The sequence below is a fragment of the Staurois parvus genome, unplaced genomic scaffold (genome assembly GCF_062004578.1).
Source record: "Staurois parvus isolate SC_StPar_1 unplaced genomic scaffold, SC_StPar_1.0 ptg000003l, whole genome shotgun sequence".
Lineage (NCBI taxonomy): Eukaryota > Metazoa > Chordata > Amphibia > Anura > Ranidae > Staurois > Staurois parvus.
This window is the reverse complement of record NW_028317799.1, coordinates 190,980-335,158: the sequence shown is the minus strand read 5'-3', so window position 1 is coordinate 335,158 and position 144,179 is coordinate 190,980. Positions and strand designations below refer to the sequence as shown.

At 44.2% G+C, this 144,179-nt stretch overlaps 4 protein-coding genes across 5 annotated transcripts in view; all 4 read left to right on the top strand.

Moving 5' to 3' along the window:
- The first annotated feature begins 4,553 nt into the window (after positions 1–4,553).
- Positions 4,554–5,762, top strand: MYADML2 (myeloid associated differentiation marker like 2). Its single transcript, XM_089672408.1, has one exon. The coding sequence runs from the start codon at positions 4,666–4,668 to the stop codon at positions 5,572–5,574; it is 909 nt and encodes a 302-aa protein (XP_089528534.1). The 5' UTR covers positions 4,554–4,665; the 3' UTR covers positions 5,575–5,762.
- Positions 5,763–40,737: 34,975 nt separating this feature from the next.
- Positions 40,738–85,516, top strand: PYCR1 (pyrroline-5-carboxylate reductase 1). The gene is made up of 8 exons (XM_089669662.1): positions 40,738–40,894; positions 50,945–51,079; positions 53,065–53,135; positions 57,078–57,257; positions 58,877–59,098; positions 65,649–65,741; positions 65,825–65,988; positions 83,968–85,516. Exons 2-8 carry the CDS (start codon positions 51,013–51,015, stop codon positions 84,128–84,130), a joined length of 960 nt encoding a protein of 319 aa, XP_089525788.1. The 5' UTR covers positions 40,738–40,894; positions 50,945–51,012; the 3' UTR covers positions 84,131–85,516.
- A 6,077-nt stretch (positions 85,517–91,593) lies between these two features.
- Positions 91,594–110,143, top strand: MAFG (MAF bZIP transcription factor G). Of its 2 annotated transcripts, none has more exons than XM_089669551.1 (3): positions 91,594–91,857; positions 99,351–99,417; positions 107,204–110,143. In XM_089669551.1, the coding sequence occupies exons 2-3, from the start codon at positions 99,376–99,378 to the stop codon at positions 107,654–107,656; spliced, it is 495 nt and encodes a 164-aa protein (XP_089525677.1). In that variant the 5' UTR covers positions 91,594–91,857; positions 99,351–99,375; the 3' UTR covers positions 107,657–110,143. The 2 variants fall into 2 exon arrangements, with proteins under 2 accessions (XP_089525677.1, XP_089525603.1); XM_089669477.1 differs by lacking the exon at positions 91,594–91,857 and adding an exon at positions 99,021–99,256.
- Positions 110,144–131,400: 21,257 nt separating this feature from the next.
- Positions 131,401–144,179, top strand: part of SIRT7 (sirtuin 7) — a 43,154-nt gene continuing 30,375 nt past the window's right edge. The window contains exons 1-4 of the mRNA XM_089669294.1: positions 131,401–131,530; positions 131,608–131,745; positions 135,987–136,091; positions 141,195–141,265. Of these exons, the coding sequence (XP_089525420.1) occupies positions 131,453–131,530; positions 131,608–131,745; positions 135,987–136,091; positions 141,195–141,265 (392 nt within the window). The 5' untranslated portion in view covers positions 131,401–131,452. The remainder of the gene's footprint in view (positions 131,531–131,607; positions 131,746–135,986; positions 136,092–141,194; positions 141,266–144,179) is intronic.

Here is a 144,179-nt window from a genome sequence, read left to right as displayed (position 1 = left end):
TTTTTTTTTTGTAATTTTTTTTTTTTTATAAAGGACTGTAGTTTTGTTTTTTGTTCAATTAAGGAACCTTACCCCTTACTCATTCACAAGGAGGGGGGCAGCATCAGGGTGTCCCCCTATTTAAAGGGGTACCCTGATGCTAATGAGCTCCCCTGCCCGCAGATCCCCATAACCACCAGGCCAGGGTTGTGAGGAAGCGGCGCTTGTCCCCATCGGCATGAGGACATAGTCCCAATGCTCAGGGCACGTGGTCTGGTAGGCCACAGGGAGGGAGGGAGGGGAGGCATTTAGGGGGAACCCCACGCCCCCACCCCATTTTTGGGTGGTGGAGTTCCCCTTAAAAGCTCTATCAGGCCTAAAGGGCCTAATACGGCTTTTAGGGGGAACCCCACACACATTTTTTTTATTTAGTTTACTGGGGGGTCCCTCCTAACCTTTCTACCAGGCCTAAAGGATCTGGTAGAGAATGGGGGGGGACTCCATGCTGTTTTTGTTTTTTGTTTTTTGTTTTTTTTGTCAGTCGCTGCTGCAGCAGGTTCTATACATTATACAGATGTGCAACTTTTCAGGTAGTTTAACCCCTTGCCTACCGGGCACTTATACCCCCTTCCTGCCTTGACCAATTTTCAGCTTTCAGTGCTGACACACTTTGACAATTGCGTGGTCATGCAACACTGTACCCATGTGAATTGTTTATAATTTTTTTCACACAAATAGAGCGTTCTTTTGGTGGTATTTAATCACCACTGGGGTGTTTTATTTTTTGCGCTATAAACAAAAAAAGAGCAAAAATTGTGAAAACATTTTTTTTCTTTGTTTCTATTATAAAAGTTTGCAAATAGGTAATTTTTCTCCTTCACTGATGTGCGTTGATGAGGCTGCACTGATGGGCACTGATAGCGCTGATGAGGTGGCACTAATGCTGCACTGGTATTCAACAATGATGGGCACTGATATGCGGCACTGATAGGTGGCACTGCTGGGCACTGACTGACTGCACTGCTGGGCAGCAATGATGGGTGGCACTGATGGGCTCTGGGTGGCACTGCTGGGCACAGGTGGGCGGCACTGCTGGGCACATGTGAGTGGCACTGGTGGTTGGCACTGATCATCAGTTCCCTGATGACTGGTGCCGATCCGTCCTCTGACAACTGCCGGTTATCGGCAGCACTTTCCTCACGCTGTGACAGCGTGAGGAAAGTGCATCCAATAACCGGCAACTGCATTTACCAGTGATCAGCTGATCACGTGGTAAAAGGCTGCTGTGATTGGCCTTTTACCACATCATGTGATCAGCTGTGTCCTTAGGACACCGATCACGGAGATCGCCGGGTGCGAGGGAGAGCGCATTCTGGGAGGACGTCGTATGACACCCTCCCAGAACTGGTCGGCCACAGTGAAGCCATCATTCGGCTATCTGCGGTCAGGGGGAACCCCCAAGGCATGATATTTAAAAGAATTTTTCTTTCTTTTTTTACTTTAGGCAATGAAACATTACTGCCCCTTTAAAAACGGTACTTTTTGACATTTTCTTTTTCACTGATTCATGTCCCTCAGGGCAGTAACCGAGTCCCCATCCCCCTCTTATGGCCAATAACTTGCATATAAGCCTTCAAAATGGGCACTTTTGAATTTACAAGTTCGACTCCCATAGACTTGCATTGAGTTTGAAGTTTGTGGTCGAACATTCATTTGGTTTGAATGTTCGACCGTGAACCGAACACAGGGGTGTTCAGCCTATCCCTAATGTGGACAAACAGTGCAATCAGTCTGTATATAATAGGAAGGGCCCTAGTACTCCAAAGTTGACGGTAGATCTAAAACATTGTAAAATCAGATGGAATAGTCCATGGTCAACCCAAAGCAACACATACAGAATTTCCTTCAAACGGTTTTCCTTTTATGAATGTTCATTTAATTTTCTAATCCTTAGTGGAGGTCACTCTGACATTTGTTTTTAACAGCAATAAAGAGAAAATTTGAAGAAACCGGTTAGAAAATTGTTGGAATACAGTGTTCATGTATTTTGTGCAACAACTATGTTCATTCTTTCCTGAACGAAACTACATACACAGTTATGGATCAGTCACACGGGAGGCTGGGGAGCAAAAGCAGGTGGTTGAGCCCAGGGGCAGACTGACCATTTGAACACTCCGGCACTGCCCGAAGGCCTGGGGTCAGTAGGGGGCCCTATGAAATGCCCCTGATACCTTTTTATAGGCTTTTTTTGGGTGTGCTTTGAGTTTGGGCAAAGACACAAGGGCCCCATGATCCCCTATTGCCCGGGGGCCCCATGAATTGTCAGTCTGCCACTGGTTGAGCTGCAGTTTTACTGCCCCCAGACACCTACCTAAACAATAGCATACAGCTGCTCAGGGATGTAATCATGCCGTGGTCGTGCTGCTTTGCTTTGTGGCTGCATTAATAAAGAAATGGCATGCTGCATTGGGCAAGCAGTACCGCTGCCAATTGTGACCCCTTCAAGTGAAAGGAACTATGCCACAACAGCCATGCAACCGTTGTGGTGAAGGGGGGGCAGGGGAGTTGGCATTTTGATTAAGCAGAGGGCCTTACTGTCTGTCAAACACCTCTGAACAGCGATCCACCACGTATCACTTTTTAGAATAGCGGCAGGCACTCAGAAATTCATTTTTTTTAAAACGCTTTTTCCATCCTGCTCCTTCGCATTTTCCCATCATTGCAATTGAATCAAACACCAATTTGACCCCACTAAAGTTTAGAAAATCAGAAGAAGGTTCTTAAAATGAAAAAGATTTAAATTAAATTCTACTAGTGTATGGCCAGCTTAAGGGTTTGATCCGATGCAGCACCACATGCCAAATTGCGCATTTTCCTGCACCCCAAGAAAACAGACTGCCTTCCGCAGACGTGCATGAATGCCTTTAACCCCCCTGGCGGTATTCCCGAGTGTAGCTCGGGGTAGTTTCAGCACCACAAGCGGTAACCCCGAGCTACACTCAGGAATACACTGCAGCATTGCTCCGGGATCTCTTCTTCGCTTACCTTGTCCTGCGCTCCCGCGATGTCCCTCCTGCAGTGTCCCCTGTATTGTCCTCCGGCTGATGCCGGCATCCGTCTTCTGGGTTCCATTCCCTGCGACGTCGGGACGTACGGGGGACGGAGCGGCGGGAAATTTAAAAATGACAAATAGTGACATTCACTAAATACACTAAAATCACGTAGTATAACATTCCTGTATCAAACCATTTCACATACATTTTGTCCCGAGTGCTTTGTCCGGCGCCCTGCCTGCATTTTTACTGTTCTTTCTGCCTGGAAACTGAGAAACGTCCATGGCGTCCAAAAAGCGTCCCTTTAGGTCAAAAGCGGTTTTAGACCGGCTAGAGAACAGCGATAGTAAATCAGAACCACTTGCAGAATTGAGTGATAATGATTCGTGGGGAAATTCGTCATCAGACACTGAAAATGATTCTGCGACGTGCGAACTTGGCGCTCTATTTCAAATTTCAGTGTTTTTGGTTTGATTATATTATTGAATTAAATTTATTATTATATTATTATTTTTTATGATTATTAAATTATAATTTATTATTTCGTGTTTCAAATTTTATTATATCCGGGATGTTTACTAGACTCTTGTTCGGACAGATTTCAGTGAGTTATTCCTAAAAATTACAGGCCTACAATAAAAAAAATATATATTTCCATGCAAAAAAAAATGTACCACTTTGAGCACAGAAATATGGACATAATCATACCGCTAGGGAGGTTAATTCCGAATGACCCCCTCATGCATCTGGCAATTGTACATGCATTCACGCCCACCAAAATGCATAGTACTGTTTTGGTGTGGTGTGATTTGAAATGTTTTGCCCGCACCATTAACGTTTTGTGTACATAAGGCAGCCCATTCAAATGCATAGCCTGCCCTAAAACATGGGAATGTGAAAAAAGCACACGCGCTCAGACGCACCTCATGATGCGAATGAGCCCTTTGTAAATGTGAAATCACGGGCCAAATCATATGTAACATATACCCAGGGGCGGATTGACCATTTGGAAAATCGGGCACTGCCCGAGGGCCCGGGTAAGTATGGGGCCCCATGAGATGCACCTGGTACCTTTTTCATAGGCATTTTTGGGTTTGGCCAAGGACACAGGGACCCCATGATCCCCTATTGCCCGGGGGCCCCATGAGTTGTCAATCCGCCCCTGCATATCTCTAAAAAAAAAAATCTATTTTATATCTTAATTCTCCACCCAAAATTTGGAAATTCATGTTCCATCCAAAATCAGATCTGGGCCATAAATGAATAAAAATTTTACATTTCTTATATCCGTGTTCTTCATGGAGGAATAAATAATGCAGTCTAAAATTCTCGTGTTATCTAGTGTGTGATGGTCTGAGATCATTATCCTACTTGAGGTATGTGAGTGCTGTGACAGGTGGACTTTTTGGAATGTGCTCGTCTGTAAGGGGAACCGTCTCATCCCCTCGAAGGGACTGTTCTGAACTTCATCCAACACTATAAATACTGCCTCCTATTTATACTCAGAATATGCTCAGAGGATCTCAGCACGGTCATACTGTCATTCTGGAGGTGACCAGCCCAACAAGAGGCACGGACTAGTAGAGGAGCTCGGAGACCAAGACCAAGGTCCTCTTCAGTTTTGTATCCAAACATGGACCATTCTGGAGGGGCTTATCTAAATGTCCAGGCTGTGTGGTCCAAGGTTGGGGTTGTGCGCTTGCTTCAACTACTGTTCGGATGTGCCACCTTCAGCCTAGTTCTCCACCGAGCCGGGTTCAGCGCAGCCTACGGAACCTTCTGCGTCTTTGTATGGTGCTTCTGTTTTGCGATCACCACCCTCATCGTCATCTGTGACTTCACAAGGCTGCAGTCCTGCCTACGCAACCTGTCCTGGGGGAACTTCACTGCGGCCTTTGCCATGCTGGCTTCTCTCATGACCCTCACGGCTTGTGTCATCTACCCGCTTTACTTCGTCACCATGAACTGTTCATCGTCTGACTGCGGCACCAGGAACCACAGACTGGCGGTCAGCATCTGCGCGGGGCTCTTATTCCTGGTCTACGCTGTGGAGGTGTTTTTGACCCGTGCCAAGCCCGGTATGCCCTGCAGCTACATGGCCACGGCGGCGGGGCTCCTGAAAGTGGTCCAGGCCTTTGTGGCATGCGTGATCTTCGGAGCTCTGGCTACGGAAAGCCAATACAAGAGGTATGTGGCCACTCAGTGGTGCGTGGCCGTGTACAGTTTTTGCTTTGCAGTGACTGTAGTGGTGATCGTTCTCAACATCACCGGAAGGGCGGTGACACTTCGCTGCCCCTTTGAACGCTTTGTGGTGATCTATACGGTGGTTGCGATACTGATGTACATGAGTGCGTCCGTTATATGGCCTGTCTTCTGCTTCGATGCAAAATATGGGTCTCCATCCAGACCGGCCAAATGTTATTGGGGGCGCTGCCCGTGGGACAGCCAACTAGTGGTCACCATCTTCACCCATATCAACCTGGCGTTGTACATAGCGGACTTGGTATACACACAGAGACTGAGATTTGTGGCTCAGCGCTAACGTCCGGTTATTCCGTGTACAGAGGACTTGGGGACCATAGGAGGTACTGATTTAAAAGAAAAGGTTGTGCAATCATTCTGTTTTATTAGACTTGATGGCGTGATGTTTTTATTTTTGTCTGTGTTATTCTGTTGTTGACAATTCACTTGAGAATGTAAACCTAGAAATAAAAAATATTTTTTCTATAATTAGCTACATCCTGGATCAGAGTATAACTTGGGCACAGAATGGCTATTTTTAGCTGCCCATATCTGAAGTTAGCTTTCAATGAACTGTAAATATTAAATTGAATTTATAACCCCAAATTTTCTTCTTTTGGATAGTGTAAGGGTAAAACCCGTCAGTTTTTTAACTGCCTGTGTCCCATTGGGGAGATTTCCTCTCAATTCCCATCCTGGAGATGTAACAGGAAACAATAGGATATCAGTAAAAGTAAAGGAAATTCCAGTTGTCATCAGAAAAATTGTGTCCATTAGCATCTCTTGTTCTGGTGACACCTCTAAAACTGGCCATACACACATCGCGGTCTATTTATTAAAACATTGCTGGACGAGTGTCCCAAGTGTTCACCCACCATCACAAATTTTGCCCAATACATTTATTTCTTATGATCCTCAGCTCCATCAAATGGCCAAGGTGGCCAAATTTGCTTCAACTCCTAGAAGTGCTGCCTGTTGTCCAGTGTCTCCTCCATCCCCGGCTGACATCTCTTGGTCCACAGCCTCCTCCATTGATGTGCCCTATACATATCCTCTACCCATCAAGTGGCCAAAATGTGGTATTTTCCTGATCAGGAAAATACCACATTATACTCTCTAGATCAGTGGTCTCCAAACTGCGGCCTGGGGGCCAGATGCGGCCCTTTGCTTGCCTCTCTCTCTGGCCCTTGGGACACTATTCCTCAAATCGACACCAATGATGAGGCACCATTCCTCCCACTGACACTATTAATTGGGAACTGTGTCTGCCATTGATACCAACAATGGGGCACTATTCCTTCTGCTAAAACCAACAATGGGGCAGTGTTTACTTCCACTGATGCCAAGACATTTTCTACTCACGCTGGCCACAGTCTGGCCCCCCTAAATCCTGAAGGACAGTAAACTGGCCTTTTGTTTAAAAAGTTTGGAGACCCAGCTCTAGATGGAGCTGATGATCATAGGAAATAAATCTATTAGGCACAAATTTGTAACAGCTGTGCTGGGGGCACTTGGACAGGAAGTTATGGAATTTTTTTCCAAATGTGGATGAAGAAGCAGGATAAATATGACTGATATTCTAAACCTTCCTCACACTATACAAATGGAAAAAGATTTGGCAACACAAATATGAAGGTTTCATGCACACAGCCATACAGGGTCCATGGAGGAGCATACAGAGCCTGTGAAATGACATTCCTGGGACCTGCTGCTGCATACAGATGCCCCTTCAAAAGCTATAGAAGAGTTCATGATAGTGTGCAAAGCACCGTGCAGGGGGACTGATGTACTCTCTGAGCGCTCACTCTGAACTCTGAACGTTTTGAATATACATTAGTGCAAATGTGGATGCTTTAGGCCTCAAGCACATGGTCCCACAGAGGACTGCAGAGTCTGTGTAATGACACTCCTAGGACCCGCTGCCACCCCATACAGTCGCCCATTGAGATGCATTATAAGAGGCAGCTGTACACGGTAGTGCGCAGAGGGTTGCATAAGCCTGCATAGTGAATGCCAACCCCCTGCGTACTACCGTGTACAGCCGCCTCTTATAATGCAACTCATGTATATGTATAATGAGGTGGCGACTGACCACCAATGAAAATTAACTGTCACTGCCACTGACCACCATTGGAAGGGGGAGGGTGTTAATTATTATTACTGCCACTGACCACCAATGAAAGGGGGTGGAAGGTAATTGTTTCTGCCACTAATGAAGGTGGGGTGGGGTTAATTATTACTACCACTGACCACCGATGAAAGGGGGGGGGGGTTAATATTACTGCCACTGCATTATGCATTATAAAAGGCAGATGTACGTGGTAGCATGTCGGGGGTTGCGTAAGCCTTCATTTGCTCCATGTGTAATGAGGTGGGGCCTGACCACCAATGACAATTATTTGGTATTGCCACTGACCACCAATGAAGGGGGAGGGGTGGGCTGTTAATTATTATTGCCCCTGACCACCAATGAAGGGGTGGGTTGTTAATTATTATTGCCACTGACCACCAATAAAGGGGGAGGGGTGGGCTGTTAATTATTATTGTCCCTGACCACCAATGAAGGGGTGGGCTGTTAATTATTATTGCCCCTGACCACCAATGAAGGGGTGGGTTGTTAATTATTATTGCCATTGACCACCAATGAAGGGGGAGTGGCGGGGCTGTTAATTATTATTGTCCTTGACCACCAATGAAGGAGTGGGTTGTTAATTATTATTGCCCCTGACCACCAATGAAGAGGTGGGTTGTTAATTATTATTGCCATTGACCACCAATGCAGGGGGAGTGGCGGGGCTGTTAATTATTATTGTCCCTGACCACCAATGAAGGAGTGGGTTGTTAATTATTATTGCCATTGACCACCAATGAAGGGGGAGGGGTGGGCTGGTAATTATTATTGCCCCTGACCACCAATGAAGGAGTGGGTTGTTAATTATTATTGCCATTGACCACCAATGAAGGGGGAGGGGAGGGGAGGGGTGGGCTGTTAATTATTATTGCCCCTGACCACCAATGAAGGGTGAGGTGTCAATTATTATCGCAACTGACCACCAACGAAGGGGTGGGTTGTTAATTATTATTGCCATTAACCACCAATGAAGGGGGAAGGGTGAGGTGTCAATTATTATTGCCACTGACCGACAATGAAAGGATAGGGTGGGGTGGTAATTATTATTGCAACTGACCACTGATAAAAAGAGGGGTATTTGTAATTTCTACTGACCGCCAATGAAAGTGGTTGGGGGGTTAATTGTTACTACCACTTACCACCAATGAAAGGGGGCTTTAATATTACTGCCACTGACCACCAACAAAGGGAGAGGGTCTTTTAATATTACTGCCACTGACCACCAATGAAGGGATAGGGTGGGGTGGTAATTATTATTGCCCTTACCACCAATGAAGGGGTAAGGTGGGGTGTTAATTATTATTGCTACTGACCACCAATAAAAGGAGAGATAATTGTTACTGCCACTGACCACCAATAAAAGGGGGGCTTTAATATTACTGCCACTGAACACCAATGAAGGATGCTGGTGATGGTGGGGGGATACCTATTACTGCCCTGAACAGTAATGAAAGGGAGGGGTGGTGTGTTAATTATTACAGTCACTGACTACCAATGAAAGAGTGTGGTGGGGAAAGGTGTCTACAAATAGTGGAAGGGATTGCAGCATGGAAAGCTATTTTTATTGCTTGTTCAGTCATATGTAATCCAGCAGTAATGTGTATCCCTGCCTCTTTATCAGGTCTACAAAAAAGTCCCTACGAGCCATATACCATGATGTGACACTTCTTTTATTAAAGCTGAAATTTAGTTAAAAAACAAAATAAAAATCTCTATAGCTTTCCTTACATTACTTGCCTGTAATGATGGATGTCTCACGATTCTGTAGAAATCTGCCCCGTCCTCTTCCTGGTGCCCGACTTCTAGCACTGTGGGGCTCAACAGCTTCGGGTCTCCAGGTTCATTTGCACTAAAGATGATCGGATGCAGACATGCCCTCTCCAATGAGAAAAGTTCACTGATTACACTGCATCTAACATGATTTGTGATCTGGCCAGTTACATTATTATTATACAGGATTTATATCGCGCCAACAGTTTGCTCAGCGCTTTACAACATAACGGGAGACGATACAGCAACAATACAGTTCATATGACCCTCTCTTTCATTCACAAATCGTGTTACAGACAGTGCAATCAATGAAAGAACTTTTCTGATAGGAGGAGAGGGCAGATCATCTTTCGCACAGCTGTTAACCCCCAAAGCACAGGAAGCTCAACAGCAGGAAGAGGACAGGGCAGCCCTCCAGTGAAGATTTCTATAGCATCTAGCAGCCTGCACATTGTGGGACATATTCATTGCAGGTAAATATAACTGAAGCTGTACTGAAAAAAATTGTTTCTTTATCTAAACTCCAGCAATAACCGTGTCTACTATTTTTGACCACACCCACTCGCAGTAGGTGGGCAGGACCATTCTAGGTGTCCTTCCCATACCATGGTATGTTCTTTTACAGGATGTCTTTATTTTACATTCATCCCTGTAGAGGCGGGGTCACTTTAACCTACTTCTGTGTTTTGCGTGTCCTCATCAAAGTCTGTAAAAAGTTCACAAGTCTCAAAGGGACAAACAATAAATATCTATACACTGCAAAACTGAACAGAACAACTGGATATTTTTACAAAGATAAAACCGGCCAGCAAAGTCATCATTTTTATCTTCTACACAAATGCCTGTGAGTAGTAGATGGCAAAATCGTAAAAAGATGGTCTTGATGCTGATACAGTGGTCGAAGGTAAGCATGAAATTATCTGTTTAAAAAAACAGTTGATAAAAAAATCACAAATAAAATCTGTTTGGCAACACAAAAAGCTTCCATTTTTGACCCCTCTGAACCTCATGTATTAAAGCCTAAGATTATAATTTTTTGTATCAGCACAAGGGATGGCACTTGTATTCAATGAGAAGTTTCCCTTGTGATGCTCACTATGTTTAAACGGGATGGTGGTGGGGTAAAAATGGTAGGATTTGAATCATTGGCATCAAGACCTGCAGCCTGCTTTACCTTCCGGCTAACGCACTCTGCCTTCCCGACATTATAAGGTAAGAGGGCACTGTGATGGAGACATCCGATGTGAGGGGCACTGTGATGGGGACACCTCATGTAAGGGGCACTGTGATGGGGACATCCGATGTCAGGGGCACTGTGATGGGGACACCTGATGTAAGGGGCACTGTGATGGGGACACCTGATGTAAGGGGCACTGTGATGGGGACACCTGATTTAAGAGGCACTGTGATGGGGACACCTGATTGAAGAGGCACTGTGATGGGGACACCTGATGTAAGGGGCACTGTGATGGGGACATCTGTTGTAAGAGGCACTGTGATGGGGACACCTGATGTATGAGGGCACTGTGATGGGGACACCTGATTTAAGAGGCACTGTGATGGGGACACCTGATTGAAGAGGCACTGTGATGGGGACACCTGATGTAAGGGGCACTGTGATGGGGACACCCGATGTAAGAGGGCACTGTGATGGGGACACCTGATGTAAGGGGCACTGTGATGGGGACACCTGATGTAAGGGGCACTGTGATGGGGACACCTGATTTAAGAGGCACTGTGATGGGGACACCTGATTGAAGAGGCACTGTGATGGGGACACCTGATGTTAGGGGCACTGTGATGGGGACACCTGATGTTAGGGGCACTGTGATGGGGACATCTGTTGTAAGAGGCACTGTGATGGGGACACCTGATGTATGAGGGCACTGTTGTGATGGGGACACCTGATTTAAGAGGCACTGTGATGGGGACACCTGATTGAAGAGGCACTGTGATGGGGACACCTGATGTAAGGGGCACTGTGATGGGGACACCCGATGTAAGAGCGCACTGTGATGGGGACACCTGATGTAAGGGGCACTGTGATGGGGACATCTGATGTACGGGGCACTGTGATGGGCACATCTGATGTACGGGGCACTGTGATGGGGACATCTGATGTAAGGGGCACTGTGATGAGGACATCTGATGTAAGGGGCACTGTGATGAGGACATCTGATGTAAGGGGCACTGTGATGGGGACACCTGATGTAACAGGGCACTGTGATGGGGACATCCGATGTGAGGGGCACTGTGAAGGGGACACCTGATGTAAGGGGCACTGTGATGGGGACATCTGATGTAAGGGGCACTGTGATGGGGACATCTGATGTAAGGGGCACTGTGATGGGGACATCTGATGTAAGGGGCACTGTGATGGGGACACCTGATGTAAGAGGGCACTGTGAAGGGGACACCTGATGTAAGAGGGCACTGTGAAGGGGACACCTGATGTAAGAGGGCACTGTGAAGGGGACACCTGATATAAGGGGCACTGTGATGGGGACATCCGATGTGAGGGGCACTGTGATGGGGACAAAGAACCAGCAAACACAAATGCTCCTGGGGATGGACTCGTTGCAGGCTACAACCACATTAAAAATGTCCTGGAACATGCACACCTTGCTGCCCTCAAATGGACCGGGGGAATCCAAATATACTGAATGGGGAAAGAACAAAGAGAGGGCGCACAGGCCTAGTGCATTATCATAAAAAATGTTTAATAAAAAATAAAGTGGGTGTTGTACTCACAAACGACAATATAGTCAAGGCACATCATAAAAGAACAGCTGGGTCAACACCGCGCTGAGTAACAGTCCGCAATAGGGAGTTTAGACATCCAAAAGACGCGTTTCGAGGACTTGCCTCTTCCTCAGAGCCCTGAAGGGGACACCTGATGTAAGGGGCACTGTGATGGGGACATCCGATGTGAGGGGCACTGTGATGGGGAAATCCAATGTAAGGGAGCACTCTCATGCCTCTAAACTGTCCCTGATTTCGAGGGACTGTCTCTGATTTGGAACAACATTCCTCTGTCCCTTTTCCCTCCTCATTTGTCCCTCATTTTGGTCTGATCTATATAGTTGTATATAAAATGCACTATTTATCTTTCAAAACGTGTTTCCCAGTCTAAACCATTCATCCCGTTTGTAAGTTGTTGCATTGGTAAACTTCAAAATCCTATATAAAAGAACAGTAGTGGTAAAAAAAAAGCACTTATGGGTTTAACTAATCCTATTTTGTATAATTCTCCTTTAAGGGGGTGTTGCAGACGGTATGTCCTATACTTACATACATTTGCTAATAGGTGTCCCTTGTTCCCATCTGAAAAAGTTGGAAGGTATGCACTCTGATAGGGACACCTGATGTAAGGGGGCACTCTGATTATTACATCTGATGTAAGCAGGCACTGTGACACCTGGTGTAAGGGGGCACTGTGAGGGGACACCCGGTGTAAGGGGGCACTGTGAGGGGACACCCGTTGTAAGAGGTCACTATGATTAGGACACCCGATGTAAGAGGTCACTATGATTAGGACACCCGATGTAAGAGGTCACTATGATTAGGACATCCGATGTAAGAGGTCACTATGACTAGGACATCCGATGTAAGAGGTCACTATGACTAGGACATCCGATGTAAGAGGTCACTATGACTAGGACATCCGATGTAAGAGGTCACTATGACTAGGACATCCGATGTAAGAGGGCACTATGACTAGGACACCCGATGTAAGAGGTCACTATGATTAGGACACCCGATGTAAGAGGTCACTATGATTAGGACATCCGATGTAAGAGGTCACTATGACTAGGACATCCGATGTAAGAGGTCACTATGACTAGGACATCCGATGTAAGAGGGCACTATGATTAGGACACCCGATGTAAGAGGGCACTATGATTAGGACACCCGATGTAAGAGGGCACTATGATTAGGACACCCGATGTAAGAGGTCACTATGATTAAGACACCCGATGTAAGAGGTCACTATGATTAGGACACCCGATGTAAGAGGGCACTATGATTAAGACACCCGATGTAAGAGGGCACTATGATTAGGACACCCGATGTAAGAGGGCACTATGATTAGGACACCCGATGTAAGAGGGCACTATGATTAGGACACCCGATGTAAGAGGGCACTATGATTAGGACACCCGATGTAAGAGGGCACTATGATTAGGACACCCGATGTAAGAGGGCACTATGATTAGGACACCCGATGTAAGAGGGCACTATGATTAGGACACCCGATGTAAGAGGGCACTATGATTAAGACACCCGATGTAAGAGGTCACTATGATTAAGACACCCGATGTAAGAGGTCACTATGATTAGGACACCCGATGTAAGAGGGCACTATGATTAAGACACCCGATGTAAGAGGTCACTATGATTAAGACACCCGATGTAAGAGGGCACTATGATTAGGACACCCGATGTAAGAGGGCACTATGATGGCCTGCATGAGGGATGGGAACATGTCAGTTAAGGGGGAACTGTGTTGAGGACATCTGCTTTAAGGAAGCCCTCTAATCTGGGGATGCCTGATATAAGGGGGGCTGTAATGTAAACACCTGATGTAAGAGGACATTGATGGGGGTCAATTTTTGATAGACATACAGGAGTAGATTTACTAAAATTGATTCACTGAGAATCTGGTGCAGTTGTGCATGGTCGCCAATCAGCTTCTAACTTCAGTTTGTTTAACCTTTCGTGACCGCGATATAGCCGAATTACATCTACAGCGCGTTCGTCCAGTTCTGGGAGGACGTCATATGAAGTGAGAAAAATACTGCTGATAACCGGCAACTGTGAAAGCAGAAAACTACACTGATAATCAGGGCACTGATTATCAGTGCCCTCTTTATCAGTGCAGCCCCAAAAGTGCCCATCAGTGTCCAGCTGTGCTGCCAATCAGTGCCCAACAATGCTGTCCATCATTGCCCAACATTGCTGCCCATCATTGTCCAACAGTGTTGCCCATCAGTGCCGTCGGTCAGTGCAGCCAGACAGTGCCGCCTGTTAGTGCCCATCATTGCCGTCTATTAGTGCCACAATTCTGTGCCTCCTCATCAATGCCCACCAGTGCAGCCTATCAGTGCTGCCTATCAGTGGAGACTCATCAACGCGCATCCGTGAAGGAGAAAAATCACTTGCTTACAAAACTTTATATCAGAAAATAGGAAAAACACCAGTGCCCTGATTATCAGTTCAGTCCCAACAGTGCCCACTAGTGCTGCTTAATAAAGAAAATCAGTGCCCAGAAATGCTGCCAATGCCCATCATTGACACTTGTCAGTGCAGCCTCATCAATACCCACCAGTGCCGCCTCATCAGTGCAGCCTATCAGTGCCCATCAGTGCAGCCTCATCAACTTAATCAGTGAAGGAGAAAAAATACCTGTTAGCAAAATAGTATAATAGAAACAAAAACTTTTTTTTAAATTTTCGGTCTTTTTTAATTTATAGTGAAAAAAAATAAAACATCCAGCAGTGATTAAATACCACCAAAAGAAAGTTCTATTTGTGTGAAAAAAAATGATAAAAATGGGTACAGTGTTGCATGACCGCACAATTGTCATTCAAAATGATAAAAATGGGTACCGTGTTGCATGACCGTTTGTCATTCAAAGTGCGACAGCGCTGAATGGTGAAAATTGGCCTGGGCAGGAAGGGGGTATAAGTGCCCTGTAGGCAAGGGGTTAATCAAGCCTTGGCAATAAAACCTGGAAGCTGATTGGTTTTTATGTGGAGTTGCACCAGATTTTGCACTCTACAGTTTTAGTAAATAACCCCACAATGACTACATATGTGCTGTCTTCGCACAAATATGAGACTCAGACCTCTGCTGGAACAGAATTTTACTGACCGGACCTCACTGAATTCCACACCCCTAACATATTGGGTTGATTATTTGTATGTTCTCATTTTTTTAACCCCCCTGGAGGTATTCCCGAGTGTAGCTCGGGGTAAAGTTTCAGCTCCACAAGCGGTAACCCCGAGCTGCACTCGGGAATACACTGCAGCGTTTCTCCGGGATCTCTCGATCACTTACCTTGTCTTTCGCTCCTGTGATGTCCCCCCTGCAGTGTCCCCGGCAATGTCCTCCGGCCGATGCCGGCATCTGTCTTTTGGGTTCCATTCTCTGCGACGTCGGGATGTACAGGGGACGGAACGGCGGGAAATTGAAAAATTTTAAAAGTGATATTCACTAAAATCACATAGTGTAACATTCCTGTATCAAACCATTTCACATACATTTTGTCCCTAGTACTTTGTCCGGCGCCCTGCCTGCATATTTACTGTTCTTTCTGCCTGGAAACTGAGAAACGTCCATGGCGTCCAAAAAGCGTCCCGTTAGGTCAAAAGCGGTTTTAAACTGGCTAGAGAACAGCGATAGTAAATCAGAACCACTTGCAGAATTGAGTGATAATGATTCGTGGGGGAAATTCCTCATCAGACACTGAAAACGATTCTGCGACTTTGCTCAGTGATGTGCGAACTTGGCGCTATATTTCACATTTCAGTGTTTTTGGTTTTATTATATTATTGAAATAAATTTATTAGTATATTATTATTTTTTATGATTATTTATTAAATTATAATTTATGGTTTCGCGATTCACATTTTATCATACCCGGGATGTTTGCTAGACTCTTGTTCGGACAGATTTCAGTGAGTTATTCCTAAAAATTACAGCCTACAATAAAAAAAATACATATTTCCATGCAAAAAAAGTACTACTTTGAGCACAGAAATACTGACATCATCAGACTGCTAGGGAGGCTAAACTGTATTGGAAACAAACACGATATTTATATGTACACCCCCCAAAAAGAAGACAAAATCAGCCCTCTGGAATGGCTTTGTTGCTGAAAGTGGTCTTTGATTACTAAGATGAGTGATCTGAAAAAAAAAAAAAAAAACTTTTTATAGAAATATTTTCCCCATCTCTGGAATGTTGAAAGGTATTTGTTAAATCTCTATTCTTGGGTCCTGGAAAGCTGGTCGGCAGGCAGTGATTGGTGTGTGCGGTCTAGGCTGGAGGGCTGTGTACACAATGTACGCACCACGCAGACAAAGCCACGGGCTTGCAGGAGACAGCTGACTCTGAGAGAAGGGAAAACTCCCAGGAATGGATGGAATGGGCAAATGCAGCTCGAGGAATTTGTATCTTTTAGAATTGCAGGAATTAGAGGGTTTGTGTTATCCTCAGGGGCGGACTGACAACTCATGGGGCCCCCGGGCAATAGGTGATCATGGGGCCCCTGTGTCCTTGCCCAAACTCAAAAAAGCCTATCAAAAAAGTACCAGGGGCATCTCATGGGGCCCCCTACTGACCCCGGGCCCTCGGGCAGTGCCCGAGTTTCCAAATGGTCAGTCCGCCCCTGGTTATCCTTATGTAGCCCTCTTTCAGTCTAGGATCACACCTATGCAGATTACGTTTGGTGCGTTTCTGCATTGCATTTGCGTTTTTGGTGCGTTTTTTTTTTTTTTTTTTCTTGTTGCTAGGCAGATTTTGAACACAAAACAGATCAAAACTGCAGCAAAAACACAATACATGCTTTTCTGCAGCGTTCCCATTGAAGTCTATAGAACCAAAAACGCAACGTTAAAAAAAGTCCTTGACCCTTTCCAAAAACCGCACAATCATGTTAAATGGACTGTGCTGCGTTTCTGCAAAATGCTGCAGAAAACGCTTAGGGTTAGGCTAGGATCACACCTATGCAGGTTACGTTTAGTGCGTTTCTGCATCGCACTTGCGTTTTTAATGCATTTTTTTTTCTTTTTTTTCTTGTTGCTAGGTAGATTTTAAACACAAAACGCATCAAACATGCATCAACACACAATACATGCTTTTCTGCAGCGTTCCCATTGAAGTCTATACAACCAAAAATGCAACTTTTTACGTTAAAAAAAGTCCCTGACCCTTTCCACAAAACGCACCGGGTGAAAACATGGAGATGTGAACCTGTCCCATAGGAAATCATGTTAAAAGGACTGTACTGTGTTTCTGCAAAATGCTAAACGCTGCAGAAACTGCTTATGTGTGAACCTAGGGTAAAGCTAGGATCACACCTATGCAGGTTACGTTTGGTGCGTTTCTGCATTGCACTTGCGTTTTTGATGCGTTTTGCATTTTTTTTTTCTTTTTTTTTCTTGTTGCTAGGCTGATTTTAAACACAAAACACAGCAAAAATGCAGCAAAAACACAATACATGCTTTTCTGCAGTGTTCCCATTGAAGTCTAAAGAATCAAAAATGCAACTTTTTGCATTAAAAAAAGTCCCTTACTCTTTCAAAAAACCGCACCGGGTGAAAACGCGGAGATGTGAACCTGTCCCATAGGAAATCATGTTAAATGGACAGTACTGCGTTTCTGCAAAATGCAAAACGCTGCAGAAAACGCTTATGTGTGAACCTAGGGTTAGGCTAGGATCACACCTATGCAGGTTACATTTGATCTGTTTCTGCAGTGCTTTTTTGCGGTGTGTTTTGCGTTTTGCTTTTTTGTACATGCGTTTTTGATGCGTTTTGCTTTTTTTCCCAATTTGTTGCTGGGTAGATTAAAACGCAATAAGCGTACAAAATGCGTCAAAATGCAGCAAAAACGCATAAAAAATGCACTACATGCATTTCTGCAGCATCTCCATTGCAGTCTACTGAACCAAAAATACAACATTTTGCATTTAAAAAGTCCCTGACCCTTTCCAAAAAATGCACCGGGTGAAAATGCGCAGATGTGAACGTGTCCCATAGGAGATCATGTTAAGCACTGTGATGCTTTTTACAAGACATTACAGTGTACAGAACATGCACAACATCTAGTGATTCCCCAAAATTCAGTATCTCAGAAAATTAGAATATTGTGAAAAAGTTCAATACCTTTTGAAGCTAATTAACTCAAAACACCTGGAAAGTTTCCTGAACCTTTTTATGGTCTCAGTCTGGTTCAGTAGGTTACACAATCATGGGAAAGACTGCTGACTTGACAGTTGTCCAGAAGACAGTCATGGACACCCTCCACAAGGAGGGTAAGTCACAAAAAGGGGCGGACTGACAACTCATGGGGCCACCGGGCAAAAGGGAATCATGGGGCCCCTGTGTCCTTGCCCAAACTCAAAAAAGCCTATGAAAAAGGTACAAGGGGCATCTCATGGGGCCCCCTACTGACCCCAGGCCCTCGGGTAGTGCCCGAGTTTCCAAATGATCAGTCTGCCCCTGGCAACCTGTCATTGCTGAAGAAGCTGGCTGTTCAGAATGCTGTATCCAAGCATATGAATGAAAAGTTGAGTGGAAGGAAAAAGTGTGGTAGAAAAATGTGCACAAGCAACAGGGATATCCACAGCCTTGAGAGGATTGTGAAGCAAAGGCCATTCAAGAATTAGAGGGAGATTTAGGCCCCTTTCACACGGGCGTTCCGTATGTCCGTTTTTCATCTGTCCATTTACAGATGAAAAACGGACCCCCATGTATTTCTATGGATTTGCGGGTGTAAATGGATGAAGATATTTTTACATCCGTTAATGTCTGTATTTGTTTTTTTGAACGGAAGAAACCCATAATGGACGAAAACCAGATGTCAACGGATTGTATGCAGCCCGGCAGCTCAGGAAAGGGGGGGGGGGACGAGCAAGAACCCCCCCTCCTGAAGCATACCTGGCCACATGCCCTCAACATGGGGGCGTGTTTTGGGGCGGGGGGCTCCCCCCCAAAGCACCTTGTCCCCATGTTGATGGGGACAAGGGCCTCTTCCCCACAACTCTGGACTGTGGTTGTGGGGGTCTGCGAGCAGGGGGCTTATTGGAATCTGGAAGCCCCCTTTAGTAAGGGGGCCACCAGATCCTGCCCCCTATGTGAATGAGTATGGGGTACATGGTACCGCTACTTATTCACAAAAAAAAGTGTAGTGTGAAAAAGACAGGAGACAGTCTTTGACAAGTACTTTATTAAAAGAAGGAAAATAAAAGAATGTCCCCCGAAGTAGATCCAACATCAATCATGCTGCCCGCATGACCCTTACAAGGAGTGGACTATGGCTGGTGTCAGTGCTTCAAGGGCCACCACCCAGAGACGTATTCAGGACATGAGCTACAACTGTCGCATTCCTTGTGTCAATAATACATAAGGGGGGATATGATCACCATGTATAATACATAATGGGGATATGATCTCCATGTATAATACATAAGGGGGGATATGATCTCCATGTATAATACATAAGGGGGGATATGATCTCCATGTATAATACATAAGGGGGGATATGATCTCCATGTATAATACATAAGGGGGGATATGATCTCCATGTATAATACATAAGGGGGGATATGATCTCCATGTATAATACATAAGGGGGGATATAATCTCCATGTATAATACATAAGGGGGGATATGATCACCATGTATAATACATAAGGGGGGATATGATCACCATGTATAATACATAAGGGGGATATGATCTCCGTGTATAATACATAAGGGGGGATATGATCTCCATGTATAATACATAAGGGGGGATATGATCTCCATGTATAATACATAAGGGGGGATATGATCTCCATGTATAATACATAAGGGGGATATGATCTCCATGTATAATACATAAGGGGGGATATGATCTCCGTGTATAATACATAAAGGGGATATGATCTCCGTGTATAATACATAAGGGGGATATGATCTCCATGTATAATACATAAGGGGGATATGATCTCCATGTATAATACATAAGGGGGGGATATGATCTCCATGTATAATACATAAGGGGGGATATGATCTCCATGTATAATACATAAGGGGGGATATGATCTCTGTGTATAATACATAATGGGGATATGATCTCCATGTATAATACATAAGGGGGGATATGATCACCATGTATAATACATAAGGGGGGATATGATCTCCATGTATAATACATAAGGGGGGATATGATCTCCATGTATAATACATAAGGGGGGATATGATCTCCATGTATAATATATAAGCGGGGATATGATCACCATGTATAATACATAAGCGGGGATATGATCACCATGTATAATACATAAGGGGGGATATGATCGCCATGTATAATACATAAGGGGGGGATATGATCGCCATGTATAATACATAAGGGGGGGATATGATCGCCATGTATAATACATAAGGGGGGGATATGATCACCATGTATAATACATAAGGGGGATATGATAACCATGTATAATACATAAGGGGGATATGATCTCCATGTATAAATACATAAGGGGGGGATATGATCTCCATGTATAATACATAAGGGGGATATGATCACCATGAATAATACATAAGGGGGATATGATCTCCATGTGTAATACATAAGGGGGATATGATCACCATGTATAATACATAAGGGGGGGGATATGATATCCATGTATATTACATAAGGGGGATATGATCTCCATGTATAATACATAAGGGGGGATATGATCTCCATGTATAATACATAAGGGGGGATATGATCACCATGTATAATACATAAGGGGGGATATGATCACCATGTATAATACATAAGGGGGGGGGATATGATCTCCATGTATAATACATAAGGGGGATATGATCACCATGTATAATACATAAGGGGGGATATGATCTCCATGTATAATACATAAGGGGGGATATGATCACCATGTATAATACATAAGGGGGGATATGATCACCATGTATAATACATAAGGGGGGGGGATATGATCTCCATGTATAATACATAAGGGGGATATGATCACCATGTATAATACATAAGGGGGGATATGATCACCATGTATAATACATAAGGGGGGATATGATCTCCATGTATAATACATAAGGGGGATATGATCTCCATGTATAATACATAAGGGGGGGGGGATATGATATCCATGTATATTACATAAGGGGGATATGATCACCATGTATAATACATAAGGGGGGATATGATCTCCATGTATAATACATAAGGGGGATATGATCACCATGTATAATACATAATGGGGATATGATCTCCATGTATAATACATAAGGGGGGATATGATCACCATGTATAATACATAAGGGGGGATATGATCACCATGTATAATACATAAGGGGGGATATGATCACCATGTATAATACATAAGGGGGGATATGATCTCCATGTATAATACATAAGGGGGATATGATCACCATGTATAATACATAAGGGGGATATGATCTCCATGTATAATACATAAGGGGGGGGGGGATATGATATCCATGTATATTACATAAGGGGGATATGATCACCATGTATAATACATAAGGGGGGATATGATCTCCATGTATAATACATAAGGGGGATATGATCACCATGTATAATACATAATGGGGATATTATCTCCATGTATAAAACATAAGGGGGGATATGATCACCATGTATAATACATAAGGGGGGATATGATCTCCATGTATAATACATAAGGGGGGATATGATCTCCATGTATAATACATAAGGGGGATATGATCACCATGTATAATACATAAGGGGGATATGATCTCCATGTATAATACATAAGGGGGGATATGATATCCATGTATATTACATAAGGGGGATATGATCACCATGTATAATACATAAGGGGGGATATGATCTCCATGTATAATACATAAGGGGGATATGATCACCATGTATAATACATAAATGGGGATATGATCTCCATGTATAATACATAAGGGGGGATATGATCACCATGTATAATACATAAGGAGGGATATGATATCCATGTATAATACATAAGGGGGATATGATCTCCATGTATAATACATAAGGGGGGATATGATCTCCATGTATAATACATAAGGGGGATACGATCACCATGTATAATACATAAGGGGGGATATGATCTCCATGTATAATACATAAGGGGGGATATGATCTCCATGCATAATACATAAGGGGGGATATGATCACCATGTATAATACATAAGGGGGGATATGATCTCCATGTATAATACATAAGGGGGGATATGATCACCATGTATAATACATAAGGGGGGATATGATCACCATGTATAATACATAAGGGGGGGGATATGATCTCCATGTATAATACATAAAGGGGATATGATCACCATACAAAATACATAAGGGGGGATATGATCACCATGTATAATACATAAGGGGGGATATGATCACCATGTATAATACATAAGGGGGGAAATGATCACCATGTATAATACATAAGGGGGGATATGATCTCCATGTATAATACATAAGGGGGGATATGATCACCATGTATAATACATAAGGGGGGATATGATCACCATGTATAATACATAAGGGGGATATGATCTCCATGTATAATACATAAGGGGGGGGGATATGATATCCATGTATATTACATAAGGGGGATATGATCACCATGTATAATACATAAGGAGGGATATGATATCCATGTATAATACATAAGGGGGATATGATCTCCATGTATAATACATAAGGGGGGATATGATCTCCATGTATAATACATAAGGGGGATATGATCACCATGTATAATACATAAGGGGGGATATGATCTCCATGTATAATACATAAGGGGGGATATGATCTCCATGCATAATACATAAGGGGGGATATGATCACCATGTATAATACATAAGGGGGGATATGATCTCCATGTATAATACATAAGGGGGGATATGATCACCATGTATAATACATAAGGGGGGATATGATCACCATGTATAATACATAAGGGGGGATATGATCACCATGTATAATACATAAGGGGGGGATATGATCTCCATGTATAATACATAAGGGGGGATAAGAGCTCTATGTATAATACATAAGGGGGGGATATGATCTCCATGTATAATACATAAGGGGGGATATGATCAACATGTATAATACATAAAGGGGGATATGATCACCATGTATAATACATAAGGGGGGATATGATCTCCATGTATAATACATAAGGGGGGATATTATCACCGTGTATAATACATAAGGGGGGATATGATCTCCATGTATAATACATAGGGGGATATGATAACCATGTATAATACATAAGGGGGATATGATCTCCATGTATAAATACATAAGGGGGGGATATGATCTCCATGTATAATACATAAGGGGGATATGATCACCATGTATAATACATAAGGGGGGATATGATCTCCATGTCTAATACATAAGGGGGGATATGATCACCATGTATAATACATAAGGGGGGATATGATCACCATGTATAATACATAAGGGGGATATGATCACCACGTATAATACATAAGGGGGGATATGATCTCCATGTATAATACATAAGGGGGGATATGATCACCATGTATAATACATAAGGGGGGGATATGATCACCATGTATAATACATAAGGGGGGGGATATGATCTCCATGTATAATACATAAGGGGGATATGATCACCATGTATAATACATAAGGGGGGATATGATCTCCATGTATAATGCATAAGGGGGGGATATGATCTCCATGTATAATACATAAGGGGGGATATGATCTCCATGTATAATACATAAGGGGGGGATATGATCTCCATGTATAATACATAAGGGGGGATATGATCTCCATGTATAATACATAAGGGGGATATGATCTCCATGTATAATACATAAGGGGGGGATATGATCACCATGTATAATACATAAGGGGGGGATATGATCACCATGTATAATACATAAGGGGGATATGATAACCATGTATAATACATAAGGGGGATATGATCTCCATGTATAAATACATAAGGGGGGGATATGATCTCTATGTATAATACATAAGGGGGGATATGATCAACATGTATAATACATAAGGGGGGATATGATCTCCATGTATAATACAAAAGGGGGGGTATGATCTCCATGTATAATACATAAGGGGGGATATGATCTCCATGTATAATACATAAGGGGGATATGATCACCATGTATAATACATAAGGGGGGATATGATCTCCATGTATAATACATAAGGGGGGATATGATCACCATGTATAATACATAAGGGGGGATATGATCACCATGTATAATACATAAGGGGGGATATGATCACCATGTATAATACATAAGGGGAGATATGATCACCATGTATAATACATAAGGGGGGGGGTATGATCTCCATGTATAATACATAAGAGGGGATATGATCACCATGTATAATACATAAGAGGGGATATGATCTCCATGTATAATGCATAAGGGGGGATATGATCACCATGTATAATACATAAGGGGGGGTATGATCTCCATGTATAATACATAAGGGGGATATGATCACCATGTATAATACATAAGAGGGGATATGATCTCCATGTATAATGCATAAGGGGGGATATGATCTCCATGTATAATGCATAAGGGGGGATATGATCTCCATGTATAATACATAAGGGGGATATGATCTCCATGTATAATACATAAGGGGGGGATATGATCACCATGTATAATACATAAGGGGGGATATGATCACCATGTATAATACATAAGGGGGGTATGATAACCATGTATAATACATAAGGGGGATATGATCTCCATGTATAAATACATAAGGGGGGGATATGATCTCCATGTATAATACATAAGGGGGGATATGATCAACATGTATAATACATAAGGGGGGATATGATCTCCATGTATTATACATAAGGGGGGGGGTATGATCTCCATGTATAATACATAAGGGGGATATGATCTCCATGTATAATACATAAGGGGGATATGATCTCCATGTATAATACATAAGGGGGGATATGATCTCCATGTATAATACATAAGGGGGGATATGATCTCCATGTATAATATATAAGGGGGGATATGATCTCCATGTATAATACATAAGTGAGGATATAAACTCCATGTATAATACATAAGGGGGGATATGATCTCCATGTATATTACATAAGGGGGATATGATCACCATGTATAATACATAAGGAGGGATATGATATCCATGTATAATACATAAGGGGGATATGATCTCCATGTATAATACATAAGGGGGGATATGATCTCCATGTATAATACATAAGGGGGGATATGATCTCCATGTATAATATATAAGGGGGGATATGATCTCCATGTATAATACATAAGTGAGGATATAAACTCCATGTATAATACATAAGGGGGGATATGATATCCATGTATATTACATAAGGGGGATATGATCACCATGTATAATACATAAGGAGGGATATGATATCCATGTATAATACATAAGGGGGATATGATCTCCATGTATAATACATAAGGGGGGATATGATCTCCATGTATAATACATAAGGGGGATATGATCACCATGTATAATACATAAGGGGGGATATGATCTCCATGTATAATACATAAGGGGGGATATGATCTCCATGCATAATACATAAGGGGGGATATGATCACCATGTATAATACATAAGGGGGGATATGATCTCCATGTATAATACATAAGGGGGGATATGATCACCATGTATAATACATAAGGGGGGATATGATCACCATGTATAATACATAAGGGGGGATATGATCACCATGTATAATACATAAGGGGGGGATATGATCTCCATGTATAATACATAAGGGGGGATAAGAGCTCTATGTATAATACATAAGGGGGGGATATGATCTCCATGTATAATACATAAGGGGGGATATGATCAACATGTATAATACATAAAGGGGGATATGATCACCATGTATAATACATAAGGGGGGATATGATCTCCATGTATAATACATAAGGGGGGATATTATCACCGTGTATAATACATAAGGGGGGATATGATCTCCATGTATAATACATAGGGGGATATGATAACCATGTATAATACATAAGGGGGATATGATCTCCATGTATAAATACATAAGGGGGGGATATGATCTCCATGTATAATACATAAGGGGGGATATGATCAACATGTATAATACATAAGGGGGATATGATCTCCATGCATAATACATAAGGGGGGTATGATCTCCATGTATAATACATAAGGGGGGATATGATCTCCGTGTATAATACATAAGGGGGATATGATCACCATGTATAATACATAAGGGGGGATATGATCTCCATGTCTAATACATAAGGGGGGATATGATCACCATGTATAATACATAAGGGGGGATATGATCACCATGTATAATACATAAGGGGGGATATGATCACCACGTATAATACATAAGGGGGGATATGATCTCCATGTATAATACATAAGGGGGGATATGATCACCATGTATAATACATAAGGGGGGGATATGATCACCATGTATAATACATAAGGGGGGGGATATGATCTCCATGTATAATACATAAGGGGGATATGATCACCATGTATAATACATAAGGGGGGATATGATCTCCATGTATAATGCATAAGGGGGGGATATGATCTCCATGTATAATACATAAGGGGGGATATGATCTCCATGTATAATACATAAGGGGGGGATATGATCTCCATGTATAATACATAAGGGGGGATATGATCTCCATGTATAATACATAAGGGGGATATGATCTCCATGTATAATACATAAGGGGGGGATATGATCACCATGTATAATACATAAGGGGGGGATATGATCACCATGTATAATACATAAGGGGGATATGATAACCATGTATAATACATAAGGGGGATATGATCTCCATGTATAAATACATAAGGGGGGGATATGATCTCTATGTATAATACATAAGGGGGGATATGATCAACATGTATAATACATAAGGGGGGATATGATCTCCATGTATAATACAAAAGGGGGGGTATGATCTCCATGTATAATACATAAGGGGGGATATGATCTCCATGTATAATACATAAGGGGGATATGATCACCATGTATAATACATAAGGGGGGATATGATCTCCATGTATAATACATAAGGGGGGATATGATCACCATGTATAATACATAAGGGGGGATATGATCACCTTGTATAATACATAAGGGGGGATATGATCACCATGTATAATACATAAGGGGAGATATGATCACCATGTATAATACATAAGGGGGGGGGTATGATCTCCATGTATAATACATAAGAGGGGATATGATCACCATGTATAATACATAAGAGGGGATATGATCTCCATGTATAATGCATAAGGGGGGATATGATCACCATGTATAATACATAAGGGGGGGTATGATCTCCATGTATAATACATAAGGGGGATATGATCACCATGTATAATACATAAGAGGGGATATGATCTCCATGTATAATGCATAAGGGGGGATATGATCTCCATGTATAATGCATAAGGGGGGATATGATCTCCATGTATAATACATAAGGGGGATATGATCTCCATGTATAATACATAAGGGGGGGATATGATCACCATGTATAATACATAAGGGGGGATATGATCACCATGTATAATACATAAGGGGGGTATGATAACCATGTATAATACATAAGGGGGATATGATCTCCATGTATAAATACATAAGGGGGGGATATGATCTCCATGTATAATACATAAGGGGGGATATGATCAACATGTATAATACATAAGGGGGGATATGATCTCCATGTATTATACATAAGGGGGGGGGTATGATCTCCATGTATAATACATAAGGGGGATATGATCTCCATGTATAATACATAAGGGGGATATGATCTCCATGTATAATACATAAGGGGGGATATGATCTCCATGTATAATACATAAGGGGGGATATGATCTCCATGTATAATATATAAGGGGGGATATGATCTCCATGTATAATACATAAGTGAGGATATAAACTCCATGTATAATACATAAGGGGGGATATGATCTCCATGTATAATACATAAGGGGGAATATGATCTCCATGTATAATACATAAGGGGGGATATGATCTCCATGTATAATACATAAGGTGGATATGATATCCATGTATAATACATAAGGGGGATATGATATCCATGTATAATACATAAGAGGGGATATGATCACCATGTATAATACATAAGGGGGGGGGGTATGATCTCCATGTATAATACATAAGAGGGGATATGATCACCATGTATAATACATAAGAGGGGATATGATCTCCATGTATAATGCATAAGGGGGGATATGATCACCATGTATAATACATAAGGGGGGGTATGATCTCCATGTATAATACATAAGGGGGATATGATCACCATGTATAATACATAAGAGGGGATATGATCTCCATGTATAATGCATAAGGGGGGATATGATCTCCATGTATAATGCATAAGGGGGATATGATCTCCATGTATAATACATAAGGGGGGGATATGATCACCATGTATAATACATAAGGGGGGATATGATCACCATGTATAATACATAAGGGGGGTATGATAACCATGTATAATACATAAGGGGGATATGATCTCCATGTATAAATACATAAGGGGGGGATATGATCTCCATGTATAATACATAAGGGGGGATATGATCAACATGTATAATACATAAGGGGGGATATGATCTCCATGTATTATACATAAGGGGGGGGGTATGATCTCCATGTATAATACATAAGGGGGATATGATCTCCATGTATAATACATAAGGGGGATATGATCTCCATGTATAATACATAAGGGGGGATATGATCTCCATGTATAATACATAAGGGGGGATATGATCTCCATGTATAATATATAAGGGGGGATATGATCTCCATGTATAATACATAAGGGGGGATATAAACTCCATGTATAATACATAAGGGGGGATATCATCTCCATGTATAATACATAAGGGGGAATATGATCTCCATGTATAATACATAAGGGGGGATATGATCTCCATGTATAATACATAAGGGGGATATGATATCCATGTATAATACATAAGGGGGATATGATATCCATGTATATTACATAAGAGGGGATATGATCTCCATGTATAATGCATAAGGGGGGATATGATCACCATGTATAATACATAAGGGGGGGTATGATCTCCATGTATAATACATAAGGGGGATATGATCACCATGTATAATACATAAGAGGGGATATGATCTCCATGTATAATACATAAGGGGGATATGATCTCCATGTATAATACATAAGGGGGATATGATCTCCATGTATAATACATAAGGGGGGGATATGATCACCATGTATAATACATAAGGGGGGATATGATCACCATGTATAATACATAAGGGGATTATGATAACCATTTATAATACATAAGGGGGATATGATCTCCATGTATAAATACATAAGGGGGGGATATGATCTCCATGTATAATACATAAGGGGGGATATGATCAACATGTATAATACATAAGGGGGGATATGATCTCCATGTATTATACATAAGGGGGGAGGGGTATGATCTCCATGTATAATACATAAGGGGGATATGATCTCCATGTATAATACATAAGGGGGATATGATCACCATGTATAATACATAAGGGGGATATGATCTCCATGTATAATACATAAGGGGGGATATGATCTCCATGTATAATACATAAGGGGGGATATGATCTCCATGTATAAAATATAAGGGGGGATATGATCTCCATGTATAATACATAAGGGGGGATATGATCTCCATGTATAATACATAAGGGGGGATATGATCTCCATGTATAATACATAAGGGGGAATATGATCTCCATGTATAATACATAATGGGGGATATGATCTCCATGTATAATACATAAGGGGGATATGATATCCATGTATAATACATAAGGGGGATATGATCTCCATGTATAATACATAAGGGGGGATATGATCTCCATGTATAATACATAAGGGGGGATATGATCTCCATGTATAATACATAAGGGGGGATATGATCTCCATGTATAATACATAAGGGGGGATATGATATCCATGTATAATACATAAGGGGGGATATGATATCCATGTATAATACATACGGGGGATATGATCACCATGTATAATACATAAGGGGGGATATGATCTCCATGTATAATACATAAGGGGGGATATGATATCCATGTATATTTTATAAGGGGGATATGATCACCATGTATAATACATAAGGGGGATATGATATCCATGTATAATACATAAGGGGGATATGATCACCGTGTATAATACATAAGGGGGGATATGATCACCATGTATAATACATAAGGGGGGGTATGATCTCCATGTATAATACATAAGGGGGATATGATCACCATGTATAATACATAAGAGGGGATATGATCTCCATGTATAATACATAAGGGGGATATGATCTCCATGTATAATACATAAGGGGGATATGATCTCCATGTATAATACATAAGGGGGGGATATGATCACCATGTATAATACATAAGGGGGGATATGATCACCATGTATAATACATAAGGGGATTATGATAACCATTTATAATACATAAGGGGGATATGATCTCCATGTATAAATACATAAGGGGGGGATATGATCTCCATGTATAATACATAAGGGGGGATATGATCAACATGTATAATACATAAGGGGGGATATGATCTCCATGTATTATACATAAGGGGGGAGGGGTATGATCTCCATGTATAATACATAAGGGGGATATGATCTCCATGTATAATACATAAGGGGGATATGATCACCATGTATAATACATAAGGGGGATATGATCTCCATGTATAATACATAAGGGGGGATATGATCTCCATGTATAATACATAAGGGGGGATATGATCTCCATGTATAATATATAAGGGGGGATATGATCTCCATGTATAATACATAAGGGGGGATATGATCTCCATGTATAATACATAAGGGGGGATATGATCTCCATGTATAATACATAAGGGGGAATATGATCTCCATGTATAATACATAAGGGGGGATATGATCTCCATGTATAATACATAAGGGGGATATGATATCCATGTATAATACATAAGGGGGATATGATCTCCATGTATAATACATAAGGGGGGATATGATCTCCATGTATAATACATAAGGGGGGATATGATCTCCATGTATAATACATAAGGGGGGATATGATATCCATGTATAATACATAAGGGGGGATATGATATCCATGTATAATACATAAGGGGGATATGATCACCATGTATAATACATAAGGGGGGATATGATCTCCATGTATAATACATAAGGGGGGATATGATATCCATGTATATTTTATAAGGGGGATATGATCACCATGTATAATACATAAGGGGGATATGATCTCCATGTATAATACATAAGGGGGATATGATCACCGTGTATAATACATAAGGGGGATATGATATCCATGTATAATACATAAGAGGGGATATGATCTCCATGTATAATGCATAAGGGGGGATATGATCACCATGTATAATACATAAGGGGGGGTATGATCTCCATGTATAATACATAAGGGGGATATGATCACCATGTATAATACATAAGAGGGGATATGATCTCCATGTATAATACATAAGGGGGATATGATATCCATGTATAATACATAAGGGGGATATGATCTCCATGTATAATACATAAGGGGGGGATATGATCACCATGTATAATACATAAGGGGGGATATGATCACCATGTATAATACATAAGGGGATTATGATAACCATTTATAATACATAAGGGGGATATGATCTCCATGTATAAATACATAAGGGGGGGATATGATCTCCATGTATAATACATAAGGGGGGATATGATCAACATGTATAATACATAAGGGGGGATATGATCTCCATGTATTATACATAAGGGGGGAGGGGTATGATCTCCATGTATAATACATAAGGGGGATATGATCTCCATGTATAATACATAAGGGGGATATGATCACCATGTATAATACATAAGGGGGATATGATCTCCATGTATAATACATAAGGGGGGATATGATCTCCATGTATAATACATAAGGGGGGATATGATCTCCATGTATAATATATAAGGGGGGATATGATCTCCATGTATAATACATAAGGGGGGATATGATCTCCATGTATAATACATAAGGGGGGATATGATCTCCATGTATAATACATAAGGGGGAATATGATCTCCATGTATAATACATAAGGGGGGATATGATCTCCATGTATAATACATAAGGGGGATATGATATCCATGTATAATACATAAGGGGGATATGATCTCCATGTATAATACATAAGGGGGGATATGATCTCCATGTATAATACATAAGGGGGGATATGATCTCCATGTATAATACATAAGGGGGGATATGATATCCATGTATAATACATAAGGGGGGATATGATATCCATGTATAATACATAAGGGGGATATGATCACCATGTATAATACATAAGGGGGGATATGATCTCCATGTATAATACATAAGGGGGGATATGATATCCATGTATATTTTATAAGGGGGATATGATCACCATGTATAATACATAAGGGGGATATGATATCCATGTATAATACATAAGGGGGATATGATCACCGTGTATAATACATAAGGGGGATATGATCACCATGTATAATACATAAGGGGGGATATGATCTCCATGTATAATACATAAGGGGGGGATATGATCTCCATGTATAATACATAAGGGGGGATATGATCTCCATGTATAATACATAAGGGGGATATGATCTCCATGTATAATACATAAGGGGGATATGATCTCCATGTATAATACATAAGGGGGGATATGATCTCCATGTATAATACATAAGGGGGGATATGATCACCATGTATAATACATAAGGGGGATATGATCTCCATGTATAATACATAAGGGGGGATATGATCACCATGTATAATACATAAGGGGGGGATATGATCACCGCGTATAATACATAAGGGGGATATGATGATATGAGTACATACTATACTGTACATGGACATGCTTTTCAGTAAGCCAACATTTCTGTATTAAAAATCCTTATTTTTATTGGTCTTATGTAATGTTCTAATTTTCTGAGATGCTGAATTTTGGGTTTTCATCAAAATGAAAAGAAAGACATGCTTGAAACATATCACTGTGTGTGTAATGAATCGATATATTATAGGAGTTTCACTTTTTGAATTGAATAATCAACTTTTTGATGATATTCTAATTTATTGAGATGCACTTGTATAATACAGTATATTAAAAAAAAATGTTGTTCTTTGGTTTAGAAGCTAGTAGTCAGGAGGTCCTGGGACCCTGTTATTTATAGTCATGCTCTGAGTGGAGGAATGAGGGCTACCATGGCCCATTATAAAAGAATTATCTCACCACTGAGAAATACGAAATCTCTCAACATGGCACATGCCCATTCCAGCCATTCCTGGGAGTTTTCTCCTATGGCAGATGGCTTTGCTTTTTTATTGTACATGCAGCTCCCCAACATAGACGAAGCTGGACTGTGCACAACATGCCAATGTATAGGCTGGGGGTGAGGAAAAATTCATGCTATTTAAGCTACACAACATTCCAAATTCCAGAAATTGATTATTTGCTTCTCCTTTCTCCGTGTTAAAATTGCATCCATCATATTGTCACTGGAGCTTCTTTCTGTCTGGCTAGTAATAGTATAGTAATGTAATGGTATAGGATCATATAGTACAGTATAGTAATATGATATAATTGTATTGTATATTATCGTATATTAATATTATAGTGTAGTATAGTAAGATAACATAATAGTATAGCATTATATAATATAGTAGTGTATAGTATATTAATATAATAATGTAGTATCGTATATCTAGAATATGTAGTTCAGTTTTGGGCACCAATTCACAAAAAGAACATTGGGGAACTGGAGAAAGTACAGAGAAGGGCAACCAAACTGATAAGAGCCATGGAGGAGATCAGCAATGAGGAAAGATTAGAGGAACTGAATTTATTCTCTCTTGAGAAGAGGAGATTAAGGGGGGATATGATCACCATGTATAATACATAAGGGGAGGATATGATCTCCATGTATAATACATAAGGGGGGATATGATCTCCATGTATAATACATAAGGGGGGATATGATCTCCATGTATAATACATAAGGGGGGATATGATCTCCATGTATAATACATAAGGGGGGATATGATGTCCATGTATAATACATACGGGGGATATGATCTCCATGTATAATACATAAGGGGGATATGATCACCATGTATAATACATAAGGGGGGATATGATCTCCATGTATAATACATAAGGGGGGGATATGATCTCCATGTATTATACATAAGGGGGATATGATCACCATGTATAATACATAAGGGGGGATATGATCTCCATGTATAATACATAAGGGGGGAATATGATCTCCATGTATAATACATAAGGGGGGATATGATCACCATGTATAATACATAAGGGGGGATATGATCACCATGTATAATACATAAGGGGGGATATGATCTCCATGTATAATACATAAGGGGGGATATGATCTCCATGTATAATACATACGGGGGATATGATCTCCATGTATAATACATAAGGGGGGATATGATCTCCATGTATAATACATAAGGGGAATATGATCTCCATGTATAATACATAAGGGGGATATGATCTCCATGTATAATACATAAGGGGGGATATGATCTCCATGTATAATACATAAGGGGGATATGATCTCCATGTATAATACATAAGGGGGGGATATGATCTCCATGTATAAATACATCAGTGGTTCATATAGTGAACTCGGTGTAGAGTTATTCCCCCTGAGGTCATCACAGAGGACAAGGGGGCGCTCTTTACGTCTGGAGGAAAAGAAATTTAATCTCCAAACACGGAAAGGTTTCTTCACAGTAAGAGCTGTGAAAATATGGACTAGACTCCCTCAAGAGTTGGTTGTGGCCAGCTCAGTGGATTGCTGTAGGAAAGTCCTGGATTCTTTCTTGGATACACAGAATATAACTGGATATAACATTTATAGGTAAAGTTGATCCAGGGAATATCCGATTGCCTCTCGGGGGATCAGGAAGGAATTTTTTCCCCTACAGGAGCAAATTGGATCGTGCTTTGCTTGGTTTTTGCCTTCGTCTAGATCAACGGTTCTCAACCTGGGGGTCGCGACCCCTTTGGGGGTCGAACGACCATTTCCCAGGGGTCGCCTAAGACCATCGGAAAACACATATTTCTGATGGTCTTAGGAACCGAGACACCGCTCCTCCGTCTCAGGCGATGTGTGGGCAGGATGATACGCTGCTCCTGTCACCTGGCCACACCTCCAGGATCGCTCAGCAGCTCCGCCTCCTCGCCGCTGATTGGCCACCGGAACTGTCGCTCAGGAGAAGCACACAGGCGGCCAATCACCGGCGAGGAGGTGGAGCTTGGAGAGGAGGAGCCGAGCGGCAGCGCGCGTACATCAAAGAAGATCGAGGGAGCTGCCGGAGCGAGTGAAGAGGAGAGCGGCCAGAGAAGGAAGACAGCTGACAGGTAAGTGAGAGAGCGAGCCCAGGCTGGAGCAGGGGTCAGCAAAGTAAGTATCATTGGTGTCAGTGGGAGGAATAGTGCCCCATCATTTGTGTCACTAATACCAACGATGGGGCACTATTCCTCCCCCCACTGACACCAACGATGGGGCACTATTCCTCCCCCCACTGACACCAACGATGGGGCACTATTCCTCCCCCAACTGACACCAACGATGGGGCACTATTCCTCCCCCCACTGACACCAACGATGTGGCACTATTCCTCCCCCCACTGACACCAACGATGGGGCACTATTCCTCCCCCCACTGACACCAACGATGGGGCACTATTCCTCCCCCCACTGACACCAACGATGGGGCACTATTTCCCACCCCCCCTGACCCCAATGATGGGGCACTATTCTCCCCTCCACCACACTGACATCAATGATGGGGCACTATTCCTCCCACTGACACCAATGATGGGGCACTATTCCTCTCACTGACACCAATGATGTGGCACTATTCCTCCCACTGACACCAGTGATGGGGCACTACTCCCACTGACAACAGTGATGGGGCACTACTCCCCCCACTGACACCAGTGATGGGGCACTATTCCTCCCACTGACACCAATGATGGGGCACTACTCCCCCCACTGACACCAATGATGGGGCACTATTCCTCCCACTGACACCAATGATGTGGCACTATTCCTCCCACTGACACCAGTGATGGAGCACTACTCCTCCCACTGACACCAGTGATGGGGCACTACTCCCCCCACTGACACCAGTGATGGAGCACTATTCCTCCCACTGACACCAATGATGGGGCACTACTCCCCCCACTGACACCAATGATGGGGCACTACTCCTCCCACTGACACCAATGATGGGGCACTATTCCTCCCACTGACACCAATGATGGGGCACTATTCCTCCCACTGACTCCAACGATGGGGCACTATTCCTCCCACTGACACCAACGATGGGGCACTATTCCTCCCACTGACACCAACGATGGGGCACTATTCCTCCCACTGACACCAACGATGGGGCACTATTCCTCCCACTGACACCAACGATGGGGCACTATTCCTCCCACTGATACCAACGATGGGGCACTATTCCTCCCACTGATACCAACGATGGGGCACTATTCCTCCCACTGATACCAACGATGGGGCACTATTCCTCCCACTGACACCAACGATGGGGCACTATTCCTCCCACTGACACCAGCGATGGGGCACTATTCCTCCCACTGACACCAGTGATGGGGCACTATTCCTCCCACTGACACCAGTGATGGGGCACTATTCCTCCCACTGACACCAGTGATGGGGCACTATTCCTCCCACTGACATCAGTGATGGGGCACTATTCCTCCCACTGATACCAACGATGGGGCACTATTCCTCCCACTGACACCAATGATGGGGCACTATTCCTCCCACTGATACCAATGATGGGGCACTATTCCTCCCACTGATACCAATGATGGGGCACTATTCCTCCCACTGATACCAATGATGGGGCACTATTCCTCCCACTGATACCAATGATGGGGCACTATTCCTCCCACTGATACCAACGATGGGGCACTATTCATCCCACTGACATCAGTGATGGGGCACTACTCCTTCCACTGACACCAATGACATGGCACTACTCCTCCCACTGCAAAATTACAGTTATGAAGTAGCAACGAAAATAATTTTATGGTTGGGGGTCACCACAACATGAGGAACTGTATTAAGGGGTCGCGGCATTAGAAAGGTTGAGAACCACTGCTCTAGATCATCTGTGGGTATAGGATTATAACTTTTTTTTTTAACGGTTGAACTGGATGGACGTTTGTCTTTTTTCAGCCAGACTAACTATGTAACTATGTGACCAGGCACTAAAGTATATTTAAATACAAACCTTTTTTAGTTCTGAATAAAGTGCAGAGGGATTAGAAGACCTGTCAGGTTTGTATGGCTGTCTGTGCCCCTGTTAGGGGAATTCACTCTCTTTTGTTCAAATATTTGATTGGCATTTTAACAGGGAGGAAAACAATGGACATTGGAGAGAGACATTTCTCAGACATATGATTACAATAATAGGCATCAATGACAATAGAGTCTTTACAAAAGAGGGAAGAGGAGGGGAATGATGGTTGGACAATATGACAGTTTTAGGGAACATAAGATGGGTGAAGCTAATGGCTTAGGTCCATACAAAATGTTAACAAGTAAATAGGCGCGCTCCCCAATGTTTCATAGGGGGATCATAACATAGGAGTGTAGACTTATACAGAATGGTCAGGGGGAAAAAAGAAAAAAAGGGGGGTGGGATGAGTCAGCAAGGTCAGAGGGAGAGTGGAGAGGGGGGGAATTCATTCTCTATTTGTCCTGCTTACCATTATCACCTACAGAGTAAGAAAATCCCACATTTTTAGGTTGTCACTACAAGAGGAATAGAGGGGAAATCTTCCAACGGGGACACCAGTCCTGCTGCCAATCAGGGATTACCTCACTTTGGAAGGATTTCATCTCTATTTTTGCTATGGGACAGGAAGTGAAAGAAAATCTCCCCAATAAGGACACTAATTTTGATGACCCTGGTGATGACCTGACTGTGGAGGGATTTCTTCGATTTTGACTATGGGACAGGCAGGGCTGGGACAACTGGTGCAAGGGGTGGGCAGGAGGGGAGCCTACCCTGGGCACTGGTATCATGTGAAGTAGGAGTACATCACAAGGACAGTGGGGGGGAGGGGATTTGCATTGGGAGGGGGAGTTTGGGGGGGAGCAGCTCTGAGGAAGGGGGTTTATCTCCCGAAACGCGTCAACTTATCCCCATTAAGGGTACAGCATTGTATTGACTGTCACTGCGGACCACATATTCTGCTTTTAATTTCCATTGATTTGTGAGTATATATCCATTTGTCTATTAATAAATATTATTATTATTATACAGTATTTATATAGCGCCAACAGTTTGCTCAGCGCTGTACAATACAATGGGAGACAAAACACGAGACAGTACAGTAACAATACAATACAATACACGAGGGGCTCGAGGGCCCTGCTCCTTGGAGCTTACAATCTAGGAGGGAGGGGATAGTGGTACAGGAGGAAATAGCTGGGGGGGATGGAGTGGTGGGAAGAGCGGAGCAGCAATTAGGTGAGGGTGGGGTAGGCTTCTCTAAAGAGATGTGTTTTCAGGGTGCGCCTAAAGGTGAGGAGGGTAGGTGATAGTCTGATGGATTGGGGTAGTGAGTTCCAGAGGATGGGGGAAGCCCTGGAGAAGTCCTGGAGATGGGCATGGGAGGAGAAGACCAGGGAACTGGAGAGTAGGAGGTCTTGTGAGGAGCAGAGAGTGCGTTTTGGGCGGTATTTGGATATCAGGTCGGTGAGGTAATTTGGGCAGTATTATGAACAGCTTTGTACGTCAATGTTAATATTTTGAATTTTATGCGTTGGGCAATCAGAAGCCAGTGGAGGGATTGGCAGGGGGGGGGTGGCGGATACGGAGCGGTTGGTAAGGTGGATGAGTTTGGCCGCAGAATTCAGGATAGATTGAAGCAGGGATAGGCTGTGTTGGGGTAGGCCAGTGAGGAGGGAGTTACAGTAGTCAATACGTGGTGTACCACGGTAATGCACCATGAGTGTGCGCCCTTGTCTGATTTTGTTCACTAGTGTCCAGATTTCCCGATCTTCGAAGGGCAGCACCACTCTATTTGGCATTCTGAATATTTTTTTTGTAGTCTGCATGAAGAGCGCTGGTTTGTTTGTCTTTGGATTGCACCCGCATTCACTGTATCAGTTCTCTTCGGACCCTGCATTCACTGTATCAGTTCTCCCCGGACCCTGCATTCACTGTATCTGGTCTCCCTGGACCCTGCATTCACTGTATCTGGTCTCCCTGGACCCTGCATTCACTGTATCTGGTCTCCCTGGACCCTGCATTCCCTATATCTGGTCTCCCCGGACCCTGCATTCACTGTATCTGGTCTCCCCGGACCCTGCATTCACTGTATCTGGTCTCCCCGGACCCTGCATTTACTATATCTGGTCTCCCCAGACCCTGCATTCACTATATCTGGTCTCCCCGGACCCCGCATTCACTATATCTGGTCTCCCCGGACCCTGCATTCACTATATCCGGTCTCCCCGGACCCTGCATTCACTATATCTGGTCTCCCCGGACCCTGCATTCACTATATCTGGTCTCCCAGGACCCTGCATTCACTATTTCCGGTCTCCCTGGACCCTGCATTCACTATATCTGGTCTCCCCGGACCCTGCATTCACTATATCCGGTCTCCCTGGACCCTGCATTCACTATATCTGGTCTCCCACAGTACACACAACATGGAAATGCAATTATTTTAGTAAATATAAACTGCTAAATACCTTTTCTCATCAGCAGTTAGATCAGTCGTGTGACTTCTATCAGTGTCCAGCAGAGCAATGGTTACAGCTTGTAGGATGAGTTTTCTTTCTGCTCTAGGAATATGCAGGACCCCCAGCCTCTGTCTGGTCAGTGCTGATTGGCCCTGTGCTAATCACATGCACTCTTCCAAGAAAAAAAACCCTCTCTAGCAATACGCACCAAACTGAGCATGTGCAGAGTGACTCCACACCATACGTCTTATCAGGAGATAAGAGGAGGACACTGGAAGAAGGGGAGGATCAGAGAAGTCAGGATCAAACAGCCTTTTTCACAATGCAGAGGATTAACCCCTTAGGTTCCACAGTGAGTATAACAAGCATGCTTTACTGCATCTACAGAGTGATTGTACTGTTGTGGGTTTAGTAACCAGTTACCTCCAGTACATAAAGTGTTAATTTTCCATAATGCTGAGGACATAAGTGGGTGAAACGCTGCACATGTCTACAAAGTAACCGGACAGACTCCGCCCCCCTTCAACTCACTACACCGAGCAGGCACAAGGCGAAAGAGGCGGGTTCGTCAGCCAAATAAAGACAAATGGGCGGGGTCACCGGTCTACGCTTGACGAAGGGCGTGGTTTCCACTAGCTAGCCACGCGGACAATCGTGAAGGCAATCCAGGCGGCGACCACGAAGGTGGGCGTGCCAAAAGGCAAGATGAAATAGAATAGGCGTGGCTTGAGACTAATCTATCCAGCAGCCTTCCTATAGCATTGCAAAGGGCGGAGACTCATTGTGGGCCGAAGGGCGGGGACACCTGTCCGTAGAAAAGCTAAGGGGGCGGGGTTTGGGGGATTATTGTAGCAAGTCGCTTTCCTGTATCGGTGGAGGGGCGTGGTTTCCTCTGTGTACCCGGTAATCCCGTACCGGCATCGTGTTTTGCTGGGCGAGAGGAGAATCAGCGAGGAGCGGAGAGAGGCCGGCCCGGGGGAAGGAGAAGAGCTCGGGGATCGGTGAGGAGGTGGCCGGGGGGGGTGAGCAGACGACACGTGTCACATGTGTTACATCAGCCGCAGCGCTGGCAGGGCTGACATTTCACCGGGGCACCCTGGAGGATGACGTCACAGGGATGAGAGGATACTTTATTACCATTTTATTCTACAATGAATACATTGTATCAATTGTAGAGGAATACAGATTATAAATCATTCAATAATGTAGATATGAGAATCACAGGGGATCGATCGCTACCTTCATCATACAGATCACCCATTGGGCAGGACTTTTTTTTTTTTTTTTACTAAAAAAAATCAAAACATAAAAACTATATATATATCTATCAGGGGTGGACTGACAACTCATGGGGCCCCCGGGCAATAGGGGATCATGGGGCCCCTGTGTCCTTGCCCAAACTCAAAAAAGCCTATGAAAAAGGTACTAGGGGCATCTCATGGGGCCCCCTACTGACCCCGGGCCCTTGGGCAGTGTCAGAGTTTCCAAATGGTCAGTCCGCCCCTGAGATATATATATATATATATATATAATATCCACCAAAAACTCTCCCAGGTGGAGTCGCTAAAAGTTGGAAGGTGTCCTGGCTCCAATGGTGAAATCCCTTTTACATTATTTTTGGGTGGAGTTGACTTTTAGGCCTCCTATGTCGCGCACACACGACAAGAAAATCGTACAAAAGTTTTTGTACCTGGACCAATTGTCCGATAATCTGATCGTTAGTGCACAGCCTTCGAGAGCCGATGATGACAATTCATGCGGCAATATCTGAAAATCTTTCTCGTACAATATCAGATCGTATGATTTTCATTTAATCAGTTCAGTCGTAGTTGTGGATAAATGGTTAGCACTTCCGCCTGGCAGGACTAGGGTCACTGGTTTGAATCCCAACCGTGGCACCGCCTGCCTAGAGTTTGCATGTTCACCCTGTGCCTGCGTGGGTTTTCTCCAGGTACTCTGGTTTCCTTAAACACTCAAAAGACATGCTGGTAGGTTAATTGGATCCTTTCTAAATTGGGCAGCACAGTGGCTTATGCAGGCCATAGACTGGTCGAAAATCGGCCTTTTTAAAAAAAAAAGAAAAAAAAAATGAAATCGGTCGGTCAATCGGCCGACGTTACCACCAATGGTAAAAGAAAATCGGCCGATTTTCATCCCATCTATGGCTGGCATTTAACCCCATAATTACTTCTGTCCCTTGCAGACACAGGGGAGCAATACATAAGAAGAAGAATTCCAGTCTGCTATTATATTTTATATGAAAAGTCTTGCGGTTGCAGCAATGTATCCATTTGTATCAATTTCAGATACAGATGGTTTTATTTGGATACAAATGGATACATTGTTGCAACCGCAAGACTTTTCATATAAAATATAATAGCGGACTGGAATTCTTATTTTTCTTCTTCTTCTTGCAGATCACAGCACATGCGCAGATTTTTTTATTGGTAAAACGATCGGCCGATATGCCCATCATTGCCGGGAAAGTCGGCCGCAACTTTGCCAACATGCCTGATAAAAAAAAAATGTGCAAAAAGCCCGAAAAACGGCTGACTAATTAACCCATTAACGGTGCGAAAATCGTCTGATTTTTTTTTTTTTTTTTTCCAGCCAAAAAAACGGCTGATTTTTGACCCGTCTATGGCCAGCATTACTGGTTAGCACTTCCACCTGGCAGCACTAGGGTCACTGGTCCGAATCCCAGCCACGGCACCACCTGCCTGGAGTTTGCATGTTCTCCCTGTGCCTGTGTGGGTTTCCTCCAGGGACTTCGGTTTCCTTCCCCCATTCCAAAGACATGCTGGTAGGTTAATTGGATCCTGTCTAAATTGGGCAGCACAGTGGCTTAATGGTTAGCACTTCTACCTGGCAGTACTTGGGTTGTTGGTTCAAATCCCAACCACAGCACCACCTGCCTGGAGTTTGCATGTTCTCTCTGTGCCTGCGTGGGTTTCCTTCGTGTACTCCAGCTTCCCTCCACATTCCAAAGACATGCTGGTAGGTTAATTGGATCCTGTCTAAATTGGCCCTAGTAGAATGTGAGTTGAGGGTTAGGGACTGATGTGAATGTACAATATATATGTAAAGTGCTGCGTAAACTGACGGCGCTATATAAGTACCTGAAATAAATCATCAAATAAATACATTACTTCACTTTCTAAATTTTTTTTTCTTTCGTATGAGAAGTTTAGTACCCTTTGCATTTTCAATATGCAGACTAGCATGCAACCCCCCCCCCCAAAAAAAAATAAAACTTGTATGATCATTCGTCCGACATTCTTATCGTATGTACGGGGAATTAGAGATGCGGCAAAAGCAAAATGAAAACCGCATTTTAGCCCGGGTTCACATTCATGCGGTGCGGTATATCACACGTGATTCACACATCAACCGCACCGCATTCCTGTGCAGATCACATGTGATTTGTGTGCGGTGCGATTTGTATGGTTCTATTCGCACTGCACCCGCACTAAAAACGTGCAGGGTTCTTTTTTGGGCTTGCACTAGAATCGGATCGTATGAGAATTCACACCTATGCAATCTGATTCTGCACATCGCACTGCATTTTGCAGACTGCTTTCGGGGTGTTGTTAACTTAACATACACATCCGCTGTGGTCCGCCCGCATGAACGGGGTGCGATTCTGATGCTGTGCGTAATTCGCACTGAAAACGCTGAGAATTCCGCACTGCATCAGTGTAAACCAGGGCTTAATTCCTCTATGGCGTTAACGCGTGTTTAAGACACATTTTGCGGTAATAAAGACCACCCGGATTCCGGATGTTAGGCTTTTTCACAAAGGGAAGTGAATGCTGTAAATCGCGGTGGGGGGGTCCAGCCCGCGTCCTGTCTGGAGAGGCGCCGGGGATGTCGTGCAAACATAGAGGACAAACGCATCTGGAGGGATGCCGGGGCTGCCAGGTTTGCAAAAGCATCAGGAACGCAGGGGCACCAGGTAAATAAATGCTGCTTGGCTAGATCTAGGGGAGTGCTGGGGTGGGCTGCCCCCCCTCAATGCACTCCGACTACAAGCCCCCTCCCCACACAACACATACATAGGCTACGTTGGCGATTATGGCAGATGCCAGTTGAATCGCCAGTTTCTTCTGTGGCTCTCAGCTGGTGACAAGCAGCACAATGATAGGTCACCAGCAGCCGCACCTATTCGTGGCTCTCTGCATAGCCAGCCATTACCTGTGCTGATCACTGCTGGACACACTAGGCTGCATCCAGCAACTTTCACCGCAGGTAATCACTGGCTGTGTATTATTACTATACAGGATTTATATAGGGCCAACCAGGGGCGGACTGACCATTTGGGAACTCGGGCACTGCCCTAGGGCCCAGGGTCAGTAGGGGGCCCCATGAGATGCCCCTGGTACCTTTTTCATAGGCTTTTTTAAGTTTGGGCAAGGATACAGGGGCCCCATAATCCCCTATTGCCCATGGGTTGTCAGTCCGCCCTTGGGGCCAACAGTTTGCACAGCACTTTACAACATATAGGGGAGACCGTACAATTACAATACATTTCAGTACAGAAGGAATAGGAGGGCCTTGCTCATGGAGCTTACAATCTAAAAGGAGGGGGAGGTAGTACAAAAAGTGATAGCTGCAGGGGATGAACTGATGGAGGTGGCTCAAGTACAGTTCTTAGGTGGAGGTGAGGTAGGCTTCCCTGAATAAGTGAATTTTCAAAGATCACCTAAAGGCAGACAGGGTGGGGGCTGACTGGACATACTGGGGTAGGGAGTTCCAGAGGATGGGAGGGGCTCTGGAGAAGTCCTGGAGGCGAGCGTGGCAGGAGGTGACGAGGGAGATAGAGCGCAAGATGTCTTGGGAGGAGCGAGCGATTTGGACGACATCTGCGGATGAGGTTGGTGATGTAGCTGAGGGTGATGTTGTGGATGGCTTTGTAAGCTGTGGTTAGTATTTTGAATTTGATACGTTGGCTTAGTGGATGCCCATGAAGGGATTGGCAGAGAGGGGCAGCAGTTGCTTCATTATAGACTGAAGGGGGGATCGCCTGTGTAACGGTAGGCCAGTGAGGGGGGAGTGTAAAGAGCCAGGAATAGGTGCAGCTGCCAATGACCTGCCATTTCAGTGAACGGGGCCACCAGCCGCACCTACCCGCAGGAGGCACTGCCTATCAGCTATCCTTATTGTCAGTATATTTTGTGTGCGGCCCAAGACCATTCCCCTTCTAATGTGGCCCAGGAAGAACAAAAGGCTATTATTATAACAATATGTCTCCACTACAACAATAGACCCCCCAGCAACAATGGAACCCCCCACAACAAGATACCACCTCAGAAACAATAGATCCACCCCAGCAACAGTAATCCCCCCAGCAGCAACAACAGATCTCCCAGCAACCAACATCAGTAGTCCTCTCCCTCAACAGTAGATTTCTCCCAGAAACAATTGAACCCCAGCAACATAAGACCCCCCCAGCAATAATAGATTTCCCACCAGCAAAAACTGACCCCCAGCAACAGTAGACCCCACTCTATAAAAGGTTCCCCAGGAGCCAGCATCAATAGACCCTCCAGCACATCTTGCCATTACATACATTCAGTGCTGGAGGTGCCGGAATTGTGTTCCCGCTGAAAAAAAGCCCCGCGTATGTAAATTGCGCTAACACAACACAATATTGCACATGTGCTCTAAATATCCTGCTGTTCCTTCACCGTCCAATTAGGCTGATAGCAGATCCTTGGCCAAGTTGTAGATCTAAAGTTCGAGGCTCGTGATGTGTAGTCTGGCAGGGTTACCTAAATCACCAGACTGACCAGGCAGAGCTGACAAACCTTTTGACAGGCATAACATCTCATGAATTTCTATTTCAACTGTCAATCCAGCTATATGTCATGCCGGCTACTATTGCTGACTCATTTTTATAGGCACATGCTCCATCCTGACTTTATCACTTTGCAGGTCTCTGACCTCTAACAAGTCTGCAGACAGTGAAACCCAGGACTCCTAATGAATTTGTTCCAGTAACTCACTAAACTGGAAGGATACGCATTCCAGCTCTGTAGCTCCAGAAACCCTATTAATGGCAGATCCCATATTTCTGTTTAGGCAGGTTCTCTTTGAGCTGAGCCTATCCCCTGTGGCAGTCCCAGACCAAACGTTCTTCCCTGCTGGCAGATGGTGTATATAACCCTCATTTAGATCTGACCTCAGCTGCACTTGGAAAGTGCTGTGTGTGCATTTCCAGTAGGCTTGCATGCGGCATGCATGCGCGGTCTGTGTGTATTCAGTGAGCAGAGGGAGGGGGTCACTTGTGCACTCCTAACCTCTGTAATTCAGGTGACCAAATTAAAGGGATTTTATGCCAGGGAGATCTATACCTGTCACCTGCGATTGGGATTTACCCCTCATTTGATACCACTGGGGCTTCAATCTAGTAAAGTTGTATGCAGAAATTAAAAGAATAGTCCACCTCTTAAAAAAAAGTTCTAAATCTTTCCCACTTCCCCCAAACCCCAAAAGCTGAGCTGTAAAGAATTATTTTTGCAGAGTTTAAAACAGATGTTTATCTTATGTCATACCAATATTTAGGGGACAGTCTGCACCCCCTCCCTCCAGAATTCAGGGGATTCTTGTCCCTGCCGGTTCCTGTTAATATTTTTTTTTCAATTACGTGTCTCCGCCTAAATAGCTGCGTCATTCATCCACATGAACCTGTGAACGGAAATACCGCCATGGCAAAGGGACTTAGAGATCTCAGTGGAGCCTAAATCAGTCATGTCACCACATCTGTAGTCCATTTATACTTCCTCCAGCCCCAAATCAGTGAAGGTCATGGGGATGGAGGAGTAGTCTGCAGGCTCCAATGCAAAACAAAAACGCTCCCAAAAAAACAAATGCACATTTCACTTATTTAGTATGGGTGCACTTATTTTTTTTGGGGGGGGGAGGAGTTTGTTTTGCATTGGAGCCTGTAGACCATTGCAACCGCGAGTGGCTCCTGCAGACTATTCCTCCATCTACATGTTCTTCACTGACTGGCGCTAGAGGAAGTATAAATGGACTACAGTTGTGGTAACATCACTAATTTAGGCTCCATTGAGATCTGTAAGTCCCTTTGCATGGCGGTTTTTCCGTTCACAGATTCCTGTGGATGAATGACGCAGCTGTTTGGGCGGAGCCACGTAATTTAAAAAAACATTAACAGTAATTGGCAGGAACAAGAATCCCCTGAATTTTGGAAGGGGGGGGGGGGGGGTTGCAGGCTGTCCTCTAAACATGGATATGACATAAAAGTAAAGTTGCACCTCTGTTTTAAACTTTGCAAAAATTATTGTTTACAGCTCAGCTTTTGGGGTTTGGGTGAAGTGGGGAAGGTTTGGAAGTCCTTTTTTTTTTGGTACAGAGACAGCAGAAATTCCATATTGTGTCCAAAAGAATGAGCCAGAAAAATCTATATTCTGGTGCCAACATGCCAGCATACATATGGTAGTATGCTGCTGTGGATTGGCACCAGCAAAAGAAAATTATGGTATGTATTTGATACAGTGTTCCAATATTCTGCTGTCATGAGTCTTACTACTCTCAACTGCTGTCATGAGAACTCTTGAAAGTAGTACATACTGAGTCAGGGTACTGCAATTTTTTATTTTTTTTTTTAGTTCGGGAAGCTATGTACAGCACCCTGCTAGCTTCTCAGTCCAAATCTGCTTGCATTGCATAGAGAAGCACATAGACCCAGTGATGACATCATTGCTGGCTACCAGCTACTGAAGGCCACTATGCCAATGCACTGTTCCAAAGCCGCTTTGATTACTTGATTCTGTGTACTTGGTATCTTAGTTTTTGCAAGTCTTGATAAAGAGGATGGTTTGTGGCCCCTGAAATGTGTAGGCTTTCATGTACAATTTATATTTGAGACATCTTCAATTTTGGACTTGAACATTGAGGTTTTGTGCTTCAATCCCATAATTCTGTATATAAGAAGGTACTTCATTTATTTTATGGAATACAAGGCATTCTCTGATTAGACATGGTGGAGAAGAGGGGCAGTGATTGACCTCATACTCTCCACTTACGTCCAGTCAGAAAATGCCTTGTATTCATTTAAGAAATTCAAGGTTTTCTGTGAGTTGGCATGGTGCCAAGCGAGCAGCCCCCATCCCCCCCCCCCCATGGTCCGTGTGCAAAGGGAAAGCTGCCTGGCACAGCACTGAGAAGATCAGACCTATCCCTGTAGTAGCACCAACTACTACGTGGATTGTCTGCTTCCCCATCAGACCCTCAGGTATGAGGTATACACACTTACTATGGTCCAGCTTGGCACAATATGTATACAATACAGAGCATACCTGGAGTTCAGCTTTAATTGGTTAATCGTGTTTTATTTGCCTTTTGTGGTTTCTTACATAAGATAGTCCTGTTTCTGTCCATAAGGACACACGAGACTATTTGCTCTGTACAATCAGGTTACGTTTGTTCAGGATCTCCATGTATAAACAGCTGTTGAAACTGTGTGTGGTTTGATGATGGACGTCTGATGGTAGCATAGCTTACCGCCATGGTAAATGTGGCCAAAGTTTGTGCATACCTGACTATCACACCTATATGGCCAAAATTCTATGGAATCCCTTCCAAATAACTGAGTTCAGATGTTCCAGTGAAAGAAGGGTACTGGTAATGCTACAACATACAAAGCTGTTTTAGACCAGACTTTATGGGGGACCTTCAGACTTTGGGGTGGTGGTTTGTGACCAGTGGGGGTAGAAAATGCCCCAGCATCAGTAGGAGAAAACAATCCTTCAGGTTTGATGGTGAGTGGTAGTAAAATAATTATATGGCACCTATGGTTATTTGAAGGAGAACAGTGCCCCATCATTGGTATCAGTGGGAGGAATAGTGCCCCATCATTGGTATCAGTGGGAGGAATAGTGTCCCATCATTGGTATCAGTGGGAGGAATAGTGCCCCATCATTGGTGTCAGTGGGAGGAATAGTGCCCCATCATTGGTATCAGTGGGAGGATTAGTGTCCCATCATTGGTGTCAGTGGGAGGAATAGTGTCCCATCATTGGTATCAGTGGGAGGAATAGTGTCCCATCATTGGTATCAGTGGGAGGAATAGTGTCCCATCATTGGTATCAGTGGGAGGAATAATATCCCATCATTGGTATCAGTGGGAGGAATAATATCCCATCATTGGTATCACTGGGAGGAATAGTGCCCCATCATTGGTATCAGTGGGAGGAATAGTGCCCCATCATTGGTGTCAGTGGGAGGAATAGTGCCCCATCATTGGTGTCAGTGGGAGGAATAGTGCCCCATCATTGGTGTCAGTGGGAGGAATAGTGCTCCATCATTGGTATCGGTGGGAGGAATAGTGCCCCATCATTGGTATCGGTGGGAGGAATAGTGCCCCATCATTGGTATCGGTGGGAGGAATAGTGCCCCATCATTGGTATCGGTGGGAGGAATAGTGCCCCATCATTGGTATCGGTGGGAGGAATAGTGCCCCATCATTGGTATCGGTGGGTGGAATAGTGTCCCATCATTGGTATCGGTGGGTGGAATCGTGCCCCATCATTGGTATCAGTGGGAGGAATAGCGCCCCATCATTGGTATCAGTGAGAGGAATAGCGCCCCATCATTGGTATCAGTGGGAGAAATAGTGCTAGTAAGAGGAATCGTGCTCCGTCGTTGGTGTCATTGTGAGGAATAGATCCCTGTCATTAATGTCATAGGGAGGAATAGTGACTCATCATTGGTGTTGGGAGGAAAAGAGCCCTGTCATTGGTGTTCGTGGGAGAAATTGTGCCCTACTGTTGGTGTCAGTGAGAGGAATAGTACCCCATCGTTGGTGTCGGTGAGAGCAATGGTCCCCCATCGTTGGTGTCTGTGAGAGCAATGGTCCCCCATCGTTGGTGTCTGTGAGAGCAATGGTCCCCCATCGTTGGTGTCTGTGAGAGCAATGGTCCCACATCATTGGTGTCTGTGAGAGCAATGGTCCCCCATCATTGGTGTCTGTGAGAGCAATGGTCCCCCATCGTTGGTGTCTGTGAGAGCAATGGTCCCCCATCGTTGGTGTCTGTGAGAGCAATGGTCCCCCATCGTTGTTGTCTGTGAGAGCAATGGTCCCCCATCGTTGGTGTCGGTGAGAGCAATGGTCCCCCATCGTTGGTGTCGGTGAGAGCAATGGTCCCCCATCGTTGGTGTCTGTGAGAGCAATGGTCCCCCATCGTTGGTGTCTGTGAGAGCAATGGTCCCCCATCGTTGGTGTCGGTGAGAGCAATGGTCCCCCATCGTTGGTGTCGGTGAGAGCAATGGTCCCCCATCGTTGGTGTCGGTGAGAGCAATGGTCCCCCATCGTTGGTGTCGGTGAGAGCAATGGTCCCCCATTGTTGGTGTCGGTGGGAGGAAGTATGTCCCACTGTTGATGATCTTGAGAGGAATAGTGCCTCATATCAGTTGGAAGAATAGTGCCCAAGAGCCAGATAGAGGCTAGTAAAGGGCCGCAGTGTGGTGACTACCATTTTAGATCATTGTGCTCTTCTAATCTTGTGGTAACAGTTTGAGGTAGGTCCTTTACTGTTCCACCATGACTGTGCCCCTGTGTACAAAACCAGCTCCATAAAAACATGGTTTGATGAGTTTGGTGCTGAGGAACCCAACTAGCCTACACAGCCATGACCTCAACCCAACTGAATGCCTTTGGGATGAATTGGAATGTAATTTATGAGCTAGATCAGTACCTGACCTCACAAATGTTCTTTTGGCAGAATGGGCACAAACTCCCAGAGACCAACTCCAAAATCTCGTCTCAAGTCCTCCGGGAGGGTGGAGGTTGTTAAAGCCACAAAGGGGTTGAGGGCAACTCCCATACTGATACCCATGGTTTTTCGAATGGCATGTCCAACAAGCTCCTATAGATTTGATACTCCGTATCCTTTTGCCCATGTAGTTTACCTAAAAGTTCAGCAATTAAATGTAAGAGTGTATATTAGCCTCCAGTGCTTGATGGGGCCCCATCTTTGACATCACCCCTTCTGACAGGTCCTCTTTACTGTTTCTTTTTTTTTTCAGGGACTTGTATTACCGTATTCTGAGTCTCCATTCTAACGTTGCGGCTTTTGCCCTGACCAAGAGGCATCATGAGTGTTGGATTTATCGGAGCGGGCCAGCTCACTTACGCCCTTGTGAGGGGCTTTACTGCTGCAGGTAATGTTTCTCAGTGGAAATAAAATACAAAAATCCCCCTGCGCTCCACAGAACCTAGTGAGTAAGCTGCTATCACCTGTTCTTTATACCGCAAGATGTGTGAAATCAAATCATATAAGTGGTGAAGCGCTCAACTTATAATTCCCTAGTGAAATACACAAATCATATCTCTCAATAATACAAATAATAAATATTATATAAAACTAGTGCAATATCTTCATACACATAACGAATATATATCCCTGGTGATATAGTGAAAACTTATATCTCTTAAACTGTGCAGAAAGTGAAATACAATGATTAAAATAAATAGTGATGCCACACTGTGAAAATTAATGGCAAAGTGTTCAAAATAATGTCACTCCATGCTGCAAATAGTGCTCTTCGTGTAAATCTTGACGTGACTCCCCTCAATAGCAGAAATGCCCCCTCACCTTCCACATTCGACCCTTGCGGGTCACAGAGCTTTTATATATATCTCTCTCTGTTAGATGTCCTCCACTGCCTCCACCGACCATAATCCACCTCCAGGCAGTAAGTACCTCTCCAATTACTCCACTTTGCCAGGTAAACCTCTCCTCCACTGCCACCTCCGACCAAGATCCTCCTCCAGGCAGTAAATAATATCCAATACCCCTCACACAATGGACTCAGGCTCAGAGCGATTCATATAAAACGATAAAACAGACCTCCATAGTGCAACAACGTTTTATTAAGCTAATCCAATGCAGTGGAACATTAAACTCACATGTCCTCACGTTTTGACAAGCAGTTTCCCATATACTATGGGTATATACAGGAGTCCCAAGATGGCGTCCGAACCCGGAACCGGAAGTACGTCACCCTTACGTCGACGCGTAGATTAAGTAAAGACCTGAGCCCGAAATTAAAGCCCCATGAAGAAAATTATGCCACCATTGAGAAAGGAATGCTTAGCAATAAAGTGGACTTTAGATTCTCTCCGGTACTATGTGTTGGGTCTACCCAACACATAGTACCGGAGAGAATCTAAAGTCCACTTTATTGCTAAGCATTCCTTTCTCAATGGTGGCATAATTTTCTTCATGGGGCTTTAATTTCGGGCTCAGGTCTTTACTTAATCTACGCGTCGACGTAGGGGTGACGTACTTCCGGTTCCGGGTTCGGACGCCATCTTGGGACTCCTGTATATACCCATAGTATATGGGAAACTGCTTGTCAAAACGTGAGGACATGTGAGTTTAATGTTCCACTGCATTGGATTAGCTTAATAAAACGTTGTTGCACTATGGAGGTCTGTTTTATCGTTTTATATGAATCGCTCTGAGCCTGAGTCCATTGTGTGAGGGGTATTGGATATTATTTACTGCCTGGAGGAGGATCTTGGTCGGAGGTGGCAGTGGAGGAGAGGTTTACCTGGCAAAGTGGAGTAATTGGAGAGGTACTTACTGCCTGGAGGTGGATTATGGTCGGTGGAGGCAGTGGAGGACATCTAACAGAGAGAGATATATATAAAAGCTCTGTGACCCGCAAGGGTCGAATGTGGAAGGTGAGGGGGCATTTCTGCTATTGAGGGGAGTCACGTCAAGATTTACACGAAGAGCACTATTTGCAGCATGGAGTGACATTATTTTGAACACTTTGCCATTAATTTTCACAGTGTGGCATCACTATTTATTTTAATCATTGTATTTCACTTTCTGCACAGTTTAAGAGATATAAGTTTTCACTATATCACCAGGGATATATATTCGTTATGTGTATGAAGATATTGCACTAGTTTTATATAATATTTATTATTTGTATTATTGAGAGATATGATTTGTGTATTTCACTAGGGAATGTTTCTCAGTGGATCTGTAGAGCTGTAATAAAGGGTTGAGACGTTTTACCTACACCTAGATGTCAGCTGAAAGTTGAATGGTGATTGCCTACACATGCCTACTATTTGGCTCTAGCATGTGTCTGCAGGGTTCTGATACTAATCTCTCACCTTCTTTTTTTAGGGGTGTTGGCATCACACAAAATCACGGCAAGCTCCCCTGACACTGATCTGCCTACTGTATCTAGACTAAGGGTGAGATTTAAAAAGAAAAAAGATATTTTTTTCATAGTGAATATGAATTGCTTCTTTTTTTTTTAAAGAGAACCTGTCACTAGCAAGCTAACCTTTGGGCTGCACAGCTCTTAGTATCTGTCTGCTTGAAGTTATTGTATTATTGGCAGGCTCTATGCAAATGGTCTCTCTGGAAGAGTCGGCCCAATGTTTCTTCTAGCAATAAAATAGGATCAGTGAGCGCTATAATAGTCTAGCCGCTAAAGCACATAAAGGTAACCAAATAAAACCTTAAACGCTAATGTGTCATAAAAATGCAGCCTAAGAAATAAAAAAATCTGTTAATAAATGTCAGTCCGTGATAGAGTGTTTTCATACAGGAATCAATTGATAGTGACTTCAGTGGCGTGCCAAGAAAATATAGTAAAAATACGCACTCACCAGATGTGTATTTTTATATACGCAAAATAATGTAACCAGAGGTCCCCCTCTCAGGATGGAATGGATGTGTTGCGCCGTATTAACGGGTTATCCTCCCTCTGGGCGGTACACAGCTATACTGATGTCTCCCTTGGTGTATGGACAGGATCCAACCAGAGGCCTCCTTAATGGATGGATGGACGCTTGCCTGCCAGTAACAAAACGGTTCACTCCTCTGGGGTAATATCACTTGAACCACTGCTAACGTGTCATCCAGGTGGGCTCTACAAATGAACTTCAGCTCGCCACGGAGCCAGACAAGAAGTAGCCCATAGTGTAGTAATATTGTAAAAGTGTAATTTATTAAATATTCCAAGTGGTTAAAAAACTACAAATGGACAAAGTATTAAAACACTGAGCGTGATGGCTCCTTTGACGCGTTTCATTCTAAAGCACGTCCTCAGAAAGGGTCGCCATCATCATTGTAGAGGAGAGATGTGGGGTCTTATTGACCTCATATCTCTCCATAAAGAGGACCTGTCACTAATTATTTCTATCACAAGCGATGCATGCATTTCTTGTGATAAGAATAGAAGTGATTAAAAAATTTTTTTTAAAGGGACAGTGCAAAAAAAAAATTAAATAAATTAAAAAAAAGTTTAAAGTGCCCCCGTCCCCCCGTGCTCGCATGTAGTGGTGAATGCATACATAGGCTATGCCCACATATGTAAATCGTGTTCAAACCACACACATGAGATATTGCAATGAACATCGGAGCAAAAGCAATAATTCTCGCACTAGACCTCCTCTGTAACTTTACACTGCTAACCTGTAGACATTTTGAAAGCATCACCCATGGAGATTTTTAAGTACTGCAGTTTCACGTCATTCCATGACATGTTTGGTATCTATTTACTCACCGTAACATCCTTTCATATTTGACAAAAATATTGGGGTATATATTGCTTTTTTTTTTTTTCCAAAAAATATATATTCATTTTTAAAAACTGCGCATTTCAGTTTCGGTTTTCGGCCAAGTGCATTTTGCATTTTCGTTACCAGAATTTTCATTTCAGTGCACCACTAGTTTTACACCTTTCTCACCTAGGCGAGAATTACTGCACCCACCCTCTACCCCCGCCCAAAACCTACTGGAATACTCACACACTAGAAGGCTTCAGGGCTATTTTGAATACGCTGTGAATGCGCAATGTTGCGTCATCAGTGGGTCGACTTCTTGGATTCAGAACAGATCGCTTGCCTCCTGATAACATCAGTAAAGAAGATGGAGGCGCAGTACCAACTGTGTGGCGGTCTTTGCGGATCACAGCAGGACAACGCTGGATTCACTGGGTGGTTGAGTATGCGATTATAGCTCTACTCCGACAGTGTAAGGGGGATTAAGATCAAAATGATTGTGGAGTTCCTCTATGCAACGTTCTCCTGCTCTGGCTTTGACCTCCATAAGCAATGGTCTGCAGAATTAAACCTCCATGATGCAGTGAGGTTACTGTGAGGCACGGCACATATCAGTGGAGATTGGGTATGCAGCCTTTTGTGGTTTTGTTATCCTTTTTGCTTCATATATACCCAAACTTGTATATCTCTAATCACTGATGATAAACCCATTAAGCTCCAGACAGTTATTTCCAGATTAATCCATTTTTATTGGTGCAGTAAACAGAATAGATATCAGAGCAATATACAAAGGACAAGAGGTAACGCGTAATAGTGTCTGCGCAAAGTACAAAACACCAGTTATTCACCGCTACTTTTTTTTTATATAGAATATCCCGCTGCTGGACAGCCAATAGGAAGTGGGAGGCTCATTCACATTAGCCACGTGCTACAACTATATGTGTCCATTGTGGTAGTGCTTTGCATTGTTATTTGCAAGGTACTGTTTTTACTTTTTTTTTTTTTTTTTACAGTTTTTAAAACAATACAGTTCAATACCAGAGGGTTAGGATGGCCTGATCCTGGGAGCTTACACTCTAGGTAGGAGATTATCAGACAACACTTTCCCGGAAACTGCATGCGTTGTCATAACCTTTGATACTGTACCTCCCAACATAACAAATAAATTGGCAACTTCAGTCTCAGAGGCACCAGCTAAGCGACACCAACAATTGTCTCTCTTTGAAGCTCAGTAAGCTCCGACATGACACCGTATTACTTGCAGCGAATGACAAAAGTGAGGCCTCCCACCTGTTACCTAGGTGTCTCATCACACAGCGGAAGGAAAAGAATGTTACATCACTTCCACTTTCAACACGAAACTTGTTGTCTCTTTCACATATGCAAATCATGTAGCATTTACATTTTTTTTTTGTCTAACCCTTGTATATCTAAAGTCAAAAATGTAAAGGCAATGAAAAAAATTAACAGCCAAGGAACCAGTACTTTCAGAAGCAGAGGTCAGCAAAGGCATTCTCCACATTGTGTCCACTGGTCATTTTCACACCGCAGCTCTGCTGCAGTGCGTAGGAATGAATAAAATGTCACTGCCATTTTAATTAAGAAAAAAATAAAAAAGGAAAAAAATGTGTCCATTGTGGTAGTGCTTTCCATTGTTTGCAAGGCACTGTTTTTTCCTTTTTTTTTCTTTTTTTTTTTTTCTTAATTAAAATGGCAGTGACATTTTATTCATTCCTACGCACTGCAGGTTATGACGGCATATGCAGTTTCTGGGAAAGTATCTGATAATCTCCTACCTAGATTGTAAGCTCCCAGGATCAGGCCCTCCTAACCCTCTTGTATTGAACTGTATTGTTTTAAAAACTGTAAAAAAAAAAAAAAAAAAAGTAAAAACAGTGCCTTGCAAAGCACTACCACAATGGACACACATAGTTGTAGCATGTGGCTAATGTGAATGAGCCGCCTACTTCCTATTGGCTGTCCAGCAGTGAGATATTTGTTTATTTCAGGTACTTATATAGCGCAGTCAATTTACGCAGCGCTTTACATACATATTGTACATTCACATCAGTCCCTAACCCTCAAGGGGCGTACAATCTAAGGTCCCTAACTCACATTCATATGTACACATACTAGGGACAATTTAGACAGGAGCCAATTAACCTACCAGCATGTCTTTGGAGTGTGGGAGGAAACCGGAGTAACCGGAAACCGACGCAGGCACAGGGAGAACATGCAAACTCCAGGCAGGAGGTGCCGTGACTGGGATTCGAACTAAAGACCCTAGTACTGCCAGGCGGAAGTGCTAACCATTTAGCCACTGTACTGCCCCATATTGTATTGTCTCCCGTTATATTGTAAAGCGCTGAGCAAACTGTTGGCACTATATAAATCCTGTATAATAATAAGCAATAGCGCAGTTGACATGGTCAACTGACCGAAAGAGACAAAAGAACATTGCACAGGATTGTGACCTGGAATAAGAAAAAAACTGCTGCAAAAGTGACTGCAGAGCTCAATCTCAGTCGTCACAGGACTGATTAATTCTACTGTTGTCCTGGACTATACCGAGATAAGCCATTGATGCTCATAATATTTCTTTGCTTTTTTTTTTTTTTCTTCCAGAAACTGGGTATAAATTTCACCACCAGTAACAAAGAGACGGTGAAGAACAGTGATGTCCTTTTTTTGGCTGTAAAACCTCCCATCATTCCCTTTGTGCTGGATGAGATTGGCACTGACATTGAGGACCGTCACATGGTGGTGTCCTGTGCTGCCGGTGTCACTATCGGCTCTATAGAGAAGGTAAAGCAGCTTTGATATTTTGTAAAGATAGAATCATTTTGGGCCTCTTGTGTTTCTTATAGCAGCTTATGAATCCTTATTATTTGTCTGAATTAAGTTTTAAAAATGGAATCAAATTCAGTGTTTTGCTTTGCCCTCTAAAGCTCAGACTATTGAAGGTAGGAAAACGTATTGGAATTGGGAGGACCCTCCATGTCATCAGGGCTGACAGCAGACTAACTGACAGGATAGATACTAGAGGGGTCCAGATCTTCATATGGGTGCTTGGAGCAGACAGTAGCAGAGTCAACAGGCTGATGATCAGGTGCGAACAACCCATCCTAGAGGGAGTCCATGTTCCAGAGCAGTAGACCAAGCAATGACTGACAATAGCAGAAAAATGGACTGCTGATCAGGATAAGTACAGACGAGCTAACTACATATGCAACCCAAACAGCACACGGGTAATCCAGAGCATGAACAATCAGACAGAAGGCATACAGATCTTGTGTTAGGATCTGGATGGTGGCACTGAGGTTCTGTGGGTGGAGGGTTGTAATTCCAGTATTCACCAGTGGGTGTCTCCCAGTAATCCATTTATACCTGATGCTGGCTGCTGGAAAGGTATTTGGGTCCTTCCCTACTAGTGCCTCTCACCCATGTTTTACTTGCTGCCAGATACTGCTAGCTGTTATCCTGTTCCTGCTCCTGCCAAGTACACTGTACCCTGTATCTTTCTGCCTTGTACCTGTTTTCCATTGTTCCTCATCCCAGTTTTGGTCCCCCCCCCCCCCCCTTTCCATCTGTTCCTTGCAACTCCAGTTTTACTCTGATTTTCTGTGTTTACCATTTTTTATATATTTAGTTGGCTTTATGTTTGTCATTAGTTAGGTATTCTGCCACTGGGTTTTTGATTCATTATATTTTTATGTATGCTGTTTGCATGTGGTTTGGATAGATCTGGTCCCTCTGTAAATAAATCTCACTTAAAGCAACTGGTCCCAGTTCCTTGAGATTTGGCCATCCCTGCTGCTAATTCCTGACACCTGAAACCAAAGTATGAGTAGATAGATGTACCTTTTTTTATAAGGCACTTGATGAATGTCCAGCAGTCTATTTAGATCCTTCTTATTGAGGCAGGTGTGCAGTGAAGAGGCCTGAGCTGCAGTGCTGCGTAATCAGCAGACGTTAAAGACCCAAGGCTAATTGTCACAAAAACATGGACTACTTACAATGGCAATGGACCAGAAAGGATCGTAGTCTAAACAAAATGATTAGTACTGCTGTTACAGTTCTAGAAAGGGTTCATTTGCCAGAGAATCACAGTAGGAAATGAAATGTATAAACCAATTGTTGAGACTTGTACTCCCATGTAAACACTTAGCTGTATTCTTTTAACTTCAAGGACAAAGTCCTAACCAGGGGCAACTGACCATTTGGAAACTTGGGCACCGCCCAAGGGCCCGGGGTCAGTAGGGGGCCCCATGAGATGCCCCGGTACCTTTTTCATAGGCTTTTTTGAGTTTGGGCAAGGACACAGGGGCCCCATGATTCCCTATTGCCCGGGGGCCCCATGAGTTGTCAGTCCGCCCCTGGTCCTAACCTTTTAGCTGTTTAACTCTACATCTTTTACCTTCCAGAAACTGAGCGCCTTTCACCCAGCTCCCAGAGTTATCCGCTGCATGACCAATACCCCTGTAATCGTACGTGAAGGGGCCACAGTATATGCCGCAGGGACCCACGCGGAACTGGAAGATGGGAAGCTTCTGGAGCAGCTGATGCAGAGTGTGGGGTTTTGCACAGAGGTGGAGGAGGATCTCATTGATGCTGTGACCGGATTGAGTGGAAGTGGACCTGCTTATGTAAGTGTGAAGACAGGCGTGGCCCCATCTATAAGGGCTTATAGACATGGGTGTTTTGCAGGCGGAAATGAGTTACTCATGTGGAGAAGACGTTTTACATGTAATATGTGGGTGATCTCCAGTGCAAGTTTACCTAACTAGAAGTATGTACAGCCATTCATTTCTGTGTCTGGCTGTACATACCACCATTGGATTGCCAGGCGCAGGTAAATGCTGGGATTTGTACACCAGAGATTTCTGCCTGCAAATGTGTGTGTGAACAAGCCCTAAAAGTGTCTGAAATAAAAATGTAAATCATAAAAAAAAGTGTGTGTGTATGTACAGTGGGGATCGAAAGTTTGGGCACCCTAGCTAAAAATTTGTATTAATGTGCATAAAGAAGCCAAGGAAAGATGGAAAAATCTCCAAAAGGCATCAAATTACAGATTAGACATTCTTATAATATTGCAACAAAAGTTAGATTTTATTTCCTTCATTTACACTTTCAAAATAACAGAAAACAAAAAAATGGCATCTGCAAAAGTTTGGGCACCTTGCAGAGTTAATATCTTGTACTGCCCCCTTTGGCAAGTATCACAGCTTGTAAACACTTTTTGTAGCCAGCCAAGAGTCTTTCAATTCTTGTTTGAGGTATCTTTGCCCATTCTTCCTTACAAAAGTCTTCCAATTCTTTGAGATTTCTGGGCTGTCTGTCACGCACTGCTCTTTTAAGGTCTATCCATAGATTTTCAATTATGTTGAGGACAGGAGATTGTGAAGGCCATGGCAAAACCTTCAGTTTACACCTCTTGATGTAATCCCCCGTGGATTTCGAGGTGTGTTTAGGATCATTATCCATTTGTAGAAGCCATCCTCTCTTTAACTTTTTCACAGATGGCATCAAGTAACCATCCAAAATTTGCTGAAATTTTATTGAATCCATTTTTCCTTCTACTCGTGAGATGTTCCCTGTGCCACCGGCTGCAACACAACCCCAAAGCATGATTGATCCAACCCCATGCTTAACAGTTGGACAGAGGTTCTTTTCATTCAATTCTGTGCCCCTTCTTCTCCAAACGTACCTTTGCTCATTCCGGCCAAAAAGTTCAATTTTAACCTCATTGGTCCACAGAACTTGTTTCCAAAATGCATCTGGCTTGTCTATATGTTCATTTGCAAAGTTCAAACGATGATTTTTGTGGTGAGGGCGTAGAAGAGATTTTCTTCTGATGACTCTTCCATGAAGACCATATTTGTACAAGTATCTCTTTATAGTGGAATAGTGTACCACAACTCCAGTGTCTGCCAGATCTTTCTGGAGGGATCGTGCAGTCAAACGTGGGTTTTGAATTGTTTTTCTCACAATCCTGCAAACTGTTCTGTCTGATATTTTTCTTGGTCTTCCAGATCTTGCTTTAACTTCCACTCTTCCTGATGACTGACATTTCTTAATTACATTCCGAACAGAGGATATTGACATCTGAAAACGTTTTGCTATCTTCTTATAGCCTTCTCCAGCTTTGTGAGCGTCAACTATTTTCAGTTTCAGTTTTCTAGACAACTGCTTAGAAGAACCCATGGTGCTGATTGTTGGGACAAGGTCAGATGAGTCTGGGCATTTAAAACCTTTGAGATTGACATAACCTGGTCTTCCCAGACGATGATTGAGAACAATCCATGACACTGGCAGGTCTCAGCTTGGCAAAGGGGGCAGTACAAGATATTAACTCTGCAGGGTGCCCAAACTTTTGCAGACGCCATTTTTTTCGTTTTCTGTTATTTTGAAAGTGTAAATGATGGAAATAAAATCTAACTTTTGTTGACATATTATAAGAATGTCTAATCTGTAATTTGATGCCTTTTGGAGATTTTTCCATCTTTCCTTGGCTTTTTTATGCACATTAATACAAATTTTTAGCTGGGGTGCCCAAACTTTCGATCCCCACTGTATGTATGTATATGTGTGTAAAAAAAAAAAAAAAAAAAAAAATATATATATATATATATATATATATACACACACACACACGTCTTAGATATTTGTACATTTTTTCTATTTTACAAGTAATTATATATATACAATATTACTTGTAAAATAGAAAAATGTACATATATCTAAGACATTTGTGTGTGTGTGTGTGTATATATACACTTTTTATTTTTATATATTATATAATTACTTGTAAAATAGAAATGAAAGGCAAAACCTGTGTGTGATATACATACCGTATTTGCCGGCGTATAAGACGACTTTTTGACCCTTGAAAATCTTCTCAAAAGTCGGGGGTCGTCTTATACGCCGGTACACATGTTAGGGGGGCTGCGGCATTAAGTACAGGGGTTTGCAAGGGGCTGACATCTCTTACCTGGATCCAGTCCCACGACGATCCGGTCCAGGAAGCGCGGCGTCTCCTTCAGTTCGGCCACTGGATGTTCGTGCGGCTGCTCGGCTCCGCCTCCTCACCGGTGATTGGCCGCCAGAACTGTAGCTCAGGAAAGGCACACAGGCGGCCAATCACCGGCGAGGGGGCGGAGCCGAGCGGCCCCGTGAAAATTGAGTGCCGGAGCAGCAGGTAAGTGTTCTGCAGCAGCACCATACGAGAACAGGGTCAGCAAGTCTCAGTGGGAGGAATAGTGCCCCATCATTGGTGTCACTGATACCAATGATGGGGCACTATTCCTCCCACTGACACCAACGATGGGGCACTATTCCCCCCCCCACTGACACCAACGATGGGGCACTATTCCCCCCCCCACTGACACCAATGATGGGGCACTATTCCACCCCTCACTGACACCAATGATGGGACACCATTCCTCCCACTGACACCAATGATGGGGCGCTATTCCTCCCACTGACACCAATGATGGGGCACTATTCCTGCCACTGATACCAATGATGGGGCACCATTCCTGCCACTGATACCAATGATGGGGCACCTATTCCCCCCACTGATACCAATGATGGGGCACTATTCCTCCCACTGACACCAATGATGGGGCACTATTCCTCCCACTGACACCAATGATGGGGCACTATTCATCCCACTGACACCAATGATGGGGCACTATTCATCCCACTGACACCAATGATGGGGCACTATTCCTCCCACTGACACCAATGATGGGGCACTATTCCTCCCACTGACACCAATGATGGGGCACTATTCCTCCCACTGGTGTGCATTGGAAGAGGGGTAGTCTTATACGGCGAGTATAGCCCAAACACTACATTTTAGCAGGAAAAGTAGGGGGGTCGTCTTATACGCCGGCAAATACGGTAGATATATATAAAAAATTTGTGTGTGTGTGTGTATATATATATATATATATATATATATATATATATATGTATGTGTGTGTGTGTGTGTATATATATATATATATATATATATATATATATATATATATATATATATATATATATATATATATATATATATATATATATATATATATATATATATATATATATATATATATATATATATGTATGTATGTGTATGTATGTATATATATGTATGTATGTATATATATGTATGTATGTATATATATGTGTATATATATATATATATATGTATATATATATATATGTATATATATGTGTATATATATATATATATGTATATATGTATATATATATATGTGTATATATATATATATATATATATATATATATATATACATTATTTTATATATGTACATGTTTTGCGTTTTTCATCTCTATTTTACAAGTAACATATATACACACACACATGTATGTATATGTTACTTGTAAAATAGAAATGAAAGGCAAAACATGTATGTATACATATAAAAAAGCCCTGACGTTCAGGAGCTGTTGAGTGTTTTTTTTCAGCAGCCCCTGAACTCTCCCTAATGTTCACCTCGTCGTTTACAGGCAGTTGAGTTTTTACAGTAGTTTTTTTTTTTTTTTTTAAATTTTATTTTGAACGCACCAAACTTGCGCTCCGGAGTAGATTTTACCGGCATTTCAAACGCTTGTAAACGCGGTTAACCGCGTTTAGAAGCGTTTTTTTAACTGTTCCATATTCAGATGCTGTCCAGAGCCTTTTTTTCATAATCAGAAATGCATGCAAAGTGTTTTCCATGTATTCAAATGGACCCGGTACACCAGTGCAGTCAGTTCCAGGAAACAATGGTAGAACGTGCCGCATTATTCTCATGATGGGATCCATAGTGAATACAACCAGAAAAGACAGGAAATCTCAACACATACGGCTCTCTCTGCTTCTGCTCTCTCTATTTCTCACAAAATGTCTGAAATCGTTAATTATTTACTATTTTTCAGTGCATTCTGGGCATTTGGGAAGCTCTCCTGAGGTTATCGTTTAAAAACGCTTCTAAACGCAAACGCGCATAAACACGGTATGCAAACATGGCTCAACTGACGTTTTTTACACTACGTATTCCAGCAGTCAGTTTTCATCGTTCAGAAGAGTTTTCCAAACTCCCCGTGTACGAGCCCTAAGGCTTGGGACAAAACTTTTCCCGATGTGATGAAATGCCGTTGTGCTCCATGTCAGCCTGCCGTGTGTGCGGGGAATACATTATATGGCTTGGTATGGAGTGTTCTGATTTTCTGGTCGCCTGTCAGTTTTAATAGCAGGGTTTTGGTGTATAATATGAGATGGGAATTATGGTGGATTAACAAAGAATCGCCATAGAAGTAAGTCTTCTCCTGTCAATACATGCTTCTAAGAAGTGTTCTTCTGCCTCAACACAAGGATTTTTAAATGTATTCATCTTCACAATACCTGGAAACGCCTTAATAATTCTGCAAGGCACTTGATGGTGAAAAGGCGCAGAATGCCTCCTGCATGGTTTGTAGGATTTTGCTTACTAAGGCAAAGCTCTGTATCCTTTGAACCTCGCCTGCCATTGAACACATATGTGCTGTGACAAAAGAGTGAGCTTTAACGTTGACACGCCACATATGTGTCAGAGGGTAGCCGAGGTTTCTGTGCTGAGTGTGCGCTCCCTGTCCTGTGCGCTTCCAGGTGTCGGTCCACACAACGATTGGTTCTGATCATGTGACAGCCAATCACAGTGGTCACATGATCACTGATCCTTCACAAACCCCCCCCCCCCCCCAGCCAACAGGTGGAACAGGTATGGTGGCAACCCCTCATAATGGGCACAGCAGGTGTACAGACCCAGGAGCTCAGCACAGGGATGGTGGCAACCCCTCATAATGGGCACAGCAGTTGTACAGATCCATGAACTCAGCACCGAGATGGTGGGAATTCCTCAATGGACGCAGCGGGTGTACAGACCTGGGAACTCAGCACAGGGATGGTGGTAACCCCTCATAATGGGCACAGTGGGTGTACAGATCCATGAACTCAGCACAGGGATGGTGGGAATTCCTCAATGGACGCAGCACGTGTACAGACCTGGGAACTCAGCACAGGGATGGTGGTAACCCCTCATAATGGGCACAGCAGGTGTACAGATCCATTAACTCAGCACAGGGATGGTGGGAACCCCTCATAATGGACACAGCTGGTGTACAGACCCGGGAACTCGGCACAGGGATGGTGGGAAACCCTCATAATGGACACAGCAGGTGTACAGACCTGGGAACTCAGTTCAAGGATGGTGGGAACCCCTCATAATGGACACAGGTGTATAGACCTGGGAACTCAGCACAGGGATGGTGGGAACCCCTCATAATGGACACAGCAGGTGTACAGACCTGGGAACTCAGCACAGGAATGGTGGGAACCCCTCATAATGGGCACAGCGGGTGTACAGACCCGGGAACTCAGCACAGGGATGGTGGGAACCCCTCATAATGGACACAGCAGGTGTACAGACCTGGGAACTCAGCACAGGAATGGTGGGAACCCCTCATAATGGGCACAGCGGGTGTACAGACCCGGGAACTCAGCACAGGGATGGTGGGAACCCCTCATAATGGACACAGCAGGTGTACAGACCTGGGAACTCAGCACAGGCATGGTGGGAACCCCTCATAATGGGCACAGCAGGTGTACAGACCCGGGAACTCTATACATCTGTGGATGGTGGGAACCTCCAACAAGTGTAGAGGATATCTATCGAAATTATCTCTGTGATATCTTTCCATGGTTTTATTATGGGTTTGTAATGCTTGTTATTACCGACCTGGGAACTCAGTGCAAGGATGGTGGGAACCCCTCATAATAGTCACAGCGGGTGTACAGACCAAGGAACGCAGTGCAAGGATGATGGGAACTCCTCATAATGGGCACAGCGGGTGTACAGACCCAGGAACTCAGCACAGGGATGGTGGGAACCCCTCATAATGGGCACAGCGGGTGTACAGTCCCGGGAACTCAGTGCAAGGATGGTGGGAACCCCTCATAATGGGTACAGCCGGTGTACAGAGCTTACAATTCAGCATAGAAGTCTCACCAATAGAGTCCTTGAGGGGTAGAAGAGACTGATGGTTGACTGTCCAGCAACTACCAGTTTTGAGTGGAGTGACCCTTTAAATTTGTAAACCAGATAGCAGTTCATGTATCTTCATTCCAGCTCTGAGTTCTCTCTGTTTTTTTTCTTGCAGGCATTCACAGCTCTGGATGCTCTGGCAGATGGAGGAGTGAAGATGGGTCTGCCTAGAAGGCTTGCAGTTCGTCTCGGGGCTCAGGCCATGCTGGTTGGTACATGTTTTGTTGGCTGTTGTTCACAATGACAACCTACCCACCCACCAGAAGATTCACTATCAATCATATCTTTCAGGGGGCAGCAAAAATGCTGCTGGAATCAGAACAGCATCCTGGGCAGTTGAAGGATAACGTTTGCTCCCCAGGGGGCGCCACCATTCACGCTCTGCACTTCTTGGAAAGTGGAGGATTCCGGTCCCTGCTCATCAATGCTGTGGAAGCATCCTGCATCCGGACCAAGTCAGTAATATCCTGAAAGAATAAGAAAAAAAAAAAAATTAAAGATGATATGAAAAAGATGTGAGAGTAGAGTGACGACACCTCACTATCCTGCTGCTCCTTTCTTATCCAATCACAGACTAGGGGTGTGGTCTTGACCAAGCTGTGCTGCAGTAGTACAGGTTCTGACTGTGCGCCTGATATTGGTGTCTGGATTACATTACTTTCTGGGCAGAATTGTAAACCATTTGGCAAGTAAATGGTCCCTTGCATAGTTCAGCTGTGTTTTTGGCTGCTTTCCTAGTATTCAGCTTTAGGCCGGGTTCACATCTGAGCATTGTGAGTTTTCAGCGACAGATTTTTATGTTTTAGGTCATTAACCACTCACCTACCAGGCACTTATACCCCCCTTCCTGCCCAGGCCAATTTCCAGCTTTCAGCGCTGTCGCACTTTGAATGACAATTGCGCGGTCATGCAACACTGTACCCATATGACATTTTATCATTTTTTTTGTGACAGACCTTTATTTTGGTGGTATTTAATCACCTCTGGGTTTTTTATTTTTTCTTAAACCAAAAACCACTGAAAATGTTGAAAACAAAGTTTTTGTTATAAAAGTTTGTAAATAAGCGATATTTCTCCTTCATTGATGTGCGTTAATGAGGCTGCAGTGATGGGCATTGACAGGCATCACTGATGGGCACTGAAAGGCAGCACTCATATATGGCACTGATAGGCGGCACTGACTGGCACTGATAGGCAGCACTGATGCACACAAATAGGCGGCACTGATTGGCAGCACTGATAGGTGGCACTGACTGGCATTTATAGGTGGCACTGATGGGTGACACTGAAAGGCAGCTCAGATGAGCACTGATATGTTGCATTGATGTGCACTGGTAGGCACTGAAATGTGGCACTGATGGGCACTGGCAGGTGGCATGGATGAGCACTGAGAGCTGGCACTGATGAACACTTGACAGGTGGCACTGCTGGGGCTACACTGATGATCAGTGCACATGTCCCCTCCGAGGAATGCCAATTACCGGCTCTTCTCTCCTCTGTCAGCGCGACGGCTCATGAGGAGAGAAATGCCGATAAACGGCATTTCCCTGTTTACATGCGATCAGCTGTGATTGGACACAGCTGATCACATGACCGAGTCGACACCTTCAGCTCTTTCTGTTGATCGGTGATCCGATGTGTCCAAGGGACACAGTGCACTGTCGATCGCCGCGCTCACGGAGCCACGCATGCGCGGTTAGAATGGGAGGACGTCATATGACATCCTCCCAGAACGAGCGAAGCACCTTGTGCCCGTCCTTGGACTATATGGCGGGCGGGAGGCGGTCAAACTCTAAACTCTATTAGAACATGCGTTTTTATTGAAGCACGTCAAAGATGCAGCATGCAGGACTTTGATGCTCCTTCATGAAAATCAGTAATAATAATGGTAGCGTACCTAAAACCACGCGACACAGAAAAAAAACACTGCGCACTGTAAACGGGGCCTTAAAGTTACAGATGTTGTGAAATTGCTAAAGTCCTGCACGGCTTTTTTCTCGTAAAATTCTCTGCTTTTCTCATTGCCGTAGATTTTGCCTTGGTAAGAACTGTTACACTAAACTGCATGTCACTGCTTTGATGCCTTCTGGGAAATTGTTGCAGTGGCAGGCAAGGTGCTTTAAGTCTAACTCCGCTTGAAACTGTTTTTAGTTTGGATAAACGTTTTTAGCCTCCTTGTCCTGTTGACAATCCCCCTACCTATTTGTCCCAGGGCACATGTCAAACACGAGGTCCGCGGGCCAAATCTGGCTTGCCAGGCCATTTCATGTGGCCCTTGCACCTCTGCTGCAGCTATGGCACACCCCTAGTCTCTGCACCCACCTTGTCTCTGCAGCCTGGGGTAGAAAGGAGGACAGAGCTCCTCCTACAGATTCTTCATCCCCTCTTCTCTGCCTCCCCTGGTCGCAGCATTAATCTCTTCACACCCGGCCTCCCGGGGTCTGGGCCTATTAAGAAAAACCATATGTGCTGAGAGCGCGCGCCCTGTACGCTCCCAGCACACATGTCTGGTACTCATGGAAAGGTCCTGATCTCCTCTTTCGATCGGGACCTTACCCGATCATGTGACGGCAACTCATGGCAGTCACATGACCCTAAAACCCCGCCCCAGCTTCTGAAACCCTTAAAGGGCTGGGAGGCGCCGGCGCCAAGGGGTTAAGCAGACTCCAGCCCTCCTCTGATCCTCCTTCAGACCCTGCACTTTCTTCTTCCTGCCTCTGTCCCCAGCTTCTTCCCAGCAGCAGCACAAGGTAAGGGGGGGGGGGGGTGCACTGTAATGTAAGGGAGGGTAGGGGACTCCTGACTTCTGATGACTGGGGGCTCTTGACATCTGTCAGTGGGAAGAATAGTGTCCCATCATTGTCAGTGGGAGGAATAGTGCCCCATTGTTGGTGTCAGTAGAAGGGATAATGCCCCATTGTTGGTGTCAGTAGAAGGGATAATGCCCCATTGTTGGTGTCAGTAGAAGGGATAATGCCCCATTGGTGGTGTCAGTAGAAGGGATAATGCCCCATTGGTGGTGTCAGTGGATGGGATAGTGCCCCATCATTTGTTATCAGTGCAAGGGGTAGGGCTCCATCATTGGTGTCAATGGGAGGAATAGTGCTTCATCGTTTGTGTCAGTGGAAGGAATAGTGCCCCACTGTGGTGTGAAAAATGCTTCAAAGACCGGTTAAAGGCAAGCAAAGTTTGGAGACCACTGGTCCATAGTATGCAGTGCACAGGGGCGGACTGACCATTTGGAAACTCAGGCACTGCCCGAGGGCCCGGGGTCAGTAGGGGGCCCCATGAGATGCCCCTGGTACCTTTTTCATAAGCATTTTTGAGTTTGGGCAAGGACACGGGCCCCATGATCCCCTATTGCCCGGGGTCCCAATGAGTTGTCAGTCTGCCCCTGGCAGTGAACATTAGGAAAGAATGTCAGACCTTTAAAGCAGACTTTCCATGGCAAACAAAATTCCAGCCCCTGCCTACCAAAATGAAAAAAGCTTTAAAAAGCACTTCTTAAACTGCTTGACAAAAAAAGTACCTTCTCCCCAGCCTCTGACACTTCTGAGGCCGAGGTAAGTATTCTAGAGCCTTTTCCAGTTAACATAGATGCTCCTCTGAAAAGCGATCCATGGTCGACCGCTTTACAGAGGGCATTTGAGAGGCGGTGGGGAGGTGCTATGTCGTCTCCTGTTTTTACCCTCAAAATTCCGCATCATTCCTCTGCACGTGGTTGCAAAAAAACCCGCCACCCCAGCCAAGCTTGCTCCGCGATCTCCTCTGTTGCATTTCTCCCAGCTTTGGGTGAAACGCGTCAAGTGGATGTGGCAGTCCTTGAGGGGGACGCTCTTGCAATTTGCCTAGGAGGAATGAAGTGTTACAGGGTTTTGTGTTTTATTTTTTTTTAAGCTGGAAAGGATTAAGAAAAAAAAAGCATTGAAATGCGGATAAGGGGGGTGAGAGTAACCAAGGGAAGCAAAATTAACTTCAGCTTTAGGGCAGTGCACGGTCTATAGTAAAGTGATGTATGTACCGACCAATCAGAAATGATCTCTTTTAGTGTATGTGTGTGTGTGTATATATGTATGTGTGTGTGTGTGTGTGTGTGTATATGTATGTATGTATGTATATGTATGTATGTATGTATGTATGTATATAATATGTGTGTGTGTGTGTGTGTGTGTGTGTATATGTATGTATATATGTATGTATGTGTTGTGGTGGTTTATGTAAGGATATATATTATTTATAAAGGGCGTGTCCCTTTCCCTTAGATGAAATATTACAGTGCCTCCAGCCGTTAAAATACGGCAAATATTTAGTAAACCAATAATTTGGACACCTTGATAATTTGATCACCACTTATTATTATACCTTGAATTCTTTTAGCCAATATGATTTCGTACCATACACACAAAATTTGCCTTATAATAGATAAATATAAAAATTTATTTATGTACAAAAATTATATATATATTAACACAAAACGCAAAAGACTGGTGATAAATGAATATTGGTACACACAATCAAAAACATATCTTACCAATGTAAGACACAATAATAAGGTTTCTAACTAATTACATCAATGTCATAATTTTTAAATGATATGATTATTTATTAAATTTATTAATAATTAATAATTTCGAATATCTCAAAGGTTATATTCTCACAAGCCGTGGCCATAGGATTGCAAGAAGCAAGCCCTTGATATATGATACTCTGGTTATTAATATTCAATAAATTATGAAATATGAAAAAAAAATTATAATATGGCAACAAACAATTTTTAACAGTAAAACAGGATCTCTCTACATATATCTAACTACCCAATATTGTTGTGATACACTAAGGTAATTTTATGATTCCACACAACAGAGAAAATAGGTGATATAAAATCAAATAAACATCTCACCACACCCGGAATTCAGACTAGGCAACTCTCCCGTGGATTTAGCTGGCAGTGGAACGCCTTTAGACTGATATTATAGGGCAAGTGATAGATATTCAGTAGGGGAGAATGTAGGAAGTTATAAGGTTAGAGGTTTAGAAATTTAGTTAAAGTTTTAGGAAGTTTGAAAGTATGAAAGAGTAGTTATTCAGCAGAGATCTTCTTCAGATGTCAGGGTCTTCTTGTGATGAGGTCTCTTCTTGAGCTTTTTCTTGATGAGCTTCCTCTTGTTAAAGGTACAAAGGCTTTTATATCCACTAATCCATTGTTCTAAGATACCTTCCCACCAGGCTTCCTGATTGGCTAGTTGAGAAATGTGTGTACATAAGCTATTTCTCACCTGCCCGCCAGGTGGCGGTCATGTATCATAGAACAATTTGAGTATTTGAGATGACTCATACCTTGGGTGGAATCTTAAGGTAATTTCAGGAATCAAATATACGTCTTTTTCCAGATATAAGCGATCATACCTATGATATTCTAAATAGGGACCATGGAATATAGGTGTATATTCAGTTATTCCTTCTTGAAATACCATCCTGTTTGTTTCCTGATAAGACATGTAACTAATGCTAGTTTATAATACATCTTACTTCCCATCATCTCAATACTCAAGTTAGTGATATATAGTTCCCATTTCTGAATATTTAGTGGTGTGTAAAATCCATCACATCTCATTTATAATATGTTTTTGTAATATATTTTTGTAATTATATACAGTCAACTTTTAGACTTTATATACAGTCAACTTTTAGACTTAAATGTCCTAAATTTCACCCCTTTGTTTTAGAATCAACATTTTCTCTGTGTAGGAAAAAAAAAACTTTCTGTTTGCCTGGCCCTTGTGTTGGACTCATGGTAAACAACTGTTAATGCTTTCACCCTTGGTGAACAATAGTATATTTCAGAGGTCTGTTGGTTCATCACACTCTGCACGTTTTGGTTAAGCTTTCAACCAGTTGAGTTCCCGTCTCATTATTGTTAAAATGTTTGAAAGTCGAAGTCCTATCTGGCTATTTGTTTGACTTTCTGTATCTGCATTCTTCTCAACCTCAATATACAAATAGTCCTTGTTGACAGTTCAAACAGTCTTATTGTCTTGGAAAAGTCTCACTTCCCCCCTTCTCCATTTCTTAACTAGAATCCTTGATGGTTCAACCAAGACAAAATTAACTCTTAGCATCCGGCTATACTGAGCTGTTTGCCATATAATATTATGTCTTGATAAAGTCATATTTTTGAGACATAATTCAAAAGGTCCACAACAAATCCCCCTTTTTTTTTTTTGGGGTACAGGCACGTGTAGAGGGGTGTCTGTATCGAAAAAACATGAGTGGGACTTTTGGTTAGAGTGATCGTTCATCTTCTCCTGGTGAAGTGAATGAAATAATAAAAAAAAAAAAATTTTTTTTTTTTTTTTTTTTTATAATAAAATGGCAGCGGTGATGCTGGTTGGTCCTCAACTTGACTCGGCGTCTTTAGATGGACACTTCCGATGACGATCCTGGTCTTGTGATGAGGCCGGCCTGGCCTGGCACATCCACCTTGGGGTCCATGGGTCCTCCGCACGACAGGTCTCTTAGACGGTCTCCTAGGCGGGTCTTTTCCTCTGGACTGGCCCTTGGTGGCCTGGGACGTCAGGTTATCGTCTCCGGATCGATCTCTGGCATCTGGTCTTTCCCACAGGACATTATAGCTTCCTTCTAGGGTCCGGTCATTGACACCTCCGATCGCCGGTCTGGTCATAGTCTGGGCCTTCCTTTCTAAATTATTAAAATGAACAGTTTAAGTATTGGATATACATAAAATTATATTACTGGATCCTGTAAGGCAAAGGATGAGTTATATGTTCAAAGGAAATTTAAGAATGATCTCAATATCTCCAGATAGGAATTGGTGGGTTTAGTCTTCCAACAACTGCAATTGAGACTTTGGATGGCAAGCACGTAATTGATTGATGTGCACCCATCTATCACTGATTTCACCATACCGGGTAACCTGCAATTTATATGCGACCGGAGAGATTTTATCAATGATAGAGAATGGACCTTTCCAAGATGGAAGGAATTTCCGTTCCTTGATCTGGTCTCTTGCAAAGTTGTATAGATAGACTTTGTCACCAATCTCATATTCCTTCTTGGAGGTTTTGAGATCATAGTATGTCTTAGCATTAGTTGCAGCTCTTTCCAAATTTCGCTGGGCAAAGGCAAAAGCATATTGCAGATGTTTACGTAAATCCTCTATGTACTGGTGTGTGGTGGTAGCATTGATCAAATTTTGATCTGTAGTGCGATACAATAAGTGCTGGGGCAGTACCATCCGTCTACCTGTCATCAGTTCAAAAGATGACATTTTTGTAACTGTATTCGGAGTAGCCCTCAACGCCATCAGGACCAGCGGGAGCTTGACATCCCAATCTTTGCCTGTTTCCTTAACAAATTTCTTAAGGACATTAACGATGGTCTGATTGTATCGTTCTACACCACCACTAGAGGCTGGCCGATAGGCGATATGCAATTTCCTTTTAACCCCCAAAATTTTCCACAATTTGGCCATCACTTCGCTAGTGAAGTGCGATCCTCTATCAGTCTCTATCCTCTGAGGTAAACCAAAACGTGAAAATACATGATTTATTAGCAATGCAGCACATGTCTCGGAGCTGTTATTTGGTGCTGGTATACATTCGACATACTTGGTGAATAAACATGTAACTGTTAACATATACCGATTTCCTCGTGAAGATTTTGTTACTGGCCCAATAAAATCCATTTGAAGGTCTGACCAAGGCATACATATCCCCCTTTTCTGGAGAGGTGCTCTGTGAGTTGGCTTGGTAGGTTGAAATTGGGGACATATTAGGCAACCTTGGCAGTACTCCTTCACATCACGTAACATATGAGGCCAGTAGGCATAATCCCGCAGGATCTCATACGTGATCTTCTCTCCACGATGACCGGAAGTGGGAGCATCATGGGCATGCTGTAGCATCAAACCTCTAAATTTAAGTGGGACGACCCATTGTTGTACGCCACCCTTTGAGGTTCGTATCAACAATCCCTGGTATAAAGAGAATTGGGATTTGGATTTCATTAAGATACGTAAATCCTCCTTCCCACTACATACTTCCTTATTTATGGGATTTTGGTTGGGATCTTCTATATGACTATAAAACAAGCCAATTATTGGGTCTTCTTTTTGGGCAGTAATTAAATCCTCACTAGGAGAATCGTGACTCCACTGTAATGCATTTGGATCACCAGCTGTTCTGGCCTGTTGCCTGGTGACAGCTTCAACCTGTACGGTACCTAAAAATTGATCAATGTCTAACAGTTCACCGGTGATTGCCCCTTCCGTGGGTAGAGAATCGGCCAGATCGTTCCCTTCTTTCTCGGCACCTAGAACCTTGGAGTGGCCTTTGGTCTTCTTGAAGTGCAGTGTGAGATCACTGGACCTTACCAGTTCATCGATGTGACAAAAGAGCTTACCATGTTTCACGGGTTTGTGATTACTCTTGTTCATGTTGTTTCGCTTCCACCTAGGGAAATACTCCACAAAACTATTCCTGACATAATTGGAATCGGTTATGATGGCACACTCTCTGATGTTGAACTCTATAGCCATCTCAACTGCTCTAAGAATTGCAGTAAGTTCAGCAACCTGACTGCTTTTTGGTCCAAGTTTGTATCCCACAGAAATTGGGGTGACACCTTGGGTCCAAACGATTCCAATACCTGCCACTAGTTGGAGCTGTTCCCCATCCTTGTGATGAAAAGCACAACCATCCACATATACACACGGCAGGTGTTTACAGTATTCTTCATCGTAAACCTTGTAGGGAGAGAACAGTTGTTCTTCCAGAAAGTCAGTGTCCGGGGCCTCCATAGCAGGCGTAGTTGCGGAACAGTCATGGAGCTCGGCTAGGCCCTGGGCTACTGGACTTTCCTTGTTCTGTTTGTACCGAATTTCAAGAGGCCACCCTTGCAAAGACAAAGTCCAAGCAGTGATGCGGCTATTAGACACATTTCCTCCCTTGATACGTTCACTCTTTAAATACTGTAAAGGCTGGTGTGCCGTTTCAACAATGATTCTCTCTCCCTGAATGTAACTGCGGAAATTCTGTAATGCCCACACGGTGGACAATAGAGCTTTTTCACAGTCACTGAACTTTACTTCAACCGGGGACAAAGTTTTACTGGCATAGGCAATCACCTTACTGACATCATCACGTTTCTGGTAAAGAACAGAACTCATACTTACCTGTGTAAACCCTGTCTCTAGATAGAAATTTTTACCCCCTTCGGGATATCCGAGACACGGGGCTTGTGTGAGACGTTCCTTTAATTCCTTCATGGCGTCCTCCTGTTTCTTACCCCACGACCATCCGACATCCTTCTTCAGTAGGTGAAGCAATGGCTTGCTTATCTCGGCGTAGTTATCAATAAACTTACGCGAGTAGTTTACCATACCTAGGAATGATCTCAATTCTTTAAGGTTAGTAGGGACTTTACAGTTCAGAACCGCCTCAACTTTCTTCTTTTGTGGGTTCAAACCTTCAGCAGTAACTTCATGGCCTAGGAAGTTTACCTTCGTGCGACACCACTGGGCTTTTTGTAAGGACAGTTTAACTCCTGCTGCTTTTAATTGGCCCAGGACATGCCGAAGTTCTGTAATGTGTTTGGCCATATCTGTACTTTTGATCAGGATATCGTCCACATATGCCAACGTCCCCCTTTCGAAGGCGTCTGGCATGGCCTTGTGCATGAACACAGCAAATTCATGTCCGGAATTTATGAATCCGAAAGGCATTCGTACCCAACAATACTGTCGATTTCCAAAACTGAAGGCCAGTTTGTATTGGTCTTCCTCACTCACCTTTATGGTCCAATACCCCTGTGCACAATCCAAGGCTGTGAAAACTTGGGATCCTTGGAGCTGGGCGAGACATTGGTCTATGTATGGGACAGGCCATCCTGACATGTACACACGTTTGTTTAGCTGACGGAGGTCAGCGCACAAACGCCATTGTCCATTGGGTTTTAAAATACCCAGGATCGGGTGGTTGTAGGAGCTGTGGATGGGCCGAATTATACCCCTTTCATGTAACTTCCTGATAATCTCAGCTAGAGATTCATAGGAAGCTAATGGTAACCTATACTGTCTTACAAATACTGGTGGGGCATCTGGATCTGTTTGGATCCTAGCGATGTGTAGGTCAGTAGTCCCACAATCGTAAGAATCCTTGGCAAAGATCTCTTGGAATTCAAGGAGAAGCTCTCGGAGCAATTGTCGGTCGAGATCACTGGCACATGCATCGGCGAGGGCCACCATCTCTTCCACTAACTCCTTGAATCCAGGAAAGCTTTCCGGCTGACCTATCTCATATGCCTCTTCAAGTTTTGTGGTGAGGTCATTGGGTATGTGATGTGTGTGTGTGTTCTCCTGCCATCCAGGTTCTTTGGGGTACTCTTGTTCTTTGATTGGGTGATCAAAGACAATTGATGTCTCTTCGATTCGACAGGTGCCATCTTTAGAATCGAATGGATAAATGGACTCTATGGTGAAAATACCCTCTGGTAATGAATGGAATGTTTGTTCAATTAATTGTTCCTCCGACAAATATTCATCGGGGATGAGTCCAATCACCTGGTTAGTGACCCCAAAGGTGTAATATTCAGTCTCTACCACTAGACCAATAAGGGTCTCTTTGGGTAAGACGATGTCCTGATTGGACAGATTATGTATGTAAATGTACATCGGGGATTGATGTGTGTTGACTAGGGGCGTGTGTGTAATGTTCAGTCCCTCCCCCTGCATTTTATGGGAGAGGCATACCAATGCATCTGACCCCTTCAGTCTATGTCCCTTTTTAACTTGGATGGGGAGTATGAAGTTATTTATGCCCTTAGGAATTGTAATCTTTTGGGTTACCTGGACTTCAACAGCATAAGGCATCTGTTGCTGGGATTTTAAAGCTAAGTCCAGATTTTGGTATTTTTCGGGGTCCCCCTTTAGTCGACTCCATAAACAGTCATTAATTAGGTCGACTTGCATTGCAAAGCGATGTAATACATCGTTGCCAAAATAAATTTTAGTTTGGGGATTATCCAAGACTAGGAACACATGGGTGGCTGTTTTGTTTCCTACAGTGACGTTTAAGAGACACCTAGCCATTGAATTGTGATCATCAGAGTCATCAAGGGAGTTTGAAATCCAATGACGCTGAGGTGTGGAGAAACGGATCATTTCCATTTCGGTCAGGTGTTTTATCAGCCCATGGCTTACAAAGCTGTGTTCCTGTCTCAAATCTAGTTTGGCATATTTTGACCTATTAAGACCATTTATCCGGATGGGGATGAACAAGTCGCTGTTAACCCTTTCAATACCTGTCAAGAATTGGGTATGATCTCCCCCTTTTCTTGGTTTATCCTCCTGATGAAAAGATATCGTAAGGATGTCATCTTGGAGGGAAATATCTTTTATTTTATCTTGGGGAATTCTAAAAATGTGTTCCTCATCTCTTCTGATAGGGTTATGGTCATCAGGTTTGATAACCGTTACATCAGGAAGTTGGCTGTTCCTGAAATGGATTTCTAATGATCCAGGCCTTTCTTCCACCAGGTGGCAGTGTTGTCGGGAATGGGGAGTTTTAAGTTTCCCATATTTAATCGGGGTATTTACCTGTGACCACAGTACTTGGTTCACACAGTCAACTATGGTGTTCAGCCTTTTTAGGAAGTCCATCCCAATTATCATGTGGTGCCGGGAGATGCTGGCAATGATGATGGGGTGTCTCAGTTCCTTATTACCCAGTTTCAGTTTAAACCAGGCGGTACCCATGACTTGTAAAGGGTCTCCACCTACACCAATCAATGAGCTATCAAAGCTTTTAAGTCTCGGCTTGGTGGGCATGACGTTCGCCACTTTATCAAAATGTTCCTGTGACATGATGGTTGCTTGGGATCCAGTGTCTATTAAACCGACAATCGAAAGATCACTGGCATCCTGCACCTGCACCGTGGCATATCTCCCATCAGATTCAGTCAGCTCACACATGAAATTAGTGTGGTTGAAGATCTGTGGGCCCTTCAATAACATGTGACTAGCTCTTATCTCACCGCATGTGGTGGACACATTACCCTTATCCTCCCTGGTGGGATTCTTGGACTGTCTCAAGACAGAAGCACAACTAGAAGTTGGTGCTCCGTCTGGCTTGTCAATCCCGACGACTTCCGATGCCGCGACTATATTAGGGGCAATAGATGGACACTGAAAAACAGGAGAATCGTTAATACCCAACAACTGGTCCCCCTTTGCCTGAGAACTAGATTCTCTATTAGTAGGCGTGTCAGGGACGGTACACACATCTCCTGTCATTTGACTCAGTGTTCTCCTCTGTTGGTTTAAGGCTTGGTTGCCTATTAATTCTGTGACCCTTGGTTGGTCACAGGAGCTGCTCCTAAAAAAGGATTGGATGGAAATTGAGTGACAAGCCTGTCCATTTGTTCAGCCATTTTGCTGACCTGTGCCTCTATTTGTCCAATACGCTCAGAGGAGTCATTCTGTTGATTCTCCCTTTTCCTATACTTGCGCTTGTATTTTGGACGAGACTGGTAATGAGACTCAGAGTCAGAACTACTGCTCTGGTCCCGACGCCATTGTTCTCTCTGAGGTTTTGGGGTCTCCCTGTTATTAAAGGGAGCCTGGGGTACTGTATCCCCCCTTTGAGCCTGAGGGTGTTCTTGGCGTGGAGGAAATCTTTGGAAGTCGGAGTTTTTATTAAAATTGGGATTCTTATTGTAATTATGGTTCCTGTTGAAATTGGGGTTCCCATAAAAATTCCCATGTTGGTTTTGGCGAGGATAATAGAACCTCCGAGGATACCATTGACTCCTTTGATTCTCATCACTGTACTGACCCTTACCATACTTTTTATTCTTCTCACTTCCACTACCGTAGTTTCCTGGCTTTTGTCTATCCTTTCTCACCCACTGGTTTTGGGGTGCAAAGTTATGGACCTCCTTCACTTGCTGGGTTTGAGGTACAAATCTAGGGGAACCATTGGTTTTACCCCCACGGACTACTTCCGCATATGATTTCTTCTCTGCCTGCAAATTTGGATTTGGAGGGGAAACGGTAGTGGCTGCTACTATCTTGGGGCTATTTTTAGGTTCTCTTTTTATCCCGCCCTCACTGGACTGTTGGATCGAGAATAAATAGTCACTCTCTCTCACCAACCAATCAAGAGAGCATCCCTTTCTGTAATCCTTTGCAAGTCCCAATTTTATGTAAGCAGGTAATGCTTCATAGAATAGTGTCTTGAATTCTGGCTGGTTAGGATTGGGATCCTTTTCAGCCAGGAAATAGGCATTTCTGAGGACAGCCAGAAATTCTGCAGGGCTTTGGTGAGGACCACACTTTAAATTGTAGGCCGCAGCCTTGGCAGAGGTTACAGTTTTATAAGGCCCAAATTCCATGTGGCACTTATGTTTAACCTCTCTCCAGGACTGATTGGAGTAGGTCCTCAAGGTCTCAAAGAATTGCCGGTATTTCTCTCCAAACACCCATGGCAGCAATTCTATTTTGGTGTGGTCATCTCTAATGCCCAGAATCTCTAACGTCTGTTCATATGTTTTCATGTGTTCGGTGATCTCAAGGGACCCTTTCTTAGAAAACATAGGAACAGTGTCCTTCAGGAACTTAATGACCTTTGGGGTGTCATATCTCCTGAATGACCCCTGGGATTTCCCTTCCTGCCTATATGAAACCTCATATTTTTCTTCAGAGCGCTCTGGAGTGTATCTTGAAAGCTTAGGAGGTGACCTATATTCTGACCCTGACTCACTATCCGATATTTCGCTGTGATGCGGGTATCTCCGCTCATCAGTCTCTGGCTTGACTGGGTTGGTCCGTCTTTGGACCCCAGAATTTATTTGGGCCGTCAACCTTATAATCTGCTCCTCCAGAGTTTTCTGCTCAGATTTTATCAAGGTAAGTTCTGACTGGTCATGCTTATCCCCTGGGTGAACTTTAATTTTAACAGGAGATAACCTCTCTGATCTGAAGTACTTCACCTCATCTTTTAAGTCCTGATACTTCTCTTGAAGTTGTTTTAATTCCTGAAAGTTTCTTTCATACAGGTCCTGAGCACTTCGAAAGTCTCCGACCAATCTATCATAATGTTTCTCGGATTCGTCTAAACGAATACCGGCATGACCAAGCTTCCCTTTCAAAGACTCAATGTCCTGATTTTTGCTTTCTAACAAGAGGCGGGCCTCTGACAACTCTTCCCTTAGAGTCATGGTCCGCTGGGCAGCTCCAGCGGTCATGAACCATAACATGGGCCAAGCTTCTAGGAGAAGTCTGTCACGGCTTCTATCACTTTCTGCTCCAGCAAATGCTATTAAAAACCCAACAACCTGGCCCTTTTGGTTGAACAGGTCCTCAAAGGTGCTCATGGCCTGCTTTTTCTCTTCATCCACAAATTCATTATTGCTATCCCCCAGACCTAATCTCTTGCGGAGATAATCTATTACTTCACATTCAACATACTTCTGCCAAGCACCGGCAGCTTTCCGGGCTGGCTTCATAGCTTCCTGCTCAATGCCTTGAGCCGCCATATTTTCCTCGTTATGCTTGGAAGAGGTGGATCCGTGATTACTGGATGCCATTTTGATATAAAATATATGTTTGACAAAGTGTACAAGTATACAATCACCAGTGCGTTTTGTGTTATGGTACGATTTCTATGGCTCTCAGCAGCGTCTCCAAATTTATCCTGTGGTGGTTTATGTAAGGATATATATTATTTATAAAGGGCGTGTCCCTTTCCCTTAGATGAAATATTACAGTGCCTCCAGCCGTTAAAATACGGCAAATATTTAGTAAACCAATAATTTGGACACCTTGATAATTTGATCACCACTTATTATTATACCTTGAATTCTTTTAGCCAATATGATTTCGTACCATACACACAAAATTTGCCTTATAATAGATAAATATAAAAATTTATTTATGTACAAAAATTATATATATATTAACACAAAACGCAAAAGACTGGTGATAAATGAATATTGGTACACACAATCAAAAACATATCTTACCAATGTAAGACACAATAATAAGGTTTCTAACTAATTACATCAATGTCACAATTTTTAAATGATATGATTATTTATTAAATTTATTAATAATTAATAATTTCGAATATCTCAAAGGTTATATTCTCACAAGCCGTGGCCATAGGATTGCAAGAAGCAAGCCCTTGATATATGATACTCTGGTTATTAATATTCAATAAATTATGAAATATGAAAAAAAAATTATAATATGGCAACAAACTATTTTTAACAGTAAAACAGGATCTCTCTACATATATCTAACTACCCAATATTGTTGTGATACACTAAGGTAATTTTATGATTCCACACAACAGAGAAAATAGGTGATATAAAATCAAATAAACATCTCACCACACCCGGAATTCAGACTAGGCAACTCTCCCGTGGATTTAGCTGGCAGTGGAACGCCTTTAGACTGATATTATAGGGCAAGTGATAGATATTCAGTAGGGGAGAATGTAGGAAGTTATAAGGTTAGAGGTTTAGAAATTTAGTTAAAGTTTTAGGAAGTTTGAAAGTATGAAAGAGTAGTTATTCAGCAGAGATCTTCTTCAGATGTCAGGGTCTTCTTGTGATGAGGTCTCTTCTTGAGCTTTTTCTTGATGAGCTTCCTCTTGTTAAAGGTACAAAGGCTTTTATATCCACTAATCCATTGTTCTAAGATACCTTCCCACCAGGCTTCCTGATTGGCTAGTTGAGAAATGTGTGTACATAAGCTATTTCTCACCTGCCCGCCAGGTGGCGGTCATGTATCATAGAACAATTTGAGTATTTGAGATGACTCATACCTTGGGTGGAATCTTAAGGTAATTTCAGGAATCAAATATACGTCTTTTTCCAGATATAAGCGATCATACCTATGATATTCTAAATAGGGACCATGGAATATAGGTGTATATTCAGTTATTCCTTCTTGAAATACCATCCTGTTTGTTTCCTGATAAGACATGTAACTAATGCTAGTTTATAATACATCTTACTTCCCATCATCTCAATACTCAAGTTAGTGATATATAGTTCCCATTTCTGAATATTTAGTGGTGTGTAAAATCCATCACATCTCATTTATAATATGTTTTTGTAATATATTTTTGTAATTATATACAGTCAACTTTTAGACTTTATATACAGTCAACTTTTAGACTTAAATGTCCTAAATTTCACCCCTTTGTTTTAGAATCAACATTTTCTCTGTGTAGGAAAAAAAAAACTTTCTGTTTGCCTGGCCCTTGTGTTGGACTCATGGTAAACAACTGTTAATGCTTTCACCCTTGGTGAACAATAGTATATTTCAGAGGTCTGTTGGTTCATCACACTCTGCACGTTTTGGTTAAGCTTTCAACCAGTTGAGTTCCCGTCTCATTATTGTTAAAATGTTTGAAAGTCGAAGTCCTATCTGGCTATTTGTTTGACTTTCTGTATCTGCATTCTTCTCAACCTCAATATACAAATAGTCCTTGTTGACAGTTCAAACAGTCTTATTGTCTTGGAAAAGTCTCACTTCCCCCCTTCTCCATTTCTTAACTAGAATCCTTGATGGTTCAATCAAGACAAAATTAACTCTTAGCATCCGGCTATACTGAGCTGTTTGCCATATAATATTATGTCTTGATAAAGTCATATTTTTGAGACATAATTCAAAAGGTCCACAACAGTGTGTATATATATATATATATACACACATATACAGTGGGGGGGAAAAAAGTATTTAGTCAGCCACCAATTGTGCAAGTTCTCCCACTTACAAAGATGAGAGAGGCCTGTAATTGGCATCATAGGTAGACCTCAACTATGAGAGACAAAATGAGAAAACAAATCTAGACAATCACATTGGCTGATTTGGAAAGAATTTATTTGCAAATTATGGTGGAAAATAAGTATTTGGTCAATATGAAAAGTTCATCTCAATACTTTGTTATATATCCTTTGTTGGCAATGACAGAGGTCAAATGTTTCCTGAAAGTCTTCACAAGGTTGGCACACACTGTTGCTGGTATGTTGGCCCATCCTCCATGCAGATCTCCTCTAGAGCAGTGATGTTTTGGGGCTGCCGCTGGGCAACACGGATTTTCAACTCCCTCCAAAGGTTTTCTATGGGGTTGGGATCTGGAGACTGGCTAGGCCACTCCAGGATCTTGAAATGCTTCTTACGAAGCCACTCCTTCGTTGCCCGGGCGGTATGTTTGGGATCATTGTGATGTTGGAAGACCCAGCCACGTTTCATCTTCAATGCCCTTGCTGATGGAAGGAGGTTTGCACTCAAAATCTCACGATACATGGCCCCATTCATTCATTCTGTCCTGTACATGGATCAGTCGTCCTGGTCCCTTTGCGGAGAAACAGCCCCAAAGCATGATGTTGCCACCCCCATGCTTCACAGTAGGTATGGTGTTCTTTGTATGCAACTCAGCATTCTCTCTCCTCCAAACACGACGAGTTGTGTTTCTACCAAACAGTTCTATTTTGGTTTCATCTGACCATATGACATTCTCCCAATCCTCTTCTTGATCATCCAAATGCTCTCTAGCAAACTTCAGACGGGCCTGGACATGTACTGGCTTAAGCAGGGGGACACGTCTGGCACTGCAGGATCTGAGTCCCTGGCGGCGTAGTGTGTTACTGATGGTAGCCTTTGTTACGTTGGTCCCAGCTCTCTGCAGGTCATTCACTAGGTCCCCCCGTGTGGTCCTGGGATTTTTGCTCCCCGTTCTTGTGATCATTTTGACCCCACGGGGTGAGATCTTGCGTGGAGCCCCAGATCGAGGTAGATTATCAGTGATCTTGTATGTCTTCCATTTTCTAATTATTGCTCCCACAGTTGATTTGTTCACATCAAGCTGCTTGCCTATTGCAGATTCAGTCTTCCCAGCCTGGTCCAGGTCTACAATTTTGTTTCTGGTGTCCTTCGACAGCTCTTTGGTCTTCACCATAGTGGAGTTTGGCGTGTGACTGTTTGAGGTTGTGGACAGGTGTCTTTTATACTGATAACAAGTTCAAACAGGTGCCATTGATACAGGTACTGAGTGCAGGACAGAGGAGCCTCTTACAGAAGAAGGTACAGGTCTGTGAGAGCCAGAAATCTTGCTTGTTTGTAGGTGACCAAATACTTATTTTCCACCATAATTTGCAAATAAATTCTTTCCAAATCAGCCAATGTGATTGTCTGGATTTGTTTTCTCATTTTGTCTCTCATAGTTGAGGTCTACCTATGATGCCAATTACAGGCCTCTCTCATCTTTTTAAGTGGGAGAACTTGCACAATTGGTGGCTGACTAAATACTTTTTTCCCCCACTGTGTGTATGTATATATATATATATATGTGTGTATATATATATATATATTTTTTTTTTTAATCAAATTTTCTTTCTCCCCCTAGAGAGCTCCAGCTTTATGCAGACCAAGAGAAGATCCCAGCAGCCGCTATCAAGAAAACGACGCTCAGTAAAGTGCAGCAAGAAACTCCAACGATTTCCACCGCTTCCCACGGGGTGAAAGTCAGTCTGTTCAACAACAAGTCTCCAGGAGCAAGAAAATACTGAGAGGGGCCAACTATTCCAGGGCAAAGCCATAGACCAGCTGGATGGGATGGACAGGGCGTGTATGTGAGGCCATGGACCTACAGAGTCTAAGAGCCACCCTTCCATGGGCCTGAAGGGCTAGGAGTCCTCCCGCTGAGACAGCTATGATTGGTTCTCGGCAGATCTCTGGTTATGATGATCAGATTTTTATGCAGGACGCAACGACCATAGACATAGGTTTATGCAAAAGCTGGAACCTTGCAGGAGTGCAGGAGCGAGTCTGCAGCCCCCTGATGCGGCTGTGGATCTGCTTCTGCATGCCTGTCCAATTTAGACGTGACGGTTTCCCTGCAGCTGCTGCATCTGCATTAACTTCCAAAAAGGCCAAATTGCTCAGGTGGCAAAAGGGTTAAGGAGTGCAGTGGTGTCACTTCCCCTCCTCTTCATGACCTGCTGATTTGGATAAGAAGGCCCCTTTCACACAAAGGGTGAATTGACAGTATAGGGCTGCTGGAGCAATCCACTGCTCCAGCAGCTCTGTTACCGCCTACGGTGGAGTGTAGTGCGGTGGGCAATCCAGACCTACCCTTCCTTCTTTTTTTTTTTTTTTTTTTTTTTTTATGTAAAAACTTTATTTGAAGTGTACCAAACATACACTTCATTTATGGCAATGTACAGCAGCACAATGTGCTGTGTGATTTGGCACAGTTCGCTGCGATAAAATACAGCATATCTGCATTTTATCGCAGCACACTGCAGCCATCTGCTGCATGGTAGAGTGAATGGGACAGTGCAGTCTGTTTATGCACAGCCGACTCTGTCCGTGTCTGCTCTGCATAAACTGAATGGACATGAACCTGTATCTGCCTACCAGATCTGCTCCATGTGGACAGAGTCCACCCCGTGTGACGGGCCTAAAGGAGCAGCCAGGTCAGCTTTTCTATCTGCATATGTATACTTGCTGTTGGCACCTAACTGGCTCCTAGTGCTGCTCCTTCCTCTTCCAGTCTGAGTTCTGCTGTGTTGCAGACAGGAAGCTGATATAAAGACAGATTCGGGTAATTATGATAGTTGTATGTAAGCAGTCAACTGTAGATTTTTTTGTATTTTTTTTTTTGTTTGTTTTTTGGTGAACCTGTTTCTGCCGAGAACTGATGATGGCTGTCCAGGTTAGCGCAGGCCTGGGCCAGTCTGGAACGGGCTCTGGGGGTATATGAACGTTGTATGTGCATGTCTGTCCTGCCTTCTGTTCTATTGGATCTTCTTTATTTTTATATATTTTTTTTTTTTAATGTCCAGAAGTTGATTTGAAGATACTTTTTAAATGTTTTAAAAAACTTTATTGCTAACCCAACGGTTTAAAATGATTTATTACATTTGGACTTGGAAAAAAAAATTGTAAATATACCACTTGTTATTGTGTTTCATTAACCCCTTCCCCTCCTGAGGATTTACCCCCCCCCCCCTTTCCTGACCAGGACATTTTATTGCGTTACGGTGCTGCGTTACTTTAACTGACAATTGCGCGGTCATGCAATGCTGCACCCAAATGAAATTTTACATCTTTGTTTTCCCCACGAATTGAGCTTTCTTTTGGTGGTATTTGATCACCTGCACATTTTTTATTTTTTGCGCTTAAAAAAAATGATTTTGAGAAGAAAACTATATTTTTGACTTTTTGCTATTAAACACGTCCAGTAAAAAAATTTTTAAAATCAAATTTCGTCATAAATTTAGGCCAAAATGAATTCTGCTCCATGTCTTTGTTAAAAAAAAATATCCCAATATGTGTAAATTAATTGGTTTACGTGATAAGTTATAACGTTTATAAATGGCGGTATAGATACTGGAATTTTTTTTTTTCTACTAGTAATGGCGGCAATCAGCGACTTAAAGCGGGACTGCGGCGGACATTCTGATACTGGGGGGGGGGACTGACTTGGTGTCACTGACCTCACCAGTGACACCAATACAGTGATCAGTGCTAAAAAAAAATAATAAAAAAATAAAAAAACAAAGCACTGACACTGTACTAATGGCACTGGGCAGGAAGGGCTTAACATGAGGGTTGATCAAAGGGTTAACTGTGTGCAGGGAGTTTATTACTAGGGGGGGCAATGTCAGTGTGCTTCAATGTATTCACTCTGCTCTGGATGGCTGTGCTGTGTACAGCCATCCAGAGCAGTGTGCCCAAGTTGACAGGGAGGAGAACTGTTATTAAACAAAAGAGTCCTCCTCCCCATCAGAGATGCTCGATAATCACCGGGTGCCGGCAGGTAATCACCAGCTGGGACCCAGAGATTGACAGCCGTGAATGGCCCCCAACCCGGAAATGCAAAATCGTGTGTGTGTATGTGATTTTTGCGCACCCTGCCGCCCTGTAGCAGTATCTGCTATAGGGCAGCGGGAAATCGGTTAAATGGGGAATCTGGTAACATTTATGAATATACACTATATTGCCAAAAGTATTGGCCCCGCCCTCCAGATCATTGGATTCAGGTGTTCCAATCCCCTCCATGGCCACAGGTATATACAATCAAGCCCCTAGGCATGCAGACTGCTTCTACAAACATTGGTGAAAGAATGGGTCGCTCTCAGGAGCTCAGTGACTCCAAGCGTGGTCCCGTGATAGGTTGTCACCTGTGCAAGAAGTCCATCCGTGACATTTCCTGGCTACTAAATATTCCACGCTCAACTGTTAGTGGGATTATAACAAAGTGGGAGCAACTGGGAACAACAGCAACTCAGCCACCAAGTGGTAGGTCACGTCACATGACAGAGCGGGGTCAGCGCATGCTGAAGCGCACAGTGCACAGAAGTCGCCAACTGTCTGCAGAGTCAATAGCTAAAGACCTCCAAACTTGGTGTGGCCTTCAGATTAGCACAACAGTGCGCAGAGAGCTTCATAGAATGGGTTTCCATGGCAGAGCAGCTGCATCCAAGCCTTACATCACCAAGTGCAATACAAAGTGTCGGATGCCGTGGTGTAAAGCACGCCACCACTGGACTCTAGAGCAGGGGAGACGTGTTCTCTGGAGTGACCAATCACACTTCTCTATCTGGCAAAGCCGACGGACATGTCTGGGTTTGGCAGTTTCCAGGAGAACGGTACTTACCTGACTGCATTGTGCCGAGTGTAAAGTTTGGTGGAGGGGGGGATTATGGTGTGGGGTTGTTTTTCAGGGGTTGGACTTGGCCCCCTAGTTCCAATAAAGGAACTCTTAAGGCGTTAGCATACCAAGACATTTTGGACAATTTCATGTTCCCAACTTTGTGGGAAGAGTTTGGGGATGACCCCTTCCTGTTCCAACATGACTGCACACCAGTGCACAAAGCAAGGTCCATAAAGACATGGAGGAGCCAGTTTGGGGTGGAGGAACCTGACTGTCCTGCACAGAGTCCTGACCTCAACCCCATAGAACACCTTTGGGATGAATTAGAGCGGAGACTGTGAGCCAGGCCTCCTCCCCCGACATCAGTGCCTGACCTCACAAATGTGCTTCTGGAAGAATGGTCCAACCTTCCCATAGACACCCTCCTGTGTGACATTACTCCAGCCAGGCCACACAGTCTCTATGGGGTCACTAATGTAACTGTAACCCCCCCCCCCATTTACCTTGGAGTATTCACTCTGTGAAAGGTCTCCCCACCTTGTGGACTTTGATGTAGGTGGGCTCTGATGACCAGAGACCACCTTACATTGGAGTTCCCCTTTACACCACAGCATTCACCCTTACATCAGGGTCCGCGGTGTTTCCCTTTACATCAGGGTCTGCAAAGTTCCCCATTGCATTGTATAGGGAAAATCCTGCAGACTCTGATGTAAAGGGGAACTCTGTGGTCTCTTTGTGTAAAGAAGGGGGTGCTCTGGTGACCCCTTACAGCAGAGTTCCACTTTATATTCTAGACATTCTGTAGTGTTCCCCCTTTTATATCAGGGTCTGCAGATTTCCCCCTAACACTCTGAGGACCCTGTGGCCTCTGATGTAAAGGGTAGTTCTGGACTCTGATGTACGGGAGAACTTTGTGGAGTGTGATGTAAGTGGGAACTCTGGGGTCTGATGTATGGGGAATGCTGTGGACTGTGATGTCAAGGGACGCTCTGTGGCTCTGCAGAGTCCCCAGCATTCCCTCATACATCAGACTCCACAGATTTCTCCTTTACATCACAGTCCACAGTGTTCCCTTTTACATCAGGGTCTGCAGAGTTCTCCCTTGCACTGTAAAGGGGCACCCTACAGAATCTGATGCAAAGGGAAGCTATGTGCTGTGTTTAACCAATTCAATACCGGGCACTTTTACCCCCTTCCTGCCCAGGCCAATTTTCAGGTTTCAGCGCTCTCACACTTTGAATGACAATTGCGCGGTCATACAACACTGTACCCAAACTAACATTTTATCATTTTCTTCACACAACTAGAGCTTTCTTTTGGTGGTATTTAATCGCCGCTGGGGATTTTATTTTTTGCTAAATTAACAAAAAAAGGCTAAAAATTTTGAAAAAACCCCACATTTTTCTTTGTTTCTGTTATAAAAGTTTACAAATAAATAATTGTTCTTCATAAATTTAGGCCGAGATGTATTCTGCTACATGTCTTTGGTGAAAATAACCCAAATTAGGATGTATTTTTTAGTTTGTAGGAAAGTTATAGAGTTCACAAACTATGGTATAGATCTGAATATTGATCAATCCTGAAGTACTGACAGCCAATCTAATTTCTTGAGGTCCAAGAATGTCAGAACAGTACAGATATCCCCAAATGACCCCTTTTTGCAGAGTAGACAGTCCGACGTACTTCATAAGAGGCATGGCGAGTTTTTTGAAGTTGTATTTTTTTGTCATTTTTCAGAAAATGAAAACAAAAAAAATTATTTTCACTTTTTTTTTTTTTTTACACATACTGTCACCAGTGCAGTATAGCGTCTTCATATAACTGGCATGGCGGTGATCAAGGACACTGACTGGTGACAGTGTGGGAAAAAAAGATAAAAAAAAAATAAAATATATATATATATATATATATATATATATATTTTTTATATTTTTTTATTATTTTAAATTTTTTATTACATTTTTTTTTCATATTTCACTATGTCCAAAGTAGTACAATGTTACCATAGTAACATTGTACTACTTTGGGGAAGTTATCAATAATTTTTTTTTTCTACATAATTTGCTTATAGCAAAGTATTACTTTGCTATAAGCAAGCATTTACCTGAATGACATCGATTCATTCAGGGTTTTTTTTTTTTTTTTTTTTTGTGCTTAGCTGTGATTTGACCACAGCTAATCACATGACGTGCATGTGATAAGCTGTGACCATTCACAGCTAGACACTAGTATACAATGGATGGCATGAATTAAGCCATCCATTGTATACAACTGTCATGTGACCTGCTGTGATTGGTCACAGCAGGTCACATGGTACTGTCAACGGGGCCGATACTCAGATCTGTCATCGGCCGTGTCCGAGGTACACGGCCGGTGACAGATTGCGCAGCTCTGCAAGCGCGCAAACTGCGCATGTGCGGAAGTACGCCAAATGGCGGCCTCCTGGAAAGCTAGTGCATTTGCTGGGCGTCAAATGGTTAATAACCAAACCTTCATGTAAATGGAGAAATATGTTTTTGTCTTTTGTTATGCCTTAACCAGTTGCCAACTGGCCCACAGTAAAAATACTACGTGTATGGAAAAAAATGTATGTGTCTTCTGGGTGGGGGGCGCTCTAGCTGCCCTCGGCTGTGCTTCCATTCGCTCCAGCACATGCCAATTAGCGGGTTCTAGCCAACTATTTATGGCCAGAACCTGCTGATCGGCGGAGCAAATGACAGCAGAGAGCTCTGTGTTGCTAAACATCACAGAGCTCTGTACTGACTGCAGCAATGTGGAAAGACAGGAGAAAAAAACTGGCCCATTCCTTAGTGAAAACGCCAAAAGGTAAACACATTGTTAGTTCCCCTAGATGTTAACACCTTCCTAGCCAGTGATAATATACACTTATTGGGATTTTTTTTTTTTTTTACTAAATGTAGCAGAATACATTTTGGCCTAAATTTATAAAGAAATTTGATTTTGAATTTTTTTTATTGTATGTTTCATAGAAAGTATAAAATATTATTTTCTTTGCCATTTTTGAAATTCAAAATATTTTTGAAGTTTGGAAGATTGCTATATACTTTCTATTTTATTATAGTCTATTTTTTTCTATTCTATTCCTTTATTTTCTATTCTATGATATTCTTTTCAAAATTTGAATTGCATAAGATGGCTGTACAGTATTCTTTTTATTTTATCCTATTCTATTTTTTTCTATCCTATTCTTTTATTTTCTATTCTATTTTTTTTTTTTATTCTATGATATTCTTTGTGAAATTTGAATGATATAAGACAGCTATACATTATTCTTTCTATTTTATTCTATTCTGTTTTCTATTCTTTTTGAAATTCAAATTTGGAAGACATTCTTATACACACAGTCTGTAAAGGAAATCAGCAATATGGTTACATTTTTAATTTATTTGAAGTCGATTTAATTTTCAAATTTGATTTGAATTTTATTTTGTTCTGTCGGGTTCTTTTAAATTTGATCCTATTGAGATTTGGAAATTTAGATACCGCCGAATCTCTGAATAACAACACTTCCGGATGAATTTTGATTCAAAACAATACAAACCACACATGTCTAAACAACCAACCCAACAACATTTCTGCCTGTGGCCATCCTGAGTGAGGGCAGATGGTTCATGTATTGTTTACTTCCTGGAATCTATGTGCCCTTAGCTCAGGCTTGCAGGCAGGAGAATGTGCATAGCTGAGAAAACCCCTTTTCCCCTCCTGAAGACTCCTGGGATGTAGAGCATCCTTTGCCTAGGCCAGAAACCAGGAAGTTGCTGAAGAAATTGAATTAAAAAAATAAAGGTGAAAACAAGTAAATATGATCTACTTTCCTATTTATTTACTAATACTAGCAACATAAAGAAAATAGTTCATGTTGCTTGAGAGAGTGAAATTCCCCTTTCATGTAACATCATCTTTTACCCAAAAATTAGATATTATATTATGTTTGTGCACTAAAATCCATTAAAGTGTTTTTTTTCCATAACAATTAGCATTTTCTAAATAGCTGCACCAATATTGTGTGACATAAATTGCAACAGCACTCAGTTTATTCTCCAGGGCCTCTGCTTATGGAAATGACATCATGGTTAGCAGATTTTTTAACAAGTGTATGAAAAATGTTAAAATTGATCCAGATAGCAAGTGGTTAAAGCCTGGGGCTGTCCCTGGACATCAGTGAGGTATGGTAAAACGTCCCTGGAAATCGTTCCAGCATACACTGACAGCGGTGCCTCCTGACGTTGTAAGACAGGTGCGCTTTGACAGCATGCCCACCAACAAGATGGCGGTGCGGCCGCTAGGTGTCGCTGGTCTGCTAAGAGACGCTCGCCTTTCCCTGCACTGCAACGTCAGGTGGCCACACCCCCTGATCCGACGGCGCTCCATCAATGGCATCACGTGACCCAAACATCAGATGACGTCTTCCCCGGCGTGAGGACTCAGTGTTTCGGGCTCCACGCCTGACCTGTTCGTCGACTTCCGGGCCCGAGAGTCACATGATCATCTAACCGGGGGCTGCCCGGTCTGACGTGAGCGCCCCCCCGGGCTCCTCCCACAGTGAGAGCGTGACGTCACCGGGGAGATGAGGTCATGAAGAAGAAGACGAAGGGGAGGAGTTGTGATTGACAGGTGACTACTGGGGTGATGGGGGGCTGAGTGCGGGCTGGGGGTGTCCCTGTCACTGCCGGTTCACCAAATGTGCTGTGTGTGCCGCTTCTGTCATTTTATGTTGTAGCATCATCATAGGTACCCCCTCCCCCATCATCATAGGTACCCTGCCCCTCCCCCATCATCATAGGTACCCCCTCCCCCATCATCATAGGTACCCCCTCCCCATCATCATAGGTACCCCCACCCCCATCATCATAGGTACCCCCTCCCCCATCATCATAGGTACCCTGCCCCTCCCCCATCATAAGTACCCCCTCCCCCATCATCATAGGTACCCCCTCCCCCATCATCATAGGTACCCTGTCCCTCCACCATCATAAGTACCCCCTCCCCATCATAAGTACCCCCTCCCCATCATCATGACTACCCCCTCCCCCATCATCATAGGTACCCCCTACCCCATCATCATAAGTACCCCCTCCCCCATCATCATAGGTACCCTGCGCCTCCCCCATCATCATAGGTACCCCCTCCCCTATCATCATAGGTACTCTGCCCCTCCCCCATCATCATAGGTATCCTGCCCCTCTACCATCATCATAGGTATTCTGCCCCTCCCCCATCATCATAGCTACCCCCTCCCCCATCATCATAGGTACCATGCCCCTCCCCCATCATTATCACCAGTACCCCTCCCCCATCATCATTGGTACCCAATCGCCCATCATCATCATCATAGGTACCCCCTACCCTATCATCATAGGTACTCTGTCCCTCCTCCATCATCTTAGGTACCCTGCTCCTCCCCCATCATCATCATCAGCACCCCTCCCCCATCATCATCAACATCATCATAGGTACCCTGCTCCTCCCCCCCACCATCATTGGTACCCTGCTCCTCCCCCCACCATCATTGGTACCCTGCTGCTCCCTTTATTATCATCAGTATCCACCCCCCTCCCCCTTCATCATCGGTATCTTGCCCCTCCCACCATTATCATCCTCAGTACCCCTCCTCCCATCATCATCATTGGTACCCTGCCCGCCCCCATCATCATCATCAGTACCCCTCCTCCCATCATCATCATTGGTACCCTGCCCCTCCCCCATCGTCATCATCAGTACCCTTCCTCCCATCATCATCATTGGTACCCTGCCCCACCCCCATCGTCATCATCAGTACCCCTCCTCCCATCATCATCATTTGTACCCTGCCCCACCCCCATCGTCATCATCAGTACCCCTCCTCCTAATATCATCATTGGTACCCTGCCCCTCCCCCATCGTCATCATCAGTACCCCTCCTTCTATTTTGATCATTGGTACCCTGCCCCTCCCTCATCATCATTATCAGTACCCCGTCCCTCCCCCATCGTCATCATCAGTACCCCTCCTCCCCAATCATCATAGGTACCCCCCGCTTGTGTACCCCTATAATCCTCATCTATGTACCCCCTGCTTATGTACCCCTATATCTCTATATTCTTCATCTATGTACCCCCTGCTTGTGTACCCCTATAATCCTCATCTATGTACCCCTATAATATACTGTATGTCGGTGTCTCACGGAAAGGTCCCAATCTCCCCTTGCGATCGGGACCTTTTCCGATCATGTGACCGCCATGACAGCAAATCACGGTGGTCACATGATCCTAAAACCCTGCCTCCCTGCATTTGAAACCCCTTAAAGGGGCGGGAGGCGCCGGCGTGAAGAGTTTAAAAATCTGGAAAACAAGATTGATCTGTATGTACGCATCCCATGACTTTGTCTGTGTACGGCTCGGTTCACAGCTATGCAGTTTGCGCTTGATCCAATTCTGCATTGCGTTTTGCGTTTTTGCTGCATTTTGCGGTTATTTTTTTATTTGCTTGTTGCTAGGCAGATTTAAAATGACTCAAAAACGCACTAATTGGTTTTCTGCAGCATTTCCATTGAAGTCTATAGAACCAAAAACGCAACTTTTGGCGTTCAAAGTCTCTGACCCTTTCCAAAAAACGCAGCAGGTGAAAGCGTGGAGATGTGAACCCGTCCCATAGGAAATCACGTTAAATGGACTGTACTGTGTCTCTGCAAAACGCTGCAGAAAATGCTTAGGTGTGAACCTGATGTCCTCACTGCCCCCTGCTCCTCCTCCCAGCATTGGACTTTATACCTTTCTTCATAGGCCTATGTAACTGTCATTTGTACCTTGGAAAAGTCTTCACACCCCTGGACATTTTCCACATTTTGTCATATTACAACCAAAAACCATAATGTATTTTATTGGGATTTTATGTGATAAACCAACACAAAGTGGCACATAATTGTGAAGTGGAAGGAAAATAAATGGTTTTCAAAATTGTTTACAAATAAATATCAGAAAAGTGCAGCTTGTATTTGTATTCATTCCTTGCCCGGCCTGTCAGTTTAGGTGGACGGCCATGTCTTGGTAGGTTTGCAGTTGTGCCGTACTCTTTCCATTTTCAGATGATGGATTGAACAGTACTCCGTGAGATGTGCAAAGCTTGGGATATTTTTTCATAACCTAACCCTGCTTTAAACTTCTCCACAACTTTATCCCTGGCCTGTCTGGTGTGTTCCTTGGCCTTCATGATGTTGTTTGTTCACTAATGTTCTCTAACAAACCTCTGAGGGCTTCACAGAACAGCTGTATTTATACTGAGATTAAATTACACACAGGTGGACTCTATTTACTAATTGGGCGATTTCTGAAGGCAATTGGTTCCACTAGATTTTAGTTAGGGGTATCAGAGTAAATGGAGCCGAATACAAATGCACATCACACTTTACAGATATTTATTTGTAAAAAAAATTGAAAACCACTTATTTTCCTTCCACTTCACAATTATGTGCCACTTTGTGTTGGTTTATCACATCAAATCCCAATAAAATACATGATGGTTTTTGGTTGTAATGTGACAAAATGTGGAAAATTTCCAGGGGTGTGAAGACTTTTCCAAGGCACTGTATATCCCAGCATATGGAATATAGTAATCTTGAATAGCTGGTGGTAAGAAGTCCAATCCATGATCTTTAGGCTCCATGTACACTGCAGCTGATAAACTGACGTTCAGGAGCTTTTCTGCATCTTTTTCAGCAGCCCCTGAACTCTCCCTAATGTTTTCCGATGAGTCCATCTACACATCGTCCTTTACAGGCAGTTGAGTTTACAGTTGTTTTTTTTAACGCACCAAATTTGTGTTCAGGAGTAGATTTTATCAGCGTTTCAAATGCATGTAAATGCTGTTAACCGCGTTTATTTGCGTTTATAAGCGTTTGCGTTTAGAAGCGTTTTTTTTTTAACTGTGCCATATCCAGATGCTGTCCAGAGCCTTTTTTCATCATCAGAAATGCATGCAAAACGTTTTCTATGTATTCAAATGGACCCGGTACGTGTGTGAACGCAGCTAACCGCATTTATAAGCGTTTGTGTTTGGAAAATTTTTTCAACTCTTCCATTTCCAGATGCTGTCCAGAGCCTTTTGTCATCATAATACTAATACTGGAATCCGCTACTCTTCCAACCACTCCATCCCCCACAGCTAGTTACCTTTTGTACCACTAGCCCCTCCCTCCTAGATTGTAAGCTCCCAGGATCAGGGCCCTCTAATCCCTCTTGTACTGAACTGTATTGTCTCCCTCCATAATGTAAAGCACTGAGCAAACTGTCGGCGCTATATAAGTCCTGTATAATAATAATAATCATGAAAAATGCATGCAAAGCGTTTTCCCGGTACTTAAAGGGACCCGGTACACCATACTTTGAGGTTTCACATGAAAGAAAATATGTTAGACACTGCTGCAATAATTTCTGCACAGAAATGAGCTGGAACACATCCAAACACCACAAAAAAAAAAAGACAGCTAATCTCAACACATACTGCTGTCTCTGCTTCTGCTCTCTCTATTTCTCTCAAAATGTCTGAAATAGTTATTTTTTTTACTATTTTCAGCTCATTCTGGGCATTTTGCACGGTCTCCTGAGGTTATCTTTAAAAATCGCTTCTAAACGCAAACGGTCATACATGCGGTATGCAAACGTGACTAAACAGATGTTTTTTAACCTCCTAGCAGTCTGATTATGTCCATATTTCTGTGCTGAAAGCGGTACATTTTTTTGCATGGAAATACGTATTTTTTTTATTGTAGGCTGTAATTTTTAGGAATAACTCCCTGAAATCTGTCCGAACAAGAGTCTAGTAAACATCCCGGGTATGATAAAATTTGAAACACGAAATCATAAATTATAATTTAATAAATAATCATAAAAAATAATAATATAATAATAATAAATTTAATTCAATAATATAATCAAACCAAAAACACTGAAATTTGAAATAGAGCGCCAAGTTCGCACATCACTGAGCAAAGTCGCAGAATCGTTTTCAGTGTCTGATGAGGAATTTCCCCCACGAATCATTATCACTCAATTCTGCAAGTGGTTCTGATTTACTATCGCTGTTCTCTAGCTGTTCTAAAACCGCTTTTGACCTAAAGGGACGCTTTTTGGACGCCATGGACGTTTCTCAGTTTCCAGGCAGAAAGAACAGTAAAAATGCAGGCGGGGCGCCGGACAAAGCACTCGGGACAAAATGTATGTGAAATGGTTTGATACAGGAATTATTATTATTATTATTATTATACAGTATTTATAAAGCGCCAATAGTTCGCTCAGCGCTTTACATTACAAAGGGGGACAGAACATGTGACAGAACAATACCAATACAATGCAAAACATGAGGGGATCGAGGGCCCTGCTCTTTCGAGCATACAATCTAGGAATGTTATACTATGTGATTTTAGTGTATTTACCGTATTTTTCGCTCCATAAGACGCACTTTTTTCCCCCCAAAAAAGGGGGGAAAATGTTAGTGCGTCTTATGGAGCGAATATGGAGCGGCCGGTCCGGTATTTCCACCGCCGCCGTGTCAGAATACCGGGCCGGCCACTCAGCTCTGCAGAGGGACCTTATGGAGATGACTGCTGACCTTTGGGGAGGTGGGGAGCGGGTACCTGAATTTGACAGGTACCCGCTCTTACTTCCGCGGAGTTGTTCTTTGATCTTACCTGTTCCTCTATCCAGCCGCGCGCTGTCTTCCCGGCTTCTGTAGTGTGGGAGCTGGGCTTGACAGCCGGGTGCCAAGTGCGCATGAGCGAGAAGCGGTGCTTTTTGTGAATGGTAAGGTGGTACCTGGGACACATGACAGATCCCAGAAGGCGCCGGACCAATCACAAAGCGCAGCGCTTCTCGCTCATGTGCACTGGGCATCCGGCTGTCCGCCGAACGCCCACACTACAGAAGCCGGGTAGACAGCGCGCGGCTGGATAGAGGAACAGGTAAGATCAAAGAACAACTCCGCGGAAGTAAGAGCGGGTACCTGTCAAATTCAGGTACCCGCTCCCCACCTCCCCAAAGGTCAGCAGTCATCTCCTGCACTGTCTGCAGTCTCTGGTCATATCCTGCACTGTCTGCAGTCTCTGGTCATCTCCTGCACTGTCTGCAGTCTCTGGTCATCTCCTGCACTGTCTGCAGTCTCTGGTCATCTCCTGCACTATGTCTGCAGTCTCTGGTCATCCCCTGTACTGTGTCCGCAGTCTCTGGTCATCCCCTGTACTGTGTCCGCAGTCTCTGGTCATCTCCTGTACTGTGTCCGCAGTCTCTGGTCATCTCCTGTACTGTGTCCGCAGTCTCTGGTCATCCCTGTACTGTGTCCGCAGTCTCTGGTCATCTCCTGTACTGTGTCTGCAGTCTCTGGTCATCCCTGTACTGTGTCCGCAGTCTCTGGTCATCTCCTGTACTGTGTCTGCAGTCTCTGGTCATCCCTGTGCTGTCCGCAGTCTCTGGTCATCCCTGTGCTGTCCGCAGTCTCTGGTCATCCCCTGTACTTTCCGCAGTCTCTGGTCATCCCTGTGCTGTTCGCAGTCTCTGGTCATCCCCTGTACTGTCCGCAGTCTCTGGTCATCCCCTGTACTGTCCGCAGTCTCTGGTCATCCCCTGTACTGTGTCCGCAGTCTCTGGTCATCCCCTGTACTGTGTCCGCAGTCTCTGGTCATCCCCTGTACTGTGTCCGCAGTCTCTGGTCATCTCCTGTACTGTGTCCGCAGTCTCTGGTCATCTCCTGTACTGTGTCCGCAGTCTCTGGTCATCCCTGTACTGTGTCCGCAGTCTCTGGTCATCTCCTGTACTGTGTCTGCAGTCTCTGGTCATCCCTGTACTGTGTCCGCAGTCTCTGGTCATCTCCTGTACTGTGTCCGCAGTCTCTGGTCATCCCTGTACTGTGTCCGCAGTCTCTGGTCATCCCCTGTACTGTGTCTGCAGTCTCTGGTCATCGCTGTACTGTGTCCGCAGTCTCTGGTCATCCCCTGTACTGTGTCCGCAGTCTCTGGTCATCTCCTGTACTGTCTGCAGTCCATTAGTTCAGAATTTTTTTTTCCTGTTTTCTGCCTCTAAATCCTAGGTGCGTCTTATGGTCAGGTGCATCTTATGGAGCGAAAAATACGGTAGTGAATGTCACTTTTTGTCATTTTCAAATTTCCCGCCAGTTCCGTCCCCATACGTCCAGACGCTTGCAGGGGATGGAACCCAGGTGACAGATTCCGGCATTGGACATTACAGGGGACACTGCAGGAGGGACATCGCGGGAGCGCAGGACAAGGTAAGTGATCGAGGGATCGCGGAGCAGCCGCAGTGTATTCCTGAGTGTAGCTCGGGGTTACCGCTTGTGGTGCTGAAACTTTACCCCGAGCTACACTCGGGAATACCTCCAGGGAGGTTAACCTAAGTCTTCCAGCAGTCAGCTTCCATCGGTCAGAAGTGTCCATGGAGCCTTATTCTGCAGGCTGGTATTTATAGCAATCCCCCTATGGTCTAACAAAAGCCGACATACAAGAAGTTGGAACGGCCCATTAAATTGCAATCCTATTTGTCCGTCTAAAAGTCTTCGCCTCGTTGATGAAAAAATCATTCGATGGGAGAAGAATCGAACAGAAGAGACCGCCGTCCATTGCCACGGGACACCTCTCCATTATCACAGCTGTTGTTGTTGTGGAGTTATTTTTAGCAGCGTATAGATAGTAGAGAGGTAACCAGCCGCCCTCACAGACTATTCTGGGTATTACTTGTAAGATCAGCAGATCTGCCTTCCGATAAAAAAAAAAAGGCGACTGGCGGTGTTGCTCCCGGCTTTGTATGTATGTATATATATCACACACAGGATACTGCATGCTGCCGTCTGATACACGCACTCTGCTGACTCAGCATGACTCGCCTGCTCAGCACTTCTTCCCCTCCCAGATTATTTTTAAAGTTAGGTTCCCCCCCCCCGGGGGATTGTTATTGGTGTACGTCCGCTGTTAGGGAAAGTCCTCATTAGTGGAGGTGGCTTGCCAGGACTCGGGTCCCATGGACAGCGCTGGGTGAGCGGAGATGAAGGGCGCAGCGTAGGGAATTATTTGTGAACTGTGTCTGCTGAGGTCATTCTCACACATTGACTGCTCTCTGTCTCTCTAGTTTGCTGACACACGGTTCCCAGGGCATGACGACTCTCATCAGCAAGGGAAACAGCAAAGCTCTGAAGGTAAGAGGAGTGCGGCCGCCGGAAAAGGTGGTGGAATGTCTGCTTTTGGTCGCTAGCTTTTACGAGCTGTCAGAATGACAGCTGGCATTTAAAGCGTGTGTAAACATAAGAACAAACATGCCATGTGTTACAGCCTATGGGCTTTTGATGTGGTGGCTGCATTCGTTTTCTGTTTTCAGGTTATTTATATTCACCTGGTGAGCCTGCCGGTAATGCAGCCCATACATGGTTCGAATTCCAAACGATTTTTCATCCGAAAAATCGGAGACGTTGTTCGCTCGGTAATCCAATGGTGCCATCATTGATTTCAAAAATCGGCCGGCGAAGTCATAAAGTTCACCCCATATAACATGCAAAACTTATGCAGTAATGCAGGCCATACATGGTTCGAATTCCGAACAATTTTTCATACGAAAATCAGAAACGTTGTGCACTCGGTAATCCGATGGTGCCATCATTGATTTAGAAAATCGGCCGACCAAGTCATGGCCAGTATTGCAGGCCATACATGGTTCGAATTCCGAACGATTTTCCGTCCGAAAAATCGGAGACGTCGTTCGCTCGGTAATCCGATGGTGCCATCATTGATTTCGAAAATCGGCCACCCAAGTCATGGCCAGTATTGCAGGCCATACATGGTTCGAATTCCGAACGATTTTCCTTCCGAAAAATCGGAGACGTCGTTCGCTCGGTAATCCGATGGTGCCATCATTGATTTCGAAAATCGGCCACCCAAGTCATGGCCAGTATTGCAGGCCATACATGGTTCGAATTCCGAACGATTTTCCTTCCGAAAAATCGGAGACGTCGTTCGCTCGGTAATCCGATGGTGCCATCATTGATTTCGAAAATCGGCCGACCAAGTCATAAAGTTAACCCCATATAACATGCAAAACTTATGCAGTATTGCAGGCCATACATGGTTTGAATTTCGAACGATTTTTCGTCTGAAAATCGGAGACGTCGTTCGTTCGGTAATCCGATGGTGCCATCATTGATTTAGAAAATCGGCCACCCAAGTCATGGCCAGTAATGCAGGCCATACGTGGTTCGAATCCCGAACGATTTTTCACCTGAAAATCAGAAATTTCGTTCACTCGGTAATCCGATGGTGTCATCATTTATTTAAAAAATCGGCCGACCAAGTCAAAAAGTTCACCCCATATAACATGCAAAAGTTATGCAGTAATGCAGGCCATACATGGTTTGAATTCCGAACAATTTTTCGTCCGAAAATCGGAAACGTTGTTCGCTTGGTAATCCGATGGTGCCATCATAGATTTCGAAAATCGGCCGACCAAGTCATAAAGTTCACCCCATATAACTTGCAAAACTTATGCAGTAATGCAGGCCATACATGGTTCGAATTTCGAACAATTTTTCGTCCGAAAATCAGAAACGTCGTGCACTCGGTAATCCGATGGTGCCATCATTGATTTCGAAAATTGGCCAACCAAGTCATGGCCAGTAATGCAGGCCATACGTGGTTCGAATCTCGAACGATTTTTCATCCGAAAATCAGAAATTTTGTTCACTCGATAATCCGATGGGGCCATCATTGATTTAAAAAATTGGCCGACCAAGTCAAAAAGTTCACCCCATATAATATGCAAAAGTTATGCAGTAATGCAGGCCATACATGGTTCGAATTCCGAACAATTTTTCGTCCGAAAATCGGAAACGTCGCTCGCTTGGTAATCCGATGGTGCCATCATTGATTTCAAAAATCGGCCGACCAAGTCATAAAGTTCACCCCCTATAACAGGCAAAACTTTTGTTCCTTCCAGGTCACGGCTCATGCGCATATTCTTTACGGAAAACGATCGTACGATTGGACCATCATTGAGTGGAAAATCGTCCATTTTTCACAAATTTTCCAACATGCCCGATCACCAAAAAGGGGAGGAACCATGAAAATCGGCCGCTGCCATTGACCCACTAACAGAGTGAAAATTAGCCGATTATTCTTAGGTCCGATTTTCTGATTAAAAATCGGTCAATTTTCAACCTGTGTATGGCCGGCCTAACTCACTTTCTGTCGTAGGGTGACAACGCTTGCTTGCCATTCTGTATCTATGGAGGAGCAGCATTGTCACACAAGGACAGGAAGTAGTTCAGCACTACAGAACAACTCCCCCCTTCTTCCTCTCCTTAAAGCGGAGTTCCACCCAAAAGGGGAAGTTCCGCTTTAGTGGCCCATGTACACTGCAGCTGATAAACTCACGTTTAGGAGCTGTTCTGCGTTTTTTTTCAGCAGCCCCTGAACTCCCCATGTACACATCTTCGTTTACAGGCATTTGAGTTTACAGTCGTTTTTTTGAACACAGAAAACTTGCGTTCAGCAGTTGATTTTAGCAGCGTTTCAAATGCAAAACGCTTGTAAACGTGGCTAAACATGGCAAATCACATTTGTAAGTGTTTGCGTCTGAAATTTTTTTTTTAACTCTTCCAGTTCCTGATGCTGTCCAGAGCCTTTTTTCATCATGAAAAATGCATGCAAAGCGTTTTCAATGTACTCAGATGGACAAAACACTGAACACAGGATGTTCCTACCAAGCTTGTCACACATTGTAATTACCAATTCACACCTCAGCCCACCTCCCACCCTTGGAAACAAAAGATATGTTAATGACCATTCACACCTCAAATTCCTCATGAAGACCCCCTGCCAGGTGGCCTTAATGACTCCCTCCACCAGACACCTTTCCCACCCTTGGAAACAAAAGACATGTTAATGAGCAACTCACACCTAAGATGATCTCAACACATACTGCTGTCTCTGCTTCTACTCTCTGTACTTCTCTGAAACAGTCTGAAATAGTTAATAATTTACCACTTTTCAGTACATTCTGGGCATTTGGGAGGTTCTCCTGTGCTTATCTTTAGAAAAAATGCTTCTAGTCGCAAACGCACATAAACGCGGCTAAACAAACATTTTTTAACCTACGTTTTCCAGCAGTCAGCTGGAACAGGTACAAGTAATGTGGCATACGTATGTTGTGTGTACAGTGATTAGGCTCAGGTCTTATTTGACTGAGGCTCTTTAAGCCCCTCCCACTGTTCCATTTGGCCACACCCACAATTTGGCACGGCACGCTGCACCTACCACTTTACTCCTTTATCTAGTTTTTTTGGGGTTGTGTGTGCAGGGGTGGGGGTTGAGAAATGATCAGCCCCGGGTGTCAGATAGGCTAGCTATTCCACTGGCAGGATCATGTGGTATTTTTTTATTTTGCACTTATTGAACAGATACAGAACAAAACGGAGGAAAGAAGAGAAGTTCATTGTTGGGGTTTACTTACACTTTAAAGTGTTTCTAATTCCAAGAGCAGAATGTAATATATTGCATCTTACCAGTTTTTGACATTTCTATGGACCTATTCATACTTATGCGTGGCAGCAACGCACGCTAGAAACGTGCATGGCCACGACGCATGCCAACACACCTCTGTGTGCGATGCCTTGCGGTGTCCTTCATTGTCAATGGCACCACAGCACACAGTACAGTACAGTAGAGTGCAATGTATGACTCCGCACAGTTGTTTTTTGTTTTTTTTGCTGTGCTGTGAACAAATCTCATAACAGTGAAACGTGGGCACATGGGGGTTAATTTACTAAAACTGGAGAGTGCAAAATCTGGTGAAGCTGCGCATGGCAGCCAATCAGCTTCTAACTTCAGCTTGTTCAATTAGAGCGTTACTAAACCCACAACAGTAGAATCAGTCTGTAGATGCAATAAAGCATGCTTGTTATACTCACTGTGGAATCTAAGGAGTTAATCCTCCGCATTGTGTAAAAAAGGCTGTTTGATCCTGTCTTCTCAGATCCTCCCCTACTTCTACTGTCCCCAAGCCATCTGCTGATAGTACAGAGCTCTAGGAGTCACTCTGCACATGCTTGGTTTAGTGTGTATTGCTAGTGAGTTGTTTTTTTTTCTTTGGGAGGGTGCATGTGATCAGTACAGGGCCTATCAGTGCTGTCCATACAGAGCGTCAGGGTCAGGCAGCCTCATAGGACAGTCAGAGGAGAATGAAAACTCCTCTTACAAGCTTTAACCAGTGCTCGGCCGAACACTGATAGAAGTCACAAGACTGCTTTATACTGCTGATGAGAAAAGGTATTTAGCAGTTTATATTTGCTACATTAATTGATTTTCCATGTTCTGTGTACTGTGGGAGACCAGATATAGTGAATTCAGGGTCCGGGGAGACCAGATATAGTGAATGCAGGGTCCTGGGAGACAAGATATAGTGAATGCAGGGTCTGGGGAAACCAGATATAGTGAATGCAGGGTCCTGGGAGACCAGATATAGTGAATGCAGGGTCCTGGGAGACCAGACGTAGTGAATGCAGGGTCCTGGGAGACCAGATATAGTGAATGCAGGGTCCTGGGAGACCAGATATAGTGAATGCAGAGTCCTGGGAGACCAGACGTAGTGAATGCAGGGTCCTGGGAGACCAGATATAGTGAATGCAGGGTCCTGGGAGACCAGATATAGTGAATGCAGAGTCCTGGGAGACCGGATATAGTGAATGCTGGGTCTTGGTAGACCAGATATGGTGAATGCAGGGTCTGGAGAGACCAGATATAGTGAATGCAGGGTCTGGGGAGACCAGATATAGTGAATGCAGGGTCCGGGGAGACCAGATATAGTGAATGCAGGGTCCGGGGAGAGCGGATATAGTGAATGCAGGGTCCTGGGGGACCGGATATAGTGAATGCAGGGTCCGGGGAGACCAGATACAGGGAATGTAGAGTCCTGGGAGACCAGATATAGTGAATGCAGGGTCTGGGGAGACCAGATACAGGGAATGCAGGGTCCGGGTAGAGCGGATATAGTGAATGCAGGGTCTGGGGAGACCAGATATAGTGAATGCAGGGTCTGGGGAGACCAGATATAGTGAATGCAGGGTCCTGGGAGACCAGATATAGTGAATGCAGGGTCTGGGGAGAGCGGATATAGTGAATGCAGGGTCCGGGGAGACCAGATATAGTGAATGCAGGGTCTGGGGAGACCAGATACAGGGAATGCAGGGTCCTGGGAGACCAGATATAGTGAATGCAGGGTCCGGGGAGAGTGGATATAGTGAATGCAGGGTCTGGGGAGACCAGATACAGGGAATGCAGGGTCCTGGGAGACCAGATATAGTGAATGCAGGGTCTGGGGAGAGCAGATATAGTGAATGCAGGGTCCGGGGAGACAAGATACAGGGAATGCAGGGTCCGGGGATTATTGACACTTTAAGCTTTTTTTTGCTTTTTTTTTTTTTTTGTCCTTTTTTTATTTTTCTTGTTTAGAGTGTTTTCTTTGTCCCTTTTGGTCAGGACTTCTGCCATTACAGAGATCTGGAAAGATTGCAGTAAGAGTATAGATATGTTTTGTAAGGCAGATGCAAGTCATGATGAAATCTTTGTACATGTGTTGAGGCTTATGCAGGTCATACACGGGTCGAATTCTGAACACATTTTCTTTAGAAAATCGGAAATTTCGTGCTTATTGTAATGCGATGACGCCATCATTGATTTCGAAGTTCAACCAACCAACCCTTCAATTTCTCCCCATGTTGCTACAGAAAAGAAGTGTCGTGGCCAAGAATTGTATTTTCTTTTCAGGTCACTGCTTTTTATTTCTTGCATGATCCTCCCATCATTGATTTAAAATTCATTGTTTTTCAAAAAAATTCAAACATGCCGGATCACTCAAATTCGTTGGTCACACAAAAATCGTCCTTTTCTCTGACCCACTAATGGTGTGAAATTCGAACGAAAATTCTTAGAAAAGATTTTCGGAAGAAAATTCTTTCAGAATTCAACCCGTTTATGGCCGGCTTTACACATCATCTTTTATACAACATTACACTTTAACCACTTCCAGTCCGGACACTTTCACCCCCTTCCTGTCCAGGCCAATTTTCAGCTTTCAGCGCTATCACACTTTGAATGACAACACTGTACCCATATACATTTTTTAGAGACAGATAAATTTTATTTTGGTGGTATTTATTCACCACTGGGATTTTAATTTTTTTTGCTGGTGTGAATAAATACCAGCATGAAATGAAAAAGTCCAAAAATTTGAAAAAGTGTTTTTCTTATAAAATTTTGCAAATAAAAAATATTTCTTCATAAATCTTGGCCAAAATGTATTCAGCTATCTTTTTAGTAAAAAATAGCCTAAATTAGTTTATAACCAAAAATTATAATTTTTCAACATTTTTTTAATTTTTATTTAATTTTTTTATATTATTATTTGTTTTCTTTTTTTTTTTAACATGCTGTCACCCATAAAGGCTGTAAAAGCAATAATTTCTCCTCTCTGGCTGCCTTCTTACAGCCATTGAGAAATACTGTGCGAGCTGTGATTGGTCACAGCTTGTCACATGGTACAAGGCTGTTGTGAATAGCCCTGTACCATGTGACCTCTGTGATCATTCACAGATTTCATACGTAGTAAGCAATGATGTCAGAAGTGACATCTTGCTTACTACTATTCATGTGATCACTGATTGGCCACTCAGTGATCACATGATCAGGACCTCACACAGAGGTCCCGTACAGCGATCGGTGTCTTCCGGACACAGTGGGGTACCCGGATCGCGGTGCCGCACGCTCCCAGAGAGCCTGCATAAGCAGGGAAGCGGGAGGATGTTTATAAACGGCCACCCGCTCCTGTACTGCTCCCATCCAGCTGTTTATGTACATGGGTCGGACGGGAAGTGGTTAACCTTTGACAAAAACCTGGAAGCTGATTGGTTTCTTGCACAGCTGCACCTAATTTTGCACTCTCCAGTTTTAATAAATGAACCCCATAGTGTCTACATATGATACCGTTATGATAGAAGTCACAAGGCTGCTATATACTGCTGATGAGAAAAGGTATTTAGCAGTTTATATTTGCTACATTAATTGATTTTCCATGTTCTGTGTACTGTGGGAGACCAGATATAGTGAATTCAGGGTCCAAGGAGACCGGATATAGTGAATTCAGGGTCCGGGGAGACCAGATATAGTGAATGCAGGGTCCGGGGAGACCAGATATAGTGAATGCAGGGTCCGGGGAGACTGGATATAGTGAATGCAGGGTCCTGGGAGAGCGGATATAGTGAATGCAGGGTCCGGGGAGACCAGATATAGTGATTTCAGGGTCATGGGAGACCCGATATAGTGAATGCAGGGTCCGGGGAGACCAAATATAGTGAATGCAGGGTCCGGGGAGACCAGATATAGTGAATGCAGGGTCCGGGGAGACCAGATATAGTGAATGCAGGGTCCGGGGAGACCGGATATAGTGAATGCAGGGTCCGGGGAGACCGGATATAGTGAATGCAGGGTCCGGGGAGACCAGATATAGTGAATGCAGGGTCCGGGGAGACCGGATATAGTGAATGCAGGGTCCTGGGAGACCAGATATAGTGAATGCAGGGTCCTAGGAGACCGGATATAGTGAATGCAGGGTCCTGGGAGACGGGATATAATGAATGCAGGGTCCGGGGAGACCAGATATAGTGAATGCAGGGTCCGGGGAGAGCGGATATAGTGAATACAGGGTCCGGGGAGACCAGATATAGTGAATGCAGGGTCCGGGGAGACCAGATATAGTGAATTCAGGGTCCGGGGAGACCAGATATAGTGAATGCGGGGTCCAAGGAGACTGGATATAGTGAATGCAGGGTCCGGGGAGACCAGATATAGTGAATGCAGGGTCCGGGGAGGCCAGATATAGTGAATGCAGGGTCCGGGGAGATGTATACCTGCGTGGTTTGACACCATCTGTTTTACACACAGGTGAAAAGAGAGCCGGGGGAAAATGGCACGAGTCTCACTGATGAAGAACTGGTCACCATGTCTGTGCGGGAGCTGAATCAACATCTCCGTGGCCTGTCCAAAGAGGAAATCATCCAACTGAAGCAGCGGCGGCGCACCCTTAAGAACAGAGGCTATGCCGCTAGCTGCAGAGTGAAACGCGTCACCCAGAAGGAGGAGCTGGAGAAGCAGAAAGCGGAGCTGCAGCAAGAGGTAGAGAAGCTGGCCTCGGAGAACGCCAGCATGCGCCTTGAACTGGACTCTCTTCGCTCGAAGTACGAAGCTCTGCAGAACTTTGCCAGGACTGTCGCACGCAGCCCTATTACTCCTTCAAGAGGACCAATAACACCTGGAGTCAGGCCACTCATCCCCGGCAAAGTGGTCGCCACGAGCGTCATTACCATAGTCAAATCTAAGACAGAGGCGCAATCTTAGGGGTGTGAGAAATCTGGATCCCCTGCCCCTCCTCCTTCACAATCTGTTCCCAAAGCACAAGTAACCCAAAGATTACCGTAAGCAGAGGAGGAACATTAATGCGTGATGTTCAGGAGGCTCCATAATATCACAGTTTGGGTTCTGTGGCAGGGAACATAGGTTGTCCACATCTGAGTATCTGCAGTTAAGGGGAGGTGACACTTGGTGATAGGGTCTCGCCATGCCTCATTCGACCCAGCATCTAAGCACTCTGACCCTCAGCCATTACGAAGACAAGAGGCTGCAAAGCCATCAACACCTTCCAGCTTTGGTTCCCCTGTTGGAACAGTCACTGGTCCTCATGTGCAAAAGTGTCTGGAAAAAAAAATGTCCATGCTGCTTAGGAAAGCCAATCAGATCTCTTGTTTCAGTCACCCATAGAATGAAAGATGGTTGGTTGCCATGAAAAACAAAAAGTGGTCTGTCAACTTTCACCTGAAGCCAGACAGCCAGCTGCTGTGGGTTTTTCCTTTAGTTTCCATGCATATTCCCTCATGGGGCTGACCAATGCAACGGAAGCTAAAGAGGACCTGTAACAGCCAGATGTCATCTTCCAGATGAACCAGGAAGTCTGCTTTTGGATCAGATTTAAAGCTAATCATTCAGCCTTTGGCAAGTGTTAAGAGCTGGTCTTGGTAGCCAATCAAATTGCAATTGTCATGGTAAATGATCACCTGATGGGTTGCCAAGGGCCATTGTTCAGTTCTCAAGAAGCGATGAGAGATGGAAGAGCATTTGTTGGTCTTGGTAGCCAATCAAATTGCAGTTGTCATTGTAAAGATGCACCTAATTGGTTGCCAAGGGCAAATGTTCATTTCTCACCAAGCGATGGGAGATGGAATAGCGTTTGTTGGTCTTGGTAGCCAATCAAATTGCAGTTGTCATTGTAAAGGAGCACCTAATTGGTTGCCAAGGGCAAATGTTCAGTTCTCAACAAGCGATGAGAGATGAAAGAACGTTTGCTGATCTTGGTAGCCAATCAGATTGCAGTTGTCATTCTAAAGGAGCACCTAATTGATTGCCAAGGGCCAATGTTCAGTTCTCAACAAGCGATGAGAGATGGAAGAGCGTTTGCTGGTCTTGGTAGCCAATTAGATTGCAGTTGTCATTCTAAAGGAGCACCTAATTGGTTGCCAAGGGCCAATGTTCAGTTCTTAACAAGCGATGAGAGATGGAAGAACGTTTGCTGGTCTTTGTAGCCAATCAAATTGCAGTTGTCATTGTGAAGGAGCACCTAGTTGGTTGCCAAGGGCCAGAGTTTAGTTCCTAACAAGGGATGAGAGATGGAAGAGCATTTACTTCTTGGCAACCAATCAAATTCCAGTTTTCATTGTAAAGGAACCACTGATTAGTTGCCATGGGCTAGAGTTCAGCTCTCAAACTGAGGATAGCTGAGAGTGTGTGGCTTTGGGCAACCAATCAAATTTCAGCTTTTATTGTAACGGAGCATCTAATTGGTTGATATGGACCAGAGTTCAGCCTTCAGCAAGTTATGGGAGTTGAAGGAGTGTATGCTATACTTGGCAACTAATTACATTTGAGCCATCAATGCAAACAAGCACCTGATTGGTTACCGTGGTACAAAATTCAGTTCTCAACTAGTGATAAGAGCTCGAGGAAAGTATGCTGCACCAGGCAACCAATCAGATTGTAGATGTCATTAAAATGGAGCACCTGAGCCAGAACTGGTGTCATGGTGGGTCATTAGGCTGTAAAGCCTCCCCAAAATGAAGTAGGCTCTCCCACCCCTGAATAGAACATCAATAACATTTCCATTAAATGTACCGTACGCCACACTCTGGTCAACATCTGACACCAGCTCTGCCTTGGGCAACCAATAACCTGCATCTTCATCCCACTGGTTGACATTTTTTCTGGACACTTTTGAACATGGCCGTGTTCTCTGTGCTCAGTTTCCCACGCTTTCCAGCTGTCAGGGTCTCTATCAGTGTATAGTGTGACGTAAGATTGTAGCGCTCGTTGTGGGTCAGTATGTGTAGTTGAATTGTGACGTATGCAGTGCTGTGGCCCGGTCTACGACGTGACGTCTGGTGGTCCTGCTTGTCTGTGGAATTGTGACTGACAACTTCCGGAGTGTCTGTGTGCAGGTTTCCTCTTAGTCTTCACACGTGCGTGCCGTGTACTTTGTGATCTCAGACTATGCTGCTCTTTTTTTCGGGTCGTTGTGTAATTTCGTGCCGTGAGATTATACAGCTTCTGGATCGGTATGTTGTTCCCGTGATGTCTGTACATGTCCCATCGTGGTCCGTGCGAAGTTTTGACGTGGGTTCCTCTTGCTGTGGGTGTTTTTTTTTTTTTTTATGACGTGGTGGAGGCATTTTGACGTTGGTGGTGTCTCTGTGCCAACAATAGATTGCAAGTTTCGTCAGTCGTAGGAGGCTTTTTAAAAATGTATTATTGCTCACAACATTCTGGTACTTGAAGCTATCTTGACTCAATCGTTTGTGAAGCTTGCATGATCCGCCAGCATTCAAGGGCACCAGGACTTCAGTAGTAGACATAATGCTGCAGATGAGGGTCGGGGGAGGAGAAGCTGCATTCAGTTCTTCCAATTAAGATGTTTCTTTTTTTAGTGTTACCATAGAAGTTATAAAGACTATACATCACAGGTGTCAAAACGCTCTCCAGGCCATTTCATGTGGCCCTTGGACCTCTCCTGCAGGTACCCCCTTGTCTCCACCCCTACCTTGTCTCAGCAGAGAGGAGAATAGAACAAATCTGCCAAACCCTCCTCATCCCTACACCCCCTCAACTCTGCCTCCCCTGGTCTCAGCATTCGGCAGACTCTTGTAACTGACTCCTCTGGTCCTCCTCCAGACCCTGCACTTTCTGCTTTCCAGCTCTGCCCCCAAAGAGGGTACATGGTGATCTTAGGGAGGGTGTGGGATTCTTGACACCTGATGTAAAGGACGGTGGGGTGCTCTAGCCATCTAGTCTTACAGATACAACCGAAATTCAAGTCTTAGGCTTGGTTGACACTATTGTGATGGGATTTTGACTCATTTTGCAGTGTGACTTTGATGCAACTTTTATTGCATTTTGGATGCGGTTTGCATTTTCTTTGGGGTCAAATTGCACTGTAAATCACACCAAAGTAGCACATGACCCCTTCCCAAAGTTGCATTGCAGCTGTGTTCATTAATGTGAACGGGCACCATTGGAAGCAATGTTATTATCATCGTCATGCGATCCAAGTCGCATCACATCAGTGTGAACCAGTCCTGAAGGATACTTGTGATGAGGGGTTGTGGCTGTTCCTCAGCTCTGCCAGCACTGTGCACTGCAGCATGAGGGCAGGAATTGCTGTTTTCTCTGAGACAAAATGATATTTTATAGCATTTCCCAGCAAAGATCAATCACAAATCATAACATGGATTATAAAGTGACTCTTCGGTTGGGTTTAACTACTTCCCACCCTGCCTTGGCCTGCCTTTAGGTGGGTTTTTACACCCTGGGGGGGGGCAAGACAGACTGTCTGATCACATGGCTGCCACAGTGGTCCCAGCAGCTTCTGATCATTAGCCCTCATGCATACTTGATGTTTTTACAGCGGCTGTTTTTGGCGTTTGACATTTTTTCTACAGTCAATAAACCCCCCCAGCATGGTATCCTATGTGTCCATGCCCATGTTGGCTGTAATCAACGTTTTTTGGCTGAAAAAAAAAAACAAAACTAGTTGGTTTCTAGAGGAGTTTTCTTAGCTGTAAAAACACTCTAACGCTGGAAAATGCAGCAAAACGCTACAAACTGGCATTTTTGAACATTTTTTTGACTAAACAAAATGCTAAAAAGCACAAATGCATAAAAAAGTGGGAAAACGCAGCTTATCGCGTCAAAACGCTAATGCACAAACGCTAAAAAAAGCTGAAAAACTCACATTTTTAACGTGACTTTGCACAGCGAACGTTACAAGCGTTATGAAAACATCAAGTGTGCATGATGGCTTACTAGAAATGGAGAGCTGTCTTTGACAGCTCAGTCACTGTGTCGGGAGCATTCAATGAGCATGCTCCTAACACGGAGACCTTGGCTGTCCATGGGTGCTTATGTGCGGCATGTAGACATTGCCTCCGCGGCACTAAGGCCTCATGCACACTGTTTTTCTGTGTTTTATAGCGTTTTCTCATTAGCGTTTAGCTACGTTTTTCCGCTTTTAGCTGTTTTTTGACGTTAGCAATTTTTAGCACATGAAAAAAAAAATTGGGGGCTCAAAAATGCCAGTTTGCCACGTTTAACCGTGTTTACCAGCTGAAAAACTGCTCTTGAAACCCACTAGTTCTGGGTTTTTTTTCCAGCCAGAAAACTCCCCTGCCAGAAAACGTTGATTCCAGTCTATGTGTGCATGGACACATAGGATAACATGTTGGGGGGTTTACTGGCTGTAGAAAAAAAAACACGCCAAAAGCTAAAAACAGCTGCTGTAAAAACGCCCAGTCCGCACAAGGCCTTAATGTTTGGTGGAGTAACCCTTTCAGAATACACTAAGGCTAGGTTCACATCTGTACAGGTGGTGCTCTGCATGAAAATCCGTGCAGCTGCACCACCCGCACAAAAGAATGCGGACCTGCGGGCAGGTGCCATTAATTCTAATGGCACACCGCCCGCACTAGAAATCGCAGCTGCACTGAGAATCGAGGTTGCGGTTTCCAAAGAGGTACAGGGACTTCTTTCTCTGTGTGTCACGGGGCACGGGAGTCCATTCAAATGAATAGGCTCTCGTGCCCGCGCAAAACGCGGCCGCATATATGTGAACCAGGGCTTAATCTCAACATAAACCAAGGGCTTCAACCGGTTTTTCTGTGCAGAATATAGTTTATGCAAAATGACAGGTACACTTTAAACCAAAAATTAAAACCACATCACTGCTTTGTGTTTTTGTGTGTGTATATATATATTTATTTAAAATATATTGTGTATGTATGTATGTATATATATATATATATATATATATATATATATATATATATTGTGTGTGAGTATATATATATTTATTTAAAATATATTGTGTATGTATGTATGTATGTATGTATATATATATATATATATATATATATTGTGTGTGAGTATACAGTCATGGCCGAAATTGTTGGCCCCCTTGATATTTTTCCTGAAAATCAAGTATTTCACACAAAAAAGGTATTGCATTAACACATGTTTTGCTATACACATGTTTATTCCCTTTGTATGTATTGGAACAAATATAAAACAGAGGCAGAAAAGCAAATATGACATAATGTCACACAAAACCCCAAAAATGGGCTGGACAAAAGTATTGGCACCCTTAACTTAATATTTGGTTGCACACCCTTTGGAAAACATAACTGAAATCAGTCGCTTCCTATAACCATCAATAAGCTTCTGACACCTCTCACCCGGAATTTTGGACCACTCTTCCTTTGCAAACAGCTCCAGGTCTCTCTTATTGGAAGGACACCTTTTCCCAACAGCAATTTTAAGATCTCTCCACAGGTGTTCAATGGGATTTAGATCTGGGCTCATTGCTGGCCACTTCAGAACTCTCCAGCGCTTCTTTGCCATCCATTTCTGAGTGCTTTTTGACGTATGTTTGGGGTCATTGTCCTGCTGGAAGACCCAGGATCTTGGACGCAAACCCAGCTTTCTGACACTGGGCCCTACAGTGCGACCCAAAATCCTTTGGTAATCCTCAGATTTCATGATGCCTTGCACACAGTCAAGGCACCCAGTGCCAGAGGCAGCAAAACAACCCCAAAACATCATTGAACCTCCACCATATTTTACCGTAGGTACTGTGTTTTGTTCTTTGTAGGCCTCATTCCGTTTTCGGTAAACAGTAGAATGATGTGCTTTACCGAAAAGCTCTATCTTGGTCTCATCTGTCCACAAGACGTTTTCCCAGAAGGCTTTTGGCTTACTCAAGTACATTTTGGCAAACTGTAGTCTTGCTTTTTTATGTCTCTGTGTCAGCAGTGGGGTCCTCCTGGGTCTCCTGCCATAGCGTTTCATTTCATTTAAATGTCGACGGATAGTTCGCGCTGACACTGATGCTCCCTGAGCCTGCAGGACAGCTTGAATGTCTTTGGAACATGTTTGGGGCTGCTTATCCACCATCCGGACTATTCTGCGTTGCAATCTTTCATCAATTTTCCTCATCCGTCCACGACCAGGGAGATTAGCTACAGTGCCATGGGTTGCAAACTTCTTGATAATGTTGCGCACTGTGGACAAAGGCAAATCTAGTTCTCTGGAGATGGACTTGTAACCTTGAGATTGTTGATATTTTGCCACAATTTTGGTTCTCAGGTCCTCAGACAGTTCTCGTCTCCTCTTTCTGTTGTCCATGCTTAGTGTGGCACAGACAGACACACAATGCAAAGGTTAAGTGAACGTCTCTCCTTTTTATCTGCTTTCAGGTGTGATTTCTATATTGCCCACACCTGTTACTTGCCCCAGGTGAGTTTACAGGAGCATCACATGCTTGTAACATTCTTATTTATCCGCAGTTGTGAAAGGGTGCCAATACTTTTGTCCAGCCCATTTTTGGAGGTTTGTGTGACATTATGTCGAATTTGCTTTCTTTCCTCCCTTTTTTTGTTTTGTCCCAATACACACAAAGGGAATAAACATGTGTATAGCAAAACATGTGTTAATGCAATACGTTTCGTGAGAAATACATGATTTCCTGGAGAAATATCAAGGGTGCCAACAATTTCGGCCATGACTGTATATATATATATACATACACACACATATATATATATACATACATACATACATACATATACACTCACACACAATATATATATATATATATATATACATACACAATATATTTTAAATATATATATATATATATATAAATGTGTATATATATATATGCACACATATACACACCGGTGCCTGCCACTCCTCCAATCCTCTTGTGCAGCATCATGTCTTCTACACATAATAGACTGATCTTACTTGACTTTTGCGCAGTTCACACGGAAAGCAGCATATCTTATGTGCACTGAACCTTCCATCCTCTTCCAGCCATCTCTGACTTTCAGGATGGTGACGCATTCCTTCTTTACTAGATTACTATCCGGTCAGTTCTCAGACCTCCCCTCCTGTTTTCTGATTGGCTGCCTGAAGTAATGGGCAACCGTAACAGCCAGTTACAGAAGGGGAGAATTTATTTTAGCTCGACTGGAGGAATGCGCAGCTCAATGGAAGATCCCTTTAAGTTGTCGAGTTTTTGTAACTTTCGTTTTTTTGTACTTGCTGCTGCTCTGGTATTCACATTTTTATTGTATTTAATGATGAGTTGTTCATTCAATGTGACCGTTGTTGTGTGGCAGACCCGCGGGTCTGATTCAGTTACCTCTGGGCTTCAAAAAGGAGACGATATACCTTAAAGGACAACTCCAACTAAACAGAAAAATATGAAACGTACATAGGAAATGTTTTCAATGCCAAAAGAGTCATAGGGTAATGCACATACTCTTCAATTCTCACCCCACCCCATCTGTGTTATAGGGAGAGTGATCACTATACTCAGGACCTGCAGCTGTGCAGACTTAGTGCCACTGCCCCGCCTACATCTGCCCCCCTTTGGACCACTGGTATACACAAGTGATGCCAATCGTGACATATATACAGTGCCTATAAAAAGTATTGGAAGTTTTTAAAGTAGAACTAAAGGCAAAACTTTTTTTCTTAGTTTTGGATAGAGTGGAGGGGGAATAGAACCCCTGTCAGGTATTTATTGCTGCCTGTGATTTACCTTTTCCATTTGTCCTTTTTACCAAAAGTGAAAGTAAAAAACAAAAAAACTAATTTTGGGTTGGCACCACAACAGGAATAAAGGGGGAATCCTCCAATGGGGACACCCCAAAATTCCCTCACTTTGGAGGGATTTCTTCGCACATCCTGTTTGGCTATGGGACAGGAAATGAAGGGAAATCTTCCCAATGGGACACACACACAAAGAAAAGATCTGACAGGGGTTATAATCCTCCCCTACTCTATCCATATAATGCTTTTCATTCTATTTTAAGTCTTTTTGTCATAGAGGGTTGAGTCACTGTGGATATTTTATTTTCCCACTGACCCTGAGAAATAGACTCTCATGTCGAAGTGACAGCAGATCTGTCCATAGAGATTAATCACAATAGAAAAAAACACAGGATAGGATATTGCATAAGTGTTCACCCCCTTCTAGTCATTATTTAGAACAGCCTTTTCCACATCCAGCCACATATTCTCTATTGATCTGAACTTGGACATTCCAGGACATTAGCAATGGTTATCCTGAAGCATCTGTTATCCCAAAAACAAAAATGTAATATATTGCAGCTTACCAGTCCTTAGGTGTGGCGTCTGCATTGCTTTTCAGCTTTTTTTCTTCTTTATTTGTGCCTAGGACATGTTTCTCGTTTTGGTGACACCACTCTATGGAGGAGCAGCGTTGTCACTCCAGGCTGCTCCCCTGATTGGGGCTGCAAACACCTCCCCCTCTCCTCATCTCGTGAGGGTGTTCTGTAGTTCACAGAAGAGAACTGGGAAGGCTGATAACATTACATTTTCAATTCACAGGAAGTGACCAGGGAAGTTAGATTTCTAGTGGGCTCAACAAGCATTTTCTGTACTTGCAGAAAGGATTCTTAGTCTGCAAAACAAAAAGAAAATCAAGACTACAGAACCCCCACCCCTCCAGGTTATGGAGAAAAGCAAAGGGGGAAGTGGAACTAAGTCGGAAAAAGAAAACTAGTGCAGCGGCCACATCTAAAGGCTTGTAGGCTGAAACATATTACATGTTTTGTTTTTGGGTTTAGATAATTCTTTAAGCCGCTCTTGTGTTGTTTCGGCTTTAGGCCTCTGGACAGTTTCTTGCTAAAAGACAAATCTCCCAAACCTTGTGCTTTGTTTCACTGTGATATGGAAAATTCCACTGTGATTGAATGTTCTATGACAAAGGGGTGAATAGTACCTATAGCAGAGGTCTCCAAACTATTCAAACAAAGGGCCAGTAAACTGTCCTTTAGACTGTAGGGGGGCTTGATTAGGGCCAGCGAGGATAGAAAATGTCCTTGCCCCAGTATCAGTGAGAATAAACATGGCAGAAGGGTTGATGGTTAGTAGGAGGAATAGTGCCCCATCATTGGTATCAGTGTGAGGAATAGTGCCCCAATCATTGGTATCAGTGGGAGGAATAGTGCCCCATCATTGGTGTCAGTGGGAGGAATAGTGCCCCATCATTGGTATCAGTGGGAGGAATAGTGCCCCATCATTGGTATCAGTGGGAGAAATAGTGTCCCATCATTGGTATCAGTGGGAGGAATAGTGCCCCATCATTGGTGTCAGTGGGAGGAATAGTGCCCCATCATTGGTATCAGTGGGAGGAATAGTGTCCCATCATTGGTGTCAGTGGGAGGAATAGTGCCCCATCATTGGTATCAGTGGGAGGAATAGTGCCCCATCATTGGTGTCAGTGGGAGGAATAGTGCCCCATCATTGGTATCAGTGGGAGGAATAGTGTCCCATCATTGGTGTCAGTGGGAGGAATAGTGCTCCATCATTGGTATCAGTGGGAGGAATAGTGCCCCATCATTGGTGTCAGTGGGAGGAATAGTGCCCCATCATTGGTATCAGTGGGAGGAATAGTGCCCCATCATTGGTATCAGTGGGAGGAATAGTGCCCCATCATTGGTTTCAATGGAAGAAGTACTGCCCCATTGTTGGTCTCAGTGGGAGAAATATTCCCCCAGGGGGCGGATAAAGGGTATCAAAGGGCCACATCCGGCCCTCGGTTTGGAGACCGCTGATCTATAGTATATATATATATATCTATATATAAATACATACAGTATCTCCCAGAAGTGAGTCCCCCCTCACATTTTTATAAATATTTTATTCTGTCTTTTCATGTGACAACACTGAAGAAATGACACTTTGCTACAATGTGACGTAGTCAGTTTACAGCTTGTATAACATGTAAATTTGCTGTCCCTTCAAAATAACTCAACACACCGCCATTAATGTCTAAACCGCTGGCAACAAAAGTGAGTCCACCCCTAAGTGAAAATGTCCACATTGGGCCCAATTAGCCATTTTCTCTCCCAGGTGTCATGTGACTCGTTAGTGTTACAAGGTCTCAGGTGTGAATGGGGAGCAGGTGTGGTAAATGTGGTGTTATCACTCTCACTCTCTCATACTGGTCACTGGAAGTTCAACATGGCACCTCATGGCAAAGAACTCTCTGAAGATCTGAAAAAAAGAATTGTTGCTCAACATAAAGATGGCCTGGGCTGTAAGAAGATTGCCAAGACCCTGAAACTGAGCTGCAGCACGGTGGCCAAGACTATGCAGAGGTTTAACAGGAGAGGTTCCACTCAGAACAGGCCTCGCCATGGTCAACCAAAGAAGTTGAGTGCACGTGCTCAGCGTCATATCCAGAGGTTGTCTTTGTGAAATAGACATATGAGTGCTGCCAGCATTGCTGCAGAGGGTGCAGGGGTGGGGGATCAGCCTGTCAGAGCTCAGACCATACGCCGCACACTGCATCAAATTGGTCTGCATGGCTGTCGTTTCAGAAGGAAGTCTCTTCTAAAGATGATGACCAAGAAAGCCGCAGTTTGCTGAAGACAAGCAGACTAAGGACATGGATTACTGGAACCATGTCCTGTGGTCTGATGACACCAAGATAAACTGATTTGGTTCAGATGGTGTCAAGCGTGTGTGGCGGCAACCAGGTGAGGAGTACAAAGACAAGTGTGTCTTGCCTACAGTCAAGCATGGTGGTGGGAGTGTTATGGTCTGGGGCTGCATGAGTGCTGCCGGCACTGCGGAGCTACAGTTCATTGAGGGAACCATGAATGCCAACATGTACTGTGACATACTGAAGCAGAGCATGATCCCCTCCCTTTGGAGACTGAGCCGCAGGGCAGTATTCCAACATGATAACGACCCCAAACACACCTCCAAGACGACCACTGCCTTGCTAAAGAAGCTGAGGGTAAAGGTGATGGACTGGCCAAGCATGTCTCCAGACCTAAATCCTATTGAGCATCCTCAAACGGAAGGTGGAGGAGCGCAAGGTCTCTAACATCCACCAGCTCCGTGATGTCATCAAGGAGGAGTGGAAGAGGACTCCAGTGGCAACCTGTGAAGCTCTGGTGACCTCCATGCCCAAGAGGGATAAGGCAGTGCTGGAAAATAATGGCGGTCACACAAAATATTGACACTTTGGGCCCAATTTGGACCTTGTCACTGAGGGGTGGACTCACTTTTGTTGCCAGCGGTTTAGACATTAATGGCGGTGTGGAGTTATTTTGAGGGGACAGCAAATTTACACGTTATACAAGCTATACACTGACTACGTCACATTGTAGCAAAGTGTCATTTCTTCAGTGTTGTCACATGAAAAGATAGAATCAAATATTTACAAAAATGTAAGGGATGGACTCACTTCTGGGAGATACTGTGTATGTGTATATATATATATATGTATGGCATTGTATATAGATTTTAAATTGAAACTTCAGCTTTGCTAAAGAGACACTGCCACTTTGCCCAGCTACTTTGCCTTGCCACCTTCCCTGCTGCAGAAGCCATGGCATCCACCATGTGACAGTGTTCAGGCCTGGTGATTGGCTGCTCAAGCCCACACATAGGAAAGGTGCTGTGCTACCCCAGAGCTGTAAAGCCCCCCTGCACTAGGAAGGGCTGTAGCAGTGGTGAGGGATTGTGGCTGGGTAAGTATACATGTCATGGGGATAGGGCTTTGTGCAGACAGTGTGTCTTTAAGAAATCCCATCCACTTTAGATACTGAGATAGACCCATTAGTGCACTTATCTTTCAGATTGAGTACAAAGTTGGGAGATCCTGAGTTGGAATAAGAAACATTGGACCTTCTACTGCACCCCAGTAATCTTGCAGAGATGGGACTCCCAGTGCAGTGAGTATAGGAGCACGGCTGGGATGCCATATTCCATAACTGCAAGCCATATGTGACTCCTGGGAGAGGCATTGAATTAAAGAAGGAAAGGCTAAGCCCGGGTTCACACTGATGTGGTGCAGAACTCTCAGTGGTTTCTGTGCGCATTCCGCACCGCATCACAATCGCACCCCGTTCATGCAAACCATTGTGGGTGTGCAAAAACACCCCAAAATCAGTTCGAAAAACGCGGTGCGATGTGTAGAATCGGATCGCATAGGTGTGAATACCCATGCGATCCGATTCTAGTGCGGACTAAAAAAAGGGTCCTGCGCTTTTTGGTGCGATTTGAGCCATACAAAATGCATGACTCAAATCGCACCGCACTGGATTTGCATGTGATTTGCACAGGAATGCGGTGCGGTTCTTGTGCGAATCACATGAGGTATGCCGCACCGCATATACGTGAACCCGGGGTAAAACAACCCGTGTTGTAAAGTTTGCCTCCACACTGCTCGTATACTTTCTGCATACATTTATATACGTAATGCATTTCAATGGAAACACTTTTATTCAATCGTCTTCCAAGTGATCACATGACTGCAAAGCTCCAGCAAGTAAGTCCCCCTGTGCAGTCCCTACAGAGGGACGCCTTAGGGCTTGTCCACAGAGCAGGGCAGTTGAGCCATGGTTTTATCGCCCACCTAAACTAGGGAATACGGCCACTCAGGGCTGTAATATGCTGCTATGCTTTGTGAGCGCAGCAAAAATGAAATGGCATGTTGTATTCGGCAGGAATTTGCACCGCTGAATACAACCTATTCAAGTAAATGGCGCTGCGGCCGCAACTGTTTGCAATGCATGTGGTAGCAGAGCAGTGGGCTGAAGTTTCGAGGGTTAAAAGGGTGCCGATGAGGGGACCTATCGCCTCCTCACCACCTATCAAATGCTCTCTAAAAAACAATCCACCGTGGATCGCTTTTCAGAGACGTAGGGGTCTCCATACTTTCTAAGCAAAGGGCCAGCTTACTGTCCTTCAGGCTTTAGGGGAGCGGGACTGTGGCCAGTTGAAGGGGAAATGTTCTTGCGTGGGAGCATAACGCATCAGTACCCCGCCATTGGTGTTAGTGGATGAAATAATGAATAGAATAATGCCCCATTGTTGGTGTCAGGGGGAGGAATAGTTCCTTGTATTGTTGGTGTCAGGGGGAGGAATAGTTCCTTGTATTGTTGGTGTCATTGGGGAGGAATAGTTCCTTGTATTGTTGGTGTCATGGGGAGGAATAGTTCCTTGCATTGTTGGTGTCATTGGGGAGGAATAGTTCCTTGCATTGTTGGTGTCATTGGGGAGGAATAGTTTCTTGTATTGTTGGTGTCAGGGGGAGGAATAGTTCCTTGTATTGTTGGTGTCATTGGGGAGGAATAGTTCCTTGTATTGTCGGTGTCAGGGGGAGGAATAGTTCCTTGTATTGTCGTTGTCAGGGGGAGGAATAGTTCCTTGTATTGTCGTTGTCAGGGGGAGGAATAGTTCCTTGTATTGTCGGTGTCAGGGGGAGGAATAGTTCCTTGTATTGTCGGTGTCAGGGGGAGGAATAGTTCCTTGTGTTGTCGGTGTCAGGGGGAGGAATAGTTCCTTGTGTTGTCGGTGTCAGGGGGAGGAATAGTTCCTTGTATTGTTGGTGTCATTGGGGAGGAATAGTTCCTTGTATTGTTGGTGTAAGGGGGAGGAATAGTTCATTGTATTGTTGGTGTAAGGGGGAGGAATAGTTCATTGTATTGTTGGTGTCAGGGGGGGAAATAGTTCCTTGTATTGTTGGTGTCATTGGGGAGGAATAGTTCCTTGTATTGTTGGTGTCATTGGGGAGGAATAGTTCCTTGTATTGTTGGTGTCAGGGGGAGGAATAGTTCCTTGTATTGTTGGTGTCAGGGGGAGGAATAGTTCCTTGTATTGTTGGTGTCAGGGGGAGGAATAGTTCCTTGTATTGTTGGTGTCTGGGGGAGTAATAGTTCCTTGTATTGTTGGTGTCAGGGGGAAGCATAGTTCCTTGTATTGTTGGTGTCAGTGGCAGTAATTATGGCCAATTGTTGGTGTCAGTGGGAGGAATAGTTCCTCATATGGGTGGGAGAACTAGTGCCCCAAGAGCAGGATAAAAGCAAGCGAAGAGCCACATTGCACTCCCGGGACCCAGTTTGGAATCCCACTGCTTTAAGGAATTGTTGACCCGCAAAGAACTGGCGCCTACCAGCCGTGCCAACAAACACAAGCAGTGGAGCTTTGCAATCATGTGACTGCTTGAAAGAAGACTGTAAAATATCTTTTTCAATGAGCAGAATGAGAAAGTGTTTAAAAAACTTACTTATTTTAGCCTTTCCTTCTACTTTAATTACATGGCAGGAGACAGGGAGAATGTGTACTTTTGCTGCGGTCTCAATGAAAATAAATACAATTTTTGACACAAAAGTTGTCTTTGGACAAATGTCACAGACATTTGTACAGGCCGGATGATTTTTCCCTGTATGTTCTGTAATAGATTAATTCCTATGATCGTCAGCTCCATCTAGTGGCCAAAATGTGATATATTTTCTCAGAAAACTATACTGCATTTTGGCCACTAGATGGAGCTGACGATCAGGGGAAATAATCAATTGCAGTAAATACAGGGAAAATTAATTCCAGCCTGCACAAATGTGTGTGATACACGTCCACTGAATGTTTTATAAGCAGCTGCTGATTAAAATGGAAAATTTAATTTTTTAATAACTATTATTACAACATGGCTTTTGCAACAGTTATATACCGAAAGTTAGTTCTACTTTTGGGGGTGAATGGGAAGAAAAAAGTATTGAACATTCAATTCAGTCTCTGACAGTCCCTTAGAGAGAAGAGTATTGTGTGACTTTCTGCATTCCATTGGGTTATTCTATATTCTGGATCCCCTTTGAAACAGTTCTACCTGTTCGGTAGTCTGCTTCCCTGCGGGGCTCAGTTTGCTGTAGGCTGTTTTAACTCACCTTCCTGAAAGTCTATAGACTTTATTTGAAAGCAGAATTCTAGGTATTGCAATTTGTACATCGAGTCAGCGGTCCAGCTTGGTGCCATACTTCTGGGATCCCACAGCAGCGATGCCTAGTACAGTGATTTCAGCTTCCAGGGGGGATCCCACACAGGGGCGGACTGACCATTTGGAAACTCGGGCACTGCCCGAGGGCCCGGGGTCAGTAGGGGGCCCCATGAGATGCCCCTGGTACCTTTTTCATAGGCTTTTTTGAGTTTGGGCAAGGACACAGGGGCCCCGTGATCCCCTATTGCCCGGGGGCCCCATGAGTTGTCAGTCCGCCCCTGATCCCACAAGTATGGTATATATACACTTGCATCGGTCCAAACTGGACGAATGGAACTGGCTTTACCTCGAATTTATCTTTAACCAAGTCAAGCCGCAGCAACCAATCAGAACTCCTCTTCCTTTGCTCAGACTACTCTGATTGGTTGCTCTGGACGAATGCACACCATTGCTATTTGCACTATGTTATACGTAAGCCTCTTTGTCTCCAAGAGTGCGTCTTCAGCCACTGGTACAGGTCGTATCACAGAACATATGCTAGTACTTATTGCTAAATTATTGTAGCATCGGCATCTGTAGATATCTCAAGAAGTGTATATGATGTTAATTTATTCCTGTATATTTGGGAGTATTTCCGTCCAGCACAGGGATGGTTTTAAAGGGCCAGAACTGATCTGTCAGGGGGGCTGATTTATTAAAAAAAAAAACAGTGGAGCTGTTACCCAGCACATGTTCTCAAAGGCACAAGTCCACAGTGGCAAAAGTTCCATAAGGCTAAGTTTGGGCTGCTGCATCTCTAAAAAGCGATCTGAGTTTGGATTGCTTTTCAGAGGCATTTACCAGGTGGTGAGGAGGCGATATAACGCCTTCTCATTGACTGTTTTATCTGTTTCAATATTTTAATTAAGAAAGTTTTTTTTTAAGAATATAACAAGCTCAAGATACGCCCACGCAGGGGCAGAGCAGAACAATAACACATAAACAGATACATCCAGCTGACTTGTATTAGTCAAATAACGAAGGAGGGACGGCAAAAAGCCGAACCAAATATTAGCAGCAGTAATCCAACATATTAACATATTACCAGAAAAAGAAGAGGAAAGAGAAAAAGTTAGAAGAAAGGAAAAAGAAACTAAAACAAAAAAAAAAAGGAATCAGAAAGAGGGAAGGGAAACTAGAAGAATCACGGATCCAGGGCTAGCACTGGCAGTGACTATAAGAGGCCATAACTAGTAGGAGGCAGGGATGGCAAGGAATAAGGTATCCAAGGTTCCCAAACCGTAAGGAATCCTCATTGACTCTTTTAAATGCACTGCAACTGCACGCATTGCATTGGTATTTTCATTGAATCCCTATTCACTTCAATGGGTCACGTCAGGCAGCGGTACTGCCCGCTGATCGTAACAGAAACTAGAGATTTTGCCACAAAGCATCACAGCCACAGCGTGTGATCACCCACATTCGCTAAAGCAAACAACAGAATTGACAGGCTAAGCCATCCAGGTAGTAGCCTCGGTGTCAGGGTAGGTGGCATTCAAATGCAGGGGTCTGGGTAGGCATCGTAAAAGAAAAAAACAGAATCCTGGGCTTGAGTGATGAGATGACAGAAATCACAAACGGAGGTGCCATAAAAAAGTGGGTAATTTATTTTACATAGGGACCAGGAAAATAACTGCTAGTGAAAATATAGTAAACTTGCGCCACAGAAAAAAAAATATATACCACAATCAAAATCTAAATGCTGCTGTTCAAGAAAGGAAAAAAAACAATCAATATAAATATATAGATACTCCACAGCGCAAAAAAATTTTATATGACAAAAAGTCCAATTAAAGTCCTAAAGATATATAAAAATATATCTTTGGGACTTTATTTGGACTTTTTTTCTTATGAAATTTTTTTGCGCTGTGGAGTATCTATATAAAAATAATTGCTAGTGCCTATTTGGTTGCTGTAGGTAGCAGACTCATGGGGGGGGGGGGGAATTTACTAAAACTGTGCGGTGCAAAATTTGGTGCAGCTCTGCATAGAAACCAATCAGCTTCCAGGTTTTATTGGCAAAGCTTAATTGAACAAGCTGAAGTTAGAAGCTGATTGGCTGCCATGGACAGCTGCACCAGATTCTGAGTGTTAAAGTTTTAGTAAATCCCCCCCCCATACTGCTTTTTTTTGTAGGTCAGCCTCCCCGGATCATGTGTGTAGACCTCCCTGGCTTGCTGGGTTTAATCCTATTGTATATTCTGTATGTTTGATATAAGGTCTATTTTATATTGTATATTGCCATTAAACATCTTTTAAAAATCTGAGTTTTGTAGTTTATTTCAGGTTCTTTTATAGCACTGTTAATTTACGCAGCACTTTACTTTTGGTCCCTTAACAAGTAGGAGGCACATATGCAAACTGTTTTAATTCCTACACCGTTCACCTGATTTGGATGTAAATACCCTCAAATTACAGCTGACAGTCTGCAGTTAAAGCACATCTTGTTCGTTTCATTTCAAATCCATTGTGGTGGTGTATAGAGCCAAAAATGTTAGAATTGTGTCCATGTCCCAATATTTATGGACCTGACTGTATATATTGTACATTCACATCAGTCCCTAACCCTCAAGGGGTGTACAATCTAAGGTCCCTAACTCACATTCATACATACACATACTAGGGACAATTTAGACAGGAGCCAATTAAGCTACCAGCATGTCTTTGGAGTGTGGGAGGAAACCGGAGTACCTGCAGGAAACCCACGCAGACACAGGGAGAACATACAAACTCCAGGCAGGTGGTGCTGTGGTTGGGACTCGAACCAACGACCCGAGTACTGCCAGGCGGAAGTGCTAACCATCTATCCACTGTGCTGTCCCAAGTTTTATTGTCTGCTCCTTTCTACTACTTGGATTTGAATGATTTTTTTTTTTTAAAGAAAAGTTTGGATTTAAAACCCCATTATGAACCCTGTGAGGTCACTGGAGCACAGGTGTCAAACACAAGGCCTGAGGGACAAATCTGGCCCTTCAGGCCATTTAATGTGGTCCTTGCATTTCTCCTGTCTCTTCCCCCACCTTGTCTCAGCAGTCGGCAGCAGAAAGGAGAATAGAACTCCTCTGCCAAATCCTGCACCTCTCAGTGCAGCTGCAGCACCCCCTCATCTCTGCCTCCCCTTGTCTCAGCATTCAGCAGACTCTGGTAACTGACTCCACTCCTCCTCTAGTCCTCTTCCAGACCCTTCACTTTCTGCTTTCCAGCTCTGCCCCCAAAGGGGGTGCACGGTGATGTTAGGGAGGGTGTGGGATTCTTGACATCTGATGTAATGGGGGGTGGGGTGCTATGGACCTCTAATTGTACAGATACATCCAACCCTTTGAGGGCAACCATAATGCTGATATGGCCCACGATAAAATGGAGTTTGACACCCCTGCACTAGAGTGGATTTACCTAAGGAGTGGTCTACTGGGAATGTTCACCGAATACATAAGTCAACTAGCTGTTAGCCAAGAAAAATCACATTTCTTTTTTTTTTTAAATCTCTCGTGCACATGGTTTTGCATTTACAGGATACAGTAGGTCTGTTATTTTCAAAAGAACAAGCTCTCCTGCAGAGGTATGCCTGGAGGGAGCCCACTTTGGGGCACAGTTCCTCCCACTGATGCCAACAATGGGGCACAATTCCTCCCACTGACACCAAAGATGGGGCATTGTCTATTCCCACTGATGTTGGGACCTTTTCTAAACCCAATGGCCACGGTCTGGCCCTACTAAAGTCTGAAGGACAGTAAACTGGCCCTTTGATTAGAAAGTTTGGAGACCCCTGAATATCCCAGTCACAGTCCAGACCTAAATCCAATTGAGAATCTGTGGCAAGACTTGAAAATTGCTGTTCAGGTGCTCTCCATCCAATCTGACAGAGCTTGAGCTATTCTGCAAAGAATGGGCAGAAATGGCCCTCTCTAGATGTGCAAAGCTGGTAGAGACATCCCCAAAAAGACTTGCAGCTGGAATTGCAGGGAAAGAAAGGTATTTCTAGGACAAAATATATATAATTAATGACATCATATAACAGTCATAGCACTATAAGCAATCATATGTAACAATTACATGACATGAACATAGTTGAAGTAATGAACCCCAATTGATAAATAGCCACTCTGAACTGCGAGGCAAAATCAGAAAGGTTACAAAGAAAGAAAAGAAAAAAAAAAGGAAAAATAATTATATATGTGTGTGTACATACATATGTGTCCCAATGACATGCGCCTGCCAGGCCTGTGGGGAGGGTCTCAAAATTAGCAACACTTGCAAAGGACTGCTGCATAACAAAATGGAAAACACCAAAATGATCTATCCCATATATATCAGAACCATCCCAGTGACAGCACTAACCCACCTCCATACAAAAGTCTTACCTCAGATGTCAACATCCTACAACCTGAAGGATTTCAAAAACAGATATAGCATCACTAGCAACACATCTCCAATTAGTTATTGGATTTGAGACACCAGCTATATTTGTCTATAAAGATTGCTCGGTATCCAAAAAAGCGGATCTAAGGACAAACAAACAAAAAAAATCCAATCATAAATCCAATAATAGCCCAAAGTAGACTCAAAATAATGTTGCAGACCTCCAAACATTCCATCACACATAAGAGAAGCATCATCAGGACTTACCTAGGATCCCAGTTCAATTTTTGCACTACCAACACCGATAGAGCACATGGTCAAAATGGTGACAGAGAGGAATTCCCCACATGGTGGTGGGCTATATGTAGTCTAAATGCTAAAATTAGCCCCCCCCGAGGCCACCTCCACATCTGAGGGGGAAGGAAAATCCTAACATGCCTAAGGTGCGGAGGTGGGCTCCTCCCCCCCATTCAGAGGGCGTGGAATACCATCCACACTCCCATGCTTATGGCCATGGTGGTCTTTGGGGGCCAAGTACCGCCTTCCCCCTCTCTCTCTTACCCCATGCGTGGGTTGTCAGTGGGGCCATTCCGATTGGTGGAATTATGGCCAGAAATGACGTGGGACCCGATCCCCAACGCCACAGGTCCATGGGGACGAGTACCGCCCTCACCATCACACCTGCTATCGTGGGTGGTGAGCGGGGCAATTCCAGATTGTGGAAGCCGCAACCGGAAGTGACACAGAACAAAGTCCCCATACTGAAAGTGATGTGCGAACTAATCACCGCGTTGCTTCCGGGACCAACACAGGAAGCAAACAGCCAACATGATCTACAATAAAAAGCTGCAAATTATAAACCAAACCATACTGAAACAGCAGGGGAAAAGGAAAGAAAACCAATAGCCTGGCCGAATTACGACCGGTTCAAACAAATAAAAACGGGCACACGGACCCGACACAGCACGGCATCGTCTAACAACACATCTTATGTCACACACTTGCAAAATATACTGTAGAAATATGAAACAGAGAGAAAGAAAACACCCAAAATACCATAATAATAAATTCTATTCAAATATATAACGACCAATTCTTAATTAAAGTGTACCTCTCGGAGGTCCTCTGCAGCATCAAAGGGGGTTTACATTAAATAACCATAATTAAACTGATATACATATCAATTTATACATCAAGATATACCATAGCAGATATCAAAAAGGTTAACAATATGCATCATTCATATGTAGTATTAATCACCTATTACAGGTTATCAAAGAGGAAGGAGCTACGATGGTATACAGTATAAAAAAAATAATAATGTTCGATCAAAACTTATGTCTGTAAGAAAGGGGCAAAACGGATTGCCTCATTCAGCCCTGGTGGATAATTCGCTCGTAGCTTATAAATCCATTTTATCTCTATCTGTTGGACCTTTTTGTCATAATCACCCCCTCCAGGAGAGGGGTGGATCCTAGCCAAGGCTTGAAACTAGAGGGAGTCAGTTTTGTAATTGTGATGTCTCGCAAAATACCTAGCAACTGGTTTTTCCATGATGCCACATCTTATGTCCGAAGCATGATCTTTGATATGCTTCCAAAAATTTTGTTTACCCACATAATAGCTATCACAGCCAGATGTGAGCAAGTATACAATACCAACTGTCCTACAATTCACAAAATGCTTTGCCTCAAAGGTCTCCCCATTGGGTAGAATAAATGATTTACCTTGTTTAATGCACTGACAGTATGAACATGTTCCACATCTGAAAGTCCCTCTTGGAAGAGAGTCACAAGGATCCTTGCTAGGATCGATGGTAAAATGGCTCGCTACAAGTAAGTCCCTCAAAGATTGATTACGTTTGAAAGTAATATGTGGTTAGGGGTCAATGTGTCGATTGAGTGTAGGGTCATCAAGCAATAAATGGCAGCGATTGCTCAGAATATGTCTCAGTTGTTTATGTCTGTCATTATATTTCATGATGGGCCTGATTGATGACTGTCCACTTGTCGGCACCTCACCCTGAAAGATGAAATCCCGTGGGCTATTGTTAGCTTCACTATATGCTTTCTTTAAAGACCTATTACTGTAGCCACGATCCTTAAATCTTTTGTAAAGATTATCTGCTTGGTTTTTTATAGTCCAATTCATCACTGCAATTACGTTTAGCTCTCAGGTATTGAATTTTTTAGATGAGCAGGGTGAGCACTGCTAAAATGAAGGAGTGAATTTCCTGCTGTGCTTTCACGATATACGTCCGTCATAATTAACCCATCAGGGTTTTTGGGAAGACATAGATCCAAAAAAAAGGCAAACATTTATGATCCCAATTGAGTGTGAAAGATAAATTGAAATTGTCCTGATTGAGTTCATGCACAAAACGTTTCAACAAATCACTCAACGCCGTCCAAAAAATGACAATGTCGTCGATATATCTGCGCCACAGTAATATGTGGGGCAGATAGACTGACAATTCATCACATGAAAAAATGTGACGCTCTCACCCCCTCAGGTACAGGTTGGTGTACGATGGGGTACATGTTGTTACCAACGTCACCCCCTGCAACTGGAGGTAGTGGGAGCTGTCAAAAGTGAAAGCATTAAGTGTCAAAATAAAGGACAACATATCCACAATGAATGTATTATAAGAAGTAGCCTCCAAACTCCTCGAACTCAAAAAGCCGGAGTTGGTCAATAAACCCTTATCATGCGGAATGCTCGAATACAGAGCTTCAACATCAATGGAGGTTGATGGGTACATACATATTGTCAAGAATGGTAAGCAAATGCCCAATCCGCAATTCTCTTATCATATGTTGTCCAGTGGAAGCATGACATGGGGACAGTCGTGGATCTGGAGAACTGGAATAAGGCCTGGTTGTTTGTAGCTAAATGTTCATTTAATATGGCCACGCTGGAGGCGACATACAAAGTACTGGTTCGTTGGTATTGGATCCCGGCTCGTATAGCCCAGGCCTATAGTGATCGCTGCTTTCGGGGTTGTGGCCATCATGGAGATGTGTTGCATATATGGTGGTCATGTCCAAGACTGATTAGTTTTTGGTCTTGTACCTTTGGCCTTCTTTACACCTTGTTCCATCTCTCCATACGCTGAGAGGCTCAGTATGCTTTGCTTCATTGTCCCATACCGGGCCTGTTGGCTCACCAGCAGAAGTTGGCTTCCTGTTTCTGTCGGCCACTAGAACAATTGCCCAGGCATGAAAGAGCCCGTATGTTCCTCTTCAGGGGTTGCGGGACCGTATGACCACTCTGATGCTCAATGAACAAATGTCAAGTATCTGTAATGACTCCCAACAAAAATTTTTGAAAATATGGGAGTCGTGATTAACATGTGCTTTTCCCACGCTCCCCCCTGGCTAGTCTGGGTTTATAATGCTGTATGGTAAATGTGTTCTGTCAATCACCCGGTCCCAGCCGGTGATCGCCAAAGATCTCCGATGGGGGGGGGGGGGGGGGATAACTGTTAGTAAACAAAACAGTTCTCCCTGTCAGCTCCGATACACTGCTTTGTGTGGCTGTGTTCCAAAGCAGTGTGGTTACAGTGAAGCAGAGAAACACAGCACACATTGTAAAACGGCACACAGTTAAACCTTTGATCACCCCACGTTTACCCCTTTCTGCCCAGTGCCATTGTTACAGTGTCAGTGCTTTTTATTAGCACTGATCACTGTATTGGTGTCACTGGGGATGTCAGTGACACCACGTCAGTTCCCCCCCAGTGTCAGAATGTCTGCTGCAGTCCCGCTACAAGTCACTGATTGCCGCCATTACTAGTAAAAATTAAAAAAAAAAATCCCGTATATATACCATTTGTAGATGCTATAACTTTCACGGAAACCAGTTTACACGTATTGGGATTTTTTTCACCAAAGACATGTCACAGAATGCCTTAATTTATGATGAAATTTAATTTTTTTTACTGGTTAGACCCGGATTGCTATTGTTGTATTTTTGCCTTGTACCTTATTCTTATGGAAAACTCAAGAGTAACCAATCAGAATCCAGTCTGTAAAGACCGAGCCCACGATGGCTTCTGAAGCCTTTGCTCTAGTTGCCCTGGGATACTATTAGTGTGCAGTAACCCGGAGCAACCAATCAGAAGGCTGTTTGTACAAGCCAGGTCATGCTAGGTCTCTGGTTATTATGGTATACTAATAGTATGCTGTAACCAAAGGCAACCAATCAGAAGCCAGGCTACTCTAGGCCCCTGAAGCCTGCGCTCTGGTTGCTGTGGGTTACTAGGTGGCTGAATAACCAGAGAAGGCTTGGGGGGTGTGGGGAGAAATGTCACATCCGGTATTGGCCGCTCCCGGAAGCGGAAGTGCTTGTGCTGTGTCTGCAGTGAAGTTGCCGGTAGAATGGGCCGAGCGGAGCGGAAAGCGGAGATGCGGGAGGAGATCGTGCGGCGGGAGCAGCAGAGGGAGCGGAGGAGGCAGGTGGGAGGCGGCGGGGAGCGGGCTGGGAGAGGCGGGAAGGACGGTAATAACGGGGACTGTCCGCCTTCTCCCCACAGATCTCCCGAATATTACACAAGACGGCGGCAGAGAGGAGCCCCGGGGAGCGGCAGCTGCTGGAGAGCTACGCCGAGCTGGTCCGGGAGCTAGAGAGACACCGGCAGAGGAGGGAGAAGGCGCGGCACCGGGAGGAGGAGGTGTGTGTTCGCACGGGGGGGGGCGCAGTCACTGGGCAGAACAATCATGGAGAGGATGCGACACTGATTAGGGGGACAGTCATTCGGTACTACACTGATGGAGAAGGAGGGGTGCAGCTCCTGGGCACAGCACTGATGGGGAAGGAGGGGTGCAGCTCCTGGGCACAGCACTGATGGGGAAGGAGGGGTGCAGCTCCTGGGCACAGCACTGAATGAGAAGGAGGGGTGCAGCTCCTGGGCACAGCACTGAATGAGAAGGAGGGGTGCAGCTCCTGGGCACAGCACTGAATGAGGAGGGGTGCAGCTCCTGGGCACAGCACTGAATGAGGAGGGGTGCAGTCAATAGACACAGCACTGATGGAGAAGGAGGGGTGCAGCTCCTGGGCACAGCACTGATGGGGAAGGAGGGGTGCAGCTCCTGGGCACAGCACTGATGGGGAAGGAGGGGTGCAGCTCCTGGGCACAGCACTGATGGGGAAGGAGGGGTGCAGCTCCTGGGCACAGCACTGATGGGGAAGGAGGGGTGCAGCTCCTGGGCACAGCACTGATGGGGAAGGAGGGGTGCAGCTCCTGGGCACAGCACTGATGGGGAAGGAGGGGTGCAGCTCCTGGGCACAGCACTGATGGGGAAGGAGGGGTGCAGCTCCTGGGCACAGCACTGATGGGGAAGGAGGGGTGCAGCTCCTGGGCACAGCACTGATGGGGAAGGAGGGGTGCAGCTCCTGGGCACAGCACTGATGGGGAAGGAGGGGTGCAGCTCCTGGGCACAGCACTGATGGGGAAGGAGGGGTGCAGCTCCTGGGCACAGCACTGATGGGGAAGGAGGGGTGCAGCTCCTGGGCACAGCACTGATGGGGAAGGAGGGGTGCAGCTCCTGGGCACAGCACTGATGGGGAAGGAGGGGTGCAGCTCCTGGGCACAGCACTGATGGGGAAGGAGGGGTGCAGCTCCTGGGCACAGCACTGATGGGGAAGGAGGGGTGCAGCTCCTGGGCACAGCACTGATGGGGAAGGAGGGGTGCAGCTCCTGGGCACAGCACTGATGGGGAAGGAGGGGTGCAGCTCCTGGGCACAGCACTGATGGGGAAGGAGGGGTGCAGCTCCTGGGCACAGCACTGATTTGGAAGGAGGGGTGCAGCTCCTGGGCACAGCACTGATGGGGAAGGAGGGGTGCAGCTCCTGGACACAGCACTGATGGGGAAGGAGGGGTGCAGCTCCTGGGCACAGCACTGATGGGGAAGGAGGGGTGCAGCTCCTGGGCACAGCACTGATGGGGAAGGATGGGGTGCAGCTCCTGGGCACAGCACTGATGGGGAAGGAGGGGTGCAGCTCCTGGGCACAGCACTGATGGGGAAGGATGGGGTGCAGCTCCTGGGCACAGCACTGAATGAGAAGGAGGGGTGCAGCTCCTGGGCACAGCACTGAATGAGGAGGGGTGCAGCTCCTGGGCACAGCACTGAATGAGGAGGGGTGCAGTCAATAGACACAGCACTGATGGAGAAGGAGGGGTGCAGCTCCTGGGCACAGCACTGATGGAGAAGGAGGGGTGCAGCTCCTGGGCACAGCACTGATGGAGAAGGAGGGATGCAATCACTGAGCAGAGCACTGATGGAGAAGGAGGGGTGCAGCTCCTGGGCACAGCACTGATGGAGAAGGAGGGGTGCAGCTCCTGGGCACAGCACTGATGGGGAAGGAGGGGTGCAGCTCCTGGGCACAGCACTGATGGGGAAGGAGGGGTGCAGCTCCTGGGCACAGCACTGATGGGGAAGGAGGGGTGCAGCTCCTGGGCACAGCACTGATGGGGAAGGAGGGGTGCAGCTCCTGGACACAGCACTGATGGGGAAGGAGGGGTGCAGCTCCTGGGCACAGCACTGATGGGGAAGGAGGGGTGCAGCTCCTGGGCACAGCACTGATGGGGAAGGATGGGGTGCAGCTCCTGGGCACAGCACTGATGGGGAAGGAGGGGTGCAGCTCCTGGGCACAGCACTGATGGGGAAGGATGGGGTGCAGCTCCTGGGCACAGCACTGAATGAGAAGGAGGGGTGCAGCTCCTGGGCACAGCACTGAATGAGGAGGGGTGCAGCTCCTGGGCACAGCACTGAATGAGGAGGGGTGCAGTCAATAGACACAGCACTGATGGAGAAGGAGGGGTGCAGCTCCTGGGCACAGCACTGATGGAGAAGGAGGGGTGCAGCTCCTGGGCACAGCACTGATGGAGAAGGAGGGATGCAATCACTGAGCAGAGCACTGATTGAGAGGATGCAACACCGATCAGGAGGACAATCACAGGGCACAGCACTGATGGAGAAGGAGGGGTGCAGTCACTGGACATAGCACTGATGGAGAAGGAGGGGTGCAGTCACTGGACACAGCACTGAATGAGAAGGAGGGGTGCAGCTCCTGGGCACAGCACTGATGGAGAAGGAGGGGTGCAGCTCCTGGGCACAGCACTGATGGGGAAGGAGGGGTGCAGCTCCTGGGCACAGCACTGATGGGGAAGGAGGGGTGCAGCTCCTGGGCACAGCACTGATGGGGAAGGAGGGGTGCAGCTCCTGGGCACAGCACTGATGGGGAAGGAGGAGTGCAGCTCCTGGGCACAGCACTGATGGAGAAAGAAGGGTGCAATTGCTGGGTACAGCACTGATGGAGAAGGTGGGATGCAATCACTGAGCAGAGCATTGATTGAGAGGATGCAACACTGATCAGGAGGACAGTCACTGGGCACAGCACTGATAGAGAAGGATGGGATGCAGCTCCTGGGCACAGCACTGATGGAGAATGATGGGGTGCAGCTCCTGGGCACAGCACTGATGGAAAAGGGGGAGAGTTGCAATCACTGTGGTACAGCACTGATAGAGAAGTGGTGGTGTACTCACTGGGCAGAGCACCGATTTAGAGGATGCAACACTGATCAGGACATTCATTGGGCACAGCACTGCTGGAGAAGGATGGGGGTGTAGTATCTGGTTACAGCACTGATAGAGAGGGGGGCGGGGGTAGTACAATCACTGGACACAGCACTAATGGAGAAGGAGAGGTGCAGCTCCTTGATACAGCACTGATAGAGAAAAAGGGATGCAACTGGTGGGCACTGCACTGATGGAACAGGAGGATGTAGTCACTGGGCACAGTACTGATGGAGGAGGGGTGCAGCTCCTGGGTACAGCACTGATAGAGAAAGAGGGGTACAATCTTTGGACATAGAACTGATGGAGGGGGGGGGGGTTGCAATCAGTAGGCACAGCACTGATGGAACAGGGGGTTGCAATTATTTAGCACAACACTGATGTAGAAGGTGTGGTGCAATCACAGGGCATAGCATTTATATGGAAGAGGGAACAGTCACTGCACACAGCACTGATAGGGTGGGGGAGACCGCTTCAATTACATCACCAATGGGGTGAGGGAAGACAGTCACTGGTCACAATACCTATAGGGCTGGGGGAGGGGGGGCAGTCACTGGGCACAATACCTATAGAGCTGGGGGGAGGGGGCAGTCACTGGGCACAATACCTATAGGGCTGGGGGGAGGGGGCAGTCACTGGGCACATTACCTATAGGGCTGGGGGGAGGGGGCAGTCACTGGGCACATTACCTATAGGGCTGGGGGGAGGGGGCAGTCACTGGGCACAATACCTATAGGGCTGGGGGGGAGGGACAGTCACTGGGCACAATACCTATGGGGGGGGGGGAGGGGGCAGTCACTGGGCACAATACCTATAGGGCTGGGGGGGGCAGTCACTGGGCACAATACCTATAGGGCTGGGGGGGGGGGGGGGCAGTCACTGGGCACAATACCTATAGGGCTGGGGGGGGGGGCAGTCACTGGGCACAATACCTATAGGGCTGGGGGGGGGGGGGGCAGTCACTGGGCACAATACCTATAGGGCTGGGGGGGGAAGTCACTCGGCACAATACCTATAGGGCTGGTGGGGGGGGGGGGGGGGTGGGGGCAGTCACTGGGCACAATACCTATAGGGCTGTGGGGGGAGGGGGGCACATCACTGATTTGGGGGAGCCACACTGGGACATTTATCATTCAAATCACTGATAGGTATCCATCATAATGACAGGAGGAATCTGAATCATCGGGTGCATGATGTATGAAAGATGAAAAATAGGCTGATCATAGCCACCAAATAAAACACTGCTAGATAGAGGAGTGATGACAGCCTTCCTTGGGAAATCTGGGTGGAAGTCATCGTTAATGTTGCCATGAATATTTTCGGTTGTCTTATCCAGATTGTTGACACTGATGAAGTGCTGCTGGAGAAGGTGCTGGAACTGGCAGATGCTTTGCGTGGTGCTAAAAACCTGGTCATCTACACTGGAGCTGGAATCAGCACGGTAAGGAGGATGATTGGATCCCTTGGCGTGATATGAAAAGGCCTTGCTAAAGGATAACGTCATCCTAATTGTAGCCATACATTATGTGGCTTGATATTCTGTCATTTGAAGGAAGTTTAGTTCTGCTGCTAGCTCAATAAAAGGGATTTCCACCCAAAAGGAGACGTTCCGCTTTAAAGACTGGCCCCCCGCTCCCCGTTAAGGATTGGCAGCTTTGGGGAGCGGGGGGAGGAAGCGGATACCCGAAATTGACAGTTACTTGCTCCCACTTCTGCTACCATAGGCTGCTGACTTTTATTTTTTTTATAGTGAGACTGGAACTCTGCTTTAAAGTGGAACTAAACCCATCAATTGAACTGCTTCCCAAAATAGTTACATTAACTCAGGCATGCTGTGAATAACCGTCCACGTTTCTTGTGCTGTCAACTGAACTGTCAAGCCTTCAAATGGCTGGTGTGATAATTGGTCACATGTGCAGCACCATGGCAACTGCAGATCAAACAGAGGCTAAGATGGCAGCTTCCTTGGCCATAAAGCACAGCAGGGTTCAGTTCCACTTTAAAACATGGTTTCACAATGTGGTAAAGCCCATCTCCAGGGAATGCATGAACCCCCTCCTACCTCTCTCTAACTCATCCTGCATGTTTTTTATTTATTTTTTTCTTGCCTTGTGAAACAAGATATACTTCCCCAAGTCTATTGTCCAGATCCCTTTTCGGTCCTGATTGCGGGGAGTGCTAAACCAGTCCTGCTAATGTGCCCATGCCGAGTGGTCCCCTTGCTGTAATGTCACTCCTCTTTTGAATCCCGAAAAGACCCTGTTGCTGGACACCCAGTAGAAGGTGTCCTTGTCCCCATCTGCATGACATAAACACCAGAAGAAGGACCCTGCCTCATAAAGATTTTGGACTGGAGTGCACCTCACTGTGGCTTTAGCTAAGTAAAAGGTTATAATGGAAACTTTTAGTGAGGCCTCACAAAGCTGTGTGGAAGGACAAGGATGCCATGTTGTTCAGATTCAGCCATGACGGTTTGTAGCACAAGTTGGTGAATAGCAGTAGTGGTTCCCCCCCCCTCCCCCCCCCAGGAAGCCTCTAGTGCAGGGGTGGGCAAACTTTTTGACTTGAGGGCCGCAATGGGTTCATATATTGGACCCGGGGGCCGGACCAAGAGTAGATGAATGATGTGTATGTGTCATCCATAGTAAGTATAGTAATATTCCCCCATAGTAAGCATAGTAATTCATCCCCCATATAGTAATTCATCCCCCATATAGTAATTCATCCCCCATAGTAATTCATCCCCCATAGTAATTCATCCCCCATATAGTAATTCATCCCCATATAGTAATTCATCCCCCATATAGTAATTCATCCCCATATAGTAACTCATCCCCCATATAGTAACTCATCCCCCATATAGTAACTCATCCCCCCTATAGTAACTCATCCCCCCTATAGTAATTCATCCCCCCTATAGTAATTCATCCCCCCTATAGTAATTCATCCCCCCTATAGTAATTCATCCCCCCATAGTAATTCATTCCCCCATATAGTAATTCATCCCCCATATTAATTCATCCCCCCATATAGTAATTCATCCCCATATAGTAATTCATCCCCCATATAGTAATTCATCCTCCATATAGTAATTAAACTCTGAAATTATGAGAGTATAGCCAGAATAAAGTCATATTCACCTTCATCAGTTATTGGGTAGCATTGTGAACCCAAACCCTCCTATAGTAGGAGGTACCAGAGGCCTTCACACCCCTCCCATGTGAAATGGTTATCCAAGACTTGCCATATTTATATCCATTTTGAAGCTAATTTCATGCTGGACAGTAATCTGCATGGTAGACTGTAAATGGTAGGTATTCAGAAACATGAATACTTACACAGGGTGCGGCAACATAACTTCCTTTTTTCAAAACACAATAAAACCCATTTTATGAATCAGAATTGTTTTTATTGTCTTTAATAATTTAGGTACATATCTAAAGTTCTGTTTTACACAGTTTTGAAAAGCATATCAGGTAGGTGACGCCCCCCATTGTCCATACACTGAATAAGCCGATTTCTGGCGTTTTTCATGACCCTTACCAGCATAGCAGCGGGTATGTTGGCAATTTCTGCGTGGATGTTGGCCTTCAGGTCTTGTAGGGTCCTTGGACGGTTTACATAAACGCGGGATTTCAAAAAACCCCACAAAAAAAGTAGCAAGGGGCCAAATCGGGGGAGCGGGCTGGCCACTCCAAATCGCCCCTTATTGAGATGAGGCGCTCCGGGAAGTGTTCCCTTAAAACAGCCATTGATGCTCTTGAAGTGTGAGCCGTTGCTCCGTCCTGTTGGAACCAAATGTCCCCTAAGTCCAATTCATCAAGAAAAGTAGGCCTCTTCGGCAAACGCACGCTGCTCACTGTTCCAACGCATGATGATGACTGACCTGGAAGAGAACAAAAACTTTTGAACTACGCCTGTCGCCTGAGACCACTCCCTCCCCGCTATGGCCGCTACAGCCTGAATTGCACGCATTTCAAAAAAGGAAGTTATGTTGCTGCACCCTGTAAGAAAATATATTTGGGACTTGGTCATAAATGTGGTGACTTCCCAGCACCTATCTATTAAACCGGATGATTGGTCAGATGGTCTCTGTCAACACACCCCTTGATATCAGATGAAAAGAGATTGCAAGCAGATCTCTCTTGTTTTAATATCAACACCGAACCGGACATGAGAGAGCCACTGTAATGTTTTTGCTCGGACGATTGGACTCTAACCCAAGGACTTTGCAAGTATTCTTCATTTTCAACTCCTTTTTAACTCTCTGGTGCTTTGTGGTTTCTTTGTGCATCTTTTTTTTTCTGTAAATATTTTATTTGCACCATTTTGACCTTTTCGTTCCTAAAACCTATTTTGGAAAGTGTTAAAACTGTCACTAAGACTTTTAATGCAAAGAAACAGAATCCCCTTTTTTTTTTTGTTTTTTTTTTGAAGAGTGCTACTATATTACAAACCTTTGAACATGCCTGTCTATGGTGACCGTGCGTGTTGCAGACCTTTTTTCTAAAATCATAGTTGTTAATGCTAAGATTATGAGTTTTCCTTCCCAGTCAAAAGGTGGCGGCGGTAGCTTATAGAGTTAATTGCCTAGTTAACCCAGTGACAGTCACTCTCAGGCTAGACTGTGGCCCCACGAGCTGGAAAATCTCTGTGCAGGATGCAGCTGAGAGTGTAATTGTTATGTGAGTGACAGCGCGCTGTGAGAGTGGCCAGTCCTTTGTCACAAGTTGGTGAGAAGGACAGTGGTCGGGTACCACGTTTGTCACAAAAGGGGCATTTGTTTTTGTTTTTTTTTTGGGGTCGGGGGGAGGACTGGCAGCACTCAATTAGAAGGGAGATGGATATCAAGATCATGTATATTTTGTTCCTTTTGTTATCTTGTGAAAAAGAAAACTTTAAAATCCGAATAAAAATAATTAAAAAAAAAAGAATGGAGATGGGTGACAGAGGGAGCCCACAGATGGGCTGTAACATAATGCAAAGTCTAAATGGACCGTTGTGTTGTAGGTTTTTTGCCGTCTGGGAGGTTGGAAAGCTTTACTTCTTCCACAGTAGGATTGCAGCATTTTCTTTCTTTTAGAACAAGTGGAGTTCATCTGAAATCATTACATTTCTAATGTGTATTGTATTTATCCACGTAATGTGGTAGGTCTGGCCATTCACTTTTGTGCCGGTGTTTTTGCCCCATTCTTTGTAATACTTCGATCCTGTAGTGTATGAAAATCCAGAAGGGTCAGCAGTTTCTGAAATACGGCAACCAGGATTTCTGTCACCAACAATCATTCCACAATCCCCCATTTTGTTTGCAAGTCTTAGCCATCCTGATTAGGTTTAACCACAAGCCTACAGGGCACTTTCACCCCCTTCCTGTCCAGGCCAATTTCCAGCTCTCAGCGCTGTTGCACTTTGAATGACAATTGCGCGGTCATGCAACACTTTACCCATATGAAATTTTTATAATTTTTTAGCGACAGAGCTTTATTTTGGTGTTATTTAATCACCTCTGGATTTTAAATTTTTTTCTTAAACTAAAAACCACTGAAATTTAAAAAAAAAAATTTGTTTTTTCTTAGTTTTTGTTATAAAATTTTGTAAATAAGTGATTTTTCTCCTTCATTGATGTGCGCTAATTAGCCTGCAGTGATGGGCACTGATAGGCTGCACTGATGGACACTGATAGGCACTGGTAGGTGGCACTGATGGGCATTGACAGGCATCACTGATGGGCACTGAAAGGAAGCACTCATAGCACTGACTGGCACTGTTAGGTGGCATTGACTGGCACTGTTAGGCGGCACTGATTGGCAGCACTGATAGGTGGCACTGACTGGCACTGATGGGTGGCACTGAAAGGCAGCTCAGAAGGGCTCTGATGGGCACTGAAATGTGGCACTGATGGGCACTGAAACGTGGCACTGTTGGGCACTGGCAGGTGGCATGGATGAGCACAGAGCTGGCACTGATGGACACTGACAGATGGCGCTGCTGGGTCTACACAGCTCATCAGGGCACACTGATCATCAGTGCTCTGATGATCTTTGTAGATGTCCCCTCCGAGGAATGCCGATTACCGGCTCTCCTCTGGAGCTGTCAGCATGACAGCTCGTCAGGAGAGAAATGCAGATAACTGGCATTTCCCTGTTTACATGTGATCAGCTGTGTCCACAGCTTGGACACAGCTGATCACATGACCGAGCCGACATTTTCGGCTCTTTCCATAGATCGGTGATCCGCTGTGTCCGAGGGACACAGCGCACCGCCAATCGCCGCGTGCTCCTGGAGTCGCGCATGCGCGGTGACAATTGGAGAACGTCATATGACGTCCTCCCAGAACGAGAGAACCACCTTGCGTCCGTCATATTACTATATGGCGGGCGGGAGGCGGTTAAACACCTGATTATGGCTGCATGCTTTTGTATTAAGTTTCATTTTTGTGATTTGCTCTCTATGAGCAGGGATGATCCAAGTGGCTTCTTGAAACATCTTTGATTCAAAGTTATTGCTTGTCTTTCTATGTGACACCTCTGTTTGCTCCCAACAGGCAGCTGCTATTCCAGACTATCGGGGACCAAGTGGTGTCTGGACTCTACTGAACAAGGGCAGAAGCGTGAGGTGAGCAGACACAAGGGCCCCATATATAAAGCTGAGGGGTTCGTTGTAATGGTCATACTGCAACATTTATAGAGCACAGTGATGAAGCAAACCGAGCAACGTCCATTTCAATGAATAAATGGGGGGGGAAAAAGTGCCAGGGGAAAAAAAAAAAATCACAGTTGCTTGGCCTCTTAAAGTCTTGTGATTGGCCTTTTGTCCAATCAGAATTCCTTCTGCAGAATTGTGCGGAGAGAACTCAAAGGGACAAGGCGGGCTTCACAGTATGGGCTGCTCTTTATGAACTTCTAAAATGCCAGCACCATGGGGATTAGATTTGAGGTGTCCAGCAGAGGACCATATTCATTCTCCACTATCAATAGGTCACGATGGGCTCAAATAAACTATCAGGGATGCAGAGGGAGAATAGTGATGTGCAAAATGGTCTAAAAAAAGTTGCAAATTGTGACAAATTATCTATTATTTCTCAGTGTTAATAGGTCATAAGGAGTCATTTCTCGCTCACTGTTTGGCTCACTAATGCGCTTATTTTATGCGCCCAAAATGTATGAAATATCTTTAGCTATATGGCACAAAATTGCTATAAGTATGTGACATATAGAAATGAACAGGCTATAAACCGATGCTGTCACCAATGCAAAACCATTTTTAATATAATATACAATATAGCAAAAGAATGTGCAAAATTCATATACCTGTCTAGAACTTGTACTTGAATTTGGCTCATGTTGCAACAATTTTATAAAGCACTTGAGACGCTCACAAAATCTGAGCCAGTTTTTCTCTGTACGTCAACAGAGAGTTGGTCTTAATTAGCTTCACTTTTACATTTGGCGCATTCAGTGGGACACAATGTAATAGTGGTGCATTTTAGAGCTATGTGAATTTGGTGCACGAGCCACTTTCAGAACCAAAAATGCCACAAATGATTCATGAATTTGGTGCAAAACATTAAAGGGGAGCTCCAGTCGTTTTTGAAAAAAATGAAGTCAGAAGCTACAAAATCTTTAGCTACTGACTTTTAATAAGCAGACACTATCTGTCTCCGGATCCAACAGCAAACTCACCCAAAGGGGCGGTCCCCAGCGCTGGCATCTTAACTGTGGGCACCCAGCTGTGGCAGCTTGCAGCTTCACAGCCGGGTGCCCACAGCGCATTTTGATTGGTCCCGGAGTCTTCTGGGACCTGTAGAGTGTGGGGAAGTTGGACAACTTCTGCTTCCAATCGCCTAGGTTAGGGGTCCTCAAACGTTTTAAACGGGGCCCGTTAATAGACCTTCACACAGTTGGGGGGGCTGGAATATAGTTTGAAAAAAAATTGTGCGCAAATTCCTATGCACACCACACATCTTATTTGTAGTGCAAAAAAAACCCAGGAAAAAACAATACAATGTTTAAAATGCACTGGACTCTGTAACGCACTGTATACTGTAACGCAGTGGACACCAAAATGCACTGTCATGCTCTGGACACCACAGTGCACTGTACACTGACACACTGGACACCACAATGCACTGTATCTGGTGCCTGGTGTACTCTCCTCCTCTCCTGTTGCTCCTCTGGCTGCAGTAGGTGAAATCGGGCTTCCAGTCTGCGGCGTGCTGGGTCCTTGAGGCCGAGGACCCAGTGAGCAGTCTAGCTTTAATTTGCCGGTCCGTTTTTTGTCTGGCTGGCCCGGCAGGCTGGATAAATGGCTTTGGCAGGATGTAGTTTGAGGACCCCTGGCCTAGGTAATCGCAGCAGAAGTGGGAGCAGGTACCTGTCAAAATCGGGTACCCACTCCCCAAAGGTGCCAATGCTTAACGAGGAGTGGGGGACGAGGCCCTAAAGCGGAACTTCCCCTTTTGTGTGGAGCTCTACATTACATGTACGCTATAATGTGTACATGCACCATAGTGTGCCTGTCCTTACCTTCAGCCCGGGTTCACACTGATGTGGTGCGGAATTTGCAGCATTTTCAGTGCAAATTCCGCACCGCATCATAATCGCACCCCGTTCATGCGAACCGCTGCGGGTGTGCATGGTAAGTTAACAACACCCCAAAATTGGTCCTCAAACTCTGTGATGTGATGAATCAGATCGCATAGGTGTGAATACCCGTGCAATCTGATTCTAGTGCGGACCAAAAAAAGGATCCTGCACCTTTTTGGTGTGGGTGTGGTGCGATTAGAGCCATACAAAATGTATGACTCCAATCGCACCGCACACAATTCGCATGTGATTTGCACAGAAATGCGGTGCAGTTCCTGTACGAATCACATGCGATGTACCAAACCACATATATGTGAACCCGGGCTCAATCTAGGAGCTGATTTAAGGTATAATTGTTGGGCTTAAAAAATAGTGTCTGTCAATTTATGATTCCTTGAATACATTCTGGTTTATTGTGAGAATTGTTTTTGTAATATATTTTGTCCTCTTTCCAATATATTTGTGACATATTTCATCACTTTTTATTGCTAGTTTTTACAACTGTAATTGAAGCACCATATTTGCTTCTTGCATATACATGCTATATTCGCTTCTTGTGTAGCACAGGGTGATGATTGTTCTTTAATGTTCCTCGCACCTCTGCATAATAATATTAATAATGAATAATTCAATAGCATACAGTCTCTGGGTGGATTAACCTCTGAATATATCTTGGCTGTCACTCAGTAAGAATGCTGATTGCACAGTCTGACATACAGCTACTTTGAGGCAATCATTCAGATCTATGTATATATGAAATATAAACTTGTAAATGCAGAGCAGTAAAAAAAAATCATTTATTTAAAGCGGAGCTCCAGTTAAAAATCTAAAAAAATAAATCAGCAGCTACAAAAACTGTAGCTGCTGACTTTTAAAAATAACAGACACTCGCCTGTCCATTGATCTAGCGGTGTCCTTGCCGCACCCGGCTTCAGCGGCTGTCC

Coding starts and splice junctions, on each gene's coding strand:
- MYADML2 (XM_089672408.1), top strand. CDS start 4,666: ATGGACCATTCTGGAGGGGCTTATCTAAATGTCCAGGCTGTGTGGTCC.
- PYCR1 (XM_089669662.1), top strand. CDS start 51,013: ATGAGTGTTGGATTTATCGGAGCGGGCCAGCTCACTTACGCCCTTGTG. Junction 57,258..58,876: donor CTATCGGCTCTATAGAGAAG/GTAAAGCAGCTT, acceptor TTTACCTTCCAG/AAACTGAGCGCCTTTCACCC. Junction 65,989..83,967: donor GCATCCTGCATCCGGACCAA/GTCAGTAATATC, acceptor TTCTCCCCCTAG/AGAGCTCCAGCTTTATGCAG.
- MAFG (XM_089669477.1), top strand. Junction 99,418..107,203: donor GAAACAGCAAAGCTCTGAAG/GTAAGAGGAGTG, acceptor TTTTACACACAG/GTGAAAAGAGAGCCGGGGGA.